The sequence below is a fragment of the Vicia villosa genome, unplaced genomic scaffold, assembly GCF_029867415.1.
Source record: "Vicia villosa cultivar HV-30 ecotype Madison, WI unplaced genomic scaffold, Vvil1.0 ctg.000412F_1_1_3, whole genome shotgun sequence".
NCBI lineage: Eukaryota > Viridiplantae > Streptophyta > Magnoliopsida > Fabales > Fabaceae > Vicia > Vicia villosa.
The window spans coordinates 22,440-166,618 of NW_026705189.1; the positions used below are offsets into that span (position 1 = coordinate 22,440).

The 144,179-nt window shown below is 34.0% G+C and overlaps 6 protein-coding genes across 6 annotated transcripts; 3 read left to right on the forward strand and 3 right to left on the reverse strand.

Moving 5' to 3' along the window:
• Positions 1–39,169: 39,169 nt before the first annotated feature.
• Positions 39,170–39,985, reverse strand: LOC131627902 (uncharacterized). Its single transcript, XM_058898753.1, has 2 exons — positions 39,653–39,985; positions 39,170–39,561 (listed from the first exon to the last, which is right to left on the reverse strand). The coding sequence occupies exons 1-2, from the start codon at positions 39,797–39,799 to the stop codon at positions 39,355–39,357; spliced, it is 354 nt and encodes a 117-aa protein (XP_058754736.1). The 5' UTR covers positions 39,800–39,985; the 3' UTR covers positions 39,170–39,354.
• Positions 39,986–40,845: 860 nt separating this feature from the next.
• Positions 40,846–48,366, reverse strand: LOC131627911 (homogentisate phytyltransferase 1, chloroplastic-like). Its single transcript, XM_058898762.1, has 14 exons — positions 48,322–48,366; positions 48,010–48,117; positions 47,834–47,887; positions 46,262–46,539; positions 46,023–46,106; positions 45,856–45,930; positions 45,423–45,506; positions 45,244–45,333; positions 44,268–44,369; positions 43,778–43,873; positions 43,606–43,677; positions 43,427–43,522; positions 41,326–41,430; positions 40,846–41,248 (listed from the first exon to the last, which is right to left on the reverse strand). The coding sequence occupies exons 2-14, from the start codon at positions 48,068–48,070 to the stop codon at positions 41,207–41,209; spliced, it is 1,239 nt and encodes a 412-aa protein (XP_058754745.1). The 5' UTR covers positions 48,071–48,117; positions 48,322–48,366; the 3' UTR covers positions 40,846–41,206.
• An 8,817-nt stretch (positions 48,367–57,183) lies between these two features.
• LOC131627903 (uncharacterized) lies at positions 57,184–59,484 on the forward strand. Its single transcript, XM_058898754.1, has 4 exons — positions 57,184–57,623; positions 57,916–58,013; positions 58,948–59,018; positions 59,135–59,484. The coding sequence occupies exons 1-3, from the start codon at positions 57,341–57,343 to the stop codon at positions 58,999–59,001; spliced, it is 435 nt and encodes a 144-aa protein (XP_058754737.1). The 5' UTR covers positions 57,184–57,340; the 3' UTR covers positions 59,002–59,018; positions 59,135–59,484.
• A 6,436-nt stretch (positions 59,485–65,920) lies between these two features.
• LOC131627905 (uncharacterized) lies at positions 65,921–68,036 on the forward strand. Its single transcript, XM_058898757.1, has 6 exons — positions 65,921–66,080; positions 66,196–66,283; positions 66,389–67,114; positions 67,198–67,334; positions 67,383–67,594; positions 67,674–68,036. Exons 1-6 carry the CDS (start codon positions 65,921–65,923, stop codon positions 68,034–68,036), a joined length of 1,686 nt encoding a protein of 561 aa, XP_058754740.1.
• Positions 68,037–71,007: 2,971 nt separating this feature from the next.
• Positions 71,008–78,622, forward strand: LOC131627912 (uncharacterized). Its single transcript, XM_058898763.1, has 15 exons — positions 71,008–71,442; positions 71,562–71,753; positions 72,407–72,815; positions 73,244–73,362; positions 73,468–73,545; positions 73,922–74,062; positions 74,889–74,933; positions 75,036–75,202; positions 75,496–75,574; positions 75,641–75,726; positions 76,157–76,286; positions 76,703–76,835; positions 77,076–77,221; positions 77,445–77,631; positions 77,909–78,622. Exons 1-15 carry the CDS (start codon positions 71,152–71,154, stop codon positions 78,112–78,114), a joined length of 2,409 nt encoding a protein of 802 aa, XP_058754746.1. The 5' UTR covers positions 71,008–71,151; the 3' UTR covers positions 78,115–78,622.
• A 7,797-nt stretch (positions 78,623–86,419) lies between these two features.
• Positions 86,420–91,578, reverse strand: LOC131627913 (probable receptor-like serine/threonine-protein kinase At5g57670). Its single transcript, XM_058898765.1, has 7 exons — positions 90,908–91,578; positions 90,461–90,715; positions 90,208–90,365; positions 90,022–90,101; positions 89,687–89,822; positions 89,117–89,266; positions 86,420–86,999 (listed from the first exon to the last, which is right to left on the reverse strand). The coding sequence occupies exons 1-7, from the start codon at positions 91,086–91,088 to the stop codon at positions 86,832–86,834; spliced, it is 1,128 nt and encodes a 375-aa protein (XP_058754748.1). The 5' UTR covers positions 91,089–91,578; the 3' UTR covers positions 86,420–86,831.
• Between the last annotated feature and the right edge of the window lie 52,601 nt (positions 91,579–144,179).

Sequence of the window (144,179 nt, forward strand, 5' to 3'; positions counted from 1 at the left end):
CAGCAAATGCGGTTATTTATGCAGTCTCAACAAAGAAGTGGTAGTCAACCGTCGGGAGGAAACGTGGGACTGGCTGACACTGAGCGAGAGAATGATGATGATTTCAACCTTGATAATTATCCCAATCCAGATGATTTTTAGGATGAATTTTATTTTTATTTTAATTTGAAATTGTTTGGGATAATAAAATTTTACTTATTATATTTTAGTATTTTGATTATTATATTATAAATTTAATATACTTTTGTATTTTGTTTATTATTATTAATTTAATTAAATAAATATTTTTATTAATATTTATTAATTTCCAACAAATAATATTAATAATAAAACTTTTTTTATAATAATAATAATCATATTTTTTTAAAAAAAAAAAAATTTAACGTTTGTGGCGTGTTTTACATGTCAGTGATTTGTGAAATGTAAAGCACGTCGCAACTTCAAAATTAAATTTGAAAATTAGCGACGTGATATCCACGTCGGAATGATGTGTCATGATAATCACGCCACAATTATTCTCCGTGTCTTGTGCCATGCAGTTTTTTGCAGTCCTTGTCTGTTCCAACAGCAAATGGAGACTTGGTTATTGTGCAACACTAGCGACGTGTTTTCCATGTCAAAAAGTTGTGACATGATAAACACTACACAATAAAGTTCCCACACACTCCCCGGCGACGTATACGATCATGTCGCTAATTTTATGCTGCGACGTGATTTTCCAGGTTGTGTCATGGAATTCACGTCGCTACAGACCTTATTTTTTGTAGTGGTTGATCTTCAGTCCTTTGGTGAAAATTTCGGCCAGTTGTGCTACACTTGAACAATGACTCACTTCAAGCTCACATCGATTTATCTTATCTCTTAAGAAGTGAAATCTAGCTTCGATATGCTTACTTCTTCCATGCATAACTGGATTTTTTGTGAGATTTATGGCGGACTTGTTGATATGCAGCACCATAGGTTTCTTTCTTTCGATCTTCATCTCTTCTAGCACATATCTGATCCAAATCACTTGACACGCAACATAGGACTCTAGTATATATTCAGCTTCACGTGATGATAATGCCACCACAAGTTGCTTTCTCAAGCATCATGAGATTGGGGCACCAAATACTTGAAAGAAGTAACCAGTTGTGCTTCTTTGATATTCATTATCTCTGCACCAATCAGCATCTGAATAGCAAGTAATTGTGGTTTCTTTTCTTTTAGAATTCGTGGTGTAGCAACCTGCCTAAAAATTTATAACTTAGAGAGTCGCCACCTATTCTGAAGGGCGAATAGGAAACCCTACGCAGTATAGAGATCATGGTAAGATACTATATTCAGGTCGAGGGAAAGTGTTAGGCACCCTCAACCCTTTCCTATGGCTTTGAATCTAAGGTCAACAGTTTTATGGCTAAGAGTATTAAGGTAAGGTTTATGCTTTCGAGGGTTAAATAATTAAGAAAAATGAAACGGGAAAAAATGAGATTTAGAGGGAAGGGGACTCGCCTTGGTTATCCAAGTGCCTACGTATCTCCTTATGGAGAATCAGAGTCAACGTAGTTCGAGGAAGGGTTGTACGCCCTTAGAGTTGAAATTTGACTTGAGATGGTTTGAAGGCTTTTTGAATGGCCTATCATAGTTTTGAGTGAGGATGGAAATCCGTAGTTTGAAATTTGTGGTTTTGAAAGGTTTGAAAAGTGTTTTTTTGAGATTTGGGCGTACAACCCTAATTTTGATTTGTACTATTAACCGCGATTATCGATTGATTCAATTACCATAGTTAACAGATTAATAGTTGTATCATTACCGATTCTAATCGATCGATTCGATTATCACTAATAATGAGTTATAATATTTTTTAATAATTTTATGAATTGATTTGCATTGTTACCCCTCGCAATCGATTGATTCGATTAAAAAGAATAACAAATTTGAAGTTAGAGAAAAAAAGAAAGGATTAATCATCACAACTAATAAGATAGTTGCAACCATTTAATCGAATATAATTTAATTTGTATTTTAATTAAATAGCATTTTAATTAAAATTATTGTTGACCATAGCGATTAATTGATTTAATCGGAATGAACAACAAATTGTAATTTAATATAAATATTACATATTAATTTATTTATGGAAAATAATTATTATTAAATAAATAAATATATTAAAAGAATTAATTAAAATAAATATGTTAATTAAAATTTATTTAGTTATTTAGGGTTTTGATTCAATGAGGTTGTGGTTAGGGTTCATGTTATAGGGACTTGATCAGGGGCGCTAGATCTGGCAAAGTGGAGGATTAAGAGTGAGATCTTGAGGGTTTACGGTAGAAGCCATGATGAGAAACGCATAGGATCATAGAGAAATACTCAGAAAAATAAATAGGCGGAGGGGAGGCTCGAACCTATGACCTCCCCCCCCAAAGACACGCCTCTTAACCACCCCAACCAAGTTGCCTTGTTGTTTAACATACGCTTCCAGAATATTATATATAAAACACAAGCTATTAGTGAAAAACAGTCGCGAAATTTAAAACAAGCCAGTAACGAGAAGACACGTCGTCGTCTTCCTCAACAAACCTGCGATCTCCTGAAACAATTAGCTACGAATCTGCTACAGATTCATTCGTAGCGATTCAACCTGGATAATAGCGATTAGCCCATACCTAACCAAAAATATTTCGCACCTGTTCCAAAAGCTTCGTCCAGACTAGACGAATTCAAACATGCATTCAATTCAATCCAATTTTAATCCTAACGAAAAGCCCTAATTGAAAACCAGAAAAGCTTCATACGGCCTCTAATGGTGACTCACATGAAACGCGCCCAGAAACCAAATTAACTATGCACAAACGTTCATAGCATCAAAACAAAGTCAAACATACAATCAAAACATCATGATCATGTGTGTATTATGCTAATCGATCAAGTTTGTGAAACCACATACCTCGGCTAATCGGAGGAGAATCTGGGGGTGTTGTTGCAGCGTGATGATCCTCACACGTTCAGAAACTCTTGGGGAAGCTTTTGCAATCTTCAATCCTCGTTAGAAACCTCTCAATTGCCAAAACCGAATTTCGATTATTGAAGCTTTTTTTCTTTCTTGAACCCTTGCCTCTGATCAGAATCCTCCTCCCCTATTCGTGTGCCCAACTTCAACTACTTATAGGCAATGGATTAGGTTAAGAAAAATAGCCCAAATGCTTCTTGAATCCAATCTTGCCATTTGAGAAAAATTGATTTTATTTCTTGAATAGAAACTTTCTCTTTTTGCCAAAGTTTGTGTTGATCTTTCTCCAATCAATATGCACGAAAATCATATTGTATTTGTCATTAATATTGATTGGAATCAATCTATATGTACTTATTTAACAAAATATTTGATTTTCCACTTGACTTAAATCATTAAAAATGAGATAAAAATCATATTAAATCAAATATAATGCTAAATTTCATGGAAAATGATTTTAGGCATGCTAATGACTTGTGGACCAAGATTGCATCAAAAAACCATAGGCCCATTTGCAAAATTTCTCCATTTGAACCTTCCTTTTTCATATTTGGTCCTCCAAAATCACCCAACTTTGATCAAGCATATCTCACTCAATTTTTAAGCTATGAGGGAGTTCTAATACTCTTTGGAAACCTCAAAGTGTCCTCTATAAGCCACTTTGGAACATATTTTTCATTTGGAGCTTTTATCTTGATCATATCCTCTTTGCCAGAAAACTGCTTTTGAAGGATGCTTGAAAATGACCTGTAATCTTTTGCACCATACCTCTCAAATGAAGCATTTCTAGCCCTGGCTTGTGAGAGGCAAAGTTGTAGATAATCCAATTTCCTTCAAAATAGGCTTTGAGTGGGGCATTTTTGATGTTCCATGTGAAAGTTATGCCCAGTCAAAGTTGGGTTGACTTTCTCCTAAGAAACCCTAATTTGAACCTTTTTGTATTTGTTCATCTCTGAGTTTCTATTAATGGAATCATGATCAATCTTTGATCAAATGATGGTTATGCACCTCTATACTTGATGTTTGACCAATGATCATAGGTTTGAATCATGCTTTGATTGTAGTTGACCTTCAGGTTTGAATCAGTTGACTGTGGATCTTGGGATTGTTTGAGCAAGGCTTTGGAATTGAATCTTGAACTTTGAATTATTGTAAATGGAATATGGAAGGCAAATTTTGGGGTATGACAGCTGCCCCTATTCAATCTTCTTGAATCTGAAGAGGTAGAAGATGATTGGACACTGAAATGCCCTGAAATTTGCTTGCGCAGGGAAGGAGTTATGCGGGAGATGGGCTTATAGATGCCACCTATTTGCCTGGCAGGGTACTTGTCTAAAACATATGCTTTTCAGACCTGGATCATTTGATTGTATCTGAGGAGAGAGGAAGTAATGTCTTACATAAGACTACCTGAAGAGGTTCCTGAATAGGGTATATCGACGGTTGATGCGAAGAAGCTTAGGCTTTGAACAATGCTTAGGGAGAATGTCTTGGAGAAGACTAACTGAGGAGTTCTTTAAAAGAACTAAGTGTGTCTTAGAAAAGATTGGATAAGCATTTTAAGAAGGCTACCTATAAAGGCATGATATGTCTTAAATAAGACTCACCTAGAAAGGCTCCTAAAGAGATATGAAACGTCTTAAACAGGACTACCTAGACAGGTTATGGTACGCCTTAAACAGGACTCACCTGGAAAGGCTCTTAGATAGGATACGGGATATCTTAAACAAGACTTACCTAGAGAGGTTCCTATAAAGGGAACGATACGTTTTTAAACAAAACTAGAAAGATTCCTATAAAGGACACGATACGTTTTTTAAACAAAACTACCTAGAAAGGTTCCTATAAAGGACATAAGACGTTTTAAACAAAACTACCTAGAAAGGTTCCTATAGAGGACATGAAACGTTTTAAACAAAACTACCTAGAAAGGTTCCTATAAAGGGAACGATATGTTTTAAACAAAACTACCTAGAAAGATTCCTATAAAGGACACGATATGTTTTAAACAAAACTACCTAGAAAGGTTCCTATAAAGGACACGATATGTTTTAAACAAAACTACCTAGAAAGGTTCCTATAAAGGACATAAGACGTTTTAAACAAAACTACCTAGAAAGGTTCCTATAAAGGACATAAGATGTTTTAAACAGAACTACCTAGAAAGGTTCCTATAAAGGTCGTGGGACGTTTTAAACAAAACTACCTAGAAAAGGTCAGGATACGTCTTACACAAGACTGCTTGGAAAGATTAGGATAATTGTCTAGGACAAGACTACCTGGAGAGGTAAGAAGTTCTTAGATTGCTTCAGGATTGTCTTTGAAGAAAGGCTTGGAATGAGGTATTAGAATTGTATCTGTTAAGATTGAATCGTTGATACGATCGTGTTTGCACTGTAATTGGATAATAACATCCTTTTGATTATGAAGTGACCTGAAAAGGCAACGTTATTTTTATGCAATGTCATGATGCATGTGTCGTGTAATGAGATTCTCAAAATAAATGAGAATTATGCATGTATGCCGATCCCACACTGTGGGATGTAAATAGCACAGGCGTGGGAAGATCCATTACGCAACAATGCTCTTTGTGTGATACTAGTGTGACTTCCCAAATATCAGAATTTTGGAGACGTGCCCTTTAACCTGAAGGAAGGACCTTTAGAGGGAACTCGAGTTTCACCATGTCTTGCCTGATATGCCTTGCCCCAGTGTTTGAATTCTTGAAAGATATGCCCTTAGTCAATAGGATTCTTGATTGTCAGTATTGATTTGAATGTGAAGCGGATGCTTTTCAGAGTGAGTCCTGCGTTTCGGTTGCGCCTGACGGACAGTGATTTGCTGAGTACTTAGAATGAGATGATGTCTTCTATAAGATTACCTGAAGAGGTCCTTGGAAAGAATGGGAAATTGTCTTAAACAAGACTGTGCTTTAAACAAAGCTCAAAGGGATATGTTTGTGCAGAGGGTCAAAAATATTCCTATAGAGGATAAAGACTGTTTTAAGGAATGTGGGGTTTTAAACAAAACTTAGGAAAAACATCTTGAAGAAGATCACCCTAGAAAGGATGGTGAATTGTCTTAGAGAAGACTCTGTACTTTAAACAAAGTTTGACAAGGTTCTTGGAAACATAAGAGAAGTTTGAATATGTCTTAAAAGACTATCTGGAAAAAAGTTAAGAGATGTCTTACAGAAGACTACCTAGAAAAGATTCTTGGAAAGGAATATGTCTTAGAGAAGACTGTCTGAAAGGGTTTGAAAGTAGAAAGGATAAGAAGGTGGGTCTTTAAAAGACTACCTGAAAAAAGGCTCCTAGAAAGGGTAAGAAGTATCTGAGCATGTCTTAAAGAAGACTATATGGACAGATTGAGAAATATCCTATAAAGGTTCCTGGAAAGAATGTGAGAGTGGTATTGACCCCATCTGATACTGAGTGATCTTTGCAACGTGCCCCCCAGGTAATGGCCTTGCCCCATGGGCTATTCAGCGTCCTTGAGAGATTCCAATGGATCTTGATTAGATTGCCCCATGTAAATGGGATAATGACGAGTCATGCCATGTGTACACATTAGCCATCCCAGTCATGCGTAAGATATGTTTCCTTTTTTTTTTGACAAGCTTTTAAAAGCTACTTCGTCAGTCAATAGGATTTTTAGCCATTTAGCCATGCCCCATGCAACTTCTCCCTGATGTTTAAACATCTGAATCCACATAGACAAGTGTACTTTATAATGAAATTCATAAGGTGCGAATGCATATGTCTGTCTTGAAAGTTTAAAAACATTTTTTTAATAAAACGAAGTTTTTTTTTTGTAAGAAAGTGATATCAACTCAAGAGTTATAGTAGACCTTAAGGAGTCGGGATACCTTTTGGTAACGGTACGCTTTCGAACTAACCATGCTTCAGTTAGGACTTTTAAGGGTTGTAACGTGGCCTGGTTCACGCTTTTAAGAAACAAAGGATAGTGGCTCAAAGTTTATTTGTACCCATTCCCCTCTTCGTGATGTTCTCCAGTCCTATGCTCAGTTAGCTATGTGTTTAAGCTCCAAAAGACTTTGGGAATATTGATATTTTTGATGGTTTAAAAACCAGAAGTTTATTTTGCAAAGGCAGTCCTCCTTTCTTGTAATATTTTCTCTTGTGAGGGTATGTAATGACCTCTTTTCGACTTTGTTATCCCTAACTTTTGCCTGAACTGTTCGTTTTAAGACTACAGTCAGCGGGATGCCCCAATTTTATCTAAGTCTCCTTAATAGGTTTTGACTTAGCAGGCCTTTGCATTGCTTTCTTTTTCTTTGCGGACATTGACTGCCGAACTTAATGATGACGGGGAACCATCGGTGATTATATTCAAAGGAACAACTTGGAATAATTAAGTTAACTGAGCAGCTACCCTACCCCAGGTTATGTATTAAGGGTTTTATTTTATATGAAGGAAAACTCCTACTTCTTTAGGCTCAAAAGGGTTGACAAGGGATTAACATCCTTATATCTCCATTATTTGGGAATTGAAGCAATGCCTGTACATCGTCAACACGGTCTGTTCGAAAGCGTAGTGTATGAAATTGTGGTATCGTTTTCGTCATTCTCCCTCTAAAGGTGTACGGTTTTAACGAGAGTTGAATATCACAAAGACGAAAACCAAGTAAAAACACAGTTTTAAATATAGTGAGAACACTAGGAATAAATCAAGACAAACGTAAGCAATGCATTAATGATTACTGTAAAGTACACAGCATATGTCGTAAGACTAATGTTTAAACAAACGGAAAGAAATTGCGAATGAAAACAAAAACTAATGGTCTAAGAAATCCTCCTTCTAGCCACCTATGGCATTAGACTTGTGAGGATCTTCGAACTCAATGAGCCCTTTTTCGATCAAATCTTGGATCTTGTGCTTTAACGGCCCACAATCCTCTGTATCATAGCCAGGACTATCTGAATGATAAGCGCACCTAGCATGATGCTTGTACCCAGGAGCGGGGTTAGCTGGAGCTGAGTATGGAGGTAGCAGAGTTACCAAGTTCTGACTGAGCAAACGTTGCAAAGCTTGAGACAGTGGCATGTACAACGGGGTGAACGATCGTTTTGGCTTGGGCCTCCAGGTACGTTGGCCACCCTGTTGCTTTTGTTGATCCCTTTGCTGTGATATTGGGGTCTGATTACCCATGATTGCCCCACAGTGTTGGATTACTTTTTTTCGTCATATGACTTCTTTGTGTGATAGGAACTTGAGGGTGCTCCTTTTGCCCCTTGGTGGGGAGTTAACATATGTCGCCTTCCCTCCATCGTAGTTGTGCATCTTCGTTTAGGGTATTGCCCCAGTTAGACTGACCCTTGCCCCCGAGTTATCGTAGAGCGTCCTTGTAAGTTGGCTATGTTCTAAGATGAACCCCTTAATGACTAGACACATCTTGAGTGTATCTATGAGGGAACTCTTTTGTTGAACCAATCCTTGCTCGATGATAACCTTTGTTGTATTTATAATCCTATTATGACAGGGCGTGGTGAAAGACATCCTCTTTACCTTAAGATCATTCTTAATAGTTTATCCTCTTTTCTCCATAGTCTAGGATCCTTTTGATTTTCTTCGGGAATTTCGGGAAACCGGCTAGTGTGGTAAGTAAGGATGCGGGCGAAGATGGATATGCAAATGTAAATGTATGAATGCATGAAAATGTGAATGCATGCGTATGCAAAAGACTCCTTCATATTATAACTCCTTGCATGCAATGCAGACATGTGACGTATAGTCCTAGGGATAGCCTTAGAGGCGAAATTAGACCCTATTGAAATCCTTGCAAGATAGATGTTATGACACGCCAATGGGAATCCCTTAGACTAGGGAGTTCGTAGGAGCAAGCACGAGGTGACCGTTCTAGACAGTCACTGAATCACATGGCCATCGAGAGGCCAATTGACGTGCATAAACGAAGATGTCCTTCGAACGAAGGATGTGATTTTAGAAATAGGATCCCTACAGGCTAGGGAATGCATAGATATAAGCACATGGTGACCGTTCAAGACAGTTACCAGCTCTCATGGCCATCGTGAAGCCAATCGACGTGCGTTATTAAGGACGTCCCTCAGGAGAAGGACACATTATTGTAGAAACACACGAACGTAAAAGAAAATCCCTATTGGCTAGGGGGTTCGTAGAAGCAAGCGCAGAGTGACCGTTCGAGACAGTCACTATATCTCATGGCCATCGAGAGGCCAATCGATGTGCGTTAATGGAAATGTCCTTTGTGGGAAGGACACGTAGCTACAGAAATTCACGGATATAAAAGTAAAATCCCTACAAGCTAGGGAATGCATAGGCGGTGATATCCTTCGTGGGAAAGACGTGGTCTTTAGAAATTAGAGTCCCTACAGGCTAGGGACCACGTAGGGATACCTGCAAAATCGAAACGCATAGATATTCGAAACATATAAATTGCAAACATATAAAGAGCACAGAAGCACAAAAGTCCTAGGTTCATAGGTTCGACGTAGCGGCTCTAGGGAGCCTACCTTTTTATGGGGGGTTCTAGAAGGTCTCATGGGGTCGTTCGTAGCCTCCGAGACTTTTTGTCTCTTTGGATTTTTGAACAACTCATTTTATCCATGAGGTTCGAATTTTTGGGGTAGGTTCTCGGAGAGATCAGCCAAGTATCCAGTCTTGCCCTCAACAAAGTCAAGCCTCGTTTTGGACATTTCCGAATACTCAACTAATTCCGAGTGGAGTTATCAATGAGACTCGTAGGCGATTCATGTCCCCTATTGATCTCAAAGTTAACTCCCACACTTAGGGTTTTAACACGACATAATATCCAGCAGTGCATATAAAAATATAACAGGCAATAAAATATAAGTATATTCACATAAGCGATTAGACATAAACATATCCTAAATAATTAAATATTTTTAGATAAAAATAAATAAATAAACAAAATTTAAAAAATAAAAAAATAAAAATAATTACAAACCCTAAAAAAACACGTTAGCCAAACCCTAAAAAAGTTGCCAAGCCAAAACCTAAAACCTATAGGAGCATAGTATTCACCATTTAAGTTTTCCCCAGCAGAGTCGCCAGCTGTAGCAACCTGCCTAAAAATTTATAACTTAGAGAGTCGCCACCTATTCTGAAGGGCGAATAGGAAACCCTATGCAGTATAGAGATCAGGGTAAGATACTATATTCAGGTCGAGGGAAGGTGTTAGGCATCCTCAACCCTTTCCTATGGCTTTGAATCTAAGGTCAACAGTTTTATGGCTAAGAGTATTAAGGTAAGGTTTATGCTTTCGAGGGTTAAATAATTAAGAAAAATGAAACGGGAAAAAATGAGATTTAGAGGGAAGGGGACTCGCCTTGGTTATCCAAGTGCCTACGTATCTCCTTATGGAGAATCAGAGTCAACGTAGTTCGGGGAAGGGTTGTACGCCCTTAGAGTTGAAATTTGACTTGAGATGGTTTGAAGGCTTTTTGAATGGCCTATCATAGTTTTGAGTGAGGATGGAAATCCGTAGTTTGAAATTTGTGGTTTTGAAAGGTTTGAAAAGTGTTTTTTTGAGATTTGGGCGTACAACCCTGATTTTGATTTGTACTATTAACCGCGATAATCGATTGATTCAATTACCATAGTTAACAGATTAATAGTTGTATCATTACCGATTCTAATCGATCGATTCGATTATCACTAATAATGAATTATAATATTTTTTAATAATTTTATGAATTGATTTGCATTGTTACCCCTCGCAATCGATTGATTCGATTAAAAAGAATAACAAATTTGAAGTTAGAGAAAAAAAGAAAGGATTAATCATCACAACTAATAAGATAGTTGCAACCATTTAATCGAATATAATTTAATTTGTATTTTAATTAAATAGCATTTTAATTAAAATTATTGTTGACCGTAGCGATTAATTGATTTAATCGAAACGAACAACAAATTGTAATTTAATATAAATATTACATATTAATTTATTTATGGAAAATAATTATTATTAAATAAATAAATATATTAAAAGAATTAATTAAAATAAATATGTTAATTAAAATTTATTTAGTTATTTAGGGTTTTGATTCAATGAGGTTGTGGTTAGGGTTCATGTTATAGGGACTTGATCAGGGGCGCTAGATCTGGCAGAGTGGAGGATTAAGAGTGAGATCTTGAGGGTTTACGGTAGAAGCCATGATGAGAAACGCATAGGATCATAGAGAAATATTCAGAAAAATAAATAGGCGGAGGGGAGGCTCGAATCTATGACCTCCCCCCCAAAGACACGCCTCTTAACCACCCCAACCAAGTTGCCTTGTTGTTTAACATACGCTTCCAGAATATTATATATAAAACACAAGCTATTAGTGAAAAACAGGCGCAAAATTTAAAACAAGCCAGTAACGAGAAGACACGTCGTCGTCTTCCTCAACAAACCTGCGATCTCCTGAAACAATTAGCTACGAATCTGCTACAGATTCATTCGTAGCGATTCAACCTGGATAATAGCGATTAGCCCATACCTAACCAAAAATATTTCGCACCTGTTCCAAAAGCTTCGTCCAGACTAGACGAATTCAAACATGCATTCAATTCAATCCAATTTTAATCCTAACGAAAAGCCCTAATTGAAAACCCTAAAAGCTTCATACGGCCTCTAATGGTGACTCACATGAAACGCACCCAGAAACCAAATTAACTATGCACAAACGTTCATAGCATCAAAACAAAGTCAAACATACAATCAAAACATCATGATCATGTGTGTATTATGTTAATCGATCAAGTTTATGAAACCACATACCTCGGCTAATCGGAGGAGAATCTGGGGGTGTTGTTGCAGCGTGATGATCCTCACACGTTCAGAAACTCTTGGAGAAGCTTTTGCAATCTTCAATCCTCGTTAGAAACCTCTCAATTGCCAAAACCGAATTTCGATTATTGAAGCTTTTTTTCTTTCTTGAACCCTTGCCTCTGATCAGAATCCTCCTCCCATATTCGTGTGCCCAACTTCAACTACTTATAGGCAATGGATTAGGTTAAGAAAAATAGCCCAAATGCTTCTTGAATCCAATCTTGCCATTTGAGAAAAATTGATTTTATTTCTTGAATAGAAACTTTCTCTTTTTGCAAAAGTTTGTGTTGATCTTTCTCCAATCAATATGCACGAAAATCATATTGTATTTTTCATTAATATTGATTGGAATCAATCTATATGTACTTATTTAACAAAATATTTGATTTTCCACTTGACTTAAATCATTAAAAATGAGATAAAAATCATATTAAATCAAATATAATGCTAAATTTCGTGGCAAATGATTTTAGGCATGCTAATGACTTGTGGACCAAGATTGCATCAAAAAACCATAGGCCCATTTGCAAAATTTCTCCATTTGAACCTTCCTTTTTCACATTTGGTCCTCCAAAATCACCCAACTTTGATCAAGCATATCTCACTCAATTTTTAAGCTATGAGGGAGTTCTAATACTTTTTGGAAACCTCAAAGTGTCCTCTATAATCCACTTTGTAACATATTTTTCATTTGGAGCTTTTATCTTGATCATATCCTCTTTGCCAGAAAACTGCTTTTGAAGGATGCTTGAAAATGACCTGTAATCTTTTGCACCATACCTCTCAAATGAAGCATTTCTAGCCCTGGCTTGTGAGAGGAAAAGTTGTAGATAATCCAATTTCCTTCAAAATAGGCTTTGAGTGGGGCATTTTTGATGTTCCATGTGAAAGTTATGCCCAGTCAAAGTTGGGTTGACTTTCTCCTAAGAAACCCTAATTTGAACCTTTTTGTATTTGTTCATCTCTGAGTTTCTATTAATGGAATCATGATCAATCTTTGATCAAATGATGGTTATGCACCTCTATACTTGATGTTTGACCAATGATCATAGGTTTGAATCATGCTTTGATTGTAGTTGACCTTCAGGTTTGAATCAGTTGACTGTGGATCTTGGGATTGTTTGAGCAAGGCTTTGGAATTGAATCTTGAACTTTGAATTATTGTAAATGGAATATGGAAGGAAAATTTTGGGGTATGACACGTGGAAACATAATTTCACAGTTTATTGATCCTTTTAAGTATCTCACGATTCTTCTTGCAGCCTTCTTGTGTGACATCCTTGTTTCACTCATGTATCTACTCCCCAATCCAACTAAGAAATCTATATTAGGTCGACTGTTGCACACATATCTCAAAGATTTGTCAATTTATTTGAACGAAATTACATTGACTGTCCTACTCTCCATGCTTTTCCATTTTCAAATTTGGTTCGACAGGTGAGGATACAAGATCCGAATCATCCATCCTGAATCTCTTGAATATCTCTTTGACATACTTCCTTTGGTGCAACACCATACCTTACTTAGTAATTTGAAATTCCATCCCTATAGATAGGGTTATTTTAACATCCCTAAGTATATTGATAAATGATATTTGTATTCATAGTTGAAATTTAGTAGAGTAAGAGATCATTTATCAGGTAATACAACTCATCTCACGTCGTTGAGATTAGAGATGAGCTGTGATGAAAGCAACGGGTGGGCATATTAATTGCTGAGTAGTAGAGAAATTGTTTTGAAAAACGATGTCAAGAACAAAGTATAATAGATAATTAGGGAAAACAAGAAGAACAGCGAGGATTGTTTATAACTGCTATTCTTTCCTTTCTCTTTAAACAATATTACAAGTTACAAGAATAACAAATAACCCTCTCACCCTAAATTAGGATTTGCAGTATACAATGATGAGAGACTAGTATGCTATTTAAAATAAAACCTAACATACTAAACTAACGGGTTTTTTCACAAATACTCATTACAAGCAAACTTAGAGTACAAGCTAACTTAAACAATTGGACATAACAAACAGACCCAATTCGAAATACTAACAACCCTAGCATTTCAACACCCACATACTAGAATATACTTTGAATACAATATGTAGGTCTTCGACACAATCTCTGTTGAACCAAAAGCTACCCTTCGACACACTAGAGTTCGATCCAATTCTCACTAAAATATATTGACCGATGATTATACATGAGAATAAGAATGATGAAATCTAAACCCTACAAGTTTTCTCACTATTTACACTCAAATATCAATTTCTTTTTTGTCATTTCATCTTCTGCACCCAAATAACTATATATAACCATTTCTTAGAATCATAAAAATTGTTGAATCAGTCTTCAAAACACAATGAATATATGTGGATATGATCATTTGCACTCCAACACAAATTACATTAATATTACATGAACGAGACAATTATTTGCTTCGTTCAGTTGATCGTACAAGTATGACAGGCATGTAACTCCCTAGTTGTACTCATGAATATTTTGTATATCTAAGAATTATTTGAGATATATAACATCAACATACGTTGCACTTTTATCCATAAAAAGTGGTGTGTCAACCAAGAACAAAAAATATATCCTGATGGCAGACAACCTATTATTCTCCATGAGCGTATCATCATCGTGATGAGAAATAACATCATTCAAAGAGCAGTCTAAAATGTGCATGGCATCCTCGTACAAATTATCTTTGTTTGAACCTCATCAGAATAAACTCCTGAGTGTTAAACCATCAACTCTAATCCTTCAAATCCATGAGTTATATAATGATCCAATATTCGACCTTTGATAAGAAGATAGAGTAAACAAGAAACATCTTCCTGGGTAAAGCTAATCTCACCAATGAGCAGATGAAATGACGATGTCTTCGAATGTAATATCTCAACAAATATCAACAACACTTCATGGACTATGTAGGTATATTTGGTCCTCGTAACATTCTTTAGGCCATATGTTATTAATACACGATAAAACCATGCCTTTTGAGGATACATCATTATCAATATCTTTCTATCATGACTATTACACTTCAGTTTCTCATGATACTACCAAAATGAATTTGCGAATGTAATTACCTATATGTACAATATGTGAAGAGCCATAAGGTCCAGATAGAACAGAAGCAATGATAATATATGATAGGGGCCCGGATATCCTTCTGGTACAAAAGTCAGGGCATGAGTATGTGTTTGTGGCTAATTGTAACGCTCTAAATTCAATTAATTTATTTTATTTAATTTTGTTGCATTATTTAAGTATTTAAAATAATTTGATATGTTTTTTACCATTTATTTGGTGATAATATGTGTTATGTGGTGCTTCGGGGTTATTTGAATTTTAATTAGTTTATTTTAATTAAAATAGTAGGATATTAATTAAAATAAATAGAAAATAACAAAATAGTGAGACATGGAGTAGAAATTGGTATAATGAGATCAGTGGTGGGACAAGGTGAGAGAAATCAAAAATTGATGGGCAAAAGTGAAATAATTATAGAGCTGAAAAATAGGTTAAGATAAATATAGATTAGTGTGATTCGGGGAGTTGTCAGGATGTGATATTTAGGATATTAGGAGAAAGAGACAAGAACAAGAGTTTTATGAGAAAAAAGAAACCATAACCAACACTTTGAACTTGTGCTTGCTAGAAATTCAAGTAAGAGGGAGAAAATACTTGAATATGGATGTATTGCATGAAGAGGTAGAGAGAGATCCTTACCCTCCTCTAGGTTCTTCTACCATTGTTATGTTTTATGAGCTTTGTAAGTGTGCAATTTCGTGTTCTATTATGTATTGATTTTTATACATGATGAGTTAGTGTAAATTATTAATTTGGTTGTTGCCATTGATGTGGTTTCGTGATATGAACATAATCTTGAATTCATGATTAATTGATGTATTTGAATGATAATCGATGCATAAGTGTTGTATAACTGATGAAAAATGACTCTGTTAATTTTCTAGTGCGATTTGGGGTGCTAGGGGTCAAAATTGGAGCTTTGAATGAGCTCCCATGGCCAAAATTCCAGATTTTGGTTTCTGCAACAGGGTGACGGTCGTCATAAACGTGACGGGTTAACTGTCACGCATCTGAAGTTGCAGACGGTCGTCAATGGGGTGACGGGGAGACCGTCATGGTCTCCTGGCAGGATTTCTCCTGCCGGTCGTCACATGAGTAACGAGTTGAAGGTGAATGGGTATCATCCAGATCGCCACGGGCACCAGAGGCCATTTTTGAATGACTGGTTTAGTTTTCGATGTTGCTTTTCCGTGCAGTCGATGTTTTAGCTATTATTCTAGGGTAGTTATTGAGATTTAATTAATGTGTGATGTTATGTTGAATAAATGTATGATATTAAAAATGTTTGTATAATTTTTAATTCGTGAATTATGATTATATATGTGTGGTGATGTGTTGTGGAGATAATGGTATGATTTATGTATTATTGAATGTGTGCATATCATACTTGTTGTGTTGAGGTGGCCTTGTTGGCAATGTACACGGTCATAAGAGGGGCCGGTTGTGCATGTTCATAATTGCAAGTTATTGTTGAGTTCATGCATAATGGTGTACGGACATAGGTTTGGTTTGGTGTGCTTTGGTCCAGAGGAGAGGATTGGGAGCGAGTAGCTAATTTCAATGAGGAATCGGTGAGGCATTGCTAAAAGGAGATTATTGGTGATATCTCGTGTGTTGTGGTTGTGATGAGGGGATCGGGAGCGAGTATGGACTTGTGATGTCCATAACGGTACCACATGCATATAAAGTCGAGGTGTTGAGTACATTTGCATTCATTTCTGCTTATGCAATTGAATAATCATGATGTTTTTGGATGGTTGAGAATACTTTATGTGATTAATGATGGTTGTGAATATCGTGTGTAATTGAAGATTATGTGATTATGCTACCATTGCTTTGTATTGCACCGCTACCATATTTTGAGTGTATTCTCACTAAGGGTGTTCGCGGGCCGGTTTGGTTCAGTTTTGGGAGAATTCGATATCCAAACTGATTAAAATTATATGGAATGGTTTAAATTGGATTTGCAAATTTTTGTGATAAAAGTCAAACCAAACCGGGCCGAGAAACAACTAATTGGTTTGAATTTGATTGATCAGATAGATTAAACAAAATGCAAAAAAAATATTTGAAAAAATGACTTATTTACGGATATTAAATTTTCACAATAATATAAAAATATATATATATAGTATTAATGGTATTCAATTATATATACTAGACTAATAATTTTTCATAATATATTCAAAAATATCTAACAACAAAAACATCTAACATAAAGAGTTTAGAATCTATAATTAGTCACTTGAGTCAATATGATAATGAATGTGTTTCATAGTTCTATGCCCAGTTAGCACAATACACTAACAATTTTCTATTATCAAATTAAAATAGCATAACTCGTCCACATACGACATTTCACTTTTTTCTTCTTGAAGTTAAATGCTTGGTAGTAATTTGCATGATAATTAATTATGGTTGGTTCGGGTAGACGGGTTTGCGGGTAGAAAATTGAAAACTCGATGCCCGAACCAATTGTCATCGGATTTCATTAGTTTGGTCCAGCTCTTGCCTGAACTGAAAAAATGTCTAATCCAAACTCTATGGTTTGATTTGGTTCGGATTAGTCTGAACCAATGAACACCCCTAATTCTCACTCTTTTTTGTTTGTTGTGGTGTTTGTGCCGCTTTAGGGTACACTCAGGTTAAGAAGTAGACGTTTGCTTGAGGTAAAGGATGGTGTCGATGTCTCCTTAGTTACTTATTCATTGGGTCTTAGTGGAGTCGCTATGATATGTAACACTGGAGACGAGTTGTTCTTTTGTTGTTTTTATTGTATGTTTTATATTATTTTGAAGTTGTTAAATTAATTATGACTAGTTTGTGATTGATGAGACTTCTATGTCAAACTTATCTGTTATTCCGTTGTGCATTATCAAAAGAATGTTTTGTTTTGATTTTTATGATTGGTGGATAATGCATGACACTCTAATTGATTGAATTTATTTTCTGAATTTTCTTATTTATGTCGATTCAAAAATTAGGGTGTTACACTAATAATCATGACTCTGAGATAAAGGTCCCTATTTATTGAGAACCCTCTATGCGAGATGTTTTCCTTGCTCTAAACTCCGTATGTTTGGCCCGCGATGCCTGTCATGTCCCTTTGCGCATTGATGCATATTATGATATTCTATCGTGTCTTAATCGTTTTTGTTCATTTGTCATTTCTCTCTAATTTAAACAATGCAATACATGTTAAGATTCATAACTAGATTGGCTATGTTGGGATACTCTATGGTTGGAGTACCCAAATAAGGATTTGTGTCCATAAAATTTTGAAAGTTTTATATAACTACAATTGTACACAGTCTAACTAGTATTGACATAATAGGTCTGGGTGAAGTGTCGATGTATCTATAATATAAGAAAGTTAATGGCTGTGGAAAAGTCTAAAATACCCTAAGTTGATTTTTTGCCACCACATTAAAATTGCCTTTATTTGGTCTTTGCACACTAAAGTTCTTAATTGTATTATTAAAATAATACAACTCTCATATTTTATCAAACTTACCAAATCTCTCTTCATTCTCTTTTTTTCATCACTTTCTCACTTCTTTCTTCCACAAAAAAAATCTATTATTGGTCTATATATTTTTCTATACGAAAAATAGTATTTATAATCCAAATATTTTTTATTCAAAAATGGTATACGGGAAAAATTTATTTAAAAAATTTATTATTGATCAAAATATTTTTATATACGAAAACTGAATATTGATCCAAATATTTGTATAAATGATACCTAAAATAAAATAATATTTGTATACAGAAAAAAATCTATTATTTACGAAAATGGTATTAATGATCCAAATATTTTTTATTTAAAAATGGTATACGGGAAAAATTTTACTATTTATCTAAATATTTTTATATACGAAATTTACTATTGATCCAAATATTTTTGTAAATGATACCTAAACAAAAATGAAATCTGTATACGGAAAAAAAAATCTATTATTAAACTAAATATTTTTATATACGAGAAATGGTATTTATGATCAAATATTTTTGATCCAAAAATGGTATACGGAAAAAGAATCTATTACTCATCTAAATATTTTTATACAAAAATTTAATATTGATCCAAATGTTTTTATAAATGATATCTAAACAAAAATAATATTTGTATACGGAAAAAATCTATTATTTACGAAAAATAGTATTTATGATCCAAATATTTTTTATTAAAAAATGGTATACGGGAAAAAATTTACTATCTATCTAAATATTTTAATATATGAAATTTATTACTGATCCAATTTTTTTTTATAAATGATACCTAAAAAAAAATGAAGTCTGTATACGGCAAAAAAACTATAATTGATAAAAAAAATTTAAATACGAGAAATGATATTTATGATCAAATATTTTTTATCCAAAAATTGTATACAGGAAAAAATCTATTATTGATCTATATATTTTTATATACAAAAATTTAATATTGATCCAAATATTTTGTAAATGATAACTAAACAAAAATAATATTTGTATACGGAAAAAAGTCTATTATTTACGAAAAAATGGTATTTATGATCCAAATATTTTTTATTAAAAAATGGTATACGGGAAAAAATCTACTAATGATCTAAATATTTTTATATACGAAATTTACTATTGATCCAAATGTTTTTGTAAATGATACCTAAACAAAAATGAAATTTGTATACGGGAAAAAATCTATTATTGATCTAAATATTTTTATATACGAGAAATTGTATTTATGATCAAATATTTTTTATTAAAAAATGGTATACGGGAAAATATCTATTATTAATCTAAATATTTTTATATACGAAAATTTAATATTGATCCAAATATTTTTGTAAATGATACATAAACAAAAATAATATTTGTATACATATATAAAATCTATTATTTTCGGAAAATAGTATTTATGATTCAAATATTTTTATTCAAAAATGGTATACGGGAAAAAATCTACTATTGATCTAAATATTTTTATATACGAAATTTACTATTGATCCAAATATTTTGGTAAATGATACCTAAACAAAAATGAAGTATGTATACGGGAAAAAAATCTATTATTGATTCAAATATTACGAGAAATGATATTTATGATTAAAGTTATTGATCCAAAAATGGTATACGGGAAAAAATCTATTATTGATATAAATATTTTTATATACGAAATAATCAATTAGTTATTTAAATATTTTTTCTTTTTTAATATTTTATTTAAAATAAATGATATATCCAAATGCGTGTAACGAACCCGTGCGTATGCACGGGTTTGTTACTAGTTACTTTTAAAAACATATCATATGAGATTAACGGGCCACATATTAAATTAATCTGTCATATTATAAACTCTAGCTATAAAAGTTGATGAAAGGACCATTTAATGCCCCATAATTTTAAGAATCAATATGTCTATCTATTCAACAAAATTGCTAGCAAATATTGCACCAACCACAAATTACAATTATTATTTAAAAAAAGTATATATAGACCAAAACAAAGAGAGACCATTGACTGGACCAGATGTGAGGGTAAGGAAGAACATTGTTTCTATTATTTACATGAATACCCTCCTTAGTTGTGAGTTTACATTATGAATGACTTCAAAAGTTGTTGGCTCAAAAACTTTTGAAGGTTTCCTCTTTAGTTGAGAATTTTCACATTTTGGAACATAAAGTTGTTGGCTCAAAAAAGCAGCAGCCTAGAATCTCTAGAGAAAAAATAAATAAATGAAAAGATGCAAAGAACAATATTTTTACAAGATGCATGTATAGAACAATAGAAGACTTGAACTTTAACAACAGAACCGTTACTCTGTCAGTGGAAGTACTGATACAGTATGCGCCTACAAAATATATAGATACTCTTATATATTTCTAGAGTATTACTAAAGGATTTAATTTATATGTATGGATAGCGTAAAGTTTTTTTAATCACACTTGTTATATTAATAAAACTATTTCATTTTGTTATTAATAGATGTAAATGTTAATAAAAGAATTTCAAATACAATCCAAAAAAAAAAAAAAATTCAAATACTTCTATTTCTATGACACTTTCAACTTTCAAATAGTTAATTTTTGGTTCGGAAATGATTTATGTGTAAGTCTCAAGAGAATTCTCAGCACTTTAATGAATTGACTATGGAATCAATCTATTTGTAGAAATAGTTTTATTTTTGGTTTAGCAAGGATGTTTTTAGAAATGTCTTTCTATTTTAGAATAAATTGATCACTCAGACACACACGATCAGACGAGCTTTTTTATGACATTTGAGATATCTCTATGTTAATTACTGTCAAATGAGAGATTGAAAGTTTAAATCTCCGGTGATCATAAACCCTAAGTCTTCACTTGAGAGTCGTTCGACTACAATATTGACTTTAAAACAAATGTCTATCTTGATTTAGGAGAATAGTTTGATCAATCATCTTGTGCATCTTTGACCGCTTGAGCTATCTTCAGCAGTTGTTTGACTTCTAGTATTGTCATCATCAATGTGGATGCAAGTGTGAGTTGGAAGTCTCACATTACTTGAGTGAATATATAATGTCTCTTTCACTTATGACTTGTTCTTGACCGAATGTGGATGCTTATCCTCGTGACTCATCACACGGTACTACAAAAATGGATTTATGCATGTAATTACCGATGTGTACCATATGTAAAAAGAAACATGGTCCAGATAAAATATCCGTCCAGTGGAGATGTTTAGGTATGAGCAAGTGTTTATGGTCGATAACCATGACTCTAAGATGAAGGTCTCACTCATTAAGAACCCTCTGCACGAGAAGTTTATCTTGCCTCAAAATGCATATGTCAGGCCTGTGACGTTGGCCATTTCCCTTTGTGCACATATGCATGTTAAGATATTATATATTACCTTAATCATTCTTCTAATTTAAAACAATGCAAATTTAAGATATTATATCTTACCTTAATCATTCTTCTTCTAATTTAAAACAATGCAATGCATATTAAGAATGAGAAGTAGAGTGGCAATAATGCTCTATGGGTGTGTAGCTTGATAAGGAGGTTTTAACTTGTCAAAAATGCTCCTGGTCAAAATGAAATAAATTGTCCGAAGAAAATTTGACTATTTCTTTGCCAACCTCCCAACTCTCTAGCCCACCTCTGGTGAAAAACCCAAACTACCCCTGACATCGGAAGTTCATCTCCGAAATGCAAGAAAAAGGTGTTTTCGGAGATGCATCTCCGAAAGCGCCTTTTTTTTGAAAAAATTGTCTTGTTTCGGAAGTTCATTTCCGAAAACAGCATTTCGGAAATGAACTTCCGAAATAATGCGCGTTTTGCAGATTAAGCAAAACAGCCCCCTCCCCCAAATCATTTACCCTAATCTTCTTCTAAACTCATACTCATTGCAAAAATTCTGCAAAAGCAAGTGTGAAGTATCAGAGGTTGCCAAACTCTTCTTCCAAACTCAACCAAACTCATCATCAAACACTAATTGGTAAGTTTATCATTGTTTTTTCAAGTTTTAGATCTATTTGAATAAACTCTATTAGGGTGTTTAGAAACTGAAAAAATCACATTAAGATAGGTTAGTACTGATATTAGGATGTTTAGTAGGCATAAAAATAGTTTTGGTTTAGGTTTTTGGGGTCTGCCATTGGAGGTTGCAGAGAAGCTCTGCGCAGGGGTGTTTCGGAAGTTCATTTCCGAAAACACCTCCATCCCAGTTTTCGGAAATGAACTTCCGAACTGTATCAGAAGTGTATTTTTTTTTTGTTTTTTCATTTGTCTCGCATATTAATCGATTTCGATTGTTTACAGGAACATGTCAGGCAACCAACCAGCACGCATCAGACAGGGTAGGGAGACCCAAACTGCGTCGGCTAGACACGAGCGGGCGGCGGCGCAGCTGGCGTCGACCCAGGGACGGGGGCAGGGTCGGGGACGCCGTGTGCTAGTTCCCGTAGGCGAGGGAGAGGGTTCATCTGCTTCAGGATCTAGGAGTCGGCTAGCTCGGGCATCTTCTTCCCGCCAGCGAGAGGAGGAGGAGGTGGCGGCAGTGCCCTACCACGAGCCGGAGGGGGTACCGGATGTTGACCCTCCAGCCGGGGAGGATGATGAGCAGGAGGACGGCTATCCGGGAGGGCCCTTTGACACCTCTGTGCTGATTAGCTACCACGATCACGTCGCTCGACGTATCAGGGAGGGAGAGGTATTTTTTATAATTTAACCGTTTAATTGTCACCATTTTTTATAATTTAACCGTTTATTTGTCGCTTATTTAATATATGTTGCTTATTTGTTTTTTTGTAACAGGAGCGAGAGCCGTTGAAAATGGTGAACCACGCCTGGAAGATTTTCAGTCTATTTAAACCAACAGCTGAGTGGTTTAACGACCATGTGCGAGGTTCAGGGCTTAGCGGGCTCTGCATGACGGGGTACACCATCATCAGCACCGGCATGCAGGGGGCATTTGTGGAGCGCTGGCACAAGGAGACGTCCTCTTTCCACTTGCCAGTTGGGGAGATGACGATCACCTTGCATGACGTGCAGTGTCTTCTCCACCTGCCGATTAGGGGGTCGCTGTTGACCCACTCCAAGATCCAGAGGGTCGAGGCCATTGAGTGGATGACGCTCTATTTGGGCATGGAGCACGAGGTTGCCCACTTTGAGTGCGCCACAACATCTGGGCCTCATGTCTGGTTCACCACACTGAGCTGCTATTTTGAGCACCACCTGGACGCGGCTGCCAAGGCTGAGGGTGAGGGTGACGAGCTATTCACACAGTATCACCGCGGCTGCGCTCTCCGGTGCTGGTACATGCATGTGGTAGGCGTTGCATGCTTTATGGACAAGAGTGTCAGGTACGTCGACGTGACCTACCTCCGCTACTTCATGGACCTGGATACCGTTCACCAGTGGAACTGGGGGGCAGCTACTCTGGCATACCTCTACCAGAAGCTGAATGAGGCCTCCAACTGGAGGACGAGGCAGTTGGTCGGATCCTGCACACTACTTACGGTACGTCTTATTTTAATACATTATCGTATTTATTTATTTATTTATGTTTCGTATTTATTTTTAATACATTATCGTGTTTGTGTTTCAGAGCTGGATCATCTCCTACTTCTCCCGCATCCACAGCTTCCGCTACGATCCTGCATACGTGGACGCCATGCCCAGGGCCGCCAGATACGCTCTCCAGAGGGGGAACGATGTGGTGGGACCATACCGTTTGTACTTGGACCGCACGATGCACGACGACGTCACCTGGAGGTCGTTCGTCGACTACGCTCAGATTGTCCCCTTTGACGGCATTGCTTTATATTCAGGCCGGTTGGCATGCGGGACCGGCATCATGGTCTGGTATCTCCCTGAGCGGTGCATGCGTCAGTTCGGATTCGTGCAGCGGATACCTAGGTCACCCTTTGAGGCTGCTCCCGACACAGTGACCCGAGTGCAGCTCACTGCCATATGGGCAGACTGGCAGCATCATGTGGTACCGCAGGAGTACCGTCTCACTCGGGTCACACAGGACTGGCACAGTGAGGAGGGGTACGTCACATGGTTCTACCGGGTGTCCCATCCTCTGGTGAGACCCGACGTTCCCGGCGCTCCTAGGCCAGCACACGAGGAGATCCTGGAGAACCAGCAGGCCGAAGATGACCACGCCATTGATCTCATGCCGATCTGCTAGCGGATAGAGATGCTTGGGCGGGACGCGTTGGATTGAGGTATCGTTGATCAGGGCGGTCCAGAGGCAGTCGCCGTGATGGAGATGATCGTCACTGATGCGGGCCGTGCGGCGGGGTACAGGCGACAGAGGAGGGCCCAGGGTGAGAGGGTTAGGCATACCCAGTAGGGGTCGAGTTTATTTATTTTTTGATTTCGGATTGTATCTTTCGAACAGTATTATTATTATTTTCGGCTTGTATATATTATTTGGATTTGATTTATCATATTAGTATTTTCAGTTTATCTGTTGCTTATTTTATTTGGCGTTTGCGTTTAATTAAAATGTGAGACTGTTAAGAAAAAACATTAAAAAAAAACACAGTTTCTGCATAATTCGGAAGTTCATTTCCGAAGACACCCCCCATGAGGTGTTTTCGGAAGTTCATCTCCGAAGACACCCCCCATGAGGTGTTTTCGGAGATGCACTTCCGAATTGTGGAAATTTTTTTTAAAAAAAAAAGCGCTTCGGAAGTTCATTTCCGAAGCAGGGGTATTTTGGGATTTTCGCTGGGGGTGACCCCTATAGGAAGGTGACTAAAGAAATTTTCGAAAATTTTTGCAAGTCATTTGAAATTTGGCATCCCCAATTGAACTTTCCACCATTTTCAAAAAAAAAAAAAGAATTGGCCTACGAAAAATTTAAAATTTTTGGTACAAATTAACTCAATAAAATTCGGAAATTTTAAAATTATTGATAACAAATTCCGGTAGGATTTTGCAGAAATTTTAAAATTTCGGAAAAAAATTTCCGGCAATTTCAACTTTTTTCGATATTTCATTACTTTTTTGAAGAATTTCTAATAGCTACTTGAAATTTTAAGTATTGTCTGAGAGATTCTAAAATTTTCTATTGGTTTAAGTGAATTTTAAAAATGGCAGATACTTTAAGCAAGTATATTATGGATTTTTCATTAAATTTGGGCAGTGGCGGCCCCAGAAATTTTATGGAGCCTGGGCAAAAAGTTTACACCTTGTTTTTACTAATTTTATATCATGTCTCTATTAATTTTGCTCTTGATTTTATCTAAAAAAAAATCTCTTGATTTTGTCCAAAAATTTCACGCCATGTTTTTACTGATTTTGTCCTTAATTTTGTCTAAAAATTACTAATTTTGCCCTTGGTATTGTCTAAAAATCAACTATTAAGTGGGGAGTATACAACGAAAGGAGTGGTTGAGCGCGGACATTCGCTGAGCTGTAACTCCGCCCATGATTTCGAGTACCTTGCCTTTTTTAACTTGTACTCTAAAAAAAAGATGATAAGGAAATAAAGAGTATTCCAATTGTCTTTAGTTTTTGTTAAATCTATTTATAGTGAACAATAGTAAATGTTCAATTGTAAACGTGTACATTAATTTATAGTGCCCTTGAGAAAACTAAAAAACTCTAAAAATTCAAATAGTTTTTTTTCACTTTAGTTTTTATATTGGTTTATTATAGTATCTATAATTGAGTTGAAATTTCAAATTATTATGCATTTATTTTATTTTATAACTATAAATTTACTTATACATTAATTTTAATATTATTTTTATTAAAGATAATTTATTCAATAAAAAAGAAAATAAAAAATGAGGGACATAAAATATAATCCCTCAAAAGTTAACAAAATAATAGTTGAACATTTTCAACTTATTTCTTAAAAAAACCCAAAAATTTTAATGTTATTTATTATGTGGAAAACTTAGATAATTTCTCATATTGACAAATTAATTTTGCTTGAACTCTCTAATTTGACAACATTGTAAAACTCATCATTTTTATACATTTCAATTTGTATTACTCTTACCTTTTAATTAAATTTAAACGCCCATGATTTCTTGTTTGATTTTATAATATGTGAAAAATTATAATGTCGCTATAAGGTCTAATCAATTATAAATTTTTGAAAGCATAAATTGCAAGAATATAAAACTCTTATTATTATAATATTTAATAATAATGATTAAATATATATCTTGAAGTACCAACCGTTAAAGACAAAGAGGGGAAAGATGAAACATCATCCGGTCTATAACACTATAGCATAATTAATTTTTAAAATTTTTTTTATTATAATTCATATAAAATTAATTGGGTTGGGTCTGTCTGAACTATTGGATACTCATCTATTTTAATTTTCACACCCTTATTTTTTATTAATTTTGCCCCTAATTTCGTCTAGAATTTGACTATTAAATTGGAGGAAATACAAAGAAAATAGGAGTTGGGGTGTCAGATTCAACTTGGGGGTAGCAAGTTAAATCCGCTTAAATAACGACTTGTCTATGAATTTGAAGATTTTTTTTATAACTAAAATTATATATAGGGCCCATTTTATTCAGCTCTTTTTTAAAATGAATTTTATATTATTACATATCTTATTTTTAAAAAAATTTAAATTTTTTATATAAAAAATTGATTTAAATAATTAATCTTGAAATGTTATTTTAAATATTTTATCATTTTATTATATTTTTATATCAAAATTTCAAAAAATACTTAAATTTCAAAAAAAAATCAAATTTTTTTATAAAAAAATATTTTTAAAATATATCTTTTCGAAAAAAATTATTTTTTAATTGTTTTTTATCTTCAATAATATATATACATTTTAATTTGTAATAAATAAATTTTTAAAAAATTATTGTAAATTAAAGATTATTTTAAAATATTAAAAGTTTTTTATACTCGTTTTTTCTAAATTGAAACACTAATTTTGACATCATACAACATAAAGAAAAATTATTGAAGATCAAAACAGTCAAAATCACAATTTTTTTAAAAGTTGTATTTCAAAAATTTTTATGAAAACCTATTTGAAATAGCTTCAAAATTAAGTGATTTTTAAAATTTTAATATCCAAAAAAAAGTTTCAATAAAATAGCTAAAATAAATTTTAATAATAACTATTCATACTAAATTTTTATTTGAAGCTTTTATAAAAAAAAAATTATAACTCTTTTTAAACAAAATTATATAATACTATAAAAATCATTTTTTAAAAAACAAAACAAACGGGTCTTTAATTCCTCTAATTTTAATAATCAATTTGCCTATCTATTCAATATAAATTGTTAGCAGGGTAATATTGCACCAACCTCAAATTACAATTATAATATTTAGAAAGATATATAGTCCCAAAAGATGGGAGACCGTTGACTTGACCTGATAAGAGGGTAACAAACGAAAATTGTTATGGTTTCCATTCTTTACATAAGTAACCCTCCCTAGTTGTGAGTTTACATTATGAATGCATTTATTTGTAAATTTCCTCCTTAGGTGAGAATTAACAGATTTTGGAACATAAAGTTGTTGGCTAAAAAAAGAAGCAAGCAGCCTTCTAGGATCTCTAGAGAAAAAATAAATGAATGAGCAATATATAAAACTCTTTAATGTAGAAAATTGACCAGTTTGGGTCAAAAAAGAAATACTGACCCGTGGTTTGTTTAAAGGAATAATTAATTGTAAGAAATGAATGAATGCACTAAGAAAATAAATTGAACCAAGGGCACCACCCTATTGACTATACTAGCATCAACAAATTCACATCATAGTAAATTGGTAATTAAAAAAGAGCAACTAGGTACTTGAAGTCGTACGATATGATTTCATAACCGAGTGCAATAATAAAAGATTTCATGGTTCCAAAAATATTTCTTTACGGTTTGGTCTTCTGATCTTTAATTTTTTTTAAATGGGTGTTTGTTTCATGAATTTAAATAGGATTTTTGGGAGTGTGAAGTTGAGAATCTCATATTCTCATGTTTGTTTAAATAGGATTTTAGGTACTTTTATTCCTTAGAATAAAATTTACTCATAAAATTTTAAGGATTTATTCTCATGTTAATGGGTAGGAATCTAACATTCCCATAGGAATAAAAAGTAACCACCTATAACTACTCACATTTTGAAATATACTTAGAAACCTAGATAATTTGTCAAACAAATTGATGGAAACTATTTTCTAAGGATTAGCATTCCTAAGAATAACTTTCTTAGGATTGTAAATTTAATCCATCAAACAACACACTGATAGGCTACTCTAACTATAACTAGATCTAGAATGCATAAAAGGATACAAATTAAAAACAACTTTTCATTTCTGCCTTCTAACAGCACATACAGCAGCTTTAAATACTGCTAGGGTTAAGACAATATGGGCCGTGGGCCTCTTTTGAAAGAAAATAAAAGATACATCACTATTACTACTAACACTCCTATATTATAAAGTCATTAAGCCAAACAGATTTCTTTTTGTTTCTATTGGGCCTAACAATACTCCCGGCCCCATGAGGAACCTTGTCCTCAAGGTTCAGTCTGCAATCCATAACTTTGGGCTGAATGTGGGGACTGCCCGAAATTTGATCCAAAAGTGAAGTAGCCGTTGGAGAACCTAAGGGAAGCGTGGCAGCTTGTGGTTGGACCGCAGAGGGGTAAGTGGAAGAAGTGTGGGGAAGAGATAAGGGAATCCGGATGTGTGGCTGGGATTGAGACTCAGAAGATAAGGATGGAGAAAATCTGTCTTGAGCAGTGAGATTTCCTTGTTTCCATGCGGTCACGTGGGTTGGCGTGTAAGACTTTCCAAAAGCTGATGGAATACAGCTGTTGGGACGCGTGTTCGGTGGAGATGAAAAGGTTGTGAGACGCGTGGCTTTGATCGCATGGGCCACCGAAACGGGACTTTGGATACCCTGAAGTACAAGTGGGGAAGTACTTAGGTCTTTGGTTTCCTTTTCACTTTCATTTTGAAGTTGTCTTCTGTCGTACCAAGTTCTCCTAAACTCTTCCTCTCCCATTTGCTCATTTTCTGTTTTACCTATATCCATTTCAACTCTAGAGTCTCCTTGTTTCTCTTGTTCACACCAAAACTTTCCACCGATCTCTTCATGTAATCTTTGTTTGTTAGTTGGTCCCTCATGATAAGGGATGGAGAACGGAAACGATGGGTGTCTAAGTGTCGTAGCCATTTCATCTTTGTAGTATGGTCTCAACAAAGAAACGTGCACCACTGGGTGGATCCGGGAGGACGAAGGCAGATCCAGCATATACGCGACTTGGCCGATGCGTTTTATCACTCTGTAAGGGCCAAAGAATCGTTGAGAAAGCTTCTGCGAACTCCGGGAGGAAACTATTGTCTGGCGATACGGTTGCAGCTTCAGCAAAACCAAGTCACCAACGTTAAAGGTAAACTCCACGCGCGAAGTGTTGGCTTGCTTTTCCATCTTCACTCTACTCTTTATTAAGTTTGCCTTTAGATCTGAAATAATCTGATCTCTTTGTTGTAGTGACAGATCTACGGTGTTATCGGATGTGGTGCCATTGACATAGTCCGGAATAGGCGGTGGATCTCGACCATAAAGTGCTTTGAACGGGGTCATTTGGATGGCTGTATGGAAGGAGGTGTTAAACCAGTACTCCGCAAGGTGTAGGAATTTATACCAGTGACGAGGGTGATCGTTGGCAAAACACCGAAGGTATGTTTCCAGTGACCTATTTACTACTTCTGTCTGTCCATCGGTTTCTGGATGATAAGACGAGCTGTATTTTAATGTAGTACCTTGGAGCTTGAAAAATTCTTTCCAGAAGTTGCTAAGGAATAACGAATCACGGTCGGAGATGATGGATTTTGGTATTCCATGAAGACGAAACACTTCGACAGTAAAACGGGAAGCCAAATCTTTTGCGGAGAATTTTGAGGGTAAAGCAATGAAGTGTACAAACTTTGTCAAGCGGTCACAAATGACCCAAACAGTGGTGTGGCCGAAAGAGTTGGGAAGATGCGTGATGAAATCCATTGAGAGGTCCTCCCAGACTTTGTTTGGAATAGGTAAAGGTTGTAAAAGCCCTTTTTTCTTTTGAGTCACGTATTTATTATGCTGGCAAATGTCACAATGTTTAATCATCTGTTTCACTGCGAGGTGAACCCCTGGCCAACGAAATGCTGCAACCAGACGTGCTAGAGTGGCCCTTACACCCGAGTGTCCAGCTGAGGGAGTCGCGTGGTATTCATGAAGTAGGTTCTTGCGGAGTTGGTTGATATCAGGTATGAAAATTCTATCTTTGTAGTACAGAAGCCCGTTTGAAAACTTGTAATGATTTCTCTCTGCCGTATTGACTGTATTCTGTTGAATCAGATCCTTACCCAGACTATCACTTTTGTAGAAATGGCGAAGAGTTTGAAGTAGATCCAAAACTGGAGAGGACATGGACAAAAGTTGCGGTCAGTCAGCTTCAAATTTTCTACTCAAGGCGTCAGCGACCACATTCGACTTCCCAGGTTTGTAAAAGATCTCGAAATTAAATCCCTGTAGTTTTGTTGCCCATTTCTGTTGTTCTGGGGTTTGGATCTTTTGTAACAACAAGTTTCTTAAACTTTTCTGATCAGTATAGATGTGAAACTTCTGACCAATGATATATTGCCTCCACTTTTTGACAGCCTCGGTGATAGCAAACATTTCGCGAACATAGACTGATGCTGACTGCATGCGGCCACACATTTTTCTGCTGAAGAACGCTATTGGATGAGAGTCTTGAGATAACACTGCTCCGATGGCTACTCCAGATGCATCCGTTTCGATCACAAAAGTTTTTGTAAAATCTGGTAGAACCAAGACCGGCATGTCGGTCATTTTCTTTTTCAATTCTGTAAAGGCTAATTCAGCCTCTGTACTCCATTTCAATTTAGTGGAACGCAACAGGTCGGTGAGCGGAGCGGCGAGTGTGGCATAATTCTTAACAAATCTTCTATAAAATCTGGTGAGGCCTAAAAATCCACGGAGTGTCGTGAGTGAACGCGGTGGAGGCCAATCGCAAATGGCTTTCACCTTTTCAGGATCAGGAGCAACTCCTTCTTTAGATATGACATGGCCAAGATAATCAATTTTATTAGCTGCAAAAACACACTTGGACACTTTGACAAAAAAAGAATGAGTTTAAAGTAAATCAAAAACAATCTGTAAGTGAGTTAAGTGATCGTTGAAATTATTGCTGTAAACAAGAATGTCATCAAAGAAAACTAAAACAAACCGCCGTAGGTATGGTCGTAATAGGTCGTTCATTGCTGATTGAAAAGTAGAGGGTGCGTTTGTGAGATCGAAGGGCATTACTAGGAATTCATAATGCCCGTCGAAAGTGCGAAAAGCTGTTTTGTATGTATCCTCCGATGCAAGCCGGATCTGGTGATAGCCAGAACGTAGGTCTATCTTAGTGAAAATTGTGGCTGAACCAAGTTCATCCAAGAGTTCATCTATGGTGGGTATTGGGAATTTATCTTTTATGGTGACAGCGTTGAGGGCACGGTAATCCACACAAAATCGCCAAGTGCCGTCCTTCTTTTTTACTAAAATAACGGGTGAGGAAAAGGGGCTGTTGCTGGGTATAATTGTTCCATTTGCTAACATTTCTTGTATTAGGTTAGTCATAGCCTCCTTTTGAGAGTGAGGGTAACGGTAAGGTTTGACGTTGATTGGGGGAGTGTTTGGGAGAAGGGTGATACGGTGGTCATGTGGTCTAATTGGTGGTAAGGATGTTGGGATCTGAAAAATGGTTTCATACCGATGAATGAGCTTAGTTATAAGGGGATGGATATTAGGAGGCAGGCTGTCTAAGGTGGATGAGGGAGGAATTTTGGGTGTGGGTGAAGGTGAGATTGGCTGGCAGATCATTAAATGGAAAGAGGCGATGGAGTTGGTATGGATAAGGTGACAGAATTGGTGAAAGCTGGAAATTGTTGGTTGTTGGGATGGATCGCCAGTTAAGGTAATAGGTTTAGTTTGGTGGGTAAAGGTTATGGAGGGTATAGAAAAGTCAGCTTGGATGGGGCCCAAAGTTCTCAACCAAGCCATTCCTAGAACAACATCCGCCCCTTCTATGGGAAGTAAGTAAAAAGGCAAGGTGAAAGGTTTGTTTTGTAAGACAATTTGGACCTCTTCACAAATTCCTTCACCTTGGATATGTGATCCATTCCCTACCATCACTGAGAATTGGTTTATAGGTGTTGTGGGAAGATTGAGATGATGGGCAATTCTAGGTTGTAAGATGTTGTGGGTACTGCCCGTGTCAACCAGAACCATGACGGGAAGCCCTCCAATATGCCCTTTGAATTTGAGTGTTTGTGGAGAAAACTGCCCTGTGGCAGCAAGTGTAGATAGTTGAAAGTATGTGTCACCCAGATTTTGTTCTTGTTGTTGGACAGGCTGTTCGCATTCGTCATTAGTGTCTTCTATATCCTCATCCCCTAAAAGTAGGAGAAACTTGTTGGTTGAACACTTATGACCAACAACAAATTTTTCATCACAATTAAAACATAGGCCTTGAGCTCTGCGTTCTTGTAGTTGAGAAGGTGAGAGGCGCTTGATAGGTAAACGGGTGGAAGGGTTAGGGGTTTGTTTCGGTAAAAGGGTGTTTGCTGTATTGATGGTTGGGAATGTTTTGTTTTGTGGGTAAAATGTGGTGCTGTTGTTGGGTTTTGTGAATGGGCCAGCAAAGGGTTTAGGTAGTTTGGGTTTCGTTTCTTTCAACTTAGACTCGATGAGCTTTGCAAGGCCAATGGCCTGAGATATGTTCACTGGTTTTAGAATTGCTAATTCATGACGAATATCCGAAGATAACCCAGAAATAAAACAATTTAAAATTGCTTCGAGTGGTAAACCTACAACTTGATTACCCAACTTTTCAAACTTAGTTTGATACTCCACAACAGTCCCATCCTGTTTTAATTTAAACAATTCCGCTTGATGGTTTTCAAACGTAGAAGGACCAAAACGTAATTCAAGGGCTTTTGTAAACGAAAACCAATCAGTCAATAAGCGATTCTGGTGCATCCATTTAAACCAGCCCAAAGCATCTCCCTTCATATAAAAGGAAATCATAGACAATCTATTTTCAGGTGGTAAGTTATAAAATCCAAAGAATTGATCAGCTTGGAATAGCCATTCTAGTGGATTTGTGCCATCAAAAAGGGCCAGCTCAAGTTTCGGGGAACGAAAAGTAGGCAAGGGTGGGATATTTGATAGCTGTTGGTATTGTATATGAGGTGGTAGTTGGGTATGTGGGGTTTGGTTTAAGGAAAAAGATGGAGCTGGCTGTGTAAAAGGGGAATACGGGGGAAAGGGTGGTGGGGGAGGAGCGGTGGTGAGGTAAGGTGGTTGATATGGGATAGAGGTCGGGGTAGCAGCAAAGGTGTGGGTTGGTGTGGGGTGGAGGGGTGTATGAATAGGTGTAGTCAGAATAGAATTTGGGGCTGATGTAACAGTTGGTGGAGAAGGGGTTGAATGGGTAATACCTGAAGAAAGAACCGTAGATTGGCCTGAAGCAGAAAGCTGCTCCCGCTGTATTGGCAGCGACTGCAACAGTGCCACCAGAGCATCATACCGCTGAGTCTCCAACTGAGATTCGCTGTCCATGTGTGCTCGGAGCTGCTGGATGACTTCGTGTGTGCTGTGAAAGCGCTCGTCCATTTGCTGTTGTGTTTCTAACAGCGCCGCATTCAAATGTTGCTGCGAGGTCTGCACCGCAACCGCGATAGCATCATCAATAATGTCTTTGTGTGGTGGAATGGGTGGTTTAGAAGGTGCCATGAGGGAGGTTAAGATGATCAAGGATGAAAGCACCAATGATAGGCTACTCTAACTATAACTAGATCTAGAATGCATAAAAGGATACAAATTAAAAACAACTTTTCATTTCTGCCTTCTAACAGCACATACAGCAGCTTTAAATACTGCTAGGGTTAAGACAATATGGGCCGTGGGCCTCTTTTGAAAGAAAATAAAAGATACATCACTATTACTACTAACACTCCTATATTATAAAGTCCTTAAGCCAAACAGATTTCTTTTTGTTTCTATTGGGCCTAACACACACCCTAAGTTCCGAAAATAAGTGTAGGGAAAAAATAATAAGAGAAAGGAAAAATAGATTGTATTAATGTGGCATAGTCCTTTTTTAATATGGTTGAATACATTGTTAACATTAGAGTTGGTACCCTCACGTTTAAGTATTTTGGTTTGTGATGGAGAGGTAGCAATAGTAGAATTAATGCTCTATGACTACGATGAAACATGACATTTTTACCCAAAATTTTAAAATATTAGGCAAATGAAATTACTTATTTTTTATATCTCTAATGTTTTATCTATTCATAGATAATGTGTGACTTGAACCCAACAATCTGCCTTTAAGAATCAATTCCAAAAAAAGAACATTTACTTTTGTCTCTAATCATATTTATTTCTAATAGACTTGCCTCGTGGAGTACTAGGTTTGTCAACCAAGGTCGTTGAGTTAGATTATCTAGATATTTATTATCTTTCTTTTATGAAAATGTTGGCTAAAGTATGGAGGTTATGTATAGAGCTGTCAATATGGACAATCTGGTCTTAATCGGATCGATTTAGGCAGGTCATAAATTTTTTAGAGTTAGGCTAAAAAGGTCTTATAAAATATGGACTCGAGATTTACTATCCGAGTCCGGCTCTAGATGGGTTTCGGACTACTCGACTTTAAAAAAACTTTTTTATTTAAAAAAATTAAAATAAAAACTCCATAATATTTATTATAAATGAAATTAAAAATTATATATTATTTTAAACATAATAAAAATACTATATTATCTCTTATAAATATTATAATGTGTTTCTAAATACAATATATGTCTAAATTGTATAAAATAATACTTGAATATTTATTATAAGAAAAAATGTTGGTTATATTAATGTATAATATTAAAAGAGAAAGAGTGAATAAAATAGAGATGAAATTTAGTGAAGTGAGAAAATTAATATGCTATTTTGGAGTAAGATAATATAAATATTAATATTTTTTTAAAATTTATAATTATGCGGGTCTAATGGGCTACCCACGGTCCATATCGGCTAGCGCTAATGGGTAGCAGACTTTTTAGAGCTGGGCTAAAAAAGTCCTGAAAAAAGGGCTCTAATTTTAAGGTCCAAACCCTATGATTTTTTTAGTCTGGCGGACCAGCCCAAAAATAATAGGGTGAAATGAAGTTGACATAGTTGATGAGATAGGAACCTCTCCATTTTCTCTCTCAATTTGGTAATCATGGTTGAGAGTAGGGGTGTACATGGTTGGTTATTATTAAAAAACCAATTTATAACCATTTTCAGACCATTTAAATAGTGTGGATTTATAACTATAACCACATTTCAATCAAAATTGATCATAAAACAGATTATAAATTTGGTTATGAATATATAACCAGTTTTTTTAAAAATCCAAATTTAAATAATCTTTCTATAAAAAATCAATTTTAAACTAATTATTTAAATTTGGTTATGAATAATTATCAGATTATAACCAAATCCAAAAATAATTTAATCGGATAATAACCATTTAATTATATCTGGATTATTTGAACGGATAACCAACCGTTAATAACTAAACCGGTTAATAATCATTTAATTATATCCAGATATTTAAAACGAATATGAATTTGGTTATAGATTTGGATCACACAACCGGATATTTTGCACACCCCTAATTGAGAGTTGAGGGTGTGGCTTTAAAATCTTGTTCGTCACGCAAAAAAACTAAAGAGCGGGGAGGATCCACAACTACTTTATTTTTAATATCTAAAATTGAAAATTTTATGTTATGTTTGTAATTAAAAAAATGAGACAAGACATGACAGTCATATTAGAGTATGTGGGTTTAAAATTTTAACCCACCCTAAAAAAGTATGTTTAATTACACTTTTGGTCCTCGTGTTTTAACCAACTCACGAAAATGGTCCTACCTTTTTTTAATCCACGAAATTGGTCCTAACCTCCACTCCCCCATTAAAAAATACTGATGTGTCAATAAAAAGGCTTATGTGGCATGGTTGACATGGATTTTCACAATTTAAATATATTTTCATTATTTGTCAAAAGTCTGAAAAAAATTTAAAGATTAAATTAACTAATCACTAAGCCCTAATCCCTAACTCATTTCACCATTTCATTTCACCTCTTATTATCGTTCTCTTACTCCAACCAAGAACCCGGAACATCTTCTTCTTCACTCCAAAAGCGTTGAAAGGGGAACCATTGTAGAACATGGTAAGCAACTGGAGAGAGGAGCATAACCCGTAATATACATTCAGGTATGTATTACGACTAGGGTTTCTATTTCTATTCATGCTTATTGTTTCAATTAGGGTTTTAAGAAAGCAGCACACTAGAAATTAGGGTTTCTATTTCTATGATGTATTTCGTATGGATGGTTATTTTGTTGTCTTGATATTCTCAGGCCAAGTGAAGTACAAAGGTTGAAGCTACATATTAATGGTTATTTCCCGTCAAATATTACATGGAGGGTTTAGTTTATGAAATGGATTTTAGTGTTGATGTTGATTTTGTGAACTATAAGGACATTGAAAGCCTGGTCCTTAGTGTTGGGTATACGAAGTTTAAGTGTTTGTGGTACCAACATCCAAAACTCTCATTTCAGCGTGGACTCAAGCCATTAAACTCAGACGGTGACTTGTTGCAGCTTATTGCAGATTCAAAAGGGCATAACTTAGTAGATGTCTTTGTTGAACATGAAGTGGATATACCAGAAGTAGTTGAGTTTGGTGATGAAGGCCCTTTAGATGATAATGTCATCAATGAAGTCCCTTTATTTGAAGATGTTAGCAATGCTGAGAAAGAAGGAACTAATGGAGTCAACACTGAAGTTCCTATGGATAGTAGTGTCAACACTGAAGTTCCTAAAGATGGTAGTGTCAACAATGAAGTTCCTATGGATGGTGGTGTCAACACTGAAGTTCCTATGGATGGTGGTGTCAGTACTGAAGTTCCTATGGGTAATGAAGTTCATTTGGATGATGATGTTCCTTTGGATAATAATGATGCTGAAGATGTCAATATGGAAGTTCCTAATGGAGTAAGAATTGATGAAGAAGTTAATAGTAATTCTGATAGTGAAAAAGATTGGGATTATGTTCCAAGTGAAGTTGAAAGTGAAACTGACTTAGATATTCCTATTGAAGGAGAAGAATGAAATTGGACACATGAGTTACTTAGTGAGACATTTGCTGACAATAATCAGGAGGGTGGTAATCTGAATCACAAGCTGCTGCATATGAAGAGTCAGACCAAGATGAAAGTGGTCTGCATACTCTAGTTGAAAGTGATGATGAAGTTGTTCACAAAAGGAAATTTTCAACTTTCAAAGTGTTTGAGAATGGTGTTCCAGTTAGGTCTGAGTTAGGTATGCAGGTTGTCTCAAAGGAAGTCATCATAGATGCTGTGAAGGATAATGTTATGGAAACAAGACTAACATATGGTTAAAGAAAAATGATGCAATTAAGGTTTTTGTGAAATATCAATTAGGTTGCCCATTTCATATGTTAGTTGCTAAAAGGAGTGGAAGTCAGTATTAGCAAGTGAAAATTTTGAAACCAAAACATGAGTGTGTTAGGTCTGCTGGCAATAAACAGGCTAAAACTAAATGGCTAGAAAAGAATTTTATTCCATTGATTATGAACACTCCTCACAGCAAACCAAGTGGATTGGCACAAGAAGCATTTATAAGGTGGAATGTTAAGCTCAATAATTTTCAAGCATATAGAGCAAAGAAGAGAGCTTTGGAGCTGATAAAGGGTGCTGCTAGGGAGAAATATGCACACTTAAGAAATTATGCTGAAGAGATTAGAAGGTTAAATCCTAATATCACAGTGATTATCAAATGTGGACAGTCTGCAATAGGACCTATTTTTTAAAGGATTTACATTTGCTTGGAAGCTTGCAAGATTGCATTTGCCAGCACATGTATACCATTAATTGGATTGGATGCTTGTTTCTTGAAAGGTGAACATGGTGGTCAACTTATATCAGCTATAGGAAAGGATGGAAACAACCAGATAATGCTTATAGCATATGTTGTGGTTGAAGCTGAAACAAGGGATTCTTGGAAGTTGTTTGTTGACCTACTGTTGGAAGATCTTAATCAAATTATACCTAGACAGTATGCATTTATTTCTGACCAGCAAAAGGTATGTATTTAATTATGTATAATATTGATTTGTATAATACTGATTTGTATAATACTGATTTGTATAAGTATGTAAAACCTTGGTTTCTATAATGTGGCAGGGACTTGTGGAGGTGATTAAAGGACTTGGTGAGAATGTGGAACACAAGTTATGTGTCAAACATCTGTATGGAAATTGGAAGAAGAGATTCCCAAGAGCACACATAAAGGAACTGTTGTGGAAAGCTGCTAGAGCTACTACTGTTCCAGATTGGAACTCTACAATGCAGAAAATGAAGGACATAAACGAAGATGCATACAATGAAATTTCCAAGGTCCAACCTACACAATGGACTAGATCAGCATTTAGCACTAACACAACATGTGATTTGCATGTCAATAACATGTGTGAAGCTTTCAATAGGGCAATACTCAGCATAAGGGAGAAACCAATCATCACTTTGCTTGAGGGTGTCAAGCTTCACTGTATTGACAATTGGTTCAACACAATTAAGTACACAATTGGTTGAAATTGGTTCAACACAACTTCATTTTCATTCAAACAATATTAAGTACACCACAACATATAAAATATCTCCACACAATTCCTAACAACAGACAAAGTAACCTCATTCAATTCCAAACATAACAGCTAAACATCACACCCTTACATAAAACATAACAAAGCAGACAAAATAACCTCCTTCAATTCTAAACATAACAACTAAGTATCACATCCTTCAATTCTTCAAGCTGACAAAACAGATCAATCATATTATGACCACAACAGATGCAGCAAACAATCCTTGCCAAAACTTTAGCTTCTTCCTCAAATCCTCATCTTGTTTCAACTTTATATTGTCCTTCTGCTTAAGTTCATCAATTCTCTTCATTAGTGACAAAATAACCTTCTTTGCACGAACGGACATTTCGTCATCATACCAACTAAAGAAATTGCATCCCTTTCTTCCCTGCAACTGCATTGACAAATAATGTTAGCATCCTTCCCTGCAACCAGATAACCAGACTCCCTACAACAGATTCAAACAGAAAGAGAACTTCACTTACCTTGAATAACCCACACCAATTAAACCTCCTCCCAGGATTCCCATTCGTCCATGAAGTAGTGAGAGGTGAGTCAAGGTCACAGAAGCAACGAACTTCTCTTCTTCGTGACGCACAGCTAGAGGTCGACATGTAACTCGCTTGTGACATTGATGATTATGGACAATTCCTTGAAGACGGAGATGTTGGAGAAACAGAGATTAGAGAAAAACAGGAAAAACGAAGATGAGTATGTCATGGAAACTCTGGGGAATTTGAACAATGACGTGAAAATGAATTAGGGATTTGACCATTTAATCATTTAAAAAAAAAAATTCAGAATTTTTACAAATAATGAAAAAGGATTTAAATTGTGAAAATCCATGTCAGTCATGCCACATAAGCCTTTTTATTGACACATCAGCGTTTTGGAAGGGGGGAGTGGAGGTTAGGACCAATTTCGTATATTTAAAAAAGGTAAGACCATTTTCGTGAATTGGTTAAAACACGAGGACCAAAAATGTATTTAAGCCAAAAAGTATTGGTAAAAAAGCATGTGGGTTTTAAACTTTAACCCATCATAAAAAAAAAAAAAAAAATATATATATATATATATATATATATATATATATATATATATATATATATATATATATATATATATATATATATATATATATATATTGCCAAAATAAACATATCCGACGGATTGATCCTGTTGTTTTTAAGCATAAAAGAAGGATGGCTTTGATAAGCGGAATGTGAGATCGGTGAACCTTGCTCTTTTAGGTAAATGACAACTACTGAACATTAAAGATTTTTGTTAGGTATGACTCTCATACTGAAGAATAAATATCTTTGTAAAAGATAAATTGCAAAGGTGGAAGAAGCATTGCAACAAGAAAATATTTTTAGTGGATGTGACTTGAATAAAATAAGTACAATTAAGAAGGTGTAGATACTAGATGGAACTTATATTTAGTATAGTTTTGTCATTCTCTTTTATTACGGATGTGGCAGAAATGATTGAGAAAGATGGAAAAAATTTAGGACAACAAATTTAGTGGAGACCATAAAACATATTGTGTTTCCACTCGTTGATATATTTGTTTCTAGAATTATATCAGGCAATTTATCTGTGTCAACTGCAGCAAAATTAAGGATTAAAATATCAAAATTTGATTAGTTAAAATGCTTCTACAGTAAAATCAACTGTCGGAATTTAACATAATTCAATCAACATCTACATTTACACTGTCTACTTTATGAACAATAGTTTGTAGCAACTAGCAAGTGTTTGTTCATAAACAATTTCTCCAGGTATGAACTAATAGCATACAACTGTCCAGTTTGTATGCATGCAGAAGATAATGAAGAGAAACAAGACATTTTATTAATAGGCTAAAAAACTACTAGAGAAACCACTGATAGTTAAAAACTAAGAGCCGCCCTAACAGATGTAACCCTTCATTTACAATTGCAGTTATAAAAACTTAAAACCAATTATAAACTCAAAGCTAGCCTGTGACTAAAGCAGCACCATTAACTAGTACTCAAATCAACGACGCCGCTGCATTCTCATCTAACTAAAGGTATGAGTAAGTACTCTGCGTAAAATAGCTGCAATGAGAAACAAGATATCAATACAAGTTTGTGTTTAAGTTTATACATGAAAAAGACAGTAGGTGATTGATTACCTTCCAGATGAACATGTAGAAGGATGTTATGGAAGCTTTGCTTTTCAAATCTACGGATTTGGCATGATAGTAAAGAAGTGAACCAAGTACAGCATGTCCAAGACCCTAATACATTGGCAAAGAATAAAGTTCAGAATTGATGGAAAGTTGAAACAAGTTTGCACTCACTTAACGTCAATATGTAAAATAATAGACCTAAGCTTTCTACTGAAAGAATGCCCGCCTTTAAAGATTGATTTTCTACCTTTGAATTGAATGTCATTTGAATTGATTAATTGGACTCAAAAACATAAGTGAATGGATAGTGATCAATCCATATTATGAAATGGATGGATTGGATCAAATCCAATAATAGTTACTTTATAAAGTGGATGGCTATAGATTTATAGATCTAATTTGCCACCCCTAATAGTTGGAATATTCTGTGAAACAAAAACAGCTTGCCAAGAAAGATGTTTCCTTAGTAGAACAGTAAAGATATCTTATGTATTGCAAGCTGATAATGTTTATTAAAGAAATATGAAGACTAGGATGAAGGTTGTTCATCATGAACCATCAATTTTGATCATTAGCTATATTGTTTCATAAAACGGTTCATATCACAATTCAACAACAACAACAACCAAATCTTATCTCACTAACTGGAGTCTGCTACATGGATCAAATTCTACCATAATGTTCTATCCAAGACTATGTTCCTATCCAATTCATTGATCTCGAGATTTTTTTTTATAATTACTCTTATAATATTTCTAGATCTTCCTCTATCTCTAGCAATTTGACTTCTCTTCATCTGATCTACTTTCCTTACAACATAATTTACAAGTCTTCTCTCTCCATTCTCAAACCACCCAAGTCTATTTTCCACCATCTTTTTTAATATAGGTGCTACCCCAACACACTCTCTAATATTGTCATTTGTCATTTCTAATCTTATCTCGTCTAGTCTTACCACACATCCAAACACAATATCCTCATCTGCGCTACACTTACTTTATTCTCCATTTCAGTCATCCAACTTGAATTTGATGGTTTACGTCACCTTTTATTTCTCCATCGTTTTGTATTACAGACCCAAGTTATTATCATTTTGTATTACGGACCCAAGATATTTAAACCGCGTGACTTGTGAGATGATATGGTCTCCATCTTTCATGTCTATGTTAGATACACTTCTCCTTTTACAAAACTTCCATTCCATATAATTCTCTTACTTTTACTTCGAAAACCATGCATTTTTAAGGTACGTCTCCAAGTCTACAACCTCTAATTTAAATCCACCTCTGACTCTCCAAATAAGACTATATTATCTGTAAAAAGCATACATTTCGGTGCTACCTCTTGGATATGTTACGTGATTAGTTCCAAAATTAAAGTAAAAAGATAGGGACTTAGGATTGACATTGGTGCAATCCTTTTGTAATGAAGAAAATGCATATAAGGCCCTTTAAGAGCTTCTAAAGAATATCTGCTTCTTCTTCCGTATTAATGGAGATGGTATAACGTTGAAACTAAAGTAATTTTGTACCCGAATGGGCACGTAAGGGTTTTGAGGTTTGTGACTGACCCCTACAATTGCAAATTGCAATATCGATACCCTCACAGAAAAGAGAGGTTTTGAGCAATATGAGAAGGATATCTTCTTTGAAAACATGTCCATCTTGCAAGACCAGGCCCTCTTTCATCTTTTCTTTGATCCTGGATAGACTAGTTTTCTTGTGTTTTAGGTTTAAAAGTGGGTAAAACAGCCATTAATGGTGGAACTTGTGCCTTCTTCAATGAAACTCTTGATACGCATTTCAAGTTTGGCATGAAAAATTATAAATTTGAAAGAATCAATGGAGTTAAAGAGGCGGGGTGGAGTTGATTTTGTAGGAGAATTTTCCAAGAAAATTTTACAAGGGACAGGGAATGGATTGGAGTGAATATCGCCGGATTAGGGGAATCAAACTAAAGGGATGGTGAAAAGTGGTAATTTATAAAGAAACAAATCATGACATAAGGAATAGAAAAATCAATGCAAAGATATAATCTAAGTTATTCTAAAAGATACACCACACCTGTAAATGCAATATATTTGTGTAAGTAACAAGCATATTACCGTGACAATTTTACTCCATAAGGAAGAAGATGTTGCTCCCACTACAAGGGCGACTCCATAAGCCAATTCCAGAAGGCAAACACAAATCCAGAATACCTGTCAGAGAATTGTTAGAGAATACAGTGGGATTAAGGATGGCACAGTCAACTATGATGAGATGTTGCATTTGAAGAACATACCCGCTTCTGACCTAAACGTACGGAAAAAGATTGGATACCAAATATTTTATCTCCTTCGATGTCTGGTATATCCTATATAAATTCAATACAAATATTTATATTAGGTACACATTGAACCAAAAGTTTGATATTGAGAACAATTGCATACATAAAGAAACTAGAAGCCTTTTACCTTAAACAGTGCTATAACTACAGAAAAGAAGCTCATGAATGCCGTTGCAAAGATCAATGGTCTTGAAAAGACAACTGGCCTCTTGTACACAAATGTCTGGACAATGTTACATGAATTAGCAACCGAAAATATCAGACTTTGCAGATATATTTGATGGATTAAAAGTTATGCCATGCTAGTCAGACAACATGCTGCCTACAATGCCATTGTTAAAATGCATTTGTTCCTTTAAGAAAAAATCCCTTTAATCTCTCTCAATTAGGTCAATACGGTTGAAAGCTTATTAGAGAATATGAGCCTTTCCAGGCCTATATGGTGAAAGTGTATTAATGCATACAGATAGAGATTTCAAATAGTTGGTCATGAATTTAAAGAAACCAGTTCTAAAAACTTGGGATAAAGATTTGTCATTGTTACAAGTATACAAGTTAATGCATGTGTGTCTAGAACTAGAAGTTTCCAAAAGGCATAAAAATCTATTGTATAAAACCTGCATGTGAAGGAAAAATGCTAGTTGAACTATAACTGCACGAACAGAAAGAATGCACATCGCAGCGAGCACTGCAAATCTCTTCCATCTCAACAAGGGCACCTAAAAAAATTTCAAAAAACAAAAAGTTGACTGTCAAATAACTCTTCAAAATGAGGCTTCCTTTGTGAATGTCTTTTTATAGATTATTTCAAAACCATTCTTGTCTCCACCTAATAAATTAAGCTTTTGGGATAGTTGGTTTATGGCACAATATAAGAGTTTTTATGACCAGGTGATCTAGAGCGTAACTCTTGCCGGGTTGCCGCTGCTTCAGATAAAAAAGTTTAATTGCATTATAATATAAGTGGGATGCATGTATTGTCCGTGCTACAAGCCCAGAGGGCGTTCACCTGTGAAAGAGCATATTAGAGTAATATAAAACTATTCTTGTGTCTTCACCTAATAACTTAAACATTTGGGATAATTAGTTCCCAACAGTCACTAAAAACAAGCTATTTGTCTTCCAGCAAGCTCAAACATGGGTAGAGTAAAAACCTGTATCAACAGTACATGTGGCAATAATTTGAAAAGTAATCAATAACCATTAAAACTGCAATGGAATTTTTTAGTTGAACAAAATCTATGTCCTATTAATCCATTAAGAATTTACTACTCGAAATAACGGTACTATTACTAAAATATGAACCTCATTTTATTTTACAATTAACATTCTATTTCTACACAATATCAACTCTTGCATCCCACATTTAACTAAAACAGTTTTCTTCATACGAGGAAAAGTAAAAGAAATGGATGTTATTGGCATTTGTCACCATGAAATTTTGCAGTGCAAGTACCATGCTGAAACTGAATTTGTATGATACTGTTCATGTAGATTTTAAAAATGAAGACATTGTATCATAAATCTTAACATAATTATGCCTTAAAAGTATGAAAGGAGAAAGTATGTTTCGACACATTCAAAAGAACTCACATTGATTGAATAAGCCGTCCCTAGCACAAAACTGATGAAAAGAGCACAAAGCAATGGTCCTGAACCTACAATCCAGCCAAGCCAGAAACTCTGTAAAAGAGAATAAAATAGTAAGTCGCCTTCTACTCCGTCAGTGAAGCTTATTTTGAATGAAAAAATGGGATGAATCTATATGGCACCAAAATTGCAGAAGATGCAACAATAATAGCACCAGTTGCAACGGAATATTCTCCAGATGCCAATGGAAGATAGGGTTTATTTATCTGCATTAAAACATGCAGCACAGATCAATAGTGAGACACCATATGGTAGTTACTCAGATAAAGTTGTAAGCTTTAAAAGGATGCATGTTTTCAGGACCACATAATCAGAGGCTAAAATAACTGGAGAAGCTTGATAAATCAATATATAAACCAGAATCTAGTTGTAAACATCCTATAAACTGCCCAAACTGTTGCTTATGAAAATACTCTTGCATGAACATAATCTGTATATATCAAACTTTGATAAACTAGACAGCATCTCTGCCTGCATAGTATATTTCTTATACTGGAAAAACTCGGAAACCCAAAAGACAGAAAATCAAGTTATTGGAGATTTATAGTTTCATACCTTGTCTATTTCAACATCGGACAATTGATTCAAACCAACAATGTAAATATTCATAAACAGGGCAGCTACTACAGCCTGAAACATAAATAATAAATCAATGGAGTCAGGGGCAAGAGAGTAATAAGATAGTATAACTTTAAAGAGAAATAACAGATTTGGGGTCTCACCTCCCACACACCTGTAAAAAATAGTGGGGATATATCTGATACTTTCTCCACTGCAAGGAGAGACACAGAAAGTATGCTTAATGCCTGCCAAAACAAGAAACTGTTAGCCCTTTAAAACATTCAGAATATTACAATTATTAAAATAAATGGTTCATACAAATGAATTGTATTAAGTATTGACAATAACATTTGAGGATTAGTTTCTGAGATTAAATCAGAGAAAAAAAATTAAACTTAACTGTGCCAATAACTGTGTGTGGCCTAGAAAACCTGTAGAAAGCATCAATGGAATTTTTGACAGCATCCAAAAAGTTTTTTGAATCAAAATCAGGCTGTTCAGATTCAAAAGATTGTTCAGGAGCCGCTTTCACAATAAATTTTCTATTGCATTCTCGATGTGTAGACCCTCCTTCAGTGCCTTTGCAATAAAGACTTAAACTTGGCTTCCAGAATTGCAAAATATTATATTCTTTTTGAATATTCCATTTGTGCCTTGAAGCTTTTGGTGCACAAGAACCTAGAGCATCAAATTTCAAATGTTAGTATCAGCGATCATGTTAAAGAAATAGAAAAATCTTGTCTTAAATGAATCATCTGAGTTAAAGAAAAATCTACAGAGGAAGAACTTTACTATCATCGTCTAAACTTAAGGAAAGTGAGACCCAAAGAGACTTTGGCATGCCGCGAAGGGAAGTGAAGCAAAATAGAAACTCAAACGTGAGAGGAAGAGAAATTGCCAATCTAAGTGAGAGTCTACTATTGACTAGATGTGTACTGATGTTGTCAATCACGGAAAATAACAGTCTGTTTGAATTCCACGATGCTATAACGCCGCTTTTTACAAAACTATGTACTAAATAGTGTATCACAAAACATTAGCTGTATAACGCCGCTTTTTGACAAAACTATGTACTAAATAGTGTATCACAAAACATTAGTTGTTTGTTCAAATTCCGCTACGCGGTAGTGCTATAGTGCTGCTATAACCACTGTTTGACAACACTGATATGGATTGAATGAAAACAACATATAAAAAAACTAACTGAAGTCTGGAGGTTTTGTGTGAAGACATAATACAGTGTTCAGTCCTTATGGTCTATTGCTTTGACCAATACCCCAGACCCCAACAAATGACATCATGGTTTCCTCTCCAAGTATTTGGAGATAGTCATGTTTATGGAACCAGATTGGGGAGCACACTATAGTGACCTGCACCGAAATGATGCCTTAAAGTTTTAGATGGAAATGTCATGTCATATTCAACTCTTTGCAATATGTTGCTTTGTTCTATTATCATGTTCCACCAGAAACCCAACAAAGTGCATATGCTGTACCCATGGTTAACACCAACCGATAAACATAATGCTTTGAATCGTCACAAAAATAACAACGGCAAAGTTAGGTTATACATTCAGATATGGTCTTCACATAACATGTCATTTCTCCAATAAATGGATTTTAAAAATGGTCCGCAGCCGCGACAAAACCGTATCGGCAGGTGATACCGTTATCACCGTTTTATGTTAAAGAAAAAACTGTGGTTAATTCACACCGCAACAACCACAATCAATGTCGTGACACTTATACCGACCAAAATCGAAAAAGCCTTTATGGGACCACGACGCGGCCGTACTGTCAACATAATTATAAAATGAAAGTACTAGATTAATCATAAGGATTATCAATGGTAAAATAGTTAACTAACATATCAATCTAACCCTAAATAAGCCCTTTCTGACAAATTCAACAGGTTAATGAATAAAAAAACATTTGAAGTAGCTTGAATAATCAATTGAAAACGGTAAACATACTTGGAATTGAACAGTAATTATTAGCACAAGCTTTACTCCGCCACAGATTCCGACCTGAAACTTGAAGCGTTAATCACTAGATAACTTTATTCATCATACAATAACAATAAAAAGAGGAAAAATAGATGAAATGAAACAAGAACAAGAAGAAGAAGAAGAAGAAGAAGGATTCATACTAGTGTTGGTGGTTGAATAGGAGTATGAGTTAGGAAAAGAACTAACAAGCAACGAATCCATAGAGCGCAATGGCGTGTGCAAAGAAGCACGGTTTGGATTGGTATTACCTGCGAAATACCAAATCGAAAAAGATATATGTAGTTGTTATAATTTCAGCGCATTGAGAAGAGTAAACAGTGTCGCTTTCGATTGATTTTAAGTAAAAGCCAAAAAATACCAAAAATGACATATGAATTAGAAACAGATTCGTTTTTCCACTAAGTAATTATTGCAGTATTATATTTGCTGATAATGGCAATGCTATACTATACCTGCTTCTGCTGCCTGCACGTGTTCCTTGCTTGCTACAATCCTCGAATGCTCTCCGCTCCCATTTTATATCCATGTTTAAATTTTATCTAATTTGAACGGTTTACTTCAGCGGTGGAGGCTTGGGTCTTGACACATTTTATTAACATTTTTTTAATTTAATTTTTTTCTATTTTTAAATTGTAATTAAAGTATCATATATATTATTTATGCTATATGTATTATTATTAGAGTTTGACCTAACTCATTCTTACAAAATTTGTTGGTAAGGTGAGGAGTGTACCTTTATATATACTATTTTAGTGTTCTATCTCCAACCAATGTGAGACTTTAGGATCTTCCTAATAATTATTAATAAAAAGTAAGAGAGATCTCTATCGTCAATGTTCTCTTCAGTATCAACATTCCTAAGTCATCTTATTTTGCACCTCAATTGTGTTGAAACCCTAGACGATGACTTTTTTCTCCGATGATGATGATAATGGTCGTATTCTCTTCGGCTCAAATTCCAAAGTTTTTGTTAATTGTAGACTTGTTGTTGCTTTCGAACCATTCACTCTTGATTTCAAATTCTTAGATCTTGTTGTTGATAATAGAGACTAATATAACTTAGTTAAATTTTACAAAGGATTAAATATGAATTTGTTTTCTCATAAATTAATCTAGACTTTGCAATTGTTGTGGAAATTAAAATAGGTCTTCACTCTTTAAATTTTAATTTTTTTAAAATAATTAATTTTAAAAATGAACATTATTTAATTAGATGAGGATATTAATACCCATCAAAATTTAAGGCTTATTGAAGTGTTCACCTAATTTTAAACTTTTTGAAAAGAGGATGCATAAATTAATTAACAAATTATCTAAAACGTTAGTCAACTCGAACTAATATAAAAAGTTTTATTTTATAATTTAATTTTGTAATTTATAACTTTTCTTTTATTAATTTATGATTTTTTTTATTAATTTATGATTTTTTTTCTCGAAAATGATATAAAGTAGGCTTTTATCTTCTTATTTTTTTTCCTTTTATTACTATTTTTATCATTTTAGAAAAAACTCATTCTTACATTTTATATTTTATTATAATGTAAAATAAAATAAATATGTAATAGCATTGTAACTTTATTATAAAATTTTCTATTTTTATTATTATTTTAAATTATTTTAACAGAACTCAAAATTATAATTTTAATATTTTATATATCTTATTAAATTTTATCATAATATATATATATATATATATATATATATATATATATATATATATATATATATATATATATATTAAAATGGATAAACATGTTGTGGATCAAGTGATAAATAATATTAGTTTCATGGCTAATGTAAGTTGAGTTTATGTTTTTCCAAGTTGATAAGATCCCCAAAACAAAATGGTTTATGAAGATGGCTAGGACTATTATTTTTAAGCCAAACGTTGTCATCATGAGTAGTACAAAAATATGCATTAAAATATTCAATATTCAGCCAATTTCATTTTTTTTAATCACTACAATCTCAAACACAATAAATAAAATATTCATCTTCTAGATCGCACCGAAAGCACAAAATCAAAGTGCGAAGCAAGACAATGAAGAAAACATATATAACAAAATTTCCAAATTCAATAGAAAATTAAAATTAAAATAATTTTTATTAAATTATATAAATCTCGCATAAATTTAATGGGACCTATAAAGTTTAGGTCATTTGTTCCACAATATAGACATTTAAATCAATTGTCTAATTTTATTGTAACTAAAAAAATTGTTTCATTTTGCATATCAATTTATAAAAAAAATGAATGGTTAATTTTATTTTTTCTATTATACTCATTTATTTACAATATTTATTATTTGAATTAAAAAAATAACATTTATTTTTTTCAGCTATTGTAATGCATTATGTCATCTACTTTATTATATTAGAAGTAGATTTATTTTACACTATCATCCAATAGAATTATAGTCATGACATATCAGTATTTTAAAATTAAAAGTGTGATTTATCCTAATAAATGTTTGTGATTGGTTGACAGTGCAAAAATACTTTACACTGTCAGTGCATACTCTTTTTTCTTTTAATAAAAACCGATTATAAATTTATAAAAAAATTCATACAAAATTAATCAATTTTTTAATTTGTGTAAGAAGCTTATATTTTGGAGCACTCATGACATACTAGTCTAGGGTATGTTTGGATTGATGGAATATGATGGAATGGAATGGAGTGGAGTGGTATTTAATCAGATTCCATTGTTTGGATTTATAAATAATGGATGGAGTGGAATGGAATATGATGGAATATATTCTATCATATTCTTCAATTTTCATTCCACCCAATTTGGGGTGTACGCAATTGAATGAACTGAACTATTCTATTCCGCTCCGTCAAATTATAAAATATACACAAATAATGGAATGAAATCTCAATACCATTCCGCTCCGCTCCCCTCCATTCCATCATGTTCCACTCCGCTCCGTTCTGTTCTAGTCCATCAATCCAAACATAAGGGTAGAAGTAAAAAAAAATAAGTCCATTAAATAATAGATATATCTCTGATATATGATAATAATCGGATATATTATTCATTCATTGAATTTAAAAAAAAAATTACAATTTAAAAAGTATTTTGTTACTTATAATAGTGACCGGATTCAGTTTAAATAAATTTTGAATCATTCATTCAATAAATGAATCTTATGCAATTTTATGTTTTTTTCTTAATTGGTTGTAGCTAAAAGCCGTTAAATTAACCATCATGGAGAAGTGATGATCTGATAGAAGATTTGACAGTGATATTAAGAGCTGAGAAGGAAGAGTTTGTAGTTGTTATGATAATGATTAATAGGTGCAAGTGCAAGTGTTTGACTTAATTACGAAACTTTGAACAATTATAGCTTTATATTTTTCATTCTCTTGTTCTTATTTGAAAATAAATGAACCACGTAATTTTCATTTGGAATTTTTATGGAGTACTATTTGTTTTCAATTAATTGTCTTGTGTATAACCAGTTGCGTAAGAAACAAATCTAAGTTAAACATAGCGTCTATTGTTAAAATATTTAAACATATTATCCCTCCGTCTCATAATAATTGTATCATTTGCACTTTTTTCATGTCTCAAAATAAATGTCTCTTTAGAAAATCAATGCAACATTTATTAATTTTTTCCACTATTATACTCCTATTTATTAACTTTCACGTTTTTCAACTACTCTACTACCTATAAAAAATAATGGTACTTTAGTAAATGATATTAACTTTATCATTAAAACCAACACATCCAATCATTTTTTTAAGAACCGTGCAAAACTCAAATAGGACATTTATTATGAGACGGAGGGAGTAGTATTTAAGTCATGATAACCCCAAAATTTTTAAGATATTGTTTAGCAAATAAATATAATATATAATTTTTTTATTAAAACTTATAATTATATAATTATCATAAATAATAAAGTAATTGTGGTATCTGAACTAGGATGGCAAAAAAAATCTGTATTTTCAGACATATGTTTGAAAATATCAGTTTTAATCGAATGAATCGAGGCTGGAATCGTGAATGGAATCACTTTCCTTATAGTATTTCAAGCACTCTCGAATGTCTTAGAGTTTCGATGCAGGAATATCCAGGATAATTCAGCCTTATCGAGTTTGCGTAAGACCGGCAAAAACTCGAAATGCAGCGAAGAATGCTCTGGAATTTTAGAGGAATTACGGTTTTTGTGATGTGACATTCTGAATCCGGAATCATGTTTTTATAGGCCAAAATAATATTGTTTCATAAGGTTGCGACCCTTGGTGAAACAATATAATTTTCAAAAGTTATGATTGTTGACACTTATATTGGTTCATGCACCATTTGCATCGTTTCACTTCTGCATTGTTTCGTGAATAGTTGTCAACTTTCCGAATTCAAAATTCAAATCACGCACACTTCGGCCGGCCATCGCCCGCCGGAGCCGCCTCATTAACGCCTAAGTGCTCAAGTGTCGTCCACAAGCCGCCACTAGCGCCTCTACGCCCCCGGAGTCAGAGCCGGTGTCGACGGTGGCGACACCGGCGAGTGGTTGTAGGATTGGGACAAGTGGCATAATGCTTGGGACCACCACATTTGTCAATGTGTCACTTTATCCTCTTTTGTCCTTTTGTTGAGTTAATGGTATTAACTATTTATAAAGACTTTCAAAGTGAGTGAATCTTCCAATGTGGGACTTTATTACATGCATTTATTAGCATTTACTCACTTTCACCATTTTGTCATTTTAGAACATAACTTGTAAGTTGTAATTTCCATTGAATTAATTACAACAATCCCCAACTTGTTCTAATAATGAAAAATCCAATTCCAGAATATAGAAGATAAAAGTGTTAATACAGTTAGGTATCTTTCGATTTGAACTTAACCTTAGTAAAGACAACGCAAAGTCTAATCGGAATGTTAGGTAGCTATGCTTTGAACCATTATCCCATGTGATTAGACCGACATTGTTATACACACACTTTTAGAGTTTCTTCGCCTACATATCTCGCCTAACACTATTTATGGCCATGTGTTTTTCCTGTTTTCATGAATTTTTCACAAGAGAAACTCCAACCCTCACTTTGAGACGGCACCATCTCGAAATTCATATAGGTGAAGTTTCATTAGTATCTCTTTAGATACATATCCTCGATATAGAACTTCATTAAGAGTTTCTTTAAAACTCAACCCTCAATTATGTAATAGTCAACATTATCGTGAAATGTTGCACCAACTTCCAAATCAACGACTTGTTGTTACCCATTGAATCTTAGGTTAAGATGTATTAACTTCAGATTGGGTTGCTATCATTGTCGGAACCCTCATTCAAGGAGTTTTAATCTCATACCTTTCGAGGTAGACTTTACTAAATCTCTGGCCAGTGGTTTAGTAAAAGAATCAGTCAAATTGTAGCTTGTTTGTATATATGTCAGTGAAATGATCCCATCCTTTATCATTTTTCTCACGAGAGAGTGTCTAAGACCTATGTGTCTAGACTTTCCATTGTATATTTCACTGAATGCTCTAGCCAGGGTGGCTTGACTATCACAATGTATCAATACTTTTGAAACATTGTCTTTAGCCAATGGAACCTCTAATAAGAGATCCCTCAACCATTCTGCTTCTTGTCCAGCAGATGCAAGAGCCACAAACTCTGATTCCATGGTTGAGAGAGTAATGCATGTTTGTTTCTTGCTCTTCCAAGAAATCGCACCTCCAGCTAATGTGAATATCCACCCAGTATGAAATGACGAACTCTCTGGATGCCACCTCTCTGGATGCCACCTCTCTGCAAATGCCATCAGCATCCCATTATGTATCATCTAGAAGTCGACCTAACAGAAGTCCCTTAGCCCAGAAGCTGTTACATCCTGGAACCACGGCTCGCCAAGCTGCGCGAGAGCGGCAATCTTCTAGTCGTGGTTGTAGAACCTCTGGGGATCCCTATCCTGAAATTTTCCAAAAAAAACACTGTTATTAATAAGCAAAGTCCAAAACTAAAGAAAAATAATAATTAGTAATAACCAAAGAAAATTTACCTACCTATCTTAGATATGTCTGAGTGAATGATCTGCATACCTTGTCAACAGGGATGCATCTATAGGACCCCCGGGTACCAGACAAGCTCCGACACTGGATCATCCTCGTGCAGCTCAGGAGGTGGCACCGAAGATCATGCATCAGCCGTCACTGGCACAGGCACATAAGTAGAAAAACCGCCCTGTCGATGTCTGCGGGCGGAGGGCATATGTGAGGAACCCTCAGCATCATCCTGAAACCTTCGTGATGAAGTAGTAGATGGAGAAGGCCCCTTAACTAGAACAGATGGAGAAGGCTCGACTGAAACGGGTGTAGCAGGTACATCTGCTGGAACAACAACTCTACCAGTCACATGTGATACTACATGTGATCACGACTTTATGTGTCTATTAGTCGGAAGACTGCAAATGCACAGTTGTGTCATGTAGTTTTAAAAGATATCGAATCCATAGGGACCAATGTCAACCTACTCTATTCTATCGTTGCTTTGTAAAGTTAAGGCTAGCGGTATTTTAATTATGTTTTAGGGGGGAAATAATACTAAATCTAGATAAAATATTAATAAATGGATACCGGTATGTAATTCGTCTGACTTAGGAAATCCGAAGTTCCACTGACCAAGTTCTTTATCAAATCAAAAATCTTTATTAAATACGTCAGTTTAAAAGCCCTCCTCTCAAACTGTCGCTCTATTGACTTAGACTGCGATCCTAACTCATAATGTACGCTCTCGCTGTCCCATCAGATTTAGAAACGCTTTTTGAAAACAACAGAATTAATAAAATGCCTTTTTCATATAAATATTATTTACTTAAAAACCCTTGTCTCAAACTCTCGCTCTATTGACTTAGATTATGCTAATACCCTAACGTACGCTCTTGCTGTCCCGTCGAGTTTAAAAACACTTTTTGAAAATAAATAAATATCTAATTAGTTTTAATACGCTCTCGCTGTCCTTAAAACTAGTGTCTAATGTCTACTATCCGGTTAAATATCTCAAACTCTCGCTCTGTTGGTTTCTAACCTTAGTCCAGTTTTAAAACCTCAAACTTTCGCTCTGTTGATTTTATAAACTTTAATACATTCAATTAGACACTAAAACCAGAAAAAGGTAATTTTCAATAAAATGTTATTTATGCCAATTTATTTCGGCCCCTTTGGTTAGATTAATTTACATACCGATATCAGATTGATTTAACTAAACATACTCATTAAATTAAACATGCATAAACAATCGTAATTAATATATTCAGGCATATTCAATAACATCCAGACATATAGCATGCAATAATATTAAATAAATCAAAGCTATTATAAATATGAAACCTGGAATTAAATGATATTGGAATTAAACTTCAACTTCAAAATACTTGAATGCAGATGCTCGAACGGAGAAAATAGAACAAGGAAAATAAAAACTAGAATCTAACGTAAGGTTAGATATAGTGTAAAGTACATAATAGTCTCCGGTGTAGAGGCTATTGTGAGAAAAGAACCGGAAAAGAAGTAAGACTGGAAAAATAAAGCTGGAAAAATAAATTGCTGGAATGTAGAAAATAATGCTAAAAAACTATGGCTGGGACAGAGCATGGTCCAACCCCCTTTTACATGAATACTCCCCTCCTTATATAGTGAGAATTGTTGGAAGTTATCATGGGAGAGGTAGTGGAGATAGTGGAGTTCATGGTGGGAGAAGTTGAGAAAATATAGGACATGAATGAAGACTTGGAATTTGTCCACGAAAATATTGGAGAAAATGGGTAAGTGGCGGGGGCCACAATCCTTTGGAGACGGGCGTCTCCCATTGCTTGAGACGTGGGACCCAAGTCCCCTTGAGGCGGGCGTCTCACCATGGGTGGTGGAGACGTGGGCCTTCGTAGCCTTGGAGGCGGGCGCCTCCCTTGTGAGGTGGGCTCGGCCTTTTCAATTTATTTCTTTTCTTCTTCACCCCCCTCTTGCTATATAACCTCCCTTCCATTTCTTTGGCTTTTTGAACGGTTTCTTCTCGATTTCTTTCCTTTCCTCAACTAGTCTTCGAATATCCTAAATATCTAAAACAATAAAAATACTGGCATAATAATAAAATAAAATGAGATAATTAAAAGAAAATACAAATATTACTTATGTAAATCAAATCAAATATACTATATAATTTCGTGTTATCAACATGCATCCGTTCACGCCGCACGGATGCATGATGTGCAGTCCTCCCATGTATAATGCGGTCTGGATGGTCGGCCATAATGTCTGCATTGTGATACAAATAAAATCGAGTTAGATAGAAAAGAAAGAAAAAATTTTGCTCTTCTGTAGATGCATCTACGGAAGTACCTTACGTTTCAAAAAACTAGGTTGCTTCCGTAGGTGCATCTACGGAATGACCCAACGTTCCATTCTTCCGTAGATGAATATACTAAAGATTTTGAAAACCTCAAAAACGCAATGCTGGCGTCTGGTCACTATGTCAGAGGATTAAAAACCCCATTTTGGTGGATTGATCGTCTATTTTACACATCAAACAGTACCTACTTTGTCTCTAAACTATATTTCCAAAACTATCCAATCATTTCTACACCTAAAAATTGAATTCTAACTTTATTACAAATACTCTAAAATAACTGGAAATGTCGAAAACTTACCGATTAAATTAAATTTGGAAGTTGTTGGAATTTGTTGATAGTTCATGTTGACGTTATCGCCCGAACTCGAGTGAAAGAAAACAAGTTTTGTGGAAGTTTGATATTTGAGGTTTGGAGAGTTTGAGTGTTTGGAAATGAGAAAAGTGAAGAATAGGGGAGAGGAAGAGTCTGGCGTGAATATAACATCAAATGCTTCCGTAGATGCAGCTACGAAAGCTTTCGTATATATCTACGGAACAAAACAATGTTAAAAAAAAATAGTGTTTTCGAAAATACATCTACAAAAACAAAAACATTTTAGACAACTCGCATGGTAGGTGAGAGTTCCAATGGGTGAGTTAGAGATTCTCAAGAAAATTGAGATGATATATAGAAAGATAAAGAAAAAAGTAATGTAATACAATTGAAAAAGAATATAAAAATTATATTTGAATGAATACAAAATTGACAAATTTAACCTTAAAAAAACATGTAAAATTTAAAGAGAGAGTATTCATTCTTAATTTCAATTCTTACATTGATAGATTGAGTAAATAAAAACACTCACTAAAATCAGAAATTAATAGGTGAATTTTATTGAAGTTTTGAAATGCCTTTATTAGATACACATAGAAAAGCAAAAAGTAAAAAGCTTTAATAAAAGGGAGTAAATAAAAGTATAGTTGAGTTAAGAGAAAGAAAAGAATGCGAAACAACTAGCAAAGTACACTACACTTCACAAAAACAAAACATTCCAACCACATCTACTCTTCTTCACACTTCAACTCCGTTTCTTTGTCTTTCTCATTCTCCGACCAATTTTCTCATTCTCCGGCAATGTCTACCAACGCCGAATCTTCGCCGCCGCCGCCGGTCATCGGAAAAATTGGACCGTACACCGTTTTCATGACGCCGCCTTCAACCCCTAAACCCTCTTCTTCCGAACCAGTTACTCCTACTACTCTTCATTCACCAAACATCAACAATGGTAACCATCACGCTAAGATCCTTCCTCCTCCACCTCAGATTCATAACCCTGTACCGTCTTCCAAAACCCTATCATATGATTCTTCTTCGTTTGTTGGATTTTTCAAGAACGCTGTTAACAAGGTTCAAACTGGTAATCTTCACTTTACCAGTCAAAGTAGTTGAATTTTGGAATGAGTTGTTGAAACTTGAAAAGTTTGGTTTTGATTGTGATTGTGATTGTGATTGTGTGAAGAGTGAGTGAGTCATGTTTTCTATTTTTAGAATTTTTTTTAATTATTATTTGTTTGATTTGATGATTAACTAAATACAGAATATTTAGGTTCATAAGTATTTTAATGCATGATTTTGTTTGTTGAGGTTTTTGATTAATTATTAATTATTATCTTTGTTTATTTTTGCTAATTAAGTGGTTTGTTTCACAGCTCATTCAAGTTTGGATGAGCATTTGGCTCGTTGGTTTGGGTTGAATCAGTCGAAGTATCAATGGGCTCTTGATGATTATTATGAGACCAACGGAACGGTGAGCGAGCTATTCATTTGATATTAAACTAGTACTCATTAACACTTGAATATTGCTTAATATGCTTTTGGAATTGGATAATCTTCTACCTGTTTTCATGAGATTTCTTCTGATTTCAAGATATATGTGATGATGTCTCTTGTGCTAGATTATTAGCTTAGTCTTTCAAATGAACTTTTGTTTCAATTCAATCCATTCATTTTCTTCATGTAGTCCTGAAATCACAAATGTATGTTTCACTATGCTGCAATGCTCGACGAGTTGTACAATAAGCTCAGAATTAATATCACAACTCCATATGCCATACAGTCTAATACTCACTTTCAGGGCCGTCTTTGAGCGTGTGCAAGGTATGCTACCGGACAGAGCCCAAAAATTTGACATATAGGGCTTCTATTTGTTTTACCATAGTTAAACTGTTGTTAACCAACACAGGGTCTCCGAAAATTTAAGACAATTATACTCACTTCCTCGAGAAGGGGGAGACAAAATCTCTTGTTTTTTTTAAAAACAAGTTCCATTGAGCTTAATCTAAGGGGTTTATAATGATATAAGTAAGCCTTTTAAGTTAAGACTTCCTTTGGGCCACATGCTTTATATGTAAGTTACCCTAAAAACTATGACTTAAAGCTAAAGAACATGTTAAATAAGGGCATTTCCACCTCTTCTTGAAAATGAAGTTAGTGATTATTATCATTATTATTTTTAATCGGTTAAGTGATTCTCGAGTGTGCCGAATTTGAGTCTTATCAAGCCAGATAGGACATGCTCAATTTCAGTTTTAACAACAAGAGATGATGAGGATTAGCAAAGAACAATTTGGAGTCTGATAAAAGTTACAAGAGTGAAAAATGAATATGTATGAATTCTCATATACATATGGTGTATATTAATGTGTCTCTTTTTGATTATTATCAATGTGATTTCATTGTAGGCGAAAGGAGATGTAAAAGTGAAAGAAGTATCAAGCAAAGTACAGAATGTTTGACTTGCCTAGTGCTGATGGTAATATTTATTACCTTTGCTTTGCAATACTTAGTCCTTGTTTGGATAAAAGTCCAATTAAGCACTTTTAGTTTAAGTACTTATATCACATAAGTGCAATTGATATCTTTATGTAGGATTTAATCAAAAGTGAGACGCGAAGACTCTTGCTTTGAGTATATTTATACCTTCGTACTTACATGTGGAGTAGACAAACAAAAATTCTTGTGATATGTTCAAGAGTTATTTGATCTACAACCATTGATCTTCTGATTCAATGCTTTTGTTTTGTTCCTGTATTGTATCGTATTTGTATTCGATTGTAGTTTAAGTAAGTAGTGTTTCAATTTTCCTTGCCTAGGAGCTGTTTTTGTATTTGCATTTGGTTAAGGAAAAACATTGTTACTTGCATTCTTATGGCGACAATGTTATTATCTCCAAAAACATTTTGTATGCCTTATGAAATGACAGGGTTTGATTTGGATCATCTGATAATTTTATTATTTTTTGTCAAATTTGATAAGATTTAAACAGTAGTATATATATTCTGTCAAGAGAAAACTATAGTGTATATGATAATTAAGTATTTTAATAATGTGATTATAAATAGATTTTATTCCATGTCAATGTCTATGTGACAATGCATATTACTAAGTATGGCCTAATATATGTCTTAAATATTCTAAAAAAATTAAATCAATTTCAAATGATAATGCTTACCTTTAATAATATATTTTGATTTTATGGAGCAAGAGAGATATTTTTAAAATGTTTAAAAAAAAAGAGAAGAAGTATATATTACTGGTTAAACTTTAATTTGATCATCAAATACAACTTGTTATTTAATTTGTTGATTAGTATTTTTATTTAATTGTATTTAGTATATGAAAATCATGTCATGTATCTTTATAAGATATATCAATGAGAATCAAGATTGTTGAATTGTCTAGAGCAAGTAAAAACTATTGATCCATTATTGACAAAATAAATCCATCAGATGTTCTTATTAATACATCTTTGGATAACAAGAATTATCATACTTGGTCACGTTCCATGCGAGTTGCCTTAATTTCCAAGAACAAATTGAAATTTGTTGATGTCATTCTAAATCTTCCTACTATTCTTATTAATACATCTTTGGATAACAAGAATTATCATACTTGGTCACGTTCCATGCGAGTTGCCTTAATTTCCAAGAACAAATTGAAATTTGTTGACGTCATTCTAAATCTTCCTACTATTTCAGATTCCCTTCATGAGCCCTAGTTAGGATGTAACAACACGTGCCTCTCTTGGCTTCAACGATGCATTTCTGAAACCATTGTGAAATCAATTATTTGGTATGATTGAGTCTCCTTGATTTGGAAGCGATTAGAGAAACAATTAACACAAGGTGATGTTTGTAGAGTTGTTGATCTCCTTAAGGAATTGGCTAAATTTCAACAAGGTAATCATGTTATCTCGTCCTTTTTACTCATTTAACCACTTTGTGGGAGATATTATAATTTTTTGACCAATTCGTAATTGCACGTATGTCATTCCTCTTACTTGTGTCGTTCCCGGTCAATTTGGTTATCTCATTTCTTGTAGCTTTTACTTCTACATTCACTTTCATAATGGGTAAAAATATCCACTCTTTGGGTCATAGACTCAGGAGCAACATACCATATCACTCATAGTTTACAAACATTTTCTTCATTATATATAACATTCCATTTATCTCCATGTCACTGCCAGATGGTGATAAAATAGTGACTCTCATAGCAGACACAATATTCTTGTCCAATTCAATTATCCTTCATAATGCTTACTACATTCCCAATCAATGTAGTCAAGATCGAGATATGGGTCGTAGGATCGTAAGATCTTACGATCTTTTATTGCCTTTTAGTGCTAAGATCTTGCAAAGATCTTTTTTGTATGCTTTTGTAGTCAAGATCGAGATCTTTTTAGTAAGATCGTAAAAATCATAGATTCGGGTCTGTTTTGTTGGGCTTTCTAACCGGGTCATATTTTTTAAGTGAACCCAAATTTTTGTCTTACTTAAAGTTGTGTCTTCCTAACCCTAATATTAAGAAACACAAAACGGCTGCAGCTTTCTTCCTCACGATACTTTCATCCTTTCACCAAAAACAGAAACTTTTCACCATCTTCATTCTTCTCACCTTGCTATCAACTAATCTTCTCCCTCTTTTCATCATCTTCTTCCTCCCACGATTCTTCCCTCTGTAATGACTTCAAATAAAGGATCACAAAATTTTTCATCAACTGCTGAAAGTGGTGCTTTTGCTCCTTGTAACACCCTCAATCCTATACTAAACAAATAAGGCATACATTTGCATAGATCAGAGTAAAGAAGCATGCATCTCACGAGGGCATTACACATATTTCAAAATAAAACTACATTTTATCTTTAAACATGCAATGGTCATTTCCAAATAACACGGGATTTAAACAACATGCAAAACCACAGTGGAATAATCATCTCATCAAATAAATGGTAAAATCGGATGATTCCCATACATTATCCACCACGTCTTAACATCTCGGCTCAAGGCCACTCATCAACAAAATAACATAATCAAATACGGAATACAATATGAGTAAACAAATATCTCATAACATCGAGTCATAAAAATATAAACCCAAATCCCATGTGTTACATATGACCATAGCACAAATGACTACTTAGTCACGACACTCTACAAGAGATCTAAATCTCTAAGTTAAGCCTCATTCGAAGCACCACTATCCTCGAAAACCTGCGCGTTACCAACAAAGGATAACATTCAAACAGAAGGGTGAGAATTCAAATTATTATAGAAAACATAATAATGGGAAATGCAAACATAAACGAGCATACATTTCACAATTTATCACTCTCCTCAAAATAACAATCCATATATAATATATTAAGATTCCCATGTTCATGGCATACTACTTAGCTCATTCAATTATAAGCGATCAAACATTATTCACATATCCACATATATACATATATCATTAGTACATATAAATTCACATCTACATCACATATGTTCCAATCACGTATATCAAATTCATAACCCAACAACCATTCATATCAAATGAATCACCAAATCCACATATATGCATATCCAACAACATCATTCCACACAATTCATATCACATAAATCACACTCTACAAGAGATCTAAATCTCTAAGTTAAGCCTCATTCGAAGCACCACTATCCTCGAAAACCTGCGCGTTACCAACAAAGGATAACATTCAAACAGAAGGGTGAGAATTCAAATTATTATAGAAAACATAATAATGGGAAATGCAAACATAAACGAGCATACATTTCACAATTTATCACTCTCCTCAAAATAACAATCCATATATAATATATTAAGATTCCCATGTTCATGGCATACTACTTAGCTCATTCAATTATAAGCGATCAAACATTATTCACATATCCACATATATACATATATCATTAGTACATATAAATTCACATCTACATCACATATGTTCCAATCACGTATATCAAATTCATAACCCAACAACCATTCATATCAAATGAATCACCAAATCCACATATATGCATATCCAACAACATCATTCCACACAATTCATATCACATAAATCACACCAACAATAATATTTCACACCGACACGTGCGACTCAAGTGTGACTCAATGCGATATGCATGTGGATCCCATCTGTTATCATTTTCGGTCACGCCGATTGTCTTTCCTCTATAGACTAGATAACCACCTCAAAAAGCCTCATTCCGCGTTAAGATTTCAAATCTCATTCGGCGCTAGATTTGGGACAAGTAAATAACCTTCGCGAGATTACCCAACATTGCCACTTTCAAAGACTCATGCTTGTGTACGTGTGCAACAAAACAAGACTCGTGCATTTAAGACGATCTCTCTATCTCTTAAACTACACAACCACATCTTTACAACTTTGCATAACATTACACAACATGATTTCACTTCCAAACAATGCATCACTTAACATACATCAATCAATCACATATTCAAGTCTAGCATTAACATTTATTCAATCCACATCTCGATACATACACATTTAAATAATCATTATCAACAAGACACATTCAAATAGTATATATATATATATATATATATATATATATTCGTTCCAACATATCATGGATATCACATCACTTAACACATCTATGAATATTAGTCATAAGTCATTAATTCATAATGCACACATAAGTAATCACGTGTTATCCATATATTAACATCAAATTTAAACTATTCCACATCAACTAGTATTTAGCAAATCAATTACATAATTCATTACATTAACATCTGATAATGCATCCATGAACATTGATCATACACAATTCATCCATAGCACACACACACACACACACACATATTTACATGTTATTCTCAATTAACATCATAATTAAATTAAACAATTGCCAACCAATCCTACTCTATCATATAGACAATTATTTAAGCTTCAATATGTTTCAAACGACACATAAAAAGGAGTTGCGAATCAAAAGATACAACATTTCAAAGTTTGGAAAAAGCTCCATACAGCAGTGTCCGCTTAGCGGCCTTCAAGCGGGCTTATGGAAATAAAAATTCAACAACCCTGCTTCAAGTGGCGATAGGCATAAGCGAAATACAAACCGAGCTCCACTTAGCGGGATGGGTCCGCCTAGCGAGCCTTCTTTATTTTTCAAAAACAAACAGCATCCGCTTAGCGGACATGCGATTATGCAGAAAAATAATAGCGAACACAGAACTGCGAAATCACACACCCACCATTCCAAATCACTTCCAAACATCAATAAACATCAAATACAACCAGTATTAATCATTATTAAACAACATTCATCATCAAAGTCATGTTTAATCATACAAATTCATAGAAATTAGCATAAACCCTAATTTTTCTATGTTTTCATGAAATGGCAAAGATGAAGAGAATACATACACAAACACATTAACCAATCATATAATCTATAAGAACTTGGATTCTAACCCTTACCTCTAGTTCAAATCCACTCTCTTGATGAAAATCTACAAACCCCCTATTCTCTTCTCTCTTCTATTCTTTTCTCTTTCTCTTTTGCCTCTTTCTCCAAAATGAATGTTATGAAACAACTCTCTAAAACCCTAACTCTCTTACTATCCCTCTTTTCTTATTTGGGATTAACCCACAATCTTTCTAGTATCATAATTATAACACTTAGGCCCAATTAGTTATATCATTCTAATAACTCAATTAACCTAAATAGCACAATTACATACATAATCAAATATTCAAATGATTATTATATCACATAATAACTAAATAAATAAATAAATATTAAAAACATCAAATAATATAATTACTAATATAATTAATAAAAATACTAATAAAATCGGGTTGTTACACTCCTACTCCCGCAAAAAATGCTGTTGGAATGAAAATTGACCCGACATGGGAATACTGCGTTTTACTTGACCCAATTACCAAAAGAGTGAAGTGTAAATTCTGTGAGAGTGAAGTTACAGGAGGTATTTATCGTTTTAAACATCATTTGGCTGGAACCCATAATAATGCTAAGATGTGTTTAGCCGTTCCAGATGACATTGTTGTGGCGGTAAAGCGGCAAGCAACAAAAGTTTTGGAAATATTTATCCGGGAATTTATCGTGTCCACAGAGATCGGTGCTACTGAATTGCCGTTCGACGGATTCTTAGTTCTTGAGTTCAGGTTAAAATGGGTTTAGACGGTAAATGCGGAAATTTAACTTATGAACACAAAATAATTTCATTAGTCGGACAATAGAGACTCTCGAGATTTGAAACTCATATACCCGTTAAATACTTAAACTTACTACTCAGTTGAAATCAACCTAAACTACAAATCAACATCATCACGTATCGCTCACACGGAGGTTATGTCTAACGCAAAGTGAGACAACGACCGTATTACTCGCGTCGACGATCTCTCAGCACAATACGAGCAACACTGAAGCATTAAGAACCGACACTAAAGTGAATACCAAGTTCTAACCTATATCTAGAGTTAAAACCCAATAAATGTTCTTCCTAATCCCGGATTCAAATCATCCATGTCTGAAACAATCCAAACCCACATAGAGAAAGCAATCACTAATGAAGATTTGTAATGAAAGCATTAAACAACACCATGAGCAACAAATATACATATAGACAAAGCATACTTACAACAAAACCCCATCATAAATGGTTACAAAGAGAAGAGGAAGAGAAGAAAACCCAATTTCTCGCGGTGTCAAACACGATCCACTAAGCTCCCGACTCCGAATCATCAATGAGCAAGCCATAAATGTTGTTTTCTAAGCTATAATGGCCAAAAATTGAAGGTTGATGAGTTGGGGTTCAAAAATACCCAAAACATAACCTAAAAAAAATATGATTTTCGCCTATTTATGCAATTTTGGATCTGGTACAGCGCGCGTCGCGCGCAGGAGCGCGCATCGCGCCCAACCTGCCGAATTGAAAAAACAGCTTTTAGTAAAAATGGCGCAACTTGAGAACCGTAACTCCGATTTACGCCCGGTTCGAAGCGTTGGAAAGCTTATTCAATTTCCTATCTAACAATGACAACATATCAACCAAATTGGTGATTTATTATTCTTTGGTTTTGAGCTTTATTCGTTGACGAGTTGGTTTCGATGCTCAAAGACGCGCGTTTGAAGCCGTGTCTTCGACACGTTATTGCTCATGCTCCAAATGTGCCTCAATACCTAGAAAATGAATAGAAAACTATCAAAAAGTATAAAAGTGTATGAAAATATATCTATTCACAAAGTATACGTATTTATGCACAAAACGGGGTATTATTCGAACGGTATTAACAAAAAGTATCGATAAGTGCAACAAAACATATATACAAAATAACTACAATTTTGCACTTATCAGACATCAAGATTAAAATGGTGGATAGGGTTTACAAATTACAAACAAAGTTGCTGCAAAAGTCACAAGAAGTTAGCATTGAAGATGATAATTCTACTGCCAATAGTTGTTTAAGTGGAAAAAGGAAAAGTCAGGTGGAGATAACACCTAAGGATATGTTTAAAAGAGGAATCACCAGTACACAAGAAACAGACCACTATCAATGATAAATTTAAGCAGAATTTGCGGGAGGATGCATGTAAGGATATTGCTCTTTTTTTCTACAATAATTCTATTCCATTTAATGTTGCAGGGTCTGAAGAGTTTCAAAAAATGTTTGAATCTCCTATAAAACATGGTATAGGATTTAAGCCACCAACCTATCATGAAATTATAGTGAAGTATTTAGATTATTATTATGGTCAGATTAACAAAGATTTATAGGAGCATAGGGCTGTTTGGAGGAAGTTAGGATGCACTATAATGATGGATGGTTGAACCGATAGGAGGAGAAGGACTATACTGAATTTTTTGGTGAATAGTCCTAAAGGAACTGTTTTTTTGAAGTCTATTGATGCATGTGATATAACTAAGACAACTGGTAAGATTTTTAAGATGATAGATGATATTGTTGAAGAGGTTGGGGAAGAAAACGTTGTCCAAGTTATTACCGACAATGCTGCCAATTATAAAGCAGCAGGGGAATTGTTGATGGAAAAGAGAACAAAGTTGTATTGGACACCTTGTGCTTCCCAATGCATTGACTTGATGTTGGAAGATTTTGAGAATAAAATACCTCTCCATAAAGATACAATTGTTAAGGGTAAAAAGATCATAACTTATATTTATGCAAGAACAAGTCTTATTTCTTTGTTGCATAAGTTTACTAACAATACTGATTTGATTCGACCTGCAATGACTCGTTTTGCCACTTTTTATTTGACATTGGGATGTTTGAATGACCATCGAGGTGAACTAATTAATATGTTCAATTCGAAAGAATGGAAGACTAGCAAAATTGCAAAGAGTAAAGATGGAATCATTGTGGAAGAGATTGTGTTGGATAAGTTGTTTTGGAAGAATGTTTTGAATTGTATGAGGAGCGCTTTCCCACTTATTAGAATGTTGCGTATGGTGGACTCCGATGAGAAGTCGACCATGGGATTTATTTATGAAGAAATGGATCGGGCGAAAGAGAAGATTCGGTTAAGCTTTAATGGGATTGCTAAGAGGTAACTATATTCCCCTTTAATTTTTGTTTTATAATCATACATCTAGTTTGAGTAGTAATTAAATTATTCTCTCTCTCTTTTAGCTACAATCCCCTTTGGAAGATAATTGATCAAAGGTGGGATAAGCAACTTCACAGGTCATTACATGCTGCAGGCCTTTATTTGAACCCCATCTTGCGTTATGCTCCGGGATTCACTATTGATAATGAAGTTACAAATGGCATGTAAGAATGTTTGGCTAGAATGTTGGAAGATCCCGAATGAAAAGGCTTGATTGATCTTCAACTTGAGGATTTCAAAGGAAAAGCTGGATCTTTTGGTAGTGATTTTGCTACATTTGCACTTCAAACTAAAATACCAACACAATGGTGGGATTCTTATAGAGGCGGTCATCCTGAATTGCAGTGGTTTGATTTCAGAGTTCTTAGTTTGACATGTAACTCATCTAGATGTGAAAGGAACTTGAGTACTTTTGAAAGGGTAAGTTTTCAAATATAGTGAACAATTGTATTCTAAATATCTATTGTGTTTTAATCATTTATGTTATATAATCATCTAGGTTCATACTAAGAAGAGGAATCACTTAAAGCAAAACACGATGAATAAGGTAGTTTTTGTGATGACTAACTCAAAATTGGGGAAAAAGAAGAACAAGAGAAAGAGTGCTAACTATGAGGTTGATGAAATTGATTATGAAAATGAAGGGGAAAAGTGGATCGCGAATGTGGAGGATAATGAAGATGATGAAGATATTACACTTGATGCTGGAGAAGATGCTAGTGGTGTTATTGGTGATGATTTAGATGTTCCTTCCATTGTTGAAGATGGTGTCATTGAAGTGGAAGAGAATGAGGATGAGAATGAGGAGGAAGATTTATATGACTATCATGATATAAGAATGCATAATATCTTAGATGATTAGACTACTTATTTGTTATATTTATGTTTTTTGAGCTACTTATTTTGAATTTGATCATTTTAAGCTACTTATTTTGAACTTGACCTTTTGAGCTTATTAAATTAGGGGTTGATGGTTAAGAATTATTAGTTAAATTAGTTAAATGTTGTGATTTATAAGTTATCTTGTTCATGTATTATAATTTTCATATTTTTGTCTATTTTAATTTACCATTTTGCCCTTTGGTAAGATCTTAAGTGCCGATCTACGATCTTGCTTTTACGATCTTTCACAGGCCATCCAATCTTATTGAAGATCCCGTGCTTGATTACCTTGTTCCCAATTGCAACATTACTTTATTTAATACCCAAATTCTTGAAAACTTTTAATGCAAATTTCTTGTTTTCTCTTGATACATGTTCCATTGTGCAGATTTTGAACCAAAGAGTGATTGGTACAACAAAAACTTTAGAGGATTGTATGTGTTGGATTTTTCACTACTAAATACATCTCAAGATATTGATTTAGTTTCTGTTTTAATTTGTAACTATATTTTTCCATGTCTGGCATCTAAGTCAACTTATTTCGCCAATGTTTGACATTATAGATTGGCTCATGGTTATGATTCAATATACAAATGTATTTTTATGTTCTATATTGTAAAATACGCTAGTAATCATCCTCGTTGTGATATATATATATATATATATATATATATATATATATATATATATATATATATATATATATATATCCTTTATAGTGTTACACATTCCACTCAAATATTTGATTTACTGCATGTTGATATTTGGGGACATTGAGCCTCCCCTTATGTTTTTGGTTTTTTTTAACCTTGATTTACGTCTTTTAGTAGATTTACATTAGTAATTTTAATGAAAAGTAGAGGTGGAATCAAAAACCATCTCATAAATTTTGTTTCTTTTATTGATACTCAAATTATAAGAAACTTATATGCTTGAGAAGTGATGATGGAATTGAGCTTATCATAACTTCATTTTATGATTCTAAAGACATCCATAATCAAATGCTTTGTGTTGAGACCCATCAACAAAATGGTATCGTTGAGAGGAACATCAACATATTATCAATGTTGCACGAGCCCTCTCTTTCTAATTCCATATCCCTACCATTTTTGGTATTTTTCAATTCAACAAATTGTTCATATCATTAATAGAATCTTAACTCAACTTTTACAAAATAATCCCTATATGAATGTCTTCACCAACAACCACCTTTCTTAGTTCATCTAAAGTCTTTGGCTACCTTGCTTTCACCCCACCATCCAAAATAATTGAACTGAATTTGATTATAGAGAAAGAAAATCAGTTTTTCTTGGATACAAAGAAGGTACCAAGGGTTGCCTTCTATATGATCTTAATTCACATGAATTTTTCTTATCTAAAAATATCATATATTATGAATCTTTTTTTACGTTTTCTACACTACATGAACAATGTTCCACCGATTCTTCTATGCCTCATGTATATATTGATAATTCCTATCGTTCTTCCTATCACAAACCCATCCAATAATCTATTATTCCAAATTCTAATTTTCTTGTATCTCGAAGCCTAGACAATTATAATACATTTGTCATCCTTGTTGCAAACTTGTTTATTTGGAAAGGGCTATACACAAACGGTAAGATTTGATTAATTTAATACTTTTTCACCAGTTGCAAAAATGACTACAATTAGAACATTACTTTCATACATTGTCATTGAAAAATTGATGTCAATAATGCATTTCTCCATAATGACCTCAATAAAGAAGTCTACATGATGTTGCCTCCAAGTTTGAAGCTTCAGAATTCAATTTCTAATGTTGCTAAAGTCTATTGGCTAATTAAGAATCTTTATGGCATGAAACAAGCCAGCATGCAATGATACTCCACGCTTTATGTAGTTTTGTTCTTTCTCAATTACACTCGTTCTATTATTAATTTATCTTTGTTCACTAAGCTAAGGTGCATTAATTTTACTGCATTATTAGTGTATGTGAATGACATAGTATTATCACAAAATGATTATACTAATATTCAGCATGTTAAGTAGTTTTTGGATTAAAAAGTTCACATCAAAGACCTTGGGAAGCTGAGATTTGTTCTAGGATTGGAAATAGCTCAATCTAACAATGAGGTTTCGGTGAATTAACACATATACTCTTTTGAGCTTCTTGAAGCTAGTGATTACATTCTTGAAGACAAAGATTACATTGATGATAAGCCTAGTTCCACACCTTATGATCTCTCTCTAAAGCTGCATAATTTTGATTACCTTCCATATCATAAAGAACTACCCTCTAGAAATTTTATCGACAAACTTCTTTATTTAACATTAACTTAGATTGACATTGCCTTTGTTGTCCAAAAACTTAGTCACCCCGTTAGGTCCACTTTCAAATTGCCACAATTTATTTTGAAATATCTCATTAACTCTAAGGCCATAAGGTTATTCTATTCATCTTCATCTCCCATTAAACTTTTAAGTTTTGTTGATTCAGATTGAACTAGCTGTCCCACTGCTCGAAGATTTGTCTTAAGCTTTTTTTGGTGTTTCCTTGACTCTTCCCTCATATCATGGAAGTCTAGAAAACAAACAACTCTCTCTAGATCCAATCGTAAATATGAATATAAAACCTTGTCAAGTCTCACTCGTGAATTACATTAGCTCTCATATTTGTTCAAGGATCTTCGTGTCAATTTTCATTGGTCAATTTTGACATATTGTGACAATAAATTATATCAAATTTTGTGTGTGGAGTGAGAATAAATGAACAAAAGAATAAAATTGATTATTTTAATATATTAAAAAGAAGAAAGTATAATCGTAGGAGCATTGGGTAAACTTTTTGCTTCAAACTCATTCGCTAATGGTAGTTCGGCCCAAACGTCCAATACGGTGCATGTATTACTATTACTAAATAGGAGGTGCAGAAATGAAACTTAGATGGTGGGGGTAATAATAACAAAAACACACGGTAAACACTAAACTCAAAACAAAAACCCAAAACCCTTATACCTGAACACAACCAGTACCTCCCTTGGCGCCTCCTTCACTCAACTCTGCTGCCACAGCCTCCATCTCTCTCAACCACAAATTCCACCGTCAAACCAACCATGAGAGGCGGCCAAAGCTACGTCTCATATCCTCCATCCTTCTCCAACGACGGCAACCGTCTCCTAGTCGGCTGCGGAGCCTCCGTCGCCATCTTCAGCACCGCCACCGCCTTACAGGTCTCCTCTCTGGACGGCCACACCGACACCGTCACCTCCGTAACGGTCGTCCCTGGCTCAAATGTTCTGTCCTACTGCTGGACCTCTTCCCTCGACGGAACCATTCGTTACTGGAATTTCTCACTTCTCGAATGTATCAAAACAATCGACGTTCACCTCCCGATTATCTCCATGGTACAACTCCTTCTTCTCTATTCAATTTACATTTCTATATCGTTGTTTTACTTGTTGATGCTATAGCTGTTGTTTGTTTTTTCTGAATTGATTTTTTTTTTTGGATTTAAATGTTTTAGGTTATACCTTCGTTGTTGTCCTCTTCAGAGGAAAAGAGTGGAAATCAGCAGAATGTTTATGCGTATATGTGTATGCCAATTGAAAATGATAAAGATAAAGATAAAGATAATAAGCCTAGGATTCGTACTGCACAGATCAGGAAGTGTAACTTGACAAATTTTCAGAAGCTTTCCAATTTTACCGTGAAAGAGGTAACTATATTATGTAGTATTTACCAGATGTAAAGGTTTTCGCAATTTCGATCGGTACACTTTTTGCGACGCTGATTGCGGTCGTCGCGGTGCGAATTAACCATAATTTGCTTTTTATCGCAAAAATGGTGAATAAATGTATCGGTACCTTCTGATACCGTTTTGTCGCGGCTATTTTCGCGGAACCTTGGTATTTAAAACTTTTTTAGGTTTTGTAATTGTATGTTGTCAAATGATGATATAAATTGTGGGTTGTTGACAGTGTTGTTAAATAGCGGATATATTGGTGCTATTTTGCTATAGTGTAGCAGAAGTTGAACTATTTACACCATGCTATGCGATATGATATGCTATTTAGTACAAAATGTTGTCAGATAACAACTATAGCTACACTACAGCATTGCTGCGGTGTATATTGGTGCTATTTTGCTATAGCTGTTTTGCTATAGTGTAGCAGAAGTTGAACTATTTACACCATTGCTATGCGATATGATATGCTATTTAGTACAAAATGTTGTCAGATAACGACTATAGCTACACTACAGCATTGCTGCGGTGTGAAATTTGAATAAACCACTATTGATCGTCTAATTAGAAGTCATTTTTGATTTATTGTTGATCCTATTAAGTTGAACATTTTCACTCTATGGCAGACTAAACGGCCTCAACATTTGACCATTAGTCCATGTGGAAAGTTTTTGGGCATAAAGGACAAACGGAGACTTCATATATGGAAACTTCCTAAAGTGGACTCTGATTCTGCTGTTTTGAAGAAGATTACCCTGCATCATTCAAAAGACTTTGCAGTTCTTGCATTCCATCCAACTGAGAGGATTGTGGCTGCAGGCGATGTAACCGGAAGAATTTTGATATTTAGAGGATTTGGTGCTCAGAACTTTCGGGACAGTGGTGAGGTGTTGAATAGAACATCATTGACTGATGAGGAATCGAAGCCCGGGGTAAGGCTAAACAATCATGCTGAATCATGCTCCACATGGCATTGGCACTCCTCCGGAGTGAATCTCTTGTCCTTTTCTTCGGATGGAGTCTATTTGTATTCAGGTAAACCATATGCCTGGAACTATTATAAAAAACCATTGAACTGGACAATGATTGTTTGCGAAGCTAGAACTATGCTGTTTTGAATATTCTTCTTCTGTTCGGTTTGAAAACTTTTCCAATCATCTTATGTGGACCTTAACTTCTCCATGTATGTCATATGATGGCTCTTATGCAACAATACTTGCTCCAGTTAAGGTTTAATAAATTATTTACGTGCTATATATCTTTAGGGTTTCAAGTAACCCTTCAAACTGCTTTGAATATCGTGTATATTCTTAAACACCTAGTAGCAACCCAGTCTTTCAAAAACCAGCAGTTGTGCTAATCAAATATAAGATGAGGTTAATGATGGTCCAACTGTCTTATCCTTTGTTGAGCAGAAAATTATTGGCTTTTTGAATATAAAATTTGTGTGTGGCATTAAATAGGTGGGAAGGAGGGAGTTCTCGTGCTTTGGAAGCTAGACACTGGAAAGAAGAAATTTTTACCAAGAATTGGATCTCCACTTCGTTATTTTATAGATTCTCCAGATCCTTCATTTTCCTCGGTGAGGATTACCTTTGTGTAGTCGAACATATGGTTGTTAGTCTATGGGTATGTCCCAACAGCAAAGTAGCTCTTTATAATGTTTTAACTAATTAAGGGTCTGCAGATATCTTGTGCAGATAACCAAATTCATATATTAAAGACCTCTTCAATGGAAGTAATGAGGTCTATTTCAGGGATAAAGGTTAGTTCCTATATTAAGTCTATTCATATTCTTGTTTTTTTGTTAAGTCGTTAGTGTGTCTTAGAAACATGGTTTTGGATAGAACATTATGGTGGAAATGATCCATGTAGCTGGCCGGCCCCACTTAGTGGGATAAAGTTTAGCTGTTGTTATTGTATGAATATGACTTTTTGATTCACTTCCACAACTAACTGTGCTGAGAATATATAAGAACCGTGTTAAGAAAATGGTCATTCGCCTTTTGAAAACGATCTTGTAAGAACAAAGGGAAAACTCTTCTTTATTTTATCTATATATTAAATGTGTGTTTTAATCACATGCATGAAAGTGCATTTGTTATAGTTTTGATACAACCTTTACATTCACTTTTTTCCAGCCCCCTTTGTCTTCTCAAGAAACATGTGCAAGCATTTCTAGCCAAGCTGCCTTTGACCGCACTTCTGGTTTAGTGGCTGTACAAACAGAGAATTATGGCATCCAATTCTACAGCTTGTTTGGCAATCGTGGAATTTATGAGGTAATAGCTTGAGGTTCAAGTTTCCTTTTGGAATTATTATAATTGCCTGATTCGCCTGCTCCTAAAAAATTACTAAATTAAAAACGGGTTTTATATTTTCTTAAAAACAATTTATTTTCGTGAAGTTATTATAACTAATTTTAAATATATATACAATTGATTTAAGTTAAAACCTAGTTTCTGCGAACAAAATATGTTCACGTATTTGTGCAAAACTTGTCAACATCTTAACACACTCATGGGATGTTTCTAGTAGAGAGCTTTTCTTATACAAGAGTCAAGGGTTAAGACTTGGCCATACACCCATACATGGATGATTGAGATTAAACATTTTTTAATGGGCCCACGACCACTAAAAAGGTCTCATGACCTTGTGTTTTTATCTTGACTATTTATTGTTTGATCTAATGGATATGATTTACTCACTGCTCTCACATAAAAATATACATCATTAGGTTTTAATTAAAATTTTCGTCATTATTTAGTTTATGTTAATTGATTTGGTGTTTGGTCTGGTATGTCTAGATTAATTCATGATTACTTTTAGGGTGTTGCTAGTGATTCAAAACACTGGTTAAGAAGTAGTATGCTCTATTAAATGTTTCATATAAGTACTTTTTTTTTGAACGTTTCATATAAGTACTTAAAAACAGTAAATAAATGATTTTTTTTCAATGTAATAAATGTTTTCCCGTTTATTAATTACTTTTATTTCCTTTCTCTAAAAACTCTCCTTGGCATTTGCCTTGCCTTTAAGTTGTGAAAGTTAACAACCTTTAAATTAAACACATGGATTTTAAAATGTTGAAGTTTGTTGCTTTTGCAGGTTCAAGTATGTGAAAGAAATTATCAACCAGTTGACGAGGTCACGGTATGTCAATTTGTCTATTGCTTTGTTTAAATGATACGTTGACAACCTTGCATACAAGTATTATTGATTGTTACATTTTTTCATTGAATAATGTGGTTGCAGGTAGTGGTGACCATCGTGGAACTGTCTATTGATGGTTCTATGATGGGTACAGTAGAAGTCAAGCGTCCTGAAGAAGGAATAGGAGGTCTTATTTGTTTGAAATTCTGGGATTTGTATTCAGATACCAAAAGATTTTCAATATCCACCCTTATTTATGAGCCTCACAGGTGTGTCAATGAATTATTTGAACAAGAATTATAAGAATGTTTGTCATTGGATTATTTTTTAGTTTCAGTCTTTCTGATTCCCTACATTATGTAAGCAGCTGTAAGTTAGTAGGATGGCATTGCTTAACCAAATTCAGTCTTGTGTTTGCTTTTTTTCAACTAAGTTGTAACTTTTCTGAATCACAATCTGTATTTTTCAACTAAGTTGTAACTTTTCTGAATCACAATGTTAGGTGTGCTGTACCTTCAGATATGTTAGAAAGTGGATTTGACACTTTTTTTCTTATTAACAGGGATGCTCATATTTCTGCCATTGTTTTTCATCCGACCCGTCATATGGCTGTCAGCACATCTGATGGCGGAGATTTCAAGGTATTTTTAGATAGCTTTTTTTATTGCTTAGAGAATTTCCTGGTGACATTTCTTTCTTTCTTTCAGATATGGGTTTGCAGGGAAGCAACTCAGCATAAAGACCAGACACTACAGAATTTTAGTTGGATGTGCCATGCTGTTGGGTCATATAAGTATAAATCCTACTTTAATTGCTAGACTTAATATTTTCTTTTGTAGGCGTTAGAAAATAAACAAAACTTTACTAACAAGCTTTGCCTTCAATATGCAAGTTTCACCAACCCCTAGTCATCTTTTGCCTGTGGTGCTGTATTAAAGTGGTTAATGCAATTGAGCACATTTCTTTATTAATTAGTAAAATTGTAGCATTAGTGTTGGCGTGAAAGTTCTCTTTTGAATTTCAATCAAGATTCCTTGCATTTTAGTCTTCTATTTACTGTGTCACCTGGCCCCTTGGCGTATCTTCAGTATGATTACTCATTTGAATAGTTGAATACTAATTTTAATCTTCAATAGGGCAAGCAGAAAAAGTTATATAGCTGATCATGTGACATTTATGATATGACTAACTAATTCATCACGCTGTTTCTCCACCCCCTGCAGAAATAAGGCAATGAGAGCTGCTGCCTTTTCAGCTGATGGTTCCGTGCTTGCAGTTGCAGCAGACACTATTATTACATTGTGGGATCCTGACAAGAATGAGCTTATTGCTGTTGTAGGAGAGACTCCATCGGTGATCTTTTGAACTCTAGTCATTTCTATTTATGTTTGTGTGTTTCTTCACACAAGTTTTATCAAGTGTGTTCCATTTCAACAAATAAGACAAGCCAGCTCCTCACGCTGATGCTTGTGGTAAAACTCATTTGCTATTGCTTGTGTGATTAGTTTGTGGAATTTTGATGAAGATTATGGCTACTGTTGGAGGCAGCAAAGCTTGCACTTTAGTTGCATAATTCATTAAAGCATCAAATACAGGAGCGTGAAAATAAAAGAAGAGGAAGAAAACACAGCACATCAGAAAATAATTTCTATCTGTTATATTTTAAGAATACATGCCTATTTAGTATCACTTCGGTTCTGTATTTTAGGTCTCATTAATTTGTACCTGTACTCTGCCCTGCTGGTCTAACATTTTCTTTTTGTTTCCAGCCAATTGGTAGGCTTAGTTTTGTTGGAAAGTCAGAGTATCTTCTTTCTGTATCTCATGGTTCCACACCACAGCTATCTGTTTGGAGTATGTCAAAGTTAGCTGCTTCGTGGTCATACGGGCTTCAAATAGAAGGTTTGAAGAAATATCTTTCCCTATGATTTTTTTTTATTATGCTAGTTTCACTCGTCTAACTTGCGATGCTATATCTTTAGATGTGTTGAAATTTCCCGCCCTTGTTATTTTTTTTTTATTGGTAATCATATTTGTCACTTCCGTTATTTACATTTTACTAGATAGTCCTTGTTTGTAACCTATGAATCATTGAATGGGGGTTGTATTAATCTGACAAATTTGCTATTCATATCCATGCAGCTGTTGCCTGCGCATTAGATTTATCATATTTTGCAATCCTTGCTCTCCTTCCCAAATCAAATGAAAGTTTATTTAAAGGTAATGGAATAATCTTAGTGTTCAATGCAACGGATCCTATTCCTGTGGCTTCCTGGTCTGTAACGAAGGTATTGCCTGTTACCAAATCCTTTTAGTTTTGTTTGTTTTTCCGTTTATGTGCTGTGCATAATTATCTCTGAAGGAATAGAAGTTCATTATAATCAGATTGTTTTGGGACTGCAACTGGACATATCTTCCGGAATTGGCTTCTTATTTTAATTTTTAGCCAGTTCAATGCTAGAATGAATTCTTTAACGTGGAAAATTTTGTGGTGTTTTACTCTTTATTCAGGCCAAGGGAGGGAGTGTTGCTTTTCTTAAAGGAAATCCATCTGAACAAGCAGATGGAAAATCATCCCAAACACTGCTTGCGTATTTAAATAGAGATCGCGAATATATCCTCTTTGATCCATATGACAAGGAAGCACGCGAGCTAAATATGTCTATGAATGATGATTTTGTTGGGCTTGAAGAAAATGGTGGGTTAAATTTACTTCTATTCTTTTTTAGATCAGGTTTTTAAATTGTTTTCTCCATATATATGGAAGGACCGAAGAAACCACAGCTTCAATCCCTTTCAATGTGTTATTTCTTTTTAAGGAAAGGAAAAAAGAGTTAATTGAAATTAGTTATCAAAATTGTTTTTAATTGTAATTAATAGGTAAAAATGTAAATACTTCCACCCTTTTCTTTCTCTCCTGGTTTTACATGTTTTAAGATTTAACTTTTAATTTTTCCTCCCCTCCACTATTTCAGGACAATTCGGATATGCATCAATTTATGGAGAGTTGCCCAAGTTTGATTTAAAAAGGAACAAAACTTCATCGGCTTACTCCGCTGCATCAAATAGGTCTTGGGAAACCATATTTAGTGGGTCATCACATATGTTGCCACCCCTCTCCAAATTGTGTTCTGAATTTTTGGAGTCTCTACTTGAGAAAAGGACATCAATTGTAGAATGACATAACTACATGTATGAATCACTTGTAGGATATTTGTTTCTTTGGTACCACTTACACTTAATTCAACAGAGAGCTGAAGAGGCATAAGGATTGGGCTTGAAGTTGAGGTGTAGTTACATGCTCCCTATAAAACATGTCTAACCCTACATTCTAGCTGCTGCATGTGGGCATGTCACTTAATGGGAACTTTTTGTATGGTTAGCTTACGCAGTACGAGAGTGGACAACTAGTGTACCAGAGAGGTCCCCCCCACCCTAAAGTTTTGTTTTGCTAGTTACTATAAGTTATATATGTTCTTTAGTATCCCTTCGTGGATGAAAGTTTTGACAGTAATGAATGTTGTTGACTTCAGCGTTTAAAAAAATTGTAAGCTTGCATCGTAACAATTTTGTAGGCTTGTGATACTGTGAATGACTCTAGACAGTTTAGCTGGAAATGCTATGCAAAAAACAGTTAATGTAACAGTACTAAGTTTTTGATTAACATTGTTTATCAGTCGTTTTCTGCATTCTATTTCTATACAACCTCATTTATGAGTCTGTTTTACATTGTAATTGGTTAGGTGTAATGCAATTCTTAAGCTTTTTTGTATTGTGTGTGAAGGAGTCAGCATCACGAAGTTGGATGCAATAATGAATTAAATGAAATCACACTATGATGTTGTGGTGATGAGCAGGAATAGTTGGATGTGATAAATATGCAACTACAGGAAGTTATAAGGGAGGAAAGGACCACATAACTCCCATCTGCTATTGTTTAAAGACATCACCCTCTGTTTGACCAAACCCTCTATTCTAATACATTTTTAGTACAAGAAACTTTTACATTTTATAACATTTTTCATTTAGTGTTAACTGCGGTGAAGATAAGCATCTTAATTTTTTTTTTTTAATGTTAAACAACTTTGAAGTTAATTATTGAAAACATAGTTGATTTAAAAGTATAAAATTATGTTTGATATTTTAAAGTAGAATTGATTTTGTTTTTAAATTTGATTTTATGTCAAGAGTTAAGAAATTGAGTCTTTTGGTTTTAGAAATAATTTCTTACAATTATAGTTATTCTTCAATTCACTTTTTCTTTCTTTCTAAAGTTATTCTCAAAATAAAATGGAAAATGCTGGGACACGAAAATTGAAATAATTGAGTTTTTAAAAAAATAAAAGGTATGTTTTTTTAAAAATAATTATTTAATGTATTGTAAATTAAAATAATTAATTAATTAAAAATATATTTTTTATATTTGAAAATTTTAAACAGTATGTTGAGACACTCTTTAGCCTGACTAAAATAAAATTTATATACAGTATGTTGAGACACTCTTTAGCCTGACTAAAATAAAATTTATATATGGCTATATAATAACCATCCCTATTAAATTACTTTTACATTCAAAAATACAAATGCTAACCTTAAATAAAATTAATTGTAGAACTAAAATCAATACTACTTTAAAGTAGCTTATCACGTCAAAACCGAATTTCTATTTTTAAAATAAATCTACTTTAAAATAATAGGATATTTTAAAATTAATACATTTTCTTAAATTCAACTATGGACACACACCAATGTTAAATCTTTTAGGAAGAATTTGTCGTCTATTATAATCTTACAAGATTTGAGAGATTAATTTCTGCAGCTGCGTGCAGGCGCAGAGATGATATTTGATTTATAAAAATAAAACACTGGGATAATATTTTGTTTGCATAGATAAAGTTGTGGCACGAGTGGTATTCTGATTGTTGTGTAAGATCATACATTGAATTTGTTTTTGAAACATAACTAATTAACTACGCAAGGTAGTTCAAATTTAAGGTCTCATGCGAATTTATTCAAAGCTATAGTAAAATAGTACACTGACATTACTAAAAATAATATGATATGGACCAGAATCTATGTTCCTAAGAATGAATTCATGCATCAACTGTCGACGGACCACTATTGTTTATTTAAATATAGCCACTTGTACTTTTAATTTGGTTGTCCGGAAAATAAAATTACTAGGATGGATATATATATATATATATATATATATATATATATATATATATATATATATATATATATATATATATATATATATATATATATATATATATATATATATATATATCAGTGATGTTTTAATATATTTTGTGTGAAAATGGTACCAATTCAGATTTTTTTTTAATACAATTTAATATACTTTTTTTAATTGTATAAGACATTACATTAATGGATAATCTGTTTTTTTTTTTAGTTTTTAAAATAAAATTTTAGTTTTTTTTTTTTTTTTTTTTTTTACAATTTTATATATTTTAAAGAGAATTTATCGTATTATTCTATGAAGTTTAATTTCAATTAATTATATGTTGCATCAAACATTTATTTTAAGAACTTAATTTGTATACATGAACAATGTTAATCAGAGTTGCATTCAACAAATTTTCTTCTTCAAATTAGTTCGCAAAATATCAAAAGGAGAAATTATGTCAGACATTCCAACAAAGGTCTAAAGAATAATTTACTTAAGTTTGACTCGATTTGAATAGATTATTAAAAAGATCAAACTCAATTTTTTTAAAAGAACATTTATTTTAATAAATTAAATTTAAACTCTAATAAAAAGCCTACTATACATGTTAGGACTGATATATATTTGAGATTAGATATGACTTGGATAGAACATTATTTTCATATTATAGAGAAAAGTGACTAATATTTTACAAAATATTATTTTTTTGTCTCTTATCTTTATTTCAAAATTTATTATGGTCTCATAATTTTTAAAAGGATCAGTGTAGTCCTTCATGTCTTCAAACAACATTATGTTAGTTCTTTTCATTAGACCTGTTAATTAAAGTCAAAATAAAATTTCACTTGGCATTCAACTGTTATTGATACTACATATGTTCATCACTAAGGTCATCAAAATTTCAAAAAAAATTCTAAAATTTTGCCTTCCCATAGTCATGTCATGTTGGTTGTTAGGCAAGAGACAGTACCATTAGACCACTTCAACTTTCTTAATTTAATTTGCAATATATATATATATATATATATATATATATATATATATATATATATATATATATATATATATATATATATATATATATATATATATATATATATATATATATATATATATATATATATATATATATATATATATATATATTTGAGGAGTGATATTCTTACTCCAGGAGTAAGTTATCAAGACTTACTCCTCATCATGACCATTGATTCTTTTCAATCTAATGGTTAAAATTAATGAGTAATATTTTCTCTCTCCATATTTAATTATTTATTAATTTTAACCATACCCGCACTACATATTTATATAATTTCATTTATATTATTATATAAAAATGAAAATGCATCAATTTTAAAAAAATTACTGCGGTTGACTATTACACATTTTACTAAAAGTGTTTATTTATTTCTTAACTCGACAATAATATTCATAATTTTTTTAATATTGCTAAAAAAACTTAAAATGATATGATATTTTATAATTAATCGATTTAATTTTACTATAAACGCGAGTAAACAGGTACGAGTACGGGCATTAAGGTACTCATAGAGTATGTATACGAGTATGAACATTGGTGCCCACACGGGTATGAGAATTTTTTCAAACCACATGAATAGGGACGAGTACTATAGCACCCCTTTACCTATTGCCATCTCTAAACTCGACACCGACCCGTTACATAAAAAAAAATTAATCGGTCGATTTTAATCGGACTGTTCAAATTTGTCCATCTCTAAATTATGACATTTGAGAAAAAAAAACATGAGAATCCTCTCTCCATGCACTATGATGGCCTAACTAAACCTAACAATTATTGTCATTCCATGAAGGATTTCGAGGAACACCTACCAAAACAATAAGAAAATTTCAGTTCCAAGTTTTTTTTCCTTCTACTTATTATCTGTTTACTTAGTAGAAATTTTTTTGGTTTTCTTTTTTTTCTTCATAATATATATTATATATAATAAAAAGATTCAAGATTCTTAAAATGAAACTTTGAAATAATTAAGAGAATTTCTTCACCCACCTCCCAACCTTCTTGGCCACCTTCGGTGAATTTACCACAATACCCCTTGTTTCGGAAGTTCATTTCCGAAACTGTTCTTTTTTTCTTGAAAAAGGTGTTTTCGGAAATGAACTTCCGAAAACGTGTTTTTTTTTAATATAAAATATTGATTTCGGAGATGCATCTCCGAAATAAAGTGACCTTTTCAGAAAATGTGGTGTTTCGGAAGTTCATCTCCGAACGCACCCCCCTGGGGAATTCGGAAATGAACTTCCGAAAATATGTCTGGACAGAATAAAATGAAAAACAACAACAATTCGCTTTATTTAATCGGGTGAAGATTACAACGATAATATTACATAAAATTAAAGTTACATATTGTTCAACACGGGTAAGTGGGAATGAGAGAGTGGTGGGGAGAAAAAAAGACTTCCAACGAAAATTAAAGTTACAATTCGCTTTATTTAATCGGGTGAAGATTACAACGATAATATTATCATCTTAGTTTTTGGAAGTGGTAACCCGGGCCGGAACATATGACGGAGGAGGTGGATGTCCGGAGGAAGAAGAACCGGAGGTACGTCCACCGCGACACAAAGGAGCCAATCAATGTAAGCTATAGTTTATCATTATCATCAGGGGACGTCATTACAAAAAATTGGGAAAAAAATCTTATTATTTTTAATCTTGATTTTTTAGAAATGACGTCCCCAGATGATGATGATAAACTATAGCTTACATTGATTGGCTCATTTGTCTCGCGGTGGACGTACCTCCGGTTCTTCTTCCTCCGGACATCCACCTCCTCCGTCATATGTTCCAGCCCCGGTTACCACTTCCAAAAACTAAGATGATAAATCCAATACAAAAACATTATTCGATACAATCCGAAATCAGAACAAAACAAGACACGTCAAACAAGACAAAAGCATGTTATTCTGCCCGACGAGCGTTACAAAATACACATCAAACAAAATAAAAACACGTTATTCTTCCCGACGAGCGAACTACTCCGAATGAAGATAATTATACCAATCCTCATCCCACTCAGTATCAGAACCATCAGCGTTGATCACGCCTGAAGGCTGCGAAGCAGAACCAGTCAAAAGCTTCTTCTTCTCCTTCTTCTCCTTCACCTCCTTCACCTCTTTCACCTCTTTCACCTCTTTCACCTCCTTCTTTGAAGAACCCTTTCTTCCCTTAGCGTCAGTCCTGCGTGCTGGTTGGTTGCCTGACATGTTCCTGTAAACAATTGAAATTGATTAATATGAGAGACAAAATAAAAAACAAAAAAATTTGAACTTCTGATACATTTCGGAAGTTCATTTCCGAAAACTGGGATGTAGGTGTTTTCGGAAATGAACTTCCGAAACACCCCTGCGATGGGATTTTCTGCAACTTCCATGGCAGACCCCTAAACCAAACTTCAAAACAAATCAAAATGCTTCTAAACAACCTAAATACTACTAACAACCTAACCATATATCATTTATACAATTAAAACCCTAAATAACATGCATTTGAATAATAGATCTAAAAATTTCAAAACTTACAAAGTGTTAGGATTGAGCGCTTTTGAATGTTGTTTAGCAGTGTGATTGGAGCCTTGATGGAGCTTTGGAATTCTGTTTGCACAAATTTTCGCCTTTGCCACTTTTTGTTTTGATTTAGGGTAAATGATTGGGGGAGGGGGAGTGTTTTGATAAATATGCAGAAATCGCAGTATTTCGGAAGTGCACTTCCGAAATGCTGTTTTCGAAAATGAACTTCCGAATTAAGGAAATTTAAAAAAAAAAAAAGCGCTTCGGAAGTTCATATCCGAAGCAGGGGTATTTTGGGATTTTCGCTGGGGGTGACCCCCATAGGGAGGTGGCTAAAGAAATTTTCATAATTAATTGTTTTGACCAATATAAAAAGAATTTCAGAACATATAGTAACTAACAAATGTGTGTGAAAATTATTGATGCAAACATTTATAAACAAAAAAAAACTTAATTATGTAAAAAAAAAACTTAAAATTCTAACTTTTTAAAACTTAAAAAAGATATTACTACTCTTTAAGTCAGCTATTTTGCCTGCCCTACGGAAGGAAACAAAAGGGCTCTTTTAACGCCAAAATTAGTACATAAAACAAAGTATATTTGTCCATATATTTGTGCATAATTTGGGAGTATATGCATTTAAAAGATTGCATGTGAACCCCCAATTGATAGTTACAGTATTAATTAATGTCATATGGTTACAAAAAGTACATGACAGCTCTAACAATTTTCATATGATTAACACATCGCATATGCCAACTTGCTTGACAGGCAACAAACTTGTGGTGATTGTTGCTGCATTCTTATTTTTATCAGCTACTTGAATTGAAACCAACAATGGTTGCAGAAGCTCACTAAGCCATATGGCCAAATGCTTATTTCCAGGGTTGTCTTATGTTTTTGAATTATATATATTTTTTAAAGTTTAAATCTATACTAAGGAATCAGAAGGGAATTATCTCTCTTATAAATTCAATAATTCATCTATTTATAGACGGAGTGAGATTTAATCTCCCACACTTGCATCTAATAATTTTCTTATAAGTGTAAGAGTGTAAGCTTTCACATTCTATACAGGATCCAACCTAGGATCCAGCTTTCGCTCCCCCACGAAACTGGACGACGACTCTGATATCACTTGTTGGGGAGTTCGGAGCAATTGGTGCTATGTAACGCTTTGAAATTGAATGAATCTAGGCTTGAATCGTGAACGAAACACTTTTTTTATAGTATTTCAAGCACTTTCAAATGTCTTAGAGTTTTGATGTAGGAATACACATGATATTTCAGTCTTCTCGAGTTTGCACAAGACAAATGAAACTCAAATTTAGCGAAGAGTATCTAAAATTTATTCTAGAGGATATGTGTTTTGTATTGTGATTTTCTAAATCTGAAATGAAATATTTATAGGCTACATTAGTATTGTTTCACAAGAAAGCGACTTTGGGAGAAACAATCTTCATTTTACCAAAATTACAATGTTTGACATACAACAACATATTCCAGAAATTGTATGTTTTCATTATGCAACATTTCATGAAGTGTTGCAATTTTTGAATTCAAAATTATTTCAAGTGCTCAAGTAGCCCCCGACGCCGCGAGTAGTCTGATTACTCTGATCGTCATGCCTAAGTGCTTAGCGCCTCTACGCCCATGTCCTCAGACCCGATTATGGAGCCGGGGGTTGTATGGATGAGACAAATGATATAATGCTTGAGACCACCACACTTGTCCATACTTCCTCTTTTGTCATTTTGTTAAGTTAATGATCTTAACATTTTATAAAAACTTTTAATGTGAGTAAATCTTTCTATGTGAGACTATTTCCCATACATTTATTAGCATTTACTCACTTCCATTTTCTTGTCATTTTGGAACATACTCTTTATAATAAATATTCATAAATTAACAGTTAGGAGCACCAACGAGCGCAAAATGCTCCAAGATCACAAGAGAAGAATATGCTACATTATCATCCAAAATTTTAAGGCTTTATTTGAGAGTTTGGAGTAGAAGAGATGAGAATGCTTTGAAAAAAAAAGAAAAAATTTGATGGAAAAAATAGAAAGGATTTAGGTGGAGAGGATTTTGGTGGACTCATTTTTATTCATAACACAAAATTCCCATAATTTAAGGGAATTCAAAATTTATAGTGAAATGAGAGTTTTGGAGGGTTTACAATTTTTTTTTTTTAAATATTTTATGTTGTTATAATATTGTGAAAATTAAAAACATAGTAATGATAAATACTTTCTTATCATTCTATACAAACATTTTTTTTAAAAATGTCAAACATAGCCAAGGATATTTAGTATATGTGTTCTATCTTATAAATTTAACATTCCACTCATTCGTGGAACTTAATCACTCACTCTTACATTAAAAAATTTGTAAATTAGTCACGGTTCAATCATGACAAAATAAATTAAATATTCTATTTAACTATATTTTAAGTGTTATAAATTTTTTATGAGATCTTATTTACTTTATGAGTTTAACCATAACAAATTTGAGATGTGTGATGTTAGTTGTAATTAATTCAGATTTAACATTGTAATTAACATTTACATTTCATTTAATTTACATTTAAACTTCATTTCATTTTAGGTGTTAGTATATAAACACAAAGTTAATTGCATTTTGTAATAGTTCACCTTACAAGTTGTCAAATTTTGAGATGTGTGGTAGTCCCCTCAAATATCTTTACACTTAACAATCTATAGAAACACCTAACATTCCATATTATTATTTGTCAAATATGCATAATTGAGTTGACCATTTTTGTACCCAACTTTCTCTTCTTGTTTTACATAAAGACTTAACATCCATGAGTAATTAGCAGAGCAAATGAGTGCACATTTTTTGTACCCAATTTCCTATGCCGACATAAAATATGAATCACAAAAGTTCAATCATATCATAATAACTTCACATCCACATCCACACATGTATACATACACAAAAATACAAAAACAAAACTACTATATCATATAAATTGATTAGATAGGAGTAGTTACTTAACTTAACACACTAATAAACATAATTAACCCCTTAATTTTATTTTATTTCATGTGTAAAATTAAGACTTGTAGTAGTATATATACATAAAAACACATGCAACTTGAAAACTAAATGCACCTAATTAAATAAATAAATTAATTACTTTCAATTGAATCAATTAAAGACATTGAAAATGAAGTATCATATTCATATTCCAAATCCTCAAACCCCCAAAACTCATCTTCTTGTTCTTCTTCTTCCTCTGGCATTTTCCATTTCTCTTTATCTATCTCTATCTCTCCCTCCTCTATTATTTCCAATACCTGTGATATCAATCAAGTAACTGTTACACTTTTGTATAGTAATATTAAAATGTTAAATAAAGCCAAATAAAACCAACACATTTAATAATTTAACTTGTCTTATAGTACTATATTATACAAATTTTATGTTTGTCATATTTATAATAATCATCTTATGTCCTATTGTAGCAAAAGTCAAAATTAGGTAAGACACAACATCATGAAAAAATGACGAGTCTTATACTATAAAACAATGTTCTTTTTTTAATTTATTGTAGCATTGAATTTGATCGAAGAAAATGATTTTATTTTGTACTATAGTTTAATTGGTAACTTGGAAAAGTGTGTAAAGAAAAAAAAAGAGCATGAAGTGGAGAAGTTAACACGCCACACCATGCATGATAATTTAGATAATATGACAAATTGATCAAGTTTACGTAGGTGATATCGAAATTTGCCACGACTAAACAAAATGTATGTCACGGATGCAAAATTTCTGACCAAAAATCCAATTTAATTATTTATTTATTTATTTACAAAGATACACAATTTAGTTTAGAAAAATAAATCACATGATCAAAGTAAACTCTAGCTCTTAAATTATTGATATGTTTCCTTCAAACGAGAAGTATGCGTGACATTGAAGAGAAGTATGCGTGACATTGAAGTTATTTATTGTATAGGTTTTTGAATGTATAAATGTGTTTGAATATTTGTATCATTTGTCGATTTTATATTAATAATTTAGGTTAAATATATTTAAAGTATTTTAAAGTTAGATATTTTTATTTTTTAAAATTTTTTTGTTAAAGATTTGTCTCTCTAAAGTTAGGAATTTTAACTTTTGGTCCCCTGCAACTTAACGATAATTTTTACAACTTATCGACTGAATTAATGATAATTTTTAACGACGATTTACTAATTAACGACTAAATTATTGACAATTTTAGTGACGGTTTTAATAGAAAAGACCAAAAGCTAAAACTCATAACTTTATAAGGATGATTGTTTAACAAAACTTTTTAGAAGAATGAAAAATAAAAATATCTAATTTTAAAGGAATTTTAAAAATATTTAACCCTTGTATATATATTTATTTTCTTTATCATTTTAGAGGATATTAAATAAATTTCAATATATTTATTTAGAATAGTGGTGCAGTTTGTTGAGTGTTTGTCTGTTATTTTTAATTAAAAACTTCATCTTTATAAAAAAATAATAATAACCATGTTCCTACTTTTTGTGATACTTTGCATACATTAAAAAAAAGTAGATTTTTAGTTGCTTGTCTTGTGCATTAGTTACTCGTGTGGTAGTTGTACCTGTGTTTACTATTTGCATGTTCTAAAATTATCACCAAAATGAAGTTGGTCATTACTTTCTTTTTTGGGAAGAAAGAAATTAATAATCCTACTAGTTAGGGGGGAATGAATGGTCTTAAGAATAAATTTCCACCAACTTCTTCTCTTAAGTTATAAAGGAAAACTAATGAAAAATAACATTAAAAAAAAATAGACTCTCACAACATGACAAATCAATATTTAAATTTTAATTAAAATATATTCACTTTTAATATCAACTTTGAATATTAACATATCATATATTTAAGTAAGCCGTCTTAAATTTTTAAAGATCTCGATTAGGTTAGAACTAATTCAACCATGACAAAATAATTAAAAAATTTATTTATAAATAGTTTAACATTGACAAATATTTTATGAAATTTTTATATTATTACAGTTTAATCGTCATAAATTTTAAGTTCTGTACGATAATTTGCATTGCACATCCTTAAAGATGTCTTGTGTATTTAAGTTACTAGTTTATTGTATAGAAAAAATAAACTAGTTAATCATTGTTCACATTGCATCAAAAGAAAAAAAAGCATTGTTGACATGTAATGTAGATTATTTCTCTATTAAAATACTTAGTATTATCCAAATTTCAAACCCTACTCATTTGCTAAGATGGGCTCCATGAATGACTTGGTGTTTTTGTTTATATAGCAAAAGAATAAAACTATGCCAACCAAATTAATAAATGAAAACATTATTTAAGGAAGTATAGTATATATCTAATATCTTGATGGAATTTGAAGAAATTAATATTAAAAATAATCTAAGATAAAGAAAGTATACCTCAGTCATGTTAGGTCGCCAAGTGGAAGATGCCCTAATACAAAGAGATGCAGCAAAGGCAAATCTCTTTAACTGGTTCACATCATAAGTCCCTTCAAGCCTTGCATCTACCAACTCTTCTATGCCATCCTTGTTCAAAATTGGTTTAGCCTATTCATTCATAAATCAAAATTAATTTGAGTTTTGTGGAAAAAAAAAAAAGTGACCCGGAGAGTTTGATATCGTCTATTAAGTTTTTTTTAATTAAAAAAATACGTTATCGACAAATATCATATAATTTATGATGCACTCAGTCATATTGATGGTCGTTGAATCGAAACATGACGATTCAACTTATAATTTAAATTTTGATATCGACCTTAAAATCTGAATCGTTTTATTTTTTGTCTAACGATTAAAAATGCAACTATATGCACAAAATCTAAATATTTTAATTAGATGGAAAGAAATCATTAAATAAAGTAATTAAATCCATGAATGTAAAAAATCAGCATTAATCTAGATTAGGACTAGAAGAAACCTAAAAAGACATTTTCAAACAATTGAACTTTGTTAATTTTATTTACTTACCCAACTATGTAAACTTTGATGAGACCCATCAACAGGTTTCCTACCAGAAATGACTTCAAGCAAGAAAACACCAAATGCAAACACATCTGTTTTCTCATCCACAACTCCATGCAAATAGTATTCTGGTGCCAAATGTCTACAAAAACATAAAACATTCAAATTTTTAAAACTTCTTTTCATAAAAATTATATACACGAATATCATCAAAACCATCTTTGAGGGTGTGTCGGATGAATTGAACCTCAAATTTTTCACAGTTAAATTGAACGATAACTAAATTACACAAAATTTTAAAAAATTTAAGACGACTCTGACTATCAAGAAAAGTAAATTACCCAAATGTTCCTTCTATTGGAGCAATTGAGTGATGAGTCCATTGAGATGGAAGCCATTTTGCTAATCCAAAATCAGATATCTACCACAATCAAAAACACAAACCTTCAATATACAAAAATATTTTAAAAAAAACTATATAGTATTTGAAACATTAAAAGGTTATAACAACTTATAAGAACAAGAACCTGTGGTTCAAAATCTTTGGTCAACAAAATATTTGATGCTTTGATATCTCTATGAATTATTCTCCTCTTGCAACCTTTATGCAAGTAGTGAAGTCCACGCGCCGTCCCAAGAACTATCTTACACCTTGTTTTCCAATCTAAAGGATCCATCTTTTCATCTACAACACAAAATTTCCATAAACTATCAACAACCCATTTTTCCATTTCATGTTTTGAAACAAAAAAACAAAGTTTTATGTAGTTGGTTACTTACCATGAAGAATAGATGAAACAGAACCTGTTGTGGATAACTCAAAAACAAAGTAAAGTCCATTGTCAATACAACAACCTAGTAGAGACAATACATTTGAATGACGAACATGTCCTATTGTTCCAATCTCTGTCAAAAACTCTTTCTCTTTTCGCTCATCTCTTGAAGTTCTTGTTAATCTCTTCACAGCTATTTCTTCTCCATTTTTCAATGTTCCTTTGTATACTTCTGCATACCCTCCTTTTCCAACAATGTTTTCTACAAAAAAAAAAAATTTAACGGTTGCAATCACGTAAAGGCTTTCTTAGGTTCGGTCTGTGTAAGTGTTGTGATACTGATTACAGTCATTGCAGTGTGAAGTAACAAACAACAATTTTTTATCATAAAAACGGTGAATATTAGTATTGAGTATTGGTATCAGATACTGTTTTGTCGTGGCCGTTTACTCACCTGAGTTGAAGCCATTGGTGGCATCAAATAATTCTTCATAAGAGAAACATTTCCAAGTGGGTTTTTGAAAATGTTGTTCTTCATATGGAAGAATCTTCAAGGTGTTATCATTTTCTTTCTCTAAAGAATGTTTTTTGAATGAGAAGAGTCTCTTGAAGCTGTTTGTCCTAATATACCTCATCACAAAGGAGATGAAACAGAGTACTCTGTTTCATTCAAAACAGAACAAAATGCAAGACAATGAAATAGATATCACTATGTCTATGTTTGATTCTAACAAACATAGAGAGACAAACAAAGGAATTTGTTGATTTTAAGGTGTAGGTTGAAGAAGAACCATGTCTATGTGTAGTGTATGTATACTACTAGGTGAGAGAGAGAGGGAGAGAGAAAGAGAAAGAGAAAGAGAAAGAGAAAGAGAGAGATTTAAATGCTCTGTCTCTTCTTGAATATGTACAAGTTTTTTAGTTATTGCAAATAGCAATGAAACTAAGACATGTGTGTTGAGAAAACATAAAAATGAATTAAAGTGTTGTGACTATGGTTAGAATGGGGATGACCCTATAATTGTGATGTAAATGATAAAAAAACAAAAACTTGTTTTTAGAAGAAAAATGGATGGAAGGTTATTATATGTGTGAGTTTATGAGGGTGATGGTATTGGTACTTGTTGATGTGAATTATGATAGGCCAATTTTGGTAATGGTTCAGGTAAACTAATTTTCATTTATGATTGAAAATGAGATATAGCTAAAAAGTTGCTTCTATCTTTCAACTTACTACCACTATTCATAAGAATGACTAGACATATTTTAAATGTATCTCATTCATATTTTAAAAGAACTAAAATTTCATATATTTGAATTTTCTCAAAGTTATAAATTACTATTTTTAATTTTAAAGTTATTTTTGGGTTAATAACATATTTCTCTCTTGCTTTATGGATGATTTATTTTTCATATAAAAAAATTAGCTCTTGATCTTAATCATCGAGAGGTAGAGTTTCTCAAATGGGAAGCTCCCTCCCATCCTTTTGTTAAAGTCAATGTTTATGGATTTCAATTTTGCAATATAATTTTTTTTGGTTTTGATCATTTGTGACATCTAACTCATCAATTTAATTTGTGTGGCACATCATGTACTTGCTATAAGTATAGATGTAGGAAACACCTATGCTGGTTGAGGTAACCAGAAGTTTTAAGGATTTTTGGTGATTCTAGAACAAGTTCACGATGGTCAGATGTCCTGTTTTAAGATGATTTTAGTGTGGAGAGAGCAAACTCATGTGAGGTGAGAAACTCTGCGCTTCTAGGTAATTTTTGTGTATTTAGAATATATCTTATCTTCAATCCTAAAGTTGAGGTATTTATAAAGGCCCCTTGGACCTGAAATTGGGGACCCTTTGAAAGTAGTTACCATTCCACTTTGACTGAGGGAGCTGTTGACTGTCTACTTCTTAAGAATCATGACCATGATTTCTTGCACATGTGATTATAGACAATATACACGTCTTCATATACGTTTCCTCTCAGGGAAAGCCACTTACTACATATGGGTTAGGCTTAGGCAATGTGTTGTGGGGAGGGCGTCTGATAAGGACGAACTCCATGTCGCCCCTTTTATGGGTCTTTGCAAACATATCACTACGCAACCCATTAAGCACGAGGGTTTGTAAAGGGCAAAGTGCTTTAAGCTTCTCATTTCTTTTAATTTGGTCCCATAGTTTGGGGGGAGTCCCCAAGTTAATGGCAAATCCCTCAGTTAAGGGTGAGCCCCTAAATTAAGGCCGAGTCCCTTAGTTATGGGTGAACCCCTCAATTAAGGGTGATTCCCTCACTTAAGGCGAATCTCTCAGTTAGGGATGACTCATCATCCATCTTCCAGATGTATCCTGCGTAACTGATAAGTGCCAAAATATTATTATTTTCAGTTGTATTTTGTGGTATTTATCATTCAGATTTTGTGTATTAATAGGTAAAATACCGACTTTTGTGTAAATAATAATATAATCGCAATTTTGTGTAAATATTATATTGTTTGATAGTTTTTCATCTATTTTGTAGGTATTCATGCATGGTTGAAACATTGAGCAATAAGAGCCAAAGGCACAACTTCAAAGATGCGATTTTGAGCAATTCATCAAGGAATAAGGCTCAAAGTAAAGAAAATAAAATCATCAATTTTGTAGATATTTAGTCATTGTTATAGAGTATTGAATAAGCTTTTCAACGCTTCGAACGATACATAAATCAGAGCTACGACTCTCAAGTTATGGCGAAAACACAAAGTTAATTTTTTACGGAACAACAGGGAGCATGCTAAGCACCCTCTGTGCGGGCTTAGCGCGGTCTGCGGGTTTTAAAGTGAATAAATAAAGTTCCAAACACATTTTTAGGGCATGAGTTGGATATTTTTGAGTCCCAATTCATCACCAATCATTTTTTTGGTCAAGAGAGGCTAGAAAAAATCCATTGGGGTTGCATCTCGATGGTCGAAGGTGGATATTTATAGTGGGTATCGAAGCTTAATGCTTTTGTGTTGTTTGAGTTACGCAAGACATCGCCGACGAGAATAATACGATTGTTCTCTCAACTCTGCGTTAAACATAACCTTGTTGTGAGCGATACATTATGATATTGACGAGTAATTTAGGTTGCGTACAATTGATCAATAGGTTTAAGTATTTGACGTGTAGTGAATTCAATGCCACGAACAAAGTATAAAATAAGGGATGAATAAAGGACAAGGAAGAAGAGGAACACAATAATTGGTTATAACTGCTATTCTTTCACTTTCTCTTAGAACAAGATTACAAGAATAACAAATAACCTCTCTCACCCTAAATTAGGATTTGCAGCTTAGCAATGATGAGAGACTAGTATGCTATTTATAATAAAACCTAACATACTAACTAATGGGCTTTTTCAGCAAGGCCCATTACACAAGCCAACTTAATAAACAAGCTAACTTAACAAATTAGGGTTTAAACACTAAAACCTAATTTAACATGCTAACAACCCTAGCATCTTCGACATCTGCATGCTAGACCCATCTTCGACTACAGCATGCACACTTCGACACTAGCATGTGAACAATCCTTCGACTTCATGCTTAACTCTGTCGAACTGTCGAACCAAGAAGCTACCCTTCGATAATACTAGAGTTAGATCCAATATCTCACAAATCTCCACCTTGGACCTAACTCTACAACGTCAAGGAACAAACTAGCTTTCTTCATGCAGCTTTATCAACTGCATACAGTGGAAAAACTTGCAACTCGGCAATGTCTTGGTGATCATATCAGCAGCATTGTCTTCAGTCGAAACCTTCAGCACTTGGACTTCTCCACGCTCGATTACTCCTCTGACGAAATGCAGCCTCACATCAATGTGCTTAGTTCGCTCATGATAGGCTGAATTCTTCGACAGGTGTATTGCACTTTGACTATCACATTTAACAGTGATACCTCGACCTTGAAGTTTCAGCTCCTTCGCAAAACCTTCAAGCCACAATGCTTCTTTCACAGCTTCAGTTAGGGCAATATACTCCTCTTCAGTGGTTGATAGAGCAACAACCTTCTGAAGTGTTGCTTTCCAACTAATTGCAGTGCCAAACATAGTGAAAACATATCCAGAAATAGATTTTCTAGAATCCATACAACCTGCATAATCAGAGTCGACATATCCTTCTATTACTGCTTTACTATATTCACCCAAGGCTCCACCATAAATTAGGACTCTATTCATAGACCCATTTATGTACCTTAAAATCCACTTCAATGCATGCCAGTGAGCCTTTCCAAGATTCGCCATGTACCTGCTTACAAGACTGACTGCGTAAGCTATGTCGGGTCTAGTACAAACCATAGCATACATCAAAGAACCAACTATATTAGCATACGAAATGCTATTCATATAGGCTCTTTCGACATCAGTACTGGGACACTGATCAATACTCAGCTTGAATTGAGGGTTTGTTGGAGTCACAACTGGCTTCGAATTCGACATACCAAACTTTTCAAGAATCTTCCGTAGATATGCCTTTTGAGATAAGCATAACTTCGACTTCTTTCTATCTCTTCGAATGTCAATTCCAAGAATCCTGGAAGCAGCTCCCAGATCCTTCATATCGAACTCCTTATTGAGTTCAGCCTTCACCCTCGTCACATCTTCAACATTGTTGCTTGCTATGAGAATATCATCCACATAAAGCAACAAAATAAAAAATGAATTACCAGATCGAAATCTGAAGTAAACGCAGTGGTCGAACTGACTTCTAATGAAACTTATGCGTGCCATGAACTTGTCGAATCTCCTATTCCACTGTCGAGGAGATTGTTTCAGCCCATACAAAGATCTCTTTAACTTGCACACATAATCTTCCTTCCCCTTTTCGACATACCCTTCAGGTTGCCTCATCAGGATCGTTTCATCTAAATCACCATACAAGAACGCAGTCTTCACATCCATCTGTTCCAGTTCAAGATCGAACTGTGCCACCATGGCAAGCAACATTCGAATGGACCTATGCTTCACAACGGGAGAAAACACATCATTGAAGTCGACGCCTTCTTTCTGAGTGAAACCCCTTGCAACTAACCTTGCCTTGTATCTTTTCGACGTCACTCCTTCAATTCCTTCCTTAACTTTGAAAATCCATTTACAGCTGACTAACCTTGCCCCAACAGGTTTCTTGATCAGTTCCCAGGTATGATTATCATGAAGAGATTTTATCTCATCATCCATGGCCTTCAGCCATTTAATCTTATTTCGACTCCTCATAACTTCCTTATAGTCTCTAGGTTCTTCGTCTAGAACCTCACTTGCAGAGATTAAGGCATAAGCTATAAGATCTGCATATCCAAGTCTCTGAGGTGGCTTGATGACTCTTCTCGACCTATCTCTCGACAATAGGTAGTCATCGTCAGTTTCCTCAACTTCAGCATCTTCTGCTTCTTCTTCGACTTCATCTGGGATATGCAATTCAGCATCAACATGCTCCACCTCAACAGGAATCTCTACTTGTTCCAGCTCTTCGTCAGATGTTTCTGTACTTCGACCAACATCATCAGTTTTCTTAAAAGCCATTTCAGCTTCATTGAAAACTACATCTCGACTGGTGATACACCTCCTGTGACCTGGCTCTAGGCACCATAGCCTATAAGCTTTGACTCCTTCAGGGTATCCCATGAACATGCATTTCAGAGCTCTAGGTTCGACCTTGTCTTGCCTAATGTGAGCATAGGCTACGCAGCCAAATACTCTCAGTTTGTCGAGATCTGGTGGATGTCCCGACCAAACTTCTTCAGGTGTCTTCATATCTAACGCTGTCGAAGGACATCTGTTTATCAGATATGTTGCTGTCGAAACAGCCTCAGCCCAGAACACCTTTGTTAACCCCGCACTAGTCAACATGCATCTGACTCTCTCCAAAATAGTTCGATTAAACCTTTCAGCCAAACCATTTTGCTGTGGAGTACCTGCAGTAGTTCTATGCCTTGCAATACCAGAGGCAACACAAAAACTGTCGAATGCCTCATTGCAAAATTCAAGGCCATTGTCGGTTCTCAACCTCTTGACCTTTCTGTCAGTCTGATTTTCAACCAGAGTCTTCCAACTTTTGAAATTCTCAAAAGTTTCATCCTTAGTCTTCTGGATGAATACCCATAATTTTCTGGAATAATCATCTACTATGGATAGAAAATACCTTGCTCCTGAATGTGATGGACACCTTGCAGGCCCCCAAAGATCAGCATGGATGTAATCAAGGGATCCATGTGTTCTTTGTTTGCCTTTGTTGAACTTCACTCTGCAAGATTTTCCAAGTACACAGGGTTCACAAAACTTCAGCTTTTCGACTTTGTCTCCACCAAGCATATTTTGTTTCCCTAATTCAACCAGACCCCTTTCACTGACATGGCCCAATCTCATGTGCCAGATTTCTGTTTTCGACAAAGGTTTCGTGGATGCAACATTTGTCGAACCACTTACAACTTCAGCCTCAAGGGTATACAAGCCTTGTTTCTTCACGCCTCTCAAGACTTCCTTCGAACCCTTCATGACTCTTAGGATACTTTTCTCTCCTTGGAAAACATATCCTTTCTTGTCGAATTCACCAAGAGAAAGCAGATTTCTCTTCAAATCAGGAACATACCTGACTTCAGTCAACAACCTTATTGACTCATCATGGAGCTTGAATCTCACAGATCCAACACCTGCAATCTTGCAAGCCTTGTTGTTTCCCAGCAATACTGATCCACCATCTTGATCACATAATTCCTCGAACAAGTCTTTGTTTGGAGTCATGTGCCAAGTGCAACCTGAATCCATAATCCACTCCTTCTTAGAGTCACTGCTTGAAACCACAAGAACATCAGATGATTCGAAATCATCTTGAACAATGGCAGCGTTGCCATTATCCTTACCTCCATGATATTTCAAGCGTTCAGGGCACACCTTTCTTGTGTGACCCTCCTTCTTACAATGGTAGCATCGAATGCCAGATGCTTCGCCACTGTAAGTCTTCGACTGGCTTTTGCCTTTCTTCTTGTCGAACTTACCATCCTTTCGTAAGAGTTTTCCTTTAACGGTCAAACATTCGCCAACAGCCGAAGGTTTATGCTCCTTTCGTTCATTCAAGTCCTTAGAGTACAAGGCTGATTGAACTTCTTCAAACGTCAGGGACTCCCTTCCATACAAGAGAGTTTCTTTGAAGTGAGCATGTGATCGAGGCAAAGAACACAATAGTAACAGCGCTTGATCTGTGAATACAAGATTACACTCAAAAGATGTTTTTGATTCATGGCAAACTCAATAAGCATTCAAACAACAAAGAGGGAGCAGAAAACTCAAAGAAAAGCAAGCATTGATCACTCATGACAGAACAGGTTGATCTATTACGCATATAGGTCGACTCAACACAAGCAAAACAAGAAGAATGCAGAAAAGCAGCATTTAGGTCGACCTACTGTCAACCCTGGTCGACCTAAAATGAAGAAAAATCCATATACTTCTGTTAGGTCGACCCACACATCATCTAGGTCGACCTAAATTGATGAAATCTACATACCAGTCTGCTAGGTCGACCTACACAACAACTAGGTCGACCTAATCTGAGAAAATGTCCCCAGAATGCATCAGAAGAGGATTCTGGTCGACCTACTCCTTTAACAGGTCGACCTAACTAGGAGCAAAATTCTGCAAGTTCTGCTAGGTCGACCTAAGCACTAAAAGAGGTCGACCTAACTGATCAAGAAAGTCAAAAATTCTGTTTCTCTCATCTCCAACTGTTAAGCTATCATATATATTGTCCAAGGTTCATTATTACAAACAACACCAACGACTGAAAGATACACAAAGGCTTCTCATCTTCGTTCTTCGTCATCTCCAACGCAATTACACATAATCATTCTTGCGTTGAGGGTTAGTGATCGAGTTCGATAACGTCCATGGAACGGAATTGAAGATTCCTAGTGGGTGAAGATTTGTGGGGTTTTTGGTGAATAAAATCTGCGGGTTTTGTCCTCCAAGATAGGTGTTTCTTGGGGGTTTTTATCAAGAGGCTTCATCGAGGATCCGGCTGAGTGTGAAGATTGAAGAACAAGGGTTCGAGGGAATTGAAGACACTGCAGAAAGGGATCAAAGTGAAGCTCTTGGATAACCTTGATCTGACTCAAGATTAAGGGGGAAGAAGATTCAAAGGATCGACATAATTGGTTTATGGTTTATCGCTTTGTTATCTTCTTTGTATATACTACTTTCAACATTAATGAAAGATTACCCAATTTCATTTTGGAATTGGGGGCAGACGTAGTCGTAGCGAGGACGATCGACGAACTGCCTAAACAAATATCGTGTTCTTGTCGCTTTTACTTTTTCATATTACGTTCTGTTCATATTTGGTTATAATAGCAAATTGATCAACGATTCGAGTGTTAAGATTGTGAATTAAGAACTTATATAAACATCACAATCCATCACATATTGAATCACCGTCAATTTGATCACTATCACCAAGTGTTTGTATATTTGTTTCTATCACTCTTACTGCATTGCAAACATTGTCCATCATACAAGAAGTTAATCTGATTTTCAATAAGAGCAACGCTTTGATTCTGCAACGTATACTCTTATCACTTACCTCAAGTTTTTGACTGGTTTTAAACACATATACAATCGTTTCGATAGTGGTTCGGAATAGACGCGAGTCGATTCAGAATCACTTCCGCTGAAAAGTCGTTTAACTCCGTAAAACTGTGAAAGATCTATTCACCCCCCCTCTAGATCCTAAAGCCAGCGTCTAACAAGTGGCATCAAGAGCTCTGGTTTATTCCGTGCTACGTGAAACACTTATTGGAAAGATGGCTTCCGGACCTAAAGGGGCTCACAATAGAGCTCCAGTTTTCAACGGTGAAAACTATGGCTATTGGTAGGATTGTATGTGTGTCCACATCAATGCAATTGATAGGAACATCTGGACAGCTATTGTCAATGGTCCCTTTCAGATCACCATGACAAATGCAGCTGGTGCAGTTGTTCCAAAACCAGAAAATACTTGGGATGCTGAAGATGAAAAGAGATATGCATACGATTGGAAAGCGAGAAATATTCTAATCTCAGCTCTAGGAGTTGATGAATACTATCGCGTTTCCCATTGTAGATCAGCTAAAGCTATGTGGGACACATTGCAAGTTGCCCACGAGGGAACGGATGATGTCAAACTAGCTAGGATCAATACGTTAACTCAAGAGTTCGAACTCTTCCACATGGAAGATGGTGAATCCATCGAAAACATGCAGAAGAGATTCGTTCACCTGAAAAATCGGTTAAATTCTCTTGATAGACCTGTTTCCAATGCAGTTGCTACTAACAAAATCTTAAGATGCTTGAACAGGGAATGGCAACCCAAGGTTACAGCAATAAAGGAAGCAAATGATCTAAACACCTTAGACATTACCACTCTCTTTGGTAAACTAGAGGAACATGAACAACACCTTAAATGCCTTGATATGCATGAGAAAAGGGCAAAGAAAGAAAAGAACATGGAGAAAGAGGTAGAGAAGAAGTCAATAGCTCTAAAAGCTTCAAGCTCCAAGACCTCAAGACAAGAGCCAAAGGATAGTGATACAAGTGATGACGAAGACTCCGATGATGAGGAAATGGGACTGTTTGTGCGAAAATACAACAAATATCTAAGGAAAAATGGAGCAAAACATTCTGACAAAGGCTTGATCAACTATAGAAAGCAATCAAACAAGTTCAAACAAGATGACAACAACAAAGGAAAAATCAAAGGTCTTTGCTTCAATTATGGGAAAGCCGGTCACTACAAACCGGATTGTCCATACCTTAAAAAGGAAAAAGAGAAGAACCAAAGCAAAAGTCATAACAAATCTAAAAGAGCCTACATAGCATGGGAAAGTGATTCATCTAGTGAAAGCTCATCAAGCGATGAAGAAGAATCAGCAAACCTATGTTTCATGGCTCATCAACACAAGAAAAAGAAAGCTGTAAGTCATCTTAAACCTGAACTCGTAGATAAGGTATCTCATTCTCAACTAAAACTTGCTTTTAAAGAATTACATAGAGATGCAATTAAAGCTTTCAAACTTTTGGCCTCAAATAAGAAAATCTTTTCATATCTTGAATCAAAAGTTGAGAAAACCGAAAAGGATATGGAAGCTTTAAAACAATCTATGCTAGACATTCAAAAGGATAAAGTTGAAATTGATTCTACATCATGGTTTGGTTGTGAGACATGTCACATTTGGCAAAAAGAAGTAAGAGATCTAAAAGCCAAGTTAGACAAGGCTCTACAACCAAAAGTAACTTTTGCCGTTGATCCAAATAAGTTCAAAGGATCGTATACTCCTTTATATAGTAAATACACCTTTGTACCAAAAGTATCAACTAGCAAAACACCATATTCTCATCATATTACCTGTCATTATTGTTGCAAAAAGGGTCATACCATTGAAAAATGCAAATTTAGGAGAATTTTAGTTCCTAAAGGAGTATTTCAATGGTTGCCTAAGTGCAACAATGCCTGTACTCACCATCTAGGACCCAATGAAGATTGGGGACCTTCCACTCTAAATTAATCTTTGCAGGAAAAGTGTCTTGACATCGCCGAAAGGTGGTGTTCTCTTGATAGCTGATGCTCAAGACACATAAAAGGAAGACATATCACTTTTGGTATGTCATCTATGAAGAACCATTCTTAGCAAAGGAAATGCAAGTGACCTGGCCACCACAAATGTATAAGATACATCACAAATACAAGTTAACCCGAAAAACACAAAGGACGCATTACTTGATGTGCAATTGGCAAGTTGCATTGCAAAGAAATTTTAAACCTATTCTAAGCAGAATATTGTTTGGGACCATGTCCCGCATCCGGGAGATCAGCAAGTAATCGATACTAGATGAGTTTTTCGCAAAAATCAAGCAATCATGTTACGAAACATTCTATCAAGACAATTCATCATCAAATCTAGGAGTATGGCACACTAACAAGAGGACTCCACACAATGATGACAAAACACCTACACATTGAGAAAGCGGGTAACATGTTTATTGTTCACTTCCAAAAATTTTATTGATACTATAATATGCTATCAATTAACATGCTTATAGTGACTTCATATATGTTTATCTATATATCTTAATTACATATGTGTTTATCATCTCCACTCATAACATATCATAATTTGGGCATACAAGCAAGCAACTAAGCATAAATCCATCATATAGCAACATCTCTAAGTCATTTCAAACATTTTGAAGCAATTTAGGTCGACCTACATTGCATCTGAGTCGACCTACAGAAGAATATTTTCAGCAGAAACTAAAATTGCTCAGCTACGTCGACCTACCCTCTTTTTAGGTCGACCTAATCTGTTCTTTTTTAAAGGCTTCTCTGTTAGGTCGACCCATCCTTCATTTAGGTCGACCTACTGGTTCAAAAATGTCCAAATTTGGGTCTGTTGGTCGACCCGACCCATCCCCATTCATTCATAATCATTCCTCTTTTCTTTCCCACTCATTCTCATATCATTGTGTACGGCCAACCCTAATTCCTCAAAGTTCAAAGAGTGTCAAAAATCATCCCTCTCACACAAATCATCTACAACCATGCCTCCAAAATCAAGAAAGGGAAAGGAAGTTGCGTCTGGATCATCATCTCAACCGGTAAGTGCTCTTGTTCATCCTGATTGTAGGGAAAATTTTGAGAATTGGCAGATGAAAAGAAAAATTGTTAAGCAATATACCTATGATCCAAATCTTGTCGAAAATATGCATATCCCCGATGTCACTGCTTTGATTGAACATCAAAATATTCATCCATTAGTGCAATGTGATACTCCGTACTGTGAAAATACCGTTAGGGCTTTCTATGCAGGATTTACAAAAGGGGATGGTTGTAATTTCCGTTTCAAAATGGGCTCTAGGTCGCATGTTGTTGACAAACGGGCTTGGATTAGTATCTTTGGTCTGAAAATTGTAGGTGATGAATTCTGTATGGTAGACGGGGATGTACCGGGAAACTATGACCATGAGGCCTACATGAAGTCTATCCTTAAAGACCCTTCCGTATTTGACAGGCCTAATGAAACAATAACAGCCGGTCATCTGAAGCGAGATCCTAGGCTCCTAAATTGGGTCATCTCAAGAATCATTCGACCAAGGGCAGGAGGGTATTCAAGAATTGAAAGGAATGAAGTGGTGCTCATGTATCTGCTGCAAAATAGAACGCGTATACATTGGCCTCACTTCCTAGCTGCTAAATTTCATGAGGTTCAACAGAAAACTACAGCCCTGTGTTATGGATCAATCATTCAAACAATTGTCAATCACTTCGGTATGCGACTTGATCACTTACACTACACTCGCATACATCAATCTCAAGAATTCTCACAAACCACCTTGACTCTTATGGGATACCATTGGAATCCAGTTAGGAAAACCTACTATCTCATTCAAAAGGGAACAGGGAAGGTTATCTACAACTATGATGATCCCAAGGAGTTTGGAAACAATGCAGGAAATGAAGAAGAAGGACTTGATCAAGACAATGCAAATGATGATGATCACCACATGGAAGATGTTGCACAAGATACGGATGCAAATTGGAGATATGTTCCTTCACAACAAGAGGATATTCCTTGGGGATACACGGCTCCGCCTCCGCCAGATCAAACCAATATCATTTCCATGTTAGAAAATATGCAGCTCCTACAACAACAACACTTCAACACACAACAGCTTCAATTCCAACAAATGCAACAGCTCCAACAAGATCGCTATGAAGAACAACAACAACAATATCAATCGTTGTACAACTTGGTTCAAGACCACAAAAGCTATTTTGAGACTTTTGCCTCCAACTCGACTCTAAGACAGAATCAGTTTGAGGAAACGGCATTGCATCGTCATGCCAACATAAGTCAAAGCTTCAATACTCTCAACCACTCCGTGCTTGATCTGTTGGAACAAGTTGAAGAAGACCGTCCTCAAACATTTCAAAGAGGAAGAGGAAGACGGGGAAGGCGTTAGGATGCATATCTTTTCATTCCATCATATCATTACATCTCATTCCATCATGGTCATGAATATTCTAAGTACCTAGTTTAGTTCTCTTTAAAATATGTCTGAATATTATGTGTGCTTGATTGTAACATTCAAAATTTCCTTTGGATAGTATGTCACCTCTATTTGCTTCTGTTAACGATTATGTATGTTGTAGTGTTCTTTTAAACATGTTTGGATCTTATGGTTTCACTGTCTACATTTTATCTATTACACTATGTTTCTCTCGTTACTCCTCTACTCTCTTATTTCCTCTTTTTGATGTTGTCAAAGGGGGAGATAGATGCTGAGTGTACGGGGGAGCTTTGTTGAGAGATAGATGCTGAGTGTACGGGGGAGCTTTGTTGAGAGATAGATGCTGAGTGTACGGGGGAGCTTTGTTAAGAGATAGATGCTGAGTTTGTTGAGTATTTGTCACTTACTACCAAAGCCTCAACTACTGGTTTGCCATCATCAAAAAGGGGGAGAATGTGAATACAAGATTACACTCAAAAGATGTTTTTGATTCATGGCAAACTCAATAAGCATTCAAACAACAAAGAGGGAGCAGAAAACTCAAAGAAAAGCAAGCATTGATCACTCATGACAGAACAGGTTGATCTATTACGCATATAGGTCGACTCAACACAAGCAAAACAAGAAGAATGCAGAAAAGCAGCATTTAGGTCGACCTACTGTCAACCCTGGTCGACCTAAAATGATGAAAAATCCATATACTTCTGTTAGGTCGACCCACACATCATCTAGGTCGACCTAAATTGATGAAATCTACATACCAGTCTGCTAGGTCGACCTACACAACAACTAGGTCGACCTAATCTGAGAAAATGTCCCCAGAATGCATCAGAAGAGGATTCTGGTCGACCTACTCCTTTAACAGGTCGACCTAACTGGGAGCAAAATTCTGCAAGTTCTGCTAGGTCGACCTAAGCACTAAAAGAGGTCGACCTAACTGATCAAGAAAGTCAAAAATTATGTTTCTCTCATCTCCAACTGTTAAGCTATCATATATATTGTCCAATGTTCATTATTACAAACAACACCAACGACTGAAAGATACACAAAGGCTTCTCATCTTCGTTCTTCGTCATCTCCAACGCAATTACACATAATCATTCTTGCGTTGAGGGTTAGTGATCGAGTTCGATAACGTCCATGGAACGGAATTGAAGATTCCTAGTGGGTGAAGATTTGTGGGGTTTTTGGTGAATAAAATCTGCGGGTTTTGTCCTCCAAGATAGGTGTTTCTTGGGGGTTTTTATCAAGAGGCTTCATCGAGGATCCGGCTGAGTGTGAAGATTGAAGAACAAGGGTTCGAGGGAATTGAAGACACTGCAGAAAGGGATCAAAGTGAAGCTCTTGGATAACCTTGATCTGACTCAAGATTAAGGGGGAAGAAGATTCAAAGGATCGACATAATTGGTTTATGGTTTATCGCTTTGTTATCTTCTTTGTATATACTACTTTCAACATTAATGAAAGATTACCCAATTTCATTTTGGAATTGGGGGCAGACGTAGTCGTAGCGAGGACGATCGACGAACTGCCTAAATAAATATCGTGTTCTTGTCGCTTTTACTTTTTCATATTACGTTCTGTTCATATTTGGTTATAATAGCAAATTGATCAACGATTCGAGTGTTAAGATTGTGAATTAAGAACTTATATAAACATCACAATCCATCACATATTGAATCACCGTCAATTTGATCACTATCACCAAGTGTTTGTATATTTGTTTCTATCACTCTTACTGCATTGCAAACATTGTCCATCATACAAGAAGTTAATCTGATTTTCAATAAGAGCAACGCTTTGATTCTGCAACGTATACTCTTATCACTTACCTCAAGTTTTTGACTGGTTTTAAACACATATACAATCGTTTCGATAGTGGTTTGGAATAGACGCGAGTCGATTCAGAATCACTTCCGCTGAAAAGTCGTTTAACTCCGTAAAACTGTGAACGATCTATTCACCCCCCTCTAGATCCTAAAGCCAGCGTCTAACATGATCTTCATCATCGATCTTCACATCAATATTTTCAAGATCAAGAATCAGCTTGTTGAACATATCCAACTGCTCAGCCAATACTTTGTCTTCAATCATCTTGAATGAATACAAAGCTTGCTTCAGGTAGAGTCGATTTACCAGCGATTTGGTCATATACAAACTTTTAAGTTTCACCCATAACCCTGATGCCGTCGTCTCCTTTGATACCTGCCGGAGAACCTTATCACCAAGGCTCAACAAAATTGCGCTATGTGCTTTCTCGATCATATTCGTCTTCTCCGCTGCCGTCAATTCTGCATTCATGGCTGCCTCTCCCTTTAACGCTTCCAAACAACCCTGCTGAACTAGTAGAGCTTTCATCTTCAAGCGCCACAGACCGAAATCATTCACTCCGGTGAACTTTTCAATCTCATACTTTGTTGAAGGCATCTTCTCCATGCTCACCGCACCAATTTGTAGTGAATTCAATGCCACGAACAAAGTATAAAATAAGGGATGAATAAAGGACAAGGAAGAAGAGAAACACAATAATTGGTTATAGCTTCTATTCTTTCACTTTCTCTTAGAACAAGATTACAAGAATAACAAATAACCTCTCTCACCCTAAATTAGGATTTGCAGCTTAGCAATGATGAGAGACTAGTATGCTATTTATAATAAAACCTAACATACTAACTAATGGGATTTTTCAGCAAGGCCCATTACACAAGCCAACTTAATAAACAAGCTAACTTAACAAATTAGGGTTTAAACACTAAAACCTAATTTAACATGCTAACAACCCTAGCATCTTCGACATCTGCATGCTAGACCCATCTTCGACTACAACATGCACACTTCGACACCAGCATGTGAACAATCCTTCGACTTCATGCTTAACTCTGTCGAACTGTCGAACCAAGAAGCTACCCTTCGATAATACTAGAGTTCGATCTAATATCTCACATGACGGGTATATGAAATTCAATCCAGAGAGTTCTCTCATATCCAAAGAATGTATTTATTTCATGTTCATAAGTTATATTTTCCGCATTTTACTTTTAAACCCATTTTAACCCAAGCTCAGAAACGCGAAAACTATTGAACGACATTCTTTCCGTCACATTGATCCCCGTGGAGACGATAAATCCCATAATACTTCCAAATATTTAGCTTGTTGCTTTACCGCTTCAATAGTAACACGTGTGTTAATTGAGGGATGTCAAACATCAAACAACTGATTTTTAGAGACGTCCAAACACCAGTCAGTTATGGAAAACTTGATCGTTTGGTGTGAAAAAACGCATGTGGAATTTAATGTTGTTCATGATGATAATTTTGGGGAAACCCAGTAAAATTCCTTTTCTAATATGTTTCATTGACGTGTGAAACCTTTCCCGCTTCTTGCAACAGTAACGTTATCAACAAAGTATGTTGTTTGCGCTATTGGTTTTCCTTTATAAAGGGGTTTGGTTTTCTTTTTAGAAAGACCTTTTTCCCATTATTCTTAAAATCTCCCTTGTTTAATCAGAGAATTTTTTCTGGACGATGCTGCCTTGATCTTCAAGGCCTGGATACGAGGGAAAGAGATCACTTTTTTTTTTAAATATGATGAAAGAAGATAAGTTTTTTTTGGTGAAAAAGAAGAAACAATTACAAAAAAGTTATCATTTAAAAAATTATTTCTTAATAACAATATTAAATTACATATAAAAATAAAAATAATTTCATGTGATACTAAAATAATTTTAATAATAGAAAAGAATATCACATAAAAGGTTCAAAATGACAAGATTTTCATATTACAATATAGGAATTTAAGTTTCTTTTCATAAGGGCAAATCCGAATTCATTTAGATGACAGAGGGAAAAGTTGTTATTAACCATGTATTTTTCAACTCACTTTTATATGAATATATTTAAACAAAAATCATTTTACATTTAACTATGATGCTAACTTTTGAACTAATTTTGTCCTTTTCATTATTTTTTCTTCGAAATAACCCTTTAAATCACAAAGATATATTAAATATAAAGTTAAATATTTATAAAAAAAAACTCTTTGAGTTATGATTGTATTGCAAATAGTAATTGATAAGCCTATTTTATATATATTTAGGACTTAACTTCTTTGTTAATTTAGTAGTTTTATTGTGGTTTTATTTCTATTTTACTATCATTTCTATTATTTTGCTTTGTTTCAGCAATATAAAGGAGAATGAAAACTATGTTTCAAAAATACAAGGGTTGAATAGGGGTGTTCAAAATCAAACTGGGATAATATAAAATCACAAAACCGAATCGAATCAAATTGAAACTGCAAAAAATTGTATTTTGTTCGGATGTGTTTGAGTCATTTTTTAACAAAACCGCGTGGTTCGGTTTGCGGCTTGTAATTTACAAACCGAATCAAATCAAACTGTATTACGTTACAACCAACAATCACTTAACCCACATCTAGCCCAATCTCAAACCTATTATGCCTTCTCCTTTTTCTCATCTTCTTTTCCAAGTACATATCACCTCTTCTTTTCTAGTCTATCATCTCTTAAGCTCTTTCTTTTTCATCTTATTATTTTTATTCTACTATTCTATCTTCTAATTACATTTTTAATTCTCCTCTTATTCTCTAATCTCCCATCTCTTTTACTCTTTCTTTTTCATCTTCTCTAATCTTTCACTCCTCTTTTTTTTTCTATTTCATTATAATGTTTTTGATATTGTTTTTGCTATTATTTTATGTTTTTTATTTCACTTTTATCTAATATTATTTCAGTATATTAAATGGAAAGTTGTTGTTCAAATATGATGAGTTATGTTGTTATTTGATAACTCATAAATGATTAAATACAAAGTTATGTATGTCTCAATAATTTTAATAAAAAACGAACCAACCAAACCAACCTAAACTGCATTAGTTTGGTTTGGTTTTATTTCTAAAATCAAACCGAACTAAACCGAGCCGCACACTTTTTCTCTTGCGGTTCGGATGATTTTTTACATAAAAACCGCAGAAACCGCACTGCGAAGTTGAAGATTCAGTTCTGATAGTTGTAGGAAGAGCCCCTAGGAACTAAAAAAGTTGAAGAAAACATGACAAGTTGGAAGCAATTGCTATATGTCTAAAATAAATTGTCTAACAAAGAAGGCTAGATGACAATGAGACAATGACTCTAATCGAGGAATGCAATGCCATAATCCAAAACAAATTACCTCCCAAACTTAAAGATTCGAAAAGTTTTTTGATTTCACGTGTCATAGGAAATATGAGCTTCGAGCGTGCTTTGTGTGATGTTGGGGATAATGTTAGCCTTATGCCTCTATCGGTAAGTAAAAATATTAATATTGGTGAGTTGAAATTTACATATATCGCTTTACAATTAACTGACAGATATATCAAATACCCAATAGCAATTTTAGAAGATGTTCCTATAAGGATAAGTCAATTGTTTATACCCACCGACTTTGTTGTAATGGAAATGGAAGTGGACTCGCAAGTTCCAATTCTCTTAGGGATACCTTTCCTTGTTAATGTAGGAGTGTTCCAATTCTCTTAGTGATACCTTTCCTTGTTAATGTAGGAGTGGCTATATATGTTAAGAATGGTAGAGTTACTTTTAATGTAAGGGATGAAAAGATTGAAATTATGCTTTCTAACCTCATGAGTAGCCATTCAATTAAGGACTCTTGTTGCAGACTTGGTATAATAGATCATTATGTTAAGGAATGTTCCTTCAAATAACCTACACATGATAGAATGTAAGCATGTTTGATTGTGATTACAAATCAAGAAAGTAATAATGGAGAATTTGAAGCATAAGGCAAGCTCTTGGATGAAAATCCTACAGTTAAAAGCAATAGTTTTGAAGTGTTGATGGTGAAAAATTCAGAACCCCTTCAAAAATAAATTCCAAAGGTAGAACTAAATCCCTTGAAATTAAATCATAGGTATAAATTTCTCAATAAACATTACCTTATTGGTCATTGTAAATGCATAATTAAATGGTAAGGAAATTGGAAAAATTTCTTGATGACCTCAAAAGGCACCCTAAAGAAATTGAGTATACTATTAAGGACATAAAGAGGATAAAGTCTTCCATTTAAATGCATAAAAATATTGCTTGAAGAGTCTGGATCTATTTTCATGTAGGTGTGAATGTGAAGGTGATGGTCCTAATATTGACAACCTTCTTGATATTTTGGTGACGATAATGATGATGATGATGATGATGATGATTAAATTGAATATATATCAAACCTCCTGAAATAGAAAATTCAAGATTCTAGTAAAGTGCTTATTTGATAGATATATCAGAAAAGGAACTTGAAAGCTTCAGATTTATGAAATAGAGGAAGCGTGAAAGCTCGCTTGGTCGTGTCTATATTAGAGACACAAATCTTGTAAAAGTAAGAGACAAACTCCTAGAATACTAAGGTAACTAACACACACACATACAATACTTTAAAAGCCTATCTTTACTTAATAAAATCACCTAAAAATATTTTAAAGACCTAGTCAGTTGATTAGGGGACTGTGTATTTGATTAGGAGACTTTTAAAAATTGTCTAATCAATTATATCTTTTGTCAAATCAATTAGACGATGCCTAATCAAGTCCATACTTGATTATTTCCATATTCTAATGATTGGTAACAAGTGTATATGAAAAACATCCATTTTAGGCCACAATAATTGATTATTTGGGGGTACCTAATTGATTAGGCAATTGATATTGCCCATGAACTGTTTCTATTTTGAGACAAATATTTTCCTATATAAATTTGATTTTTACTCACTTCATTTTATACCAAAATTTGGATTTTATCTAATTCTTTACAATTTATCTCGCTCTTCTGTCTCTTTGAATATTTTCTTTCACCAAAGTTTCCTTAATGCCTTGTGAGTGAAAAATACTTGTGAAGAAAGAGTTGTATTGGTGTCGTGCCACAATTGTTATTTTCAAGAGTGTGATACTATTGAATAATTGAGTTTGCATCTTGATACTAACCGTTAAATATCTTTTTTTGGTTATAGAACTCAGTCTGCAAAAAAAAAAATCGGTTATTGAAATTAGTATGTGAAATCTCTACTCAGATCGTGAGTTCATCCTATGGAAAATCTATCTTTTGGTTAAGGGGATAAACCAATGTAAAATATCTGGATTCACTTCTATCAAAGTTTCGTGAGCAAAACCGGTAAAAGTTCAATAGTATAGTCAAATCTCAAGAAGATTTCTCGGGGACAATACTAGGTCAACATTCAGACGAACCTGGACAATTCTCCAAGGTCATCTCTCTAATCCCTATCTGTTAAAATTTTGTTATTTAACTTAGTGTATTATTTTCTTTCCACTGATTTTCTCTCTGGTCATGAAAATACTAACATAGTTGCTACTTAAGCAGTAATTTTTTTACTTAATCATGAATTTTTAATACCACAATTCACCCCCTTTTGTGCTTGGAGTAACTTGTCCTACAAGTTACATCAAAGCCGATCTCTTGTTAAAAACTAATCATCCTAAGACTTAAAGCTGAACCTAAAGTCACTGTGATTTGTGTATCTAAGGACTTAGCAACCATGAACACACACACACACACACACACACACACACACACACAATTTTTGGTAAATTGAAGAAGCATGAGATGAAGCTAAAGAGACTTTCTGATGATGAAGAAAGTGACAAGAAGAAGAAGAAAAGTATTTCCCTAAAAGTTAATAATTTCAAAGATATGAAATCAAAAGATGCAGACTTTCCAAAGGATATTAGTAAATACATGAAACTCATGTTTCAAATATTCAAGGAGTTACTAAGACACAATTTTTTCAAGTTTCCAAGAGCAAAATGAAGAAAAATACTCTTTCATTCCCACATGCCTTCAATGCGGAAAAGAAAGGCACATAAGACCGAATTGCCCTAAAAACTAGAGAAGAAACTAGAATCATAGAAGATCTAATAAACATTGAAAAAGAATTTAAGAGAGCCTATGTATCTTGGAATGACAATAACATGGAATCCTCTAACAAGGAAGAAGCAAACACGTGTCTCATGAAAAATCATGAAGAAGATGAGGTAACCTCTTACTTTTCTTATCAAGACTTTTTTCGCATTTGTAAAAAGCTAACTAAAGAAACAAGTAAATTAGAATAATTTGTCTCTATCTCCAAATAGAATATTTCTTCCCTCGAATTGAAAAAGAAAAAATTCTTGGAAGAAATAGATAATCTTAAAGAGAGACAAGATGATCTGATTAAAAAAACCTCCTACTATCACAAAGTCTTATATGAATATATTAAGTGTGGTCAATGTTACATTTTAAAAATTAAAGTTGACGATCTTCAAAATACACTTGATAAATTCACCAAGGAAGAGACAACTTGAATCTTTTGCTAGGTAATCAAATAGAATCTTACAATAAGGCTAGTCTTGGGTTTAAATCTAAGAACAATAGTAAAATCATTAGCAATATTTGTAATGCCCAACTAACATCTAAATGTAAAATCCTAAAATGCAATAACTCTAATAAAGACGACCATATTGTTATGTTTTATTTTATAAAAAAAAGATATGAAAGAAAACACGAATATTATGTTTGCTCATAATACTCATTTCACTAACATAAAATGACCCACAAATATTTAGGTACCAAAGGTAATAAAGTCAAATTATGATGCAAATATGTTTGACAACTTGGATTCAAAACATGATATCGACAATGGCTCTTCAAGTCATACAACTTAAAAAATAAATATGCTCTCTTATTTCACTCCTACAAAGAGAGAAGTTTCTTCACATCATATTAACAAATAAAAATCGTTGAATCTGTGATATTTGGTAAGATCCCTAATCGTACCCATGAGCTACTCTAATTGATTCAATTTTTATAGTACAAGTTACTTAGTATTAAGTAAGCTGTCTAACAAAGGCAATACAGTATTTCTTCTATATGCTTGGTCATTAAACTTTTGAAATAAAATTTTCTTCCTCTTTTAAAATTTCCTTTCAAAAAGACCACGACTGTAGAAGAACTCATACATATTAACTTTGTTGAACTAAATTCTAGTAGGAAGAAGTAGATGTCATTGATTGTGCATGTATATTGGAAAAGAAAACTCTAGTGGATGAAGATAAAGATCAAGAAGTAGAACATGATGAAGATCAAAATAAAGTTCAAAATAAGATTACAAGTGAAGAAAATGCTATAGATCATCAAGATCTTTCGAAGGAATAAACAGACGACCAAAGAACATCTTATTAAGAATTTAAAATGTGATATCTCTAAAGGGTTTCTTACTCGAAAATCCCTTAACAAGGTATGTAACCTTGTGGATTTTTGTGTCTCAAATTAAGCCAAATGGAATTGATGAAGCTATCATTGATAAACATTGGTCTCTTGGTATGTAATAAAAGTTCAATTTGAAAGAAACAACATTTGGGAACTTGTTCCCAAAGCTTCAACTAGTCCAGTGATTTAAACCTAAGTGGGTATTTTACAATAAGCTTGATGCATTTGGAAATATTTTGAGAAATAAAACAATTACGAAAGGTTACAATCAACCAGAAGGAATACATTTTGATGAAACTTATTCCCATATAGCTTGATTAGAAGCCATAAAGATGCTTCTAGCTTTCTTATGCAATATATTTTCTTAAACTCTTCCATGTGGATCTAAATAGTTCATTTTTGAATGGTTACATCCATAAGGAAATGTATGTTGGTCATCTTCTCGATTTTATGAAACTTTCTTATTCATGCTTTTAAAATGAAGTAGGTTATTTACGATATTATATTAGCTCCTAGAGCTTGGTTTAATACTCAGAGCAATCTTCAAACCAAGCCTATTTTTTTCTTGTGCATTGTTGATTCAGTGTTACCTACAAGGACATTTCTGATATGATGCAGCTTAAAGTTTAAAAATGTGAATTTTTCAATACTATATTGGGTTACAAATTCATCGATCATAGGAAAGATTCCTTAAATATATTCAACTAAGGAATATATAAAGAAATCTAAAGCTCTATACCAACAAAGATGAAAAAAGGAATGATTTGCAGATTTAAAGGAGTCTTCCTTGAAATTTCATTAAAAGTTGTGCAAAGAATGTATATACCTTGGGTATACAAAAAAACTGGTTACCAAAAGGAATTTGTCAATTCTGATGTTTTTGATCGGGACGTTGATGGTGTTTTTCAAAGGATGTGGTCATGGTGTTGATGGATGAGTTCAAGATGTTAAAGTTGATGGTATCATTCAACAACTATGATCATGGAACCTCTTAGAAGGTTGAGGTGATAAATTTGTAATAAATTTATTAGTCCTGTATTTGGACCAACTCTCATATCAAACTATTCATAGAGAGGGAAAATCATTGGTGGTTTGTCATTCCATCGGAAGGGGAGTTTTTTCTCAAGATATCTCGAGGTTTTGAGGTAGTACACTTAATAGAGATTGAAAAGTCAGAAAACTCTGATTGACTCTTTAGCAAGTGATTTATTAATTATTTAATCAATTAAATTGATTTCTACTAACCTTTGGTTGATAGTTTAAGGGTTTATGGAGCAAAGGGGTGCCAAACGTAGTATTCCTATAGTCCACTGTCAATCTAATGCCCAAGGAGACTGAAAAGAGGTTGTCCAAAGATTTCATAAGAAGAAATGATTGTCGCTTGGAAGGAATATGAGCAAGAATGAAGTAGATTCTAGAATTGATTATCAGTTAAGAAAACTTTACATACTTTTGAGTTCTGTACGAGAAATAATAAAGGGGGATAAGTTATCAAAGCTTACATGTTAAATAGTACCTTAAGCGAAGCTTTTTTGACATTAGGCAACGCTTTTAAGCATTGTCTATTTTAGCGGTGCTATAAGTATAGACAACGCCTTTTATAATATAAAAGTGATGGCTTAAGTGCACTTTACGCAACACTTTTTTTAAAAGCGTTGGCTTAAGTGCACTTTAGGTAGCGCTGTCTTAATTGCACTTTAGGCAGTGCTTCATGTTAAAAGTGATGGCTTAAGTGCACTTCGGGCATCACTTTTTGTTAAAAGAGCTAGCTTAAGTGCACTTTAGGCAGCACTTTATGTTAAAAGCGCTGACTTAAGTGCACTTTAGACAATACTTTATGTTAGAAGCGCTGGCTTAGGTGCCCTTTAGGCAGCGTTTTTTATTGAAAGTGTTGGCTTAAGTATACTTTGGATTACACTTTCTATTTAAAAACATTGGCGTAAGTCCTTTTTAGGCAGCACTTTCCGATAAAAGCGCTGACGTAAGTCCTTTTTAGTTTCAAATGGATTATCCAACCATTTTAAGTGCAACCATTGAAAATATGCATTTTGGTTGCACTTAAAGTGGTGGGATAAGCGATTTGAAAGTAAGCCAAAATGACACTTAGATATTATATCAGTATCATTTTTTTTTGAAAAAATTATTAATTAATCTTTAACTTCTATGATCGCAATTGATAATTTACAAACTTCTCTAAGTAACTATTATTTGATATATCTATATTCACGCTAATCCTCCTTAATTTCATTCAATTTATCTTCCGAGTAAGTAAAACACTTGAAGTTATCAAAGTACCGCATAATATAACATAATATGATTTAGTTAAAATTAATTAGATAAAAAATCGTTAAGTATCATAATAATAACTAAATTATAAATTCATACCATTTTAAGAATATGATACTCACTATATACTCTAATCCGTGTAATGTTTGATTTAGTCTTTAATACTCGAGCTCCTATTTGATAGTGTTCAACTATTTTGTTTATAGTGAAACATTTTCATTGACAAACAAACAAGTATCAAATTAAAATTTCTTATTACTAAAGATATCTTACAATTAAGAGAATTACTATAACCTCGCTCTTGTCTCAAAATGAAGAAAATGCCACAATGCTTACATTCATTCTTTTGAATTGGATATAAAATTAAATTTAGTCATTGAATTTGATCCAAAACCATCAATTTAATAGTAAATCTTACAATATCATATATTGTTCTCATTGCCATGCATGTTTCAATTCTTTCATACAATTTTTACTTTCGTTTTATATAGATATTATTAAAAAAAATTGTAGACTTTGTTAACATCGTTCAATCTTAACAACTATTAAAAATTGATCTCTAGACTCATTATGATTAGTTGTAACCAAACATAAACTTCACTAAAAGTCCACAAAATTAAAAATGAAACCCTAAAGAATCAAATTTAAAATATTGCATTGCAAGCACAAAGAAAAATAATCAATTTTTTTTTACAAACCTTAAATAATATTAAAAGAAACATAAAACATACAAAATGAAAGAGAAGAAGTGACAAACTCTAATAATGAAAAAGAAGGGAATGAAAAATAAGAGAAATACTTTTGTATTTTTTTAAGTTTATTTTTAAAATATTTATCAACTATTAAATAAGAGAACAATAGCAAGAAATATAGTTGAGTGGTTGAGAAGTTTGTGAATTTTTTTTTTTAGTTTAAATTATTCACACACACACACACACACACCACACACACACACACACACACACACAGTTGAGTGGTTTAGAAGTTTGTGAATTTTTTTTTAGTTTAAATCATTCACACGCACGCACGCACGCACGCACGCACGCACACACGCACACGCACGCGCGCGCACACACACACACACACACACACACAACACACACACACACACAATAAATGAAATTTCAGGGGTTTGATTCTTACATATGTTCATTAGTTAAAATTTTAAAGATTCTACGTGTACATTAGACAATATTTTTTGTTTATTTATGGGCGCTGCCTAATGTACTACTTAAGGTAGCATTTTTATTTATTAATAAGCGCGACCTAATGTACTACTTAAGATAACACTTTTATTTATTAATAAGAGCTGCCTAATGTTATTTTTTTCCAAAAATTTTAATGATTCTATGTGTACATTAGACAACGCTTTTTATATATTTACGGACGCTGCCTAATAAATTATTTAAGACAGCGCTTTTATTTATTAATAAGCTCTGCCTAATATACTACTTAAGGCAACACTTTTTTATTAATTAGCGCTGCCTAATGTACTACTTAAGACAACACTTTTATTTATTAATAAGCGTTGTGTAAAGTAAAAGTGTTGTCTAATGTATAATTTTTAAAAATTATGATTTTTTATTTAACGTACAATAACGCTTATATTACAAAGTTTGCCTATGTGAATATCTTATACCAACACTTATCATCAAAAAGTGTTGTTTAATATCCTCTTTTATTTTTTAGCAGCATTTTTATAATAAATACTGGTAAATAGGGTGTTGTCTAAGCTCTTTTTTAGCAGAAGGTCCTGCTTTTTTTTTTGTGTACCTCACTCTAATCTGGTCTTATTCATGATTTTATCTGGTAATTTATTCCTTTCACTTGAGCAAACATGTGATTCCATCCTTATTTTCTCTCATTTTGAGGAAAATTTTGGATTAGGCGCATTAGAAGGGTATTGACTCTTTCTTTAAGTTCTGAAATTGGGACAGGACAATCCCACATTATATTGAAGAATAAAACCAACAACCCTTTTAGAATGAAGCACTTTGGACGATGATGAACAATGTTAAGTTTACGCGAGACATATATTTTTTTAAATATTTCTTGAATGCTCTTCAGTTAATTAGTATGAGAAGTTTTGCATATGCAATATGTGAGAAGAGAAGAAACTCAAAAAGGTACGTATATGTTTTTTTTTAAAAAGGAATCAAATGATATGGGTTAATAGTAGTTTACCCTGTAATATGAGCGTGTTTTGGATTACCCCCACCGTTGTCAAAGGGAGGGAGGAAAAGAAAAATTTGCTAATATTACAGGGTGAATTACTATTAATCCAATGAATCTCATATCAAACACAACTTATCACATGTGTTGAGCTAATTTCATATTTTTCTTTAAATTTATTTTGTAAATATACAAACACTCTTTTCTTTTCTTATTTATTATTTAATTTTTTTTTAAATAAGTCAGGTTAAATTTCTATTTTGTATGTGTTTTTCACACACTCAAATGACGCTTATATTCATATATTTAATAATGCTGTCACATTATATAATTAATGAGATTAATTATTATATATTGTCAATGTAAAATTTTACATCATCAATCTATTACAATTATTCGTTTGTGTTATTTTATATGTGTTAAAATAAAAGTCAAATATTTTTAAATATTCAAACTACATATTATATGATTTAGTGATTATGTAAAATATTCTTACAACATATACAGTAGAAACTCTTTAAATTAATAATGTCAGGACCGGAGAAATTTATTAATTTAGAGAGTTATTAATTTATCGATAAATTAATAATTATTAATTTAAAGAGTTTTTAAGTAATTATACTGTACATACCAAACAAAATGGCAAATTAGTCTATGCCTGTTAGAATTACGTTGCAGCGAACCTTGGGACTCAATGTAAATTAGTAACTACTATGTTCATATGCATTGGAAATCAATAATGACTTTTGAAGTACAGTAAATGTAAACAAGAGGAACAAATGTGTTCAATGTATTCTTAAAGGAAAAGAGACAACTATTGAATCATATTTCAATAGAGTGTAATATATTTTTTTTTTCAGTTTCTATGAATTATTAATTTATGATTTTCTTGGGACTCAAAATTATAAAGGGATCTCCTGAAAAATTATTATCTTATTATTTTATCGAGTTTTTCAATTTTTTACATTAGCCCAAATCGGGACCGGACAAATTTATTATTTTAGGGGGTTTATTAATTTACCGTATATTAATATAAAGAATTTCTACTGTATATCAATTAAAGTACACGTCAATTAAGTTCATAATTAATTAAGTACAATTTGTTTTACAAAAGTTAAGTGGTGTGGAATTAAGTGGAAGTTAATTAGAGCATATGAATTTAATTAGTCATGTGGTGCATATCATGCTTCCCAAATTTTCCCAATTAAGAATATGTATCCTTTGGTAGTTATTAAAAAAAATTATAAAGTGAAGTGTAAAATTTATTTAAAATGTAAAAGATGCTAAAAAGAAACATGCATGAAAAAAAAAAAAAAGATTCCATTAAACGCATATGATCAGTGGAGGAATAAAGACCTAACCACTTTGTATGTGTAGCAGTTAAACCACAATTTTTCATTTTATTTTTTAAGCACGGCTTTTTTTAGATTAATTAAAATAATTAATCTCATATATCACCAAATATATTCCAACACCAGCTTAAAACAAGACCGGATAGAGTCATAGAGATCATGTTAATTAATATTGAAATGGTTCGAGCAATAATTAAGGGACATTTGATCATCTTATCTTATTAATTATTAATCCAAAGAAAGGTGTAACACTAAAAAACAAACAAACAAAAATGATTTCATCCACTATGTAATCTACACTTCGATAATGATTATAATTTGACAAATACAATGCAAAGAGTTAATTATAATATAAAAAAGACAAAATATTCATTTTGGTCTCTTAACTATAGGTCATGATTCACTTTAGTTCCTTATTTTTTTTCGTGCCAAATTGGTCCCTTAGTTTTCAAAACGATGTAATCAAGTCCCTTCCGTCAACTCCGTTAGTCAAAGTCTGTTAAAAATCTACGTGGCACATTTGACCAACTATTGTGACGGAGTTAGCGTCGGAAAACCCGACGCTTAAACTATTTCTGGATTTTAATTATTGTTCATCTTATTCTCCAAATTTTTGTGCATTTTAATTTTTGATGGCTCATTTGCAGATCTAGCCTCTACTAAACTAACCCATGAAACTAAAATTCTAAGGACAAAAAAACTCTATCCGCCTCCCATCCCAATACTCTCTCACGATCTCTTTCTCAGTTCACAAATTAAACTTAACAAAACCAAATCAGTTTTTCCTCTATTCTTCTTTCCGCCTCCTATCACCTTTCTCTCCACATTTTCCTTTGTTCTATTTACTTCCTAAAATCAAACTCAAGCTTCTCTGTTTTTCTCAAATCAACTATGTCTTATACTTCTAAATTTTCTCACAAAAAATAACAGATTCAAAATAAAAGTAAAAACTCTCATGAATCATTCAACCATTAAATCGAAGCATTGCAAGGAGAAGTAGTGTTATCGAACAATGGAGGATGAGTCGACGATGTTGATGACGAATGGGGGATGACTCACGGTGGATTCGGCTGCGGTGTGGAGCTGTTGATACGGTTGTTGCTGTGAAACCGATGACGGTGATGTGAAGGAACCGTGAAACACGAGTTTGGTGAATTAATTTTGCATGATGCTGAGTTCGTTTTTGTCGGTGATGTTGATGTTGTTCGATCTGCAGGTTCGCGTTTGTCGATTGCGGTGAGTTGTTGCAAACGTTTAGGAGGCTGGAATGGTTGTTTGGTTCTGTGATACTGAGTCGGTGTTGGGTTAAGATCTGAAGCGTTGAGTTGTCGCAAGGTAGAAGCGAAACATTTCTGATATATGTGAAACCAGATCGATTGCAGAGTTGTGATGCGTCCTATTAATGTTGCGAAGGTATTTGGTTCGGTTTAATGAAGAAGATCAATGGAAGGTTGTGTTGAGTTGGAAATCAAAGATGATTCATTATTGTATTGTTGTTTGTGGTGATGGATCGTATGTGTATTGATGAAGGTGGGTTGTGGAGCGTTAAGGTTTGGTGATATTAAGGTTATGATGAAGGTTTGATTTGTTATGGTGAACAAGTGAAGGTGATGGTGGAGCTGTTGTGGTAGCTCTGTTTTGCAGTTAATTGTTGTATGAAGGTGTGAAGCTGTTGATCTGTTGTGAAAATTTGCAGGTGAATGTACAAAAATTTGGGGAAGGAGATGAACAATAGTTTTAGCGTTGGTTTTTCCGACGCTAACTCCGTCACAATAGTTGGTCAAATGTGCCACGTAGATTTTTAACAGACTTTGACTAACGGAGTTGACGGAAGGGACTTGTTTGCGTCGATTTGAAAATTAAGGGACCAATATGGCACGAAAAAAAGATAAGGGACCAAAGTGAATCATGACCTATAGTTAAGGGACCAAAATGAGTATTTTTCCTATAAAAAAAATAAGGTGTTGTGGAAAAACCATTTCTGTCCATCCTTGCTTTTCTTCCACATCATCGTTTAAGGGGTAAATTGAGTCTAAATATTATTTTTTTCCAACCAAACTATATTGATAACTCTATTTGGTTGGTACTTTTTATTGTTGGTCCACTTTTGCCTTTGTATACCACTTTTGTGTATGGATCCTCTCCTGCATAATAGCTTCTGCCATTCATGTTGCCCTTAAATCAATGGCTAAAGAATTTTAAAATAAAATAATAAAAATAAAAATATTGTCTTTAATAAAAATGAAGGGTATAGATTATAGCAGAACCAACAACATGAGAGAAATGGCTGGAGAGGATCTATATCCACCACTTTTACCATGTTGGTCCACTTTTTCTCTTCTACCAATGTACTTTTTGAATTAAAAAAATTCCTCTAAAATTATCATTTGTCTTTCTCTAAACTATCTTTTTCTTTCTCATGCTCATTGATGAATATAAACATTTTGATTTTATGTAATAATTTAGAAGTCTGTTAACATACATCAAATGGAGAAAGAAGTTTACGAAATTCTTAGAATGCTCTGTAAATTAGTCTATGTTGATTTTTTGTAAGTACATTTATTTCACTAATTAATTGGTATTACTATTGTTATAAAATATTTTATATACAGAAAAAAATATTATTGTTATAAATGAAAACAACATTTCTATTAATCAAAATATTAAATAATAGAAATTTATCGACCATTTTTTAAATTTGTGAAGAAGATTAAGGGAGCTTATTAAAACGATTGAGTAGATATTTTAAAATTGTATTCTCTAAAAAATTAAAACGATTGATTTATCTAATACAAGTTTCAATAGATTTTGTTTTTAATCATATTATTTATAATATTGTTGTTTATATTTCATCTTCTATAATTATTTTAATTTAAATTTACTATTATTCTTAAGTTTTTCCTTTTCAATTTCTTATTTTTATTAAAGTCTGCAAATAAATGCACGTGCAAAACCTTATCCCACCCAAAAAGTTACTCGTGCAAATGATACCTAAACAAAATTAATATTTGTAAATGATACCTAAAAAAAAAATATATTTGTATACGGAAAAAATTTAGTATTGATCTAAATATTTTTTAATACAAAAAGTGGTATTTATGATCCAAATATTTTTTATTCAAAAATGGTATATGGGAAAAAATCTATTATTGATCTAAATATTTTTATATATGAAACTTTACTATTGATCCAAATATTCTTGAAAAGGATACCTAAACAAAAATAATATTTATATACCAAAAAAATTCTATTATTGATCTAAATATTTTTATATACGAAAAATGGTATTTATAATACAAATATTTTTTATTTAAATATGGTATACGAGAAAAATGTATTATTTATCTAAATATTTTTATATACGAAAAATAATATTTATGGTCTGAATATTTTTGATTTAAAAATAATATACGGGAAAAATGTATTATATTGTTCTAAATATTTTTATATATGAAAAATTACTATTGATCCAATTTTGTAAACGATACCTAAACAAAAATAATATTTGTATACAGAAAAAATATATTATTGATCTAAATATTTTTATATATGAAAAATGGTTTTTATGATCCAAATATTTATGATGCAAAAATGGTATACGGGAAAAAATCTATTATTGATCTAAATATTTTTATATGCGAAAAAATGGTTTTTATGATCCAAATATTTGTGATGCAAAAATGGTATACGAAAAAAATATATTATTGATCTAAATATTTTTATATACGAAAAATGGTTTTTATGATCCAAATATTTATGATGCAAAAATGGTATACGGAAAAAAAATCTATTATTGATCTAAATATTTTTATATACCAAAAATGGTTTTTATGATCCAAATATTTATGATGCAAAAATAGTACACGAGAAAAAAAATCTATTATTGATCTAATTATTTTTATATGCGAAAAAATTATTATTGATCTAAATATCTTTTTTATCCTTCTATTTAAAATAAATTTATTATCTAAACAAATGCACGGACCAGACCAGAACCCGTGCGTATGCACAGGTTTGTTACTAGTTTGTCACAAGAAGTTGTGTAAAAAGGTTGTCAGTGACTTTGGATAATCTATATATATATATATATATATATATATATATATATATATATATATATATATATATATATATATATAATATTAATAAATTGATTATTCATTTTGAATATTATATTGTTTACACATATATTTATGTAAATATATAACGAATTTTGAACTTGATTCAGCGTTATTACTATCGGTGAAGATTAGATGTTTGATCCTCGTTTCATTGAAATGTCAGAAAAAGATAGAATATTGGATGCAATATATCCCAGACCCATTTTGCATTTATTTATTTGTAATGTAAAAAAAAAGAAAAAGATTAATTAAATGAATTAATATATGATTATTGAAGAACACCAACAAAAAATGATTATTGAAGAACACAAACCTTAAACTCAATTTATTTTATGCTCTTGCAACCCATCATAGAGAATTTTATCAAGTTTTTTATGCTTCAAAGTTTTCATGTTATATGTTTCACTAACAATTATTGATATTCAGAATACTTTTATACTGCATGTCTGTTAGGTTTCACGCGGATCACGAATGAGTGTCTTGAGTGTTGTTGATACTCATAAAATGGACGACAAAAATTTGTTTAAGGACGGTGATCAATATCCTCAATAATCTTGCCAAAATTATATCCTCGATTTATGACAAAAACCGAGGTAAAAGGTGAATAATCTTTTTTTTAACATTACATTATTTACACAGAATATTAAATTAAATTATTACAATAAATGCAATGTTATCATAGTAACTATTATTCTTGGAGAGCAACATCCAACTTCTAAGGTTCTATGGATTGCATGCATCCAAATGCAGTGTTATTTATTCCAAGTATGGAGTTATCTGTTCTAACTATTGGAAATGTTTTTTCTGCTCTTGCAATCCTTCGTAGAGAACTTTTTCAAACTTCTTTAAGTTCCAAGATTTCATTATATTGAGCAAATGTTTCCATCGCAAATGCTTAATAAAGGTATATAGTGGTGGATGTATATAGTTTGTTGTGGATTGATGTCTTGACAATATCTTAAGCGTTGTTCCTTTAAGAATGTAAGGTAGAGATGTGTTGTTGTAGCTGTAACCGAGGGGAAACGTATTTTATTTTTTAAATTGAAAAATAAAATAAAATAAAATAAATAAACCTCTCAGATTTCGAAAAAACCAAGGTAATAAGTTCAAAGAAAAAAATTAAAAGTAACATGTCATGTTTCCATTTCAATTTTTTAACAGTCAACAATTTTTGTGTGCAATTTACAACATGTTTATGAATAAATTTCTCAATGTTGTCAGCTAATAAAAGCAATGTTGTTTTCTTTGATTGACAATATAGGAAGGTTATTCCAAAAATACAACAACATTATGTGAGATAGATTGCGAAGGAAGACAAAAATGTTAAAAATTGAAGAACATTGAAGATTTTTTCTATCTTGCAACCCATTCCAAAAGAATGATGCATACGAGTTTGGGCGGCTACATATAAAGTTTAGGGTAAAATTTGTTTAACGAGTGATTTATAGTAAAATCTAATTATTTTATCCTTCGATTATTAAGGAAACCGAAGGGATAGATCATTTGATTTACACTTATAACGAAGTAAAAACATAAAAAACAATAGCCGGGACTCGAAGCGTGTCCTGAATTGTTTTTTCCCTCGGTGTTATTAAAAATGCGGGAATATGTTATTTTTATTTATTAAAAAAATGGCGCGCCTTGGCGTTATAACTAAGTTTTATTTTAGCTGAGGTGAAAGCTTTGTCATGAAATTATTATTTGTAGTAGTGGTGTTAGCATGTGTTTGGATTTGGAAAAGTGTTTTCATAAATATGGTTTTAGCAAGATTGCATTTGGCGTTCTTATTTGTTCAACATTTGTATAAATCAAGGATCTCAATCTTCATAATAAAGATTTGATTGATTATGTGAGTTTTTGGAAGATGTGATATGAATCAAATACAACAAGATTGAAGTTGTTATATTCAAGAGATTCAGATTTATTCAAGTTTGATCAATCAAAGATTTTATATCAACATTATTGAAGATTGATCTTGTGCTTTTAAGGTTCCATCCAAATTCATGACAAAACCATAATGGGCTTTCTAGCTAGATTATTATTGTTATATAAGGAGACAATCTCCTTTGTGATGACTCATAAATTCTGAGAAAATATTTACTATATAGGAGAAGTTTAGTTGAGTTTTGTTTTTGTAGTTTGTACACTTTATTTGAGGGCATTTTAAATTAGCCTAATAGACTTTTGAGTTCTATTATAGGCGTATCTTTCATCTTTGTAATTCAATAAACAATTGGGAGAGTGATAGAGTAAAAGTGAGAGGTGTCTCAGAATTAGGGGAAGCTATGATCGAATCTTCACGGGTAATACATGGAAATCATCATTGGACGAATGAGTTCAAATAATACCAATTGTATATCTAACTATTAGGAGCGAAGTTCTTTCTATAGAGAATCCTTAACAGAAATTCACAGGTAGTACTAAGAAAAGATATTAAACTACGAGGGTTGAAATCTGATCAATTTGTACTTCTGACTATTAAGAGTGAATTTCTTTTTGTTGGATTAATGCCCTTCAGACGTAGGTGATTTTGCACCAAACTGATTACTGATTCCTGTATTATTTGTATTTTGCCTTTATTCTTTCTGTTACATATTTAACTTGTCATACACATTGTTACAATATTGTGTCTGGCATTTTGTTATCTAAAGAACATAATTTCAAAGGTAAAATACACTGTCTAATTGATTGAGAGGTTCACCTAATTGATGTAATGTCTCCTAATCGATTAAGGAGGCTAACAATTGATTAAGTTACTTAGAGTTTCAAACTTCACTATTTTAGTTTGGTTTATTAATTAATACATAGGTTTAATCAATGAACTCATTAAAATGGCCTATGAGTTGTTTCATTTTTTAGCCAATATGTTTCCTATGTAAAGAAGGTTTCTCATCATTTTAAAATATATGATTTTTTGAATAGCAACCTTCTTCTATCTTTCTTTTACTAATTTTTCTATAAAATTATTTTTCATTAGAGTTGTCTTAAAGTTAAGAGAGTGAAAAGTTTCTTCTGAGTTTTGTATTGTACTAGTATTGGGATGAAAGTGTTAATTCAAGGGAATATTTCTCTTGTGATTTCTTTTTAATAGTTAATATGGTTATGAGTTTAACCGGTTAAAAGCTTGGGTGTAGATTTTGAGCAAAGCATGTGTAAAAGTTATGATTAGATTTTGAGATAAACCTTTAAAAAGCTCTAGTTTAGTTTGTGAACAAAGCCCCTATAAAAGCAATGTTTGTTTGTAGAAGGTTGTTGGATTGATCCTTTGTAGAAGTTTAAGTTGTTTTGAAAGGTTGTTTGGGTTGAACCTGTGAAAAGTTCAAGTTTGATTTTAGTGAAAATCTAAAGGGGATACTCTTGGGGACCAGAGCATGCCAAGTGGTTAAATAAAACTAGAAAAATCTTTTTTATTTATTTCATTTTATTTTCTACTACTTATTTATCTTTCTTTTATGTTGTGAAAAACGATACCAATAACAAAGTATAATAGGGAATTATAGGGGAGAAGAAGAACACAATAATTGGTTATAACCGTTATTCTTTTACTTTCTCTTAAAACAAGATTACAAGTTTACAAGAATAACAAATAACCTCTCTCACCCTAAATTAGGATTTGCAGCTTAGCAATGATGAGAGACTAGTATGCTATTTATAATAAAACCTAACATACTAACTAATGGGCTTTTTCAGCAAGGCCCATTACACAAGCCAACTTAATAAACAAGCTAACTTAACAAATTAGGGTTTAAACACTAAAACCTAATTTAACATGCTAACAACCCTAGCATCTTCGACACAAGCATGTGAACAACCTTCGACTTCATGCTTAACCCTGTCGATCCAAGAAGCTACCCTTCGGCCATACTAGAGTTCGATCCAAAATCTCACAAATCTCCACCTTGGATCTAACTCTACAACATCAAGGAAACAAACTAGCTTTCTTCATGCAGTTTTATCAACTGCATACAGTGGAAAAACTTGCAACTCGGCAATGTCTTGGTGATCATATCAGCAACATTGTCTTCAGTCGAAACCTTCAGCACTTGGACTTCTCCACGCTCGATTACTGATAAGTGCCAAAATGTTGTTATTTTGAGTATATAATTGTGGCACTTATCGATTCTATTCATTCCGTTTTTGTAATAAAATCCCCACTATTGTGTATATATTCACATTATTTAGTTTTTATATGTTTTATATACCGTTTAATAGTTTTTCCTTTGTTTTTATAGGTATTCATGCTTATTGGAGCCTCAAGGAATAAAGTGTCGAAGGCACGGCTCCGATTGCGCAATTTTGGATCAAATAAGCAAGTTTTGTGCAGAGAGCACCGCTGAGCGGCGTGTAAGCGCGCTTTCCAGGGGCGAACCAAATTTCCCTGGCCGCTAAGCGGCAACTCTGGCCGCTAAGCGGAGGCCTGTTTACTGTTCTTGATATTTTTGTAATACGTGTAGTCCGCTCAGCGAGATTTGGCCGCTAAGCGGCCGTAGCAGAAATTGTCTTTATATTTCTTCATTTGTAACATTTCTAGGGTATGGTTTTGGGAAAGTTTTAGTTCCAACTCCATCATCTTCATTCTTAGAGTAGGATTAGCTTAGAAAACAACACTGGGTCATGCACTTGGAAGATCGGAGGTGAATTTCTCATCAACCGGAGCTGACAACCCGCGAGATGTTTGGTTTATCTTCTCTATTCTTTGTGTATTTCTTTGTGTTGGGTTTGTTTGTATAGTTACTTGAATCTTATGTATATTTACCGATTATAATGTTATGTTTAACTTGCTTTACAAATCTGTGTTGATGTTGTTCTGGATTTTTGCTCTGTGCTGGAGATTTGAGTTGCTTTAGAGATAAACTGCTTGAATCTTTATCTAGAATGATATTCTGTTGGTTCTGAACTCTAGAGATAGATTTAGAGCTAGCATTCACTGTTTGTATCTGTTCTTAATGCTTTCGTGTTTGAGCGGCGCGCGAGAGATCGCCGACGCGAGAATACGAATGTTCTCGCGACTTCGCGTTAGAGATAACCTTAGTTGTGAGATGATCTCGTTTGTGCTCCAGAGATGGACGCTTATGTGAGAGATACGTGATAACATAGATGAGTATCGTAGGTTGAGTATAACGGGTTGGTAAGTGTATGTTTGTGAAGAGTGAATATATTTACATTCCTGAAAAGTTATTTCTCTTCTAAGAATGTGTTTATTCTTTTCTTGTCTATATCTTTGTTTACTTTTTTCTCATTCAATCCAAAGTTCGAAACCGTAGAAACTGTTGAATGGCATCTCTCCATCTCTGAGGACGATAAATCCTGGATCAATATTTCCAAATCTTGTTTGTTGCTTGCCCTATACTGCATTCAACAAAATGGCGCCGTTGCCGGGGATGGTTGTTGAATTGCATCGCAATAGTTTATATAGTTTTGAGCTTTGTATATATCGTATATATTGTATAGTTTCACGTGTATATATTTACTTGTACATGTTTACTTGTTTATGTTCACCATATAGTTACTTGTATATGTTTGCATACAAGTATACTTTGGTTGTGAATGTTGGTGAAACACGTTGAGATCAGACCAGTTCGTTATTCAAAATCTTCACTTTTCAACTTGTGAATCCAACATTCACCAATTTTCTCTTTTTGTATGATAATAATTGTATTTGTTCCATACTTGTGCATATGTGTTTGTTTGTGTATATAGTTGTATACTTTCGTTTTTATGTTCGTTTAATCATTGTATATATTTGTACCCGTAACGTTTGTTGAGTGCTTTGGTTAGGACACTTTCTTTAGGCTTGTGCGGTGAGACGTCACCATGGCATTACGGGAGGAAGCTACTTTCCAAACACCGAAACAATAAAGGCGTCGAGCTAACGACGTAAAACAAGCGCTTGTTGGGAGGCACCCCAACGGTTGTAAAGTTTTGGTTATTTTTATGTTTATGAGGTGTTTAGGTGAAGTGGAGAGGGATGGAACACCTAATTCTGTTCTGGTTTTTCTGAATTTTACTGTCATCGCTTAGCGAGCTCAGCTCCGCTAAGCGAGCATAGCAGAATTTTGTTTTTCTGCTCTGTACCAGTGGGGTTCCTATTCCACTTGGTTCACTCCTTTTTCCCACTCTCACCAAGGCTAATTAGTAGTATATATTGGTTTTGTTTTTCTAATTCTTTTATTGGTTGTTTGTATTCAAATTTTGTTCGATAATTCAAAGATTTTTTAGGTGATTTTCCAAAGCTTGAGTGTTTCAACTTGCGGATGTATGGTAGGATATTGTTTTTGAAGTTGTATCATTCAAGGTACTCATTTATCGCTTTCTATAGCATAACATGTTTAGGAAACTTTTCATTTGTACAATTACCATACAATTCATTCTTTTGCATTACTTGCTTATTGATTTAATCACTTTAGTTCCCAAACCATAAATGTGAGGAAGCTTTCCATTGTTCATATATGCTGGAGGCCACAATCTTTGTTTTAACTGGATTTTATTATGCTTAATCTTTTGTTTATGTTGATTTTATGGAAGCATGAAAAGGATCAAGGCATTTTGTTTCATTTTGAGCACAACCACCATAACCAAATAGTCAATTCACCTTGTGAGTGTGTAATCATTTGTTAACCCTTTTGAGCCTTTTTGTCAATATCCATGTTGTTTTTGCTAAATGCTTATCTTTGAGTGTTTAGTTCTCATTTTTTTGCATGGATGATTGATTCTTTGTTTTCTTGAACCCTCAACCATGATTTTTGGTATGAATTTTTACCTTGCCTTAGAAAGTAGGGAGTATTCACACGATGATGTGGTTGAATTCAAGTTGGGGAGAAAAATGATTCTGCACTTATTTGGTTGTTGCTATGAGGTTGAAAAGAAAGAAAAAGAAAAAAAAGTGAAAAAGAAAGAAAAAAAAAAGAAAGAAAAAAAGTGAAAAAGTTTTGAAAAAGAAAAAGAAAAGAGAAGCTAATAATTGTGCTAATAAGTATTGTGATTGGTTTGAGAAACTTGTGGTTAAGGAAGAAGTTTAATCGAGATTTTGTTGCTTAGGACTTTGGTGGATTGATCACTCCCTTAGGTTTAGGCAAGTTTTTGTTTCGATTAGCCTTAAGACATATCCCTTGTTTGTTAACCAAGCCACATTACAACCTTGAAAAGTCCTTGTGATTCTTGCTTTTGTAATTTCAATGTGATTTTTGGATGAATGCATAATTTAATCTTTTGTTTGCAAGATTGTTGGATGAGTGTTAAAAGTCCTTCACCTTTGTGTGTTCTTCATCCATTGATGAATTTTTGCTAGGTGTGATTCATGAGATAGCATGTATTGTGTTAGAATGTTTTGTATGCTTTTTGTACTTAAGATTAGTTTCATTTACATGTTGTCGTTGTAGGGTAGTGGTAAGTACTTACTTTGTTTATACGTTTTTGTATTGAGCCATACATTTGTTTTTGGTTTTCAAAATTTGTTGATTCACAATTCTTTGGTTTATTACTTTTGATTCTTTGATTTAATTGACATTGTTTGAGGACAAACAAAGTTTTAAGTTGGGGAGAGTTTGATAAGTGCCAAAATGTTGTTATTTTGAGTATATAATTGTGGCACTTATCGATTCTATTCATTCCGTTTTTGTAATAAAATCCCCACTATTGTGTATATATTCATATTATTTAGTTTTTATATGTTTTATATACCGTTTAATAGTTTTTCCTTTGTTTTTATAGGTATTCATGCTTATTGGAGCCTCGAGGAATAAAGTGTCGAAGGCACGGCTCCGATTGCGCGATTTTGGATCAAATAAGCAAGTTTTGTGCAGAGAGCGCCGCTGAGCGGCGTGTAAGCGCGCTTTCCAGGGGCGAACCAAATTTCCCTGGCCGCTAAGCGGCAACTCTGGCCGCTAAGCGGAGGCCTGTTTACTGTTCTTGATATTTTTGTAATACGTGTAGTCCGCTCAGCGAGATTTGGCCGCTAAGCGGCCGTAGCAGAAATTGTCTTTATATTTCTTCATTTGTAACATTTCTAGGGTATGGTTTTGGGAAAGTTTTAGTTCCAACTCCATCATCTTCATTCTTAGAGTAGGATTAGCTTAGAAAACAACACTGGGTCATGCACTTGGAAGATCGGAGGTGAATTTCTCATCAACCGGAGCTGACAACCCGCGAGATGTTTGGTTTATCTTCTCTATTCTTTGTGTATTTCTTTGTGTTGGGTTTGTTTGTATAGTTACTTGAATCTTATGTATATTTACCGATTATAATGTTATGTTTAACTTGCTTTACAAATCTGTGTTGATGTTGTTCTGGATTTTTGCTCTGTGCTGGAGATTTGAGTTGCTTTAGAGATAAACTGCTTGAATCTTTATCTAGAATGATATTCTGTTGGTTCTGAACTCTAGAGATAGATTTAGAGCTAGCATTCACTGTTTATATCTGTTCTTAATGCTTTCGTGTTTGAGCGGCGCGCGAGAGATCGCCGACGCGAGAATACGAATGTTCTCGCGACTTCGCGTTAGAGATAACCTTAGTTGTGAGATGATCTCGTTTGTGCTCCAGAGATGGACGCTTATGTGAGAGATACGTGATAACATAGATGAGTATCGTAGGTTGAGTATAACGGGTTGGTAAGTGTATGTTTGTGAAGAGTGAATATATTTACATTCCTGAAAAGTTATTTCTCTTCTAAGAATGTGTTTATTCTTTTCTTGTCTATATCTTTGTTTACTTTTTTCTCATTCAATCCAAAGTTCGAAACCATAGAAACTGTTGAATGGCATCTCTCCATCTCTGAGGACGATAAATCCTGGATCAATATTTCCAAATCTTGTTTGTTGCTTGCCCTATACTGCATTCAACAATTACTCCTCTGACGAAATGCAGCCTCACATCAATGTGCTTAGTTCGCTCATGATAGGCTGAATTCTTCGACAGGTGTATTGCACTTTGACTATCACATTTAACAGTGATACCTCGACCTTGAAGTTTCAGCTCCTTCGCAAAACCTTCAAGCCACAATGCTTCTTTCACAGCTTCAGTTAATGCAATGTACTCCGCTTCAGTGGTTGATAGAGCAACAACCTTCTGAAGTGTTGCTTTCCAACTAATTGCTGTGCCAAACATAGTGAAAACATATCCAGAAATAGATTTCCTGGAATCCATACAACCTGCATAATCAGAGTCGACATATCCTTCGATTACTGCTTTACCATCTTCACCCAAGGCTCCACCATAAATTAGGACTCTATTCAGAGACCCATTTATGTACCTTAAAATCCACTTCAATGCTTGCCAGTGAGCCTTTCCAGGATTCGCCATGTACCTGCTTACAAGACTTACTGCGTATGCTATGTCGGGTCTAGTACAAACCATAGCATACATCAAAGAACCAACTATATTAGCATATGGGATGCTATTCATATAGGCTCTTTCCACATCAGTACTGGGACACTGATCAATACTCAGCTTGAATTGAGGGTTTGTTGGAGTCACAACTGTCTTCGAATTCGACATACCAAACTTTTCAAGAATCTTCCGTAGATATGCCTCTTGAGATAGGCATAACTTCGACTTCTTTCTATCTCTTCGAATGTCAATTCCAAGAATCCTGGAAGCAGCTCCCAGATCCTTCATATCGAACTCCTTATTGAGTTCAGCCTTCACCCTCATCATATCTTCGACACTGTTGCTTGCTATGAGAATATCATCCACATAAAGCAACAAAATAACAAATGAATTACCAGGTCGAAATCTGAAGTAAACACAGTGGTCGAACTGACTTCTAATGAAACTTATGCGTGCCATGAACTTGTCGAATCTCCTATTCCACTGTCGAGGAGATTGTTTCAGCCCATACAAGGATCTCTTTAACTTACACACATAATCATCCTTCCCCTTTTCGACATACCCTTCAGGTTGCCTCATCAGGATCGTTTCATCTAGATCACCATACAAGAACGCAGTTTTCACATCCATCTGTTCCAGTTCAAGATCGAACTGTGCCACCATGGCAAGCAGCATTCGAATGGACCTATGTTTCACAACTGGAGAAAACACATCATTGAAGTCGACACCTTCTTTCTGAGTGAAACCCCTTGCGACTAACCTTGCCTTATATCTTTTCGACGTCACTCCTTCAATTCCTTCCTTAACTTTGAAAATCCATTTACAGCTGACTAACCTTGCCCCAGCAGGTTTCTTGATCAGTTCCCAAGTGTGATTATCATGAAGAGATTTCATCTCATCATCCATGGCCTTCAGCCATTCAGTCTTATTTTGACTACTCATAACTTCCTTATAATCTCTAGGTTCATCATCAAGAACCTCACTGGCAGAGATTAATGCATAAGCTATAAGATCTGCATACCCAAGTCTCTGAGGTGGTTTGATGACTCTTCTCGACCTATCTCTCGACAATAGGTAGTCATCGTCAGTTTCCTCAACTTCCTCAGCATCTTCTGCTTCTTCTTCGACTTCATCAGGGACATGCAATTCAGCATCAACATGCTCCACCTCAACAGGAATCTCTACCTGTTCCAGCTCTTCGTCAGATGTTTCTGTACTTCGATCAACATCATCAGTTTTCATAAAAGTCATTTCAGCTTCATTGAAAACAACATCTCGACTGGTGATACACCTCCTGTGACCTGGCTCTAGGCACCATAGCCTATAAGCTTTGACTCCTTCTGGGTATCCCATGAACATGCATTTCAGAGCTCTAGGTTCGACCTTGTCTTGCCTAATATGAGCATAGGCTATGCAGCCAAATACTCTCAGTTTGTCGAGAGCTGGTGGATGTCCCGACCAAACTTCTTCAGGTGTCTTCATATCTAACGCTGTCGAAGGACATCTGTTTATCAGATATGTTGCTGTCGCAACAGCCTCAGCCCAGAACACCTTCTTTAACCCCGCACTAGTCAACATACATCTAACTCTCTCCAAAATAGTTCGATTAAACCTTTCAGCCAAACCATTTTGTTGTGGAGTACCTGCAGTAGTTCTATGCCTTGCAATACCAGAGGTAGCACAAAAACTGTCGAATGCCTCATTGCAAAATTCAAGGCCATTGTCGGTTCTCAACCTCTTGACCTTTCTGCCAGTCTGATTTTCAACCAGAGTCTTCCAACTTTTGAAATTCTCAAACGTTTCATCCTTAGTCTTCTGGATGAATACCCATAATTTTCTGGAATAATCATCTACTATGGATAGGAAATACCTTGCCCCAGAATGTGATGCACACCTTGCAGGCCCCCAAAGATCAGCATGGATGTAATCAAGGGATCCATGTGTTCTTGATTTGCCTTTGTTGAACTTCACTCTGCAAGATTTTCCAAGTACACAGGGTTCACAAAACTTCAGCTTTTCGACTTTGTCTCCACCAAGCAGATTTTGTTTCCCTAATTCGACCAGACCCCTTTCACTGACATGGCCCAATCTCATGTGCCAGATTTCAGTTTTCGACAAAGGTTTCGTGGATGCAACATTTGTCGAACCACTTACAACTTCAGCCTCAAGGGTATACAAGCCTTGTTTCTTCACGCCTCTCAAGACTTCCTTCGAACCCTTCATGACTCTTAGGATACTTTTCTCTCCTTGGAAAACATATCCTTTCTTGTCGAATTCACCAAGAGAAAGCAGATTTCTCTTCAAATCAGGAACATACCTGACTTCAGTCAACAACCTTATTGACTCATCACGGAGCTTGAATCTAACAGATCCAATACCTGCAATCTTGCAAGCCTTATTGTTTCCCAGCAATACTGATCCACCATCTTAATCACATAATTCCTCGAACAAGTCTTTGTTTGGAGTCATGTGCCAAGTGCAACCTGAATCCATAATCCACTCTCTCTTAGAGTCACTGCTTGAAACCACAAGAACATCAGATGATTCGAAATCATCTTGAACAATGGCAGCGTTGCCATTATCCTTACCTCCATGATATTTCAGGCGTTCAGGGCACACCTTTCTTGTGTGACCCTCCTTTTTACAATGGTAGCATCGAATGCCAGATGCTTCGCCACTGTAAGACTTCGACTGGCTTTTGCCTTTCTTCTTGTCGAACTTACCATCCTTTCGTAAGAGTTTTCCTTTAACGGCCAAACCTTCGCCAACAGTCGAAGGTTTATGCTCCTTTCGTTCATTCAAGTCCTTAGAGTACAAGGCTGATTGAACTTCTTCAAACGTCAGGGACTCCCTTCCATACAAGAGAGTTTCTTTGAAGTGAGCATGTGATCTAGGCAAAGCACACAATAGTAACAGCGCTTGATCTTCATCATCGATCTTCACATCAATATTTTCAAGATCAAGAATCAGCTTGTTGAACATATCCAACTGCTCAGCCAATACTTTGTCTTCAATCATCTTGAATGAATACAAAGCTTGCTTCAGGTAGAGTCGATTTACCAGCGATTTGGTCATATACAAACTTTCAAGTTTCACCCATAACCCTGATGCCGTCGTCTCCTTTGATACCTGTCGGAGAACCTTATCACCAAGGCTCAACAAAATTGCGCTGTGTGCTTTCTCGATCATAGTTGTCCTCTCCGCTGCCGTTAATTCAGCATTCATGGCTGCCTCTCCCTTCAACGCTTCCAAACAACCCTGCTGAACCAGTAGGGCTTTCATCTTCAAGCGCCACAGACCGAAATCATTCACTCCGGTGAATTTTTCAATCTCATACTTTGTTGACGGCATCTTCTCCACGCTCACCGCACCAATTTGTTGTGAAAAACGATACCAATAACAAAGTATAATAGGGAATTATAGGGGAGAAGAAGAACACAATAATTGGTTATAACCGTTATTCTTTTACTTTCTCTTAAAACAAGATTACAAGTTTACAAGAATAACAAATAACCTCTCTCACCCTAAATTAGGATTTGCAGCTTAGCAATGATGAGAGACTAGTATGCTATTTATAATAAAACCTAACATACTAACTAATGGGCTTTTTCAGCAAGGCCCATTACACAAGCCAACTTAATAAACAAGCTAACTTAACAAATTAGGGTTTAAACACTAAAACCTAATTTAACATGCTAACAACCCTAGCATCTTCGACACAAGCATGTGAACAACCTTCGACTTCATGCTTAACCCTGTCGATCCAAGAAGCTACCCTTCGGCCATACTAGAGTTCGATCCAAAATCTCACATTTTATATATGTTTTCTCTTATATATGTTTTTGCTTCACCATTTATATATTCTTATTTTTTATACATAAATCATTTCAAATTAAAGAATTAAAAATCAAATTTTAAAAATATGAATATCACAATTCACCTCTCACTTGTGATTGGAGTCACTCCTGTTATAAGGCTAATTGTCTCAGAAGAAAATGACTCTAAATGATTCACTAAACAAAACTCATCCTTAAATGGAGAAGAGTGTGTTTTGTGGAAAGATAAGATGAGAATATTTATAAAAAGGATGGATTATGATATATGTGCTTATATTAAAAAATGGTTCATTTGTTACCACACATCTAGGAACCTAAAGTCACGGTGATTTATGAATCTAAAGAGTTGTCTTATATGGATTTGGCTATCTTGTTTGGAAAATTGCAGGAACATGAAATGAAATTGAAAAGGCTAGATGATAATGAAGAAGATGACAAAAAGAAGAAAATTATTGCATTAAAAGTTACAAAGGTCAAACACATGAAGTTAGAGATGAATACTACCAAAGTAAAAATGATGAAGACATGACTCTCATGTTTCTCAAATTCAAAGAATTCCTAAGGCACGGAAAAAAAACTCCAAAAATCCAGAATCAAAGTAAAGAAAGATCAATTGTCATGCCAACTTGCTTCCAGTGCGGAAAGAAATGTCACATGAAGCCAAAAAGTCCTCATAATCAAAGGAAATCTAGAAGATACAAATGATCGCAAAAGACTCATAAGAGCTTACATTGCACGAGATAACAAACAACATGGACTCCTATGATGAATTTGAAAAAGAAGAAGAAACCTACCTAAGTCCCATAAAATTTACGATGATAGTAAGGTAAATTGAAACACTTTGTTTCCACCTCTAAGACTACTATCTCTCCCCTTGAAAAATAAAATCAAAAGTTGTTGGAAGAAATAGATAGTATTAATGAGAAGCAAATTATTTTAATTCAAAACTCTTCTACTTATTTTCCTTCCCATGAGAGTATGGTTGAACCTACCAAGTGCGATCAATGCAATATTTTGAAAAATAAAATCGATGATTTGTATAACACACTTGATAAGTTTATCAAAGAAATAGATTACTTGAATATTCTTCTAGGTAATCAAAGAGCATCTTATAACAAAGACGATCTAGGTTAGGAACCTAAAAGTAATGTTAAAAGTTTTACCAACATATGCCTTGAAAATAAGACCTCTAAATGCAATAATCATAAGTGTAATTACTGCAATAATAATGGTCGTGTCACTCCATTTTGCTCTATTAAGAAAAGCCATGATAGTTAAAATGTTTATCTGTCTTCTAATTTCTATAAAAATATCATGGAAGTAAAATGAAAATTCTACTTGTTTTATCTTACTTCAATGGTCACAATTCTAGCCAGGATCTACTCAAAGAATGGAGTACAATAAAAGATCATCCATTTCAGAATGTCAAAGAAGATAATTCTAAGGAAGCCACAACTCGAAAATCCATTAATCGAGATTTATATGATAGGGTGCATAATGAATTTGAAATGTCTATAATTAGAGAGTTCTGATACTTTCTTGGGTTTAAAGTTCATCAATCAGATAAATGTGTTCTTAAAAAAATCAACTTAAGAAAACGAAAAATACAAAAAATAAAAAAATCTAAAGCTCTAAATCGACTAAGATGAATAAGCCCATCAAAGATATATGCTAAATGAACTTATCTCAAAGATGGATGTCACTCCTTGTGGGAAGAAGAAAGGTCTTATGTATTGGTAAAGGTGCATATATTTCAACCTTATTATCAAGTAACTCATTTATTTTATATAAACTATTATTGGGTTCAATGTGTTGTGTTTTCTTCTTTATTTTCTAATTTCTGCCTTTTTTATAATGGAAAAGAGTGAAAAGTATTCTAATGAGAGTAAAGTATACTCTCTTTATATATGAAGGATATTTAACCACTCCAAGTATTTTATCTATCTCTTTTTGTTTTACCATCTCCATGAGAGTTGTGTTGTCATCATAAAAAAGAGGGGAATGTGATTCTATTTGATGTATAAGAATATCAGTTAAATGGTTTTGATGATGACAACTGCCAAATGCTGATGGTAATTGACAAATGGATGTGTTGATAACAATTGTAAAATAGAGGTGTTGGTGAAAACTGTCATAAGGCTTTGATCGCAATAAGTGTTCCTTATATTCATGATGATGGCATCTGAAGAAGAAAGAGATATCTCAAGTCTCGTCATTCAAATGTATCAGGGTTAAATTGAAAGTGCTAGTTAATGTTGAATCAAAAAAATAATCTTGAAGTTGTGAAAGCTTGAAGCCGTGAAGTTGTGAACTCGAAGATATGAAAGTGTGAAAGCTCACTTGTTTCTGCACTTAGGGTTTTTCCTAATTTTGAGCAGTTTAATTGTCAAAGGAACAAGAGTATGTCTTGAGGTACTAAGACAATGCACATTAACACACACAGATGCACGCACGCATGAACACACACGCATGCACACACACACACACACACACACAAATGTTTTCAAACCTCTTCTCTTATGATATGACTTTTTAAAATCAATTCGAAAAATCACTTAATTAATTATAAGCTAGTTTAATATAGTTTAATACCACTTTATCCACTTGTAATGTAGGCGATTTTCGCTTTACCCCCATGCAATTTTTTTTTTGGATTATCCTCCTATAATATGTATTTTTTGGATTCCCCCCCTTAACCGTACAAATTAAACACTGAATTTAGGGGGTAAATAATTTTTTTACAGGGGGTAACTTGTGCACTCATGGGGCAAAAGACATATATTTTAACAGTTCAAGGGGGTGATCCAAATTCATTTTTACCGGGGGTATTGTATATTTATTCCTTTAATATACTAGTAAGGTAAAACACACTATATAATCAATAAGTTCACATAATCGCTTAAATCAAAGTGTAACGCCTCCTAATCGATTAAAGAAGCTAATAGTCAATTAAGTGACATGGAATTATAGAATTTCAAACTTTTTTATTTTAGATTGGTTAAACGATTAATACATAGATTTAATCGATTAACTCATTAAAATGACTCTTAAGTTAAAAAGAAGATTTCGGCTAGGAGTGTTCACGATGCAGTTTTGATAGTTTTGACGCTAAAAATCATCTGAACTGCAAGAGAAAAAACACGCGGTTCATTTTGGTTCGGTTGACTCTTAAAAAAATACAAACCAAACCAATGCGGTTTGGGTTGGTTTGATTTTGACAAAAAATTTATTGAGCCATACATACACATATATAAGACAACATAATTTTGTGTTTAATCATTCATACATTATCATTAAATAAGGTTATTGTCCAAATAAGTTTATAATTTGATGCATAAATACGAATTGTGTTTTACAATTTTATCTTATGTCTAAAGGACATATATACCTGAAATTGCAATCCTAAATAAATTTGAAATACTATTATTAGTATTTATATATATATATATATATATATATATATATATATATATATATATATATATATATATATATATAATAATTTCATTTTAAATAAAATTAGTAGTATTTATAAATAAATAATGTTTTTTATTGATATGTAAATTAAAATAAATATCATAGAAAGATTATGATAAAATATACATATACTACTTATATACTACTTGTTGATCTCTCTAAAGAATTAAAATATATATATATATATATATATATATATATATATATATATATATATATATATATATATATAATGATTTGTAACATAATGCGGTTTGATTTGGTTTATTTCGGTTTGTAAAATACAAAATGCAAACTGAACCAAACCATGCGATTTTGTTAGAAAATGACCCGAACACATCCAAACCAAATGTGGTTTTTGCAGTTTTCTGTTTGGTTTGGTTCAATTTGCGGTTTTATATTGGAATGGTTCGATTTTAACCCCCCATAGTTTCTGCTATATGAAAAAAGTTTCTCCTATTTTAGATTTGAGCCAATTTTTTTCTATATAAAGAAAGTTTCTCCTCTTTTCAAAATACATCAATTTTCTGAGAGAAACCTTCTGCTATCTTTCTATCATTTCTTATATAAAGTTAGTTTCACTAGAGTTGTCTTAGTGGCAGGAGAGTAAAAATTTCTTCTTAGAAATGTAATATACTAGTGTTGTGCTGAAAGTGATCATTCAAGAGCTTAGTTCTCTTGTGATTTATAATTAATAGTTCTTATGGTTACAAGTTTAACATTTGAAAAGCTTGGGTGTAAATTTTGAGTTAAACTTATGGAAAAACTCGATGTAAGTTTTGAGCTACGCTGTCATACCCCAAAATTTGCCCATCATATTTATTCATATGTCAGTCCATATGACTTTCAAATGCTCAAAGATACACAAGAAGGAAGCATACAGTCTCTCTCCTAAACGACAATCTCTAAACTAGGATTTTGAATTTCTCAAAGTAAAATCAAAGTTCTAAGACCTCAAATGGATTCCATAACCTCTCATATGCCTCAAAGAATCCTCATGCCAATTTTCAAGCTCTGATTCAAAAGATTGCTCACCCAATGGCCCAAACAATCAATAATCGACTGGTTGACCTAAAAGTCAAACTATGGTCAAACCACGGTCAAAACTTCTGATTTTTGGTCAACATCCTCATTATGAAGTATAATTCATCATTTGATCAAGGATTGATCATGATCCATCAAGACAAGTTCCAAAATCATCAAGAACCTGAGTTTCTAAATTACGGTTTCTAGGAGAAAGTCAACTGAACTTTGACCGGCCGTAACTCCCACATGGAACATCAGAAATTTCCCATCCAAAGCTCAATTTGAAGGAAATTGAATTCTCTACAATTTTTTCTCTCACATGCCAAGGCCAAAAATGCTTCATTTGAGAGATATGAGCCAAAACATTACAGGTCCTTCTAAAGGATCGCAAAAAAAGTCGTTTTTTTCTCAAAGCTCATAACTTGAACATGGTAGACTCAATTGAGATGAAACCAAAAGGAGCTTTTAGAGGACTCTTTAAGCTTTATAAAAGTCCTAGAACATCTTCATATGACAAAAATTGAGGGAGTTATGGCCTGCACAAGTTGGTCAAATTTCAAGAAAATCATAAAAACCTAATTGCATAATTTTGTGTTTTGAGCTAATGGGCCTAATTATTGGACTTCAAACGTGTCTATGGGCCAAATAAATTCTTTTAAGCCAATTATTTTATTTTTACAACATTTATTTTAATTTATGTGAATTTTATTCATTTAAATATAAATAAATAAAATAAAACATGAAATAATTGATTTAAATCATGGGATTTATTTTCCAATCATATCAAGTAACCCAAATATCATATATCTCCTTAAAAATTCGTTCAAGGCATGATTGGCATTATATTTGACTCAAAAAGCTAATTTTAGAAAGATTTATGCACAAAATTCCAATCAAATATTTCACCATGATCATGAGAGATATGATTGAAGATTATTAACCTAATTTCTCCTACTATATATATTAAGCACACACAGAAGATTAGGAAAAAAAGAAGGATTGGCTGCCTCCAAGAAACAACCCTAACCTCTCAAACTTTTTCACCAAACTTGCACTCACGAGTTCTTATCTCCAGCCACTTTCAGTCAATTACAAGCATCCATTCTTCCTCCTGAGGACTTCAGGAGTCGAGCCAAGTAATCACACGATCTCGAGACAACCCAGACGCGTCCCTCTCAAGCAAACCGTGTGGTATGATTCTTAATTTCGATTTGGATATTCTACGCGTTGTTGTTGTGTTTCATGTTTGTATTCAGGTTCAGAACATCCATTAGAGTAGTTCCAACGTTTTACATGTGATTTTTAAGGCAAGAACCACTAACCACCATTGTTAGGGCACAAGGATGTTTTGTTTTCGGGTTCATGTTTTTATAGGATTTTTGACAAAAAAAGCACCATATTCGTGATCAGAGGTTTGTTTCCATGTGATCTGGGCTTTTTGTTTGGTCGTTTCCCTTGTTTCTTGCGTTCGTTGTGGTTGCAGGTATAGCTACGATGATTGCATGATGAAATTCGCAGCAGCACTGAAGCAATTTCGTAGCTAAAATTTTGAAGAAGGCGATGAACAGTGTTGCTGACTTTCTAACTACGCGTGGAGCCGTCTGAGTGGATGGTCAACCAATTCGTTTCACTCTCCCCTCACATAACTGGCTGATTCAAAGGAACATGGGGTCCACTCTCCATCAAAGTTTGAATTTTTTAGATTTTTCATCGTTTTCTAATATTATTAATTACGGATAACTTATTGTAAACAAGTGAAATTGGTACAGTTGGCAAGGCGTGTGGTATGGCAATCCTGGGGTCCCGAGTTCAACCTCTGAGTAAGACATGTATTTTTTCTTCTTTTTCAATTTCGCTGTGCCTTGCAGATTCAATGTAGCGCTTTTACGCTGGACTACCATGATCCTCACATCATCATCGTCAGATCTACAACACGCCTCAATATATACCGTCTGATCCGTACGAGGATTAATCTAAGGATCTACATGCTGCAGGCACACCGTAGACCTCCATACGCCACCACACCAGATCAACCCCTGAGTAAGACATGTATTTTTTCTTCTTTTTCAATTTCGTTGTGCCTTGCAGATTCAATGTAGCGCTTTTACGCTGGACTACCATGATCCTCACATCATCATCGTCAGATCTACAACACGCCTCAATATATACCGTCTGATCCGTACGAGGATTAATCTAAGGATCTACATGCTGCAGGCACACCGTAGACCTCCATATGCCACCACACCAGATCAACCCCTGAGTAAGACATGTATTTTTTCTTCTTTTTCAATTTCGCTGTGCCTTGCAGATTCAATGTAGCGCTTTTACGCTGGACTACCAAGATCCTCACATCATCATCGTCAGATCTACAACACGCCTCAATATATACCGTCTGATCCGTACGAGGATCAATCTAAGGATCTACATGCTGCAGGCACACCGTAGACCTCCATATGCCACCACACCAGATCATTGCCCAGCTAAGTATTTACTTTTCTTTTTATTTTATTTTGTTTTATTTAATTTAAATGTTTTTATTATTATAATAATTTCACACAACTATTAATTTAATCGACACTCAATTTTTCTCACAAACATTAAAAATAATTATTTTATTTATAAGAAAAATTATTATTTATATATACTTTTAATTAATTAATTTTAAATATTTGTTAACCTCGAGACATTTATCAATCCTGATAGCTTTAGGTTTGTTGGTAGGTGCTATCCACTAACACACTTTTAAGCCTCCTTGTAGACCCTGTGGGTTACAATAAGTTTTCTTACTAACCCTTTAGGGTTTATAAACTTCTTAGGGTTTGTAATCCATTAGGGTTTAAATCAGGGTTTATAAACTTCTTAGGGTTTGTAATCCATTAGGGTTTAAATCAGTTAATGCACTAACACTCCTCTTCTTTGCGCTTACTTTTCAGGGTTACCCCAGTATCCTCCGACTACGCGCCATGCCAATAAAAAAGCCAATAAAAAAGCTAAGTCTTGATTCTACACTTATTTAAATATTTGTTATTTTGCCCTTTTATTTATTTTTAGGGTTTATCTTCAAAATATAATGAACTCTGCCTACGCTCACCCCACTATTATTTTCCTATTAATTTTCAGAATTGATCGAGGGTTCGAGGAAGATCAAGGCATTCAAGAATTTTTGTTAATTAATTATTCATCTTTTTTCCTTATTTTCTGGTTTAATTCCCCCATCCCCGCAGGTGTTTTATTGTAATAGCGTAGGAATTTATTTTTTGCCTTTTAATTTCTGCAATTATAAACTGCGTGGTTAGTAATCTTAGGGAGTGCAAGCCTTTAACAGAAGTAGATAATTAATTACAAGATAAATATCAGAATTAACCACCTGATTGTGCCACACACGCACCTTTACGGTAATCCCTCTTGTTGCATGTTGCCTTATATTGTTGCCTTGTTGCCTTAATTATGGTTGCCTTTAAATAGTCAAGTCCCTCGATTCCGAGGATACCTAAAGCAAGGTTGCCTAAAGAGATTGAAAATCATCTAGTCCCTCGAAGTTGCCTCGGTAAATGATGATTGTCCCAATTGCTAAGGTATCCTCGCATGATGCCTAAAAAAGGTTAATGACTATTATATCCTTCCCTTAGACTACCTGCCCTCTTTATGGCAAGGGACAGTCTTGTGGCGAACGATACTTTTCTCGATGACCCGCACATCCAATTGAAAGACTTCCTGCCCTCTCATGGTATGGATAGACCCTTTCGCCCGAAAGACTTAAAGAACACGAAAGACAAACTTAGGGTAGGTAGTTCTTAATTGCTTGCTCAATTC

What these genes read in the sequence shown, in the direction of transcription:
- LOC131627911 (XM_058898762.1), bottom strand. Translation starts at nt 48,070, where the DNA reads ATGGATTCGTTGCTTGTTAGTTCTTTTCCTAACTCATACTCCTATTCA. An exon ending in GGACGGCTTATTCAATCAAT is followed by an intron (nt 44,370 to 45,243) that starts GTGAGTTCTTTT and finishes AAATTTTTTTAG; the next exon opens with GTGCCCTTGTTGAGATGGAA. An exon ending in TACGTTTAGGTCAGAAGCGG is followed by an intron (nt 43,523 to 43,605) that starts GTATGTTCTTCA and finishes ATTCTCTGACAG; the next exon opens with GTATTCTGGATTTGTGTTTG.
- LOC131627902 (XM_058898753.1), bottom strand. Translation starts at nt 39,799, where the DNA reads ATGTCACAAGCGAGTTACATGTCGACCTCTAGCTGTGCGTCACGAAGA. An exon ending in ATTGGTGTGGGTTATTCAAG is followed by an intron (nt 39,562 to 39,652) that starts GTAAGTGAAGTT and finishes TTGTCAATGCAG; the next exon opens with TTGCAGGGAAGAAAGGGATG.
- LOC131627912 (XM_058898763.1), top strand. Translation starts at nt 71,152, where the DNA reads ATGAGAGGCGGCCAAAGCTACGTCTCATATCCTCCATCCTTCTCCAAC. An exon ending in CAGATCCTTCATTTTCCTCG is followed by an intron (nt 73,363 to 73,467) that starts GTGAGGATTACC and finishes AAGGGTCTGCAG; the next exon opens with ATATCTTGTGCAGATAACCA. An exon ending in TTGTAGGAGAGACTCCATCG is followed by an intron (nt 76,287 to 76,702) that starts GTGATCTTTTGA and finishes TTTTGTTTCCAG; the next exon opens with CCAATTGGTAGGCTTAGTTT.
- LOC131627913 (XM_058898765.1), bottom strand. Translation starts at nt 91,088, where the DNA reads ATGAGGTATATTAGGACAAACAGCTTCAAGAGACTCTTCTCATTCAAA. An exon ending in CCAATAGAAGGAACATTTGG is followed by an intron (nt 89,823 to 90,021) that starts GTAATTTACTTT and finishes ATGTTTTTGTAG; the next exon opens with ACATTTGGCACCAGAATACT. An exon ending in ATCAAAGTTTACATAGTTGG is followed by an intron (nt 89,267 to 89,686) that starts GTAAGTAAATAA and finishes ATGAATGAATAG; the next exon opens with GCTAAACCAATTTTGAACAA.
- LOC131627905 (XM_058898757.1), top strand. Translation starts at nt 65,921, where the DNA reads ATGGTGGATAGGGTTTACAAATTACAAACAAAGTTGCTGCAAAAGTCA. An exon ending in TATCATGAAATTATAGTGAA is followed by an intron (nt 66,284 to 66,388) that starts GTATTTAGATTA and finishes TTGAACCGATAG; the next exon opens with GAGGAGAAGGACTATACTGA. An exon ending in ACTTGAGTACTTTTGAAAGG is followed by an intron (nt 67,595 to 67,673) that starts GTAAGTTTTCAA and finishes ATAATCATCTAG; the next exon opens with GTTCATACTAAGAAGAGGAA.
- LOC131627903 (XM_058898754.1), top strand. Translation starts at nt 57,341, where the DNA reads ATGTCTACCAACGCCGAATCTTCGCCGCCGCCGCCGGTCATCGGAAAA. An exon ending in TGTTAACAAGGTTCAAACTG is followed by an intron (nt 57,624 to 57,915) that starts GTAATCTTCACT and finishes TTTGTTTCACAG; the next exon opens with CTCATTCAAGTTTGGATGAG. An exon ending in ATTATGAGACCAACGGAACG is followed by an intron (nt 58,014 to 58,947) that starts GTGAGCGAGCTA and finishes ATTTCATTGTAG; the next exon opens with GCGAAAGGAGATGTAAAAGT.